We start from the raw sequence: 122451 nt of genomic DNA, 5'->3' as shown, positions 1-122451 counted from the left end.
TCATTGAATAATTTCTTCGCTGAAAATAGGTTAACCGGAACACCCGGAGAAAACCCATAGTAGCTCAGGGAAACCCAGATAGCAAAAATGGAGCAAAACTTGGGCCAGTTCCAGTTTTTGACTGTGTTGCTATCTCGGTAGGATGGAGGGAGTTGGGGGTAACAAGATAGTTGCAGGATGACTTGGTCGTGTATGATGTATGCTGGCAAATTGTCCTCAGGATCTCTTAAATAACCCTTTGAATCTTTTCCACAAAGAAGGTTTTTTCGGCTTCTTCATTTGCTCCACTAGGATGCGGACCCTCTCTGCCATATCATTCAATTTTGTCTCCCGAGTTTTATCCTCAACCTCCAGCGTGTGATGGATGTCACCGAGCGACCGGATGAGATTGGCCTTTTCCTCCTGCCACTCCAGCTGATGACGCTCAAATTCACTCTCTGTCTGGTTGAGTGCAGCCTTCAGTACGTTGCTTTCCTCTTTCATCTGGGCCAAGCACTTGTCGAGGTCTTTCTGGCTCTCTTTTTGCTGCTGAAGAGCCTCCTCAAGCTGAAACTCCAGGTCCTTGATGGTATTCTTCCTCTCCATCTCAGCCTCGTCATGGACAGCCTTGTTTCTCCTGAGTGTTTCCTTTAACACCTGCATCTGAGTTTCTAAGGCCTCATTCTCGCTCTGAAGCTTGTCGATGCACTCTGCCTTTCTGTTTGTGAGCTGCTGAAAATCTAGCTCAGAGATGCAGACCATGGTCTGCTCTGTCTCACTGGTCCCAGGCTGCTGAATCTGCAGCCCAGGCAAGGGAATTGTGGCCTGTTGTGTCTCAGGGTTGTGACACTGTGGGTGTGGTGTCCAAAGCGTTTCGTCTTGGACTGGGCCCCTTATAAAATCAGTGCCCTCAACTGCACCTGAATGTTGTGTCTCAGGGTTGTGCCACTGTGGGTATGGTGTCCAAAGCGTTCCAGTTTGGCAAGTCCAAAGCGTTCCTTCTTGGACTGGGCCGCTTTGGAAATCAGTGTCCTCAACGGCACCTAAATGTTGTGTCTCAGGGTTGTGCCACTGTGGGTATGGTGTCCAAAGCGTACCGTATTGGCAAGTCCAAAGCGTTCCGTCTTGGACTGGGCCTCTTATAAAATTAGTGCCCTCAACTACACCTACATGTTGTGTCTCAGGGTTGTGCCACTGTGGGTATGGTGTCCAAAGCGTTTTGTCTTGGACTGGGCCCCTCATAAAATCAGTGTCCTCAACTGCACCTGAATGTTGTGTCTCAGGGTTGTGGCACTGTGGGTTTGGTGTCCTAAGCGTTTCGTCTTGGACTGGGCCTCTTATAAAATCAGTGTCCTCAACTGCACCTGAATGTTGTGTCTCAGGGTTGTGGCACTGTGGGTTTGGTGTCCTAAGCGTTTCGTCTTGGACTGGGCCTCTTATAAAATCAGTGCCCTCAACTGCACCTGAATGTTGTGTCTCAGGGTTGTGGCACTGTGGGTTTGGTGTCCTAAGCGTTTCGTCTTGGACTGGGCCCCTTTTAAAATCAGTGTCCTCAACTGCACCTGAATGTTGTGTCTCAGGGTTGTGGCACTGTGGGTTTGGTGTCCTAAGCGTTCCTTCTTGGACTGGGCCCCTTATAAAATCAGTGTCCTCAACTGCACCTGAATGTTGTGTCTCAGGGTTGTGGCACTGTGGGTTTGGTGTCCTAAGCTTTTCGTCTTGGACTGGGCCCCTTTTAAAATCAGTGTCCTCAACTGCACCTGAATGTTGTGTCTCAGGGTTGTGGCACTGTGGGTTTGGTGTCCTAAGCGTTCCTTCTTGGACTGGGCCCCTTTTAAAATCAGTGTCCTCAACTGCACCTGAATGTATCTCAGGGTTGCAGTATGGTGGTGGTTTCCTCTGGACAGGGCCGGGACCCGCTTGCTGCAGTACAGGTGTTTTGCTCTCCTGTTGAACATCCTCAGGTCTATTTTTGGGCACAGTAACAGACTTCCTGGCGCTAAAAGACTGCTGACGTTTCACAGTTTGTGAAGGTTCTCCCCTTGACATAGCAGCCTTGTGCATCTTGCGGAGTACATAAATCCTTAAATCCTTTTCCATTTCTCTGTTCATTTTTTTGGTAGTTCGTAGTGGAAACTTGACTATTTGTGTTGGCTCTGTCGATCTCTCTCTGCTCTCGTTCACGTGAATAGCCTGACTGAGATTGTGGGAAGTTTATAAGACAAGCTCCTGTAATGTGTTCTTCGCTGGATCAAAGGAAATATTCTAGATGCTGCTTTGATGGATCAAAGGAAATATTCTAGATGCTGCTTTGATGGATCAAAGGAAATATTCTAGAATGGAAAAAACAGAAATATAACGGAATGTTTTTTTTTTTAAGTATCCATTCTTATTACCATGGAAACCACGTGGAAACACTCTTGCTTCAAGATGGCCGCTTGAGTGGACATATCCGGATAGAAAACTGGCTGCTGGTTTGCATTGTGCAGATACGTGAAATTGGCAAACTTGTTTAATTGTGTTGTCATTTTCAGCCATAATTGTAACCAGTAGGCGATTTGAGGGGGGCTGAGGGGGGATGCCGTCCCCCTTGTTAGCAAAATTACCTAAAAGCATCCCCCTTGTTGACCTGCCATCACTCTCCATCCCCAAGTAGCAGAAAGTGTGTTACAGATCATAAGCGGCCGTGATCGAGTCCAGCCGTGCACGGCTGCTTTGTTCCGGCTGCCTGGTCCATTTTTGACGGAAGCCTCAACAAGCTGCACAGAACAGATCGCGCCGGCAGGAAGTCAGAGACACAGGAACGGCATAGAGCATCCGGTCAATTTTCAAAATAAAACACCGTGTGCAGACTCCCGATTGTATAAAAACGAAAAATGGTCATGTTTGTGCCGGTTTATAGTTTAACCATTAGTGAGGCAGCTGTTACATTTCCTGACACCAGCTGTTTTATCCCCGTTGAGGCGCACTCTGCTGGACAAACTATGTCATTACACCAATTTTAAATTAGCCTAAACATGTTTTTTTCCATTATAGTTTTTAAATATAAGGTTTTCATATCAGTGCATATCGAACAATATATACGGCGAAACCGATATATATCTGTGAGAGGCTCGTATCGGCTGATGAATCGGTCGGGCTCTACTATTTTGCACAATGTTTATTGTGTGTCCTTCAAGGAAATTTAGATGGTAAAAAACTCCAAGGGGTCACGTAACTTAAAATGACCCTGCTTGTAGTGTATTGTGAGAAACATGAGAAAACCCTGCCTGAATAAACTCAGTCCACTGCAGACAACTTAAAGGTGTATTTACTCATTACTTTAATACAGTTATAAAAGGACAATTGTAGCAGGGAGAGAAGGAAGATAACTGGATAAAATGGAGTTGGAGAATTAGAAATGTCACAGTTATGGTTAAGGCTTCCTGCAACAATGTCCTTTGGGAGGTGTACATACGTGTGTCGGGGCAGGGTGGTGCTCCCATTGGGCCCCTGTTAAAAATTAACAAATCACCTACTGATTGTAACATTTAAAGATATATCGTAAAACACTTTGGCCCGACCTTTCTGACATTTCGTTGGCTGACCTTTCTGTGCTTCTTTAATTAACTTTAGCGACTAGTTATTTTCAGATTATTTTTCATACCCTTCTGTGCAGTGAAAACCATCGTACGTCCCGATGTGTTGATTTTAAATGTTTTTATGATAAAATGAAGTGTGAAGTCTTCCTTTATGTGCTGAGAAGATTCTTCTTACTTAAGATAATAAACTCTTTATAAAATCCTCAGGGATTAGCTGGAAACTGCCCCGTGAGGAGGTTGTCTTGACCGATGTTGGCACGGGTGGGCACATGTTTAGCCTCGTGCAGGGAAATACCCGAGTCAGCGAAATTTGATACATAGACAAAGGAAAGAGCAAGGATTGGATAAACCACGGTGCCCAACCCCCATCTTAGTGAATATAAGCAGGATATTTTGTATTGAGAATTTGGGTCTTATCTGATGAGCTTTTGTCTGTGAGATCTCATGTTTTAATTGTCGACAATCAAACATTACTGCACTCAGCTTTGGAGGACTCCTGCAGATTATTTCCTTTTTATTGGTGACTTTTTGAAACTCTGAAAAACCTTTTTGAACAAACGAATAAGAAGTCGAGACACGACAGCGGCATCGTTGTTTTTCTGCAAGAAGACATTGTATTCCTGCTCGTAGTGATGTGGAGAAAAAGGGCCAAACATGAACTGCTGGATTAAATATGTTGATCAAGGTTTCAGCCTAGAAGAGTTAACTTCTTCTTCTTCGTATGTATTAGTTCACTGTAAATATATACACTTTTTCAAATATGAACAACATCATTAGGAATGCAAGCGATTATATTCATCAATGGTTAACCTGTTGATTATTTTCTCAATTAACTGATTAGTTTTTTGGTCTTTGTGAACAAGAAACCAGAAAATATTCACATTTAAGAAGCTGGAACCAGAGAATTTGGACTTTTTTTTTTTCTTTACTCAGACTGATTCATCGATTACTAAATAATATCAGATGAATATCCAAATACCTGACGACCAGCACTGAGGTGACTGTTTATTATTCACCTTGTTCACCAGCTGGTCTCTGGTTGTGTCTGTCTGCTGCTTTTGGGCTGCAGCTGGACAACAGGAAGTGTCTTCCTGCTTCAGTAATGATTTCAAAACAAACAAACAAACAAACAAGGTGTTCTGTAATCAGTTTATTGGCAAAATGAAATATAATGAATGTTGTGAGTACACACTTACTAATCCAGCTAGCTACCAGAAGTCTGTCTAGTTATGAACAAACGTACCGTTTGTCGTCTTAGAAACTATTATAAAGGTTAATGGATGTGTTTCATACAGACTGTACACAGAAGAAAACAGGAAGGTGGATTTGTACATTATAAAAACAACAACAACAACATCGTGGCTGAAAGTTTAAAATTGTTCATAAATGAATTTCAAAAATGATTTTTCTGTATAAACAAATTTCCACGATGAATCTCCCCGAAAATATTTATTCTGCTCCAAAATAATCTGTTCTGTCGTTTTTACTCAGAATTTAAAGTTCATGTATTTTTCAAAAGTGGTTAAAAAACTTTTCACTCGTTGTTTTAGCTCAAAGTGGGCAGAATATCAAATTTTTAAAAAGTTTGTGCTTGTCATCACAGACAGTTGTAAACTGGGAGCGATACTTTAATAAAACAAGTATCGTAACCGTTCCTCTTTAGTACCTCATTATTTCTGTTATTACCAGAACAAAATCCCGACGATTAAAAAGAAAAGAAACAAAGAAAACGTTTAAAAAGGAGAGACCAGCTGCTAAAGTAAAAACACTGGCAGTATTTTTTTTTTGGATTCAAATTCACACAAATAATGAAAATTATATACAAAGTACTAAAAACATCTCACAACAACTCAAAACGCTGGTGTATAAAAATTAAAAAAAGAGCCACACACGGTGGGTTTTCCAGTTGTCCAAATCTCCCCAACATTTGTCAGCTTCTGTCTTTACACACAATAAACATGATTTCTCTTCAGATTTTTTAGGGAAAATAAAACTATGAAGCGATAATTTACAGAGAAACCTGGCGACGCAGTAATCCGAGCCCGAGAGCGTCTACTTCTACCTCGAATTTCACTCTCTCCTCTCCTCATCCATCATTCCTCGAAAACATTTCAGGGTCGCTCTCTGATGCAAAACGTCTCTAAAGTGCTCCAAAGAAAACTGGACCGACATAAAATAAAAACAGATGGAGGTGCCTCGAAAAGTAGAAGAAGAAGAAGAAGAATCTAATAAAATATAAAAGAAAACACATTATTTTACATTTGGACAAAATGTTTCACCGAACACAGGGTGGAATAAAGAAAATGCCTCGTTCGACCGCTTCCTCTCGCTCGTCTCAGTACTTCGGCACTTTGGTGTAATCCTCCGTGTGAATGTTCCTGCACAGGCAGATGGACAAGATCATCCCCAGCAGCTGTGAAACAAAACACACAGCGGTCAAACATTTTGTGACTTCAAAACATTTTTAATTGTTTTCCATCTTCCCTGCAGTCTGAAGTGTTTCACGTCACTCACAGAGTATTTAATTATGATCTCAAGACTTTTTAAAACTACATTTTAATTCAACTGACGAGTAAAAAAGTACAAAAATGTTTAAAAAAAGATGATTAAAGTTGTCAGTTAATAGTTTTATTTCCATTTTCTGTCTTTAAAGCTGCTATAAGGAACTTTTCTGTTGATTCTGACGCCCCCTGTGGACAAAAGTGGTACGAGCTCCACCGCCTGCAATAAAGTGATTTGAATTATGGATTATTGTTATTTGGCGTCATCGCACGCCGCCTTCACAACATCACAAGACTGATGTCGACCTATCAGAGCACATCACGCACGGCAGACGCAGCGAGACGAAACAAAGACGTAAAAGACGTAAACAGACAGAGAGGGAGGCTGTTAGCTTTGACCACAAATGTCCTTCAGAGGGAGACTTTTTACTCTGATACTCTGAGTACATTTCAGAGCCTGTACTCTATTACTTTTACTGGAGTGAAGAAGTTGAATCAGTACTTCTACTTTTACCAGAGTCTGTTTTTACACAAGTATCTGAGCTTCTCCTGGAGGAAACACTGTGTGGACTTTGACACCTCTGCCTATAAACACATTAGTCTTACATTATGTCATTTTGTTGCTTATGGTTTGAATTAGAGTGAAAAATAAATAATTTGCATTTTTCTGGAAACCCCTCAAGGACCTCTGGGGGTCCTGAGACCCCACTTTGTTCTGCATTATCAGCACTAAGTGCCCTCGGTGTCGTTCAAAGTGGCGTGTTTCTGAATGCTGCTCGTACCTCGATCAGAGCCACGCCGAGGCAGATACCGAGGACGACCCCGATGTTGGTGAGCAGCCAGCTCTCCACGCTGGCAGCACAGCCCTGCAGACAAACAGAGGAGTGAATACAGATCACAGCTACGGGGCAGAAAACAGGCGACAAGGACAGAAAACTCTGTTTACCACGTCGTAGACGGGCCAGTCGGGGGTCTGAGCCTCGCAGAAGCCGCTGTCGGAGAAGTTTCCGGTGGCCAGCGAGATGTTCTGGCAGGAGCAGGGGAACAGCAGCTGGGAGCTGTTGACGATCACCATGTTACCGCTCCAGTCGAGGCGGCCGGTCCAGCCGCAGCACTCCATCTGCAGAAACAGACGGGACGATCAAACACGCTTCATCAGCAAAACCCGCCATCCCGCCCCCCCACCGGCCGCACAGTGAGGTGCGTCTTTACGTTCACTGCAGTTACATGAAAGCAGTTTGTATTTTGGACGGATCAGATTTAAACAGCATGAATCTGACCTCAGATCAGAGCGTCTCACTCACATTCCTCTGGATGAAGTCCCAGGCCTGCTCCGTGGTCGAGTTGCTGCCGGGGTAGTTGTCCAGAACTTTAGTGACGATCTTGGACATCTCCTCGTTCAACTGGAGCAAAACAGATCAAATATAAGTCTTGTGATGCAAAAAATACAAGTTAACATGTTTCTGTCGCGTCGGCTGAAATTGTTTCAACTTGAGCTAAAAAAATGCATTTTTTATTTGTTTCTTTTCTTTTTTATTTTCTTGTTTGATGACAGAATAAAACCAAAGCATTTTTTCCGACAGCTGTAGGACTGCAGCTCATGAATGTACAGAGACGATGAACATGAACGAGACGGTCTGGAGGAAAACGGCTTCAGTTCTGAGCTGTTAGCATTCACACAGAGAGTTGGAAACATTTATTCCAACGAGAATAAACATAGAAACTATCAGATTACGTGTACGCATGGTTATTTAATGCTAATATTTTCCTATTGAACAGATTATCGAAGGTTTACATCACTGATCTCAATTCAGATCATTTCGGATCGGACGAGTCTCTTCAGATTGAAGCAGTTTTAATCTGATTATTAGTGGAATATTAGGCTCCATGTGAACACAGCGAGTGACAAACAAATGAACGTTTTTTATTTTTTGCAGAGACTTCGATGAGAGGACCGATTATTACCGAATTATCTTAGCATGAAGACCGGAAACGAGCCTGGTTCTGTTCAAAGGCAACAAGATCAACCAGCACCTCTAAATCTCAGCATGTTCAGTCTTGTTTAACGGTTTTCTCCAATTTCCTGTCTTTATGCTAAGCTAAGCTAACCGGTGCTGCCTCTAGCTTGTTATATGAGAGTGGTGCTGATGTTCTCAGTTAAATCAGCCAAGAAAGCGAATAATCGTTTACTCTAAAAAGTCAAACTGCTCCTTTAAGTTTTTTAAGCTCCTCTCTGTTGGTTGACACAGAGGGGATCTGCTGGATATTTACCAACACTAATGTTTTTTTTATTTCTATCAGCGCCGTGTTTCACTGCGTTTCAGAATAATTCTGTTTCATGACTCCGGTATGTCTGCTGGCAGGAGTCACACATTCCTGCGGTGAAGACTTTGGCAGCCGGATCTGTAAAATCTGAATTTGTAGGAAAACCACAACGTTGCGAATAAAAGCACCTGAACAGGCTGAACGGATCCAGACGCAGGAAATCACCAAGTAACTGTCACTAAATCTTCTCCGAGAGCCTCGAACCTGCAGACTGAGGCTCTCAAGGTCTCCACGGGAAAACAGATACTCTTTGAGAGCTGGAGAGCTTCAGTCCGACAGCTTCCAACGAATGTCCAGATCCAATAAACAGATCTGTCTGCACTCTGACGAGCCGAACTCCTCTTTTTTATTCTTCTCAGATGATTTAAACCAGGACACCTGGATCAGTGAGGACACCTCGGGACATTTTCTTCATGGTTGTGCTTTTAGGAATTCAGAGGAAGCTGCCTGTAATCTGATAAACTGCCTCCAGTGATGTCACTCAGTGGCTAATTTGCACTGTGAGTAATGTAGGCAGCAGGTTCACCCAAAAAATGTAAATCCAGTCATTATCTCCTCCACTGAAAAGATGTTATTTACACACTAGCAGCGTTGCCAGATGGGAAACGTTAAACTATCGTACCAGAGGCTTAAAATTATCGTGTTTTGGGGAAAATGATCATTTACGAGTCAGAACCACCAGAACAAAGAGGCATAAATGAAAAACTGCAGCATGGAAACAACTCAAACTGAACGCAGCATACCTCAACACAAAGCTCAAGCTTCACCTTCCAGTCGCTTCAGTCTGAGGTCATGTTTTGTGATTCTGATCGTGTCAGGATGTAAATTAAAACGAGACAGCGTGGACTAAAACCAACTGCTAATGTCAGCATCACAAAATGGTTGAATTATTGTGATATTGGCCTATTAATCGTACAATCGTACAGAGTCAGAGAATTATTGTACAAATACAATAAATACTGAACATTTGGAAAATCTGCACCCGAGACAGTCGAGCTGACGCACGTTAGCTCAGCAGCTCCAGTGAAGACTTCAGCTTTAAAAAGTCTGTAAACGTCTTTTTAAATGAGTTTTTGACAGTGAAGTTTAACAGATGTAGTTGAATCCAGTTAATCACTTTAATGTCAGTCGTTTGGTGAGTTTGTTTAGATTTTCCTTATTAATAAGATTGAAGCCGGATTTGTCAAAGCTTTCAGGAAAACCTGTGTTTCACGGCTGTAATTAGACATTGGATGTTGACATAAACGCTACTTCTGAGCTGGAAACTGTAAGTACTGCTCCTCGTGTGCCGTAAACACAGCACAACATCTCAGGACACGTGTTGTGAATCGGAGTTAATTGCGGCAGCGTTCGTTTAAACATGCAGCCGTCTGCATTTACCCCGAACAGGGAACAGAAACTGCCCTGAGTGTTTAAATAGTACGAGTGGTGTGAAGTAAAATTAACTCATTTACACACAGAGAGGACTCACTTTTACACAAACCTGTCACACTACATGCACAGAAGCAACACTGTTTGTGGAGATTCAAGTGACGAGTCTCCTCGTGTGTGTTTTATTGAAGTCAGAGCGATCAGGGACGAGAACAGGAAACAGTCTCAGTGTTTTGAGGTCGTCAGTTTCACCGAAAACCTCTCAGATTTGACTGAATCGTTGTGTTGCTGCTCTGAGATGAGACAAAGCTGCACGACGAGGTTAAAGAATCACTGACAGATATTATGATTGTAATATAAAACATACACAATCTTCTTTTCCGCTGACAAAAAATATTAAAACCCTGAGGATGTGACATTTGTTGGGGTCAAACAGACAAGATTCTGATTGTGCAGCAAAAAACTACTAACAAACTGAAATAATCCATCATAACTCATCATAAGTTCTGGTTAACGTCCACATCTGACGCTGAGAGAAGCTGGTGAATGGAAGCAGACTGACAGATAAAACACTGCGTCAGAGGTTTTTAAAGTGATCTCTGCAGACTGTGATCAATTTACTTTGCAACTGATTTCTTTTAAAAGTTCAGAAAGCAGCAAACTGAAGCAGAAAGAGACAAAATTCAATTCAATGTTTGAGAAAGAAGCCGATTAAAGTCCAGTTCACTTTGGGACTTCTAGTATTTGTGGAGGTCGTCTGTGATCTCAAACGTCTGTAATTTGGTAAATCGAGTCTAAACTACATCAATAATGATGTCACACGGAGCCATGACATCATATCCAGGAGATAAAGTCAGTAAAAACCAATAAAATACTCTTAATTTATCTGGTGTGAACGCGCCACATGAAACACAAACGTGATGTGGTGACACCAGTCGCCTCTGCTGCTCCTCCTGTCTGTCAAACGTCTCAGACTGACACCAGAGGGCGCTGCGGCGCTGCCGGTGTCAGTGTGCTGGTGTCACAGCGACCATATGTCCCTCATCACAGACTCTGTCCTCTCAGTCGGTGGCGTTCACGTCGCAGAGAATCAGCTTCTGTTCACGGCGGCGTGTTTTTTACGCTCCAGCCGCAGCACATACTTCTGCTCGTGATGCGTGTTGTGACACATCGAGGGCGTGAACGCCACCGATCAGAGGACGAAGGTGTATCGTGAACAGGTGTGCTCCAAACCTCCACATTCCTTTTGTCAGAATCACCCGCCGACGTTCGGGTTCAGGGCGAGACCGACAGCCCGCTGGAGAGGAAGTGACATCACTCACCACAGACTTCTGGAAGTAGATGAGGGCGCCGGCTGCGATCTGAGCGATGAGGATGAGCAGGAGGCAGGTGAAGTACTGAGGAGGAAACCACAGATGTTAGACCTGAAACATCTGGAGGGGGATTACAACATGTGTGTGTGTGTGTGTGTGTGTGTGTGTGGCACAGCTGGATCACACCTGGACTGAGGACAGGTGATGTCAAAGCAGGACGTTAAGAATCAGACCGGTGATATTTTATCAGAAACGCTTCTTCCTCTGAGCTCAGACACACACGCTGTCCGGCTGTCGTTAACACTCACTACAGCACCAGATGTGGATTCATCCGCCGCTGAAAATAGTCCCAACAACTGCACTACTTCCTCCTTTTGGACTGATAGAAACTACAGTGAGCAGCTGTTTTAGGAGATTATATATTTGTCAAGTTTTAAAGATTTCTGTCTTCAGCAGGAACCAATGAGCTCCGAGCTGAAAGCCACTGACAGGAAGTCACAAACTCAAAAAATAGTTTTGTCGTTTTGGGTTTTTTCCCATGGGACAACAACTGAAACAACTGAAAACACTCCTGCTCTGGTTTCTAGTTTGTAACAGCGACTTCCTGATTAATTATCTCTTTTTATTCAGCAGACAGTCTTTAAACCGTCTGGTTACAACATCAACGTGTCATGAAACATAAATTTGTGTAATTATTTTGATAATTTGTTCATTTACAGGCTGAATGAGAGACGATACTGATTAACGTGAAGGTCTCCAGAGTCATTTCGCACTAGCAGGTGACATTTCAACCCATTTAATTTGTTTTTCATATAAAAAAGGTCATAAATATGAAACTATATAAACTGTGTACTGCAGACTAAAAGCTTCCAGGACATCAAAACGAGAGCAGTTTTATATATTTGTGTTCTCTGAGCGTTAACGTCAAGCTAACAGGTGAATATTCCTGTAGTTTCTCATATCGCTGTCTGTTGTCAGTATTCTTCGTGCAGCCGTTATTACAGGATTCATGAATAAACAGGATGTTTGTTGGAGGCAGTTTCATCCTCAAAGCCAAACACAGTAAATCCTCGACCATCACGTCTAAATGATCCGTGCATCTCAGAGCGACACTCACCAGGCCGAGCAGACAGCGGATCTCATAAATGGCCCCCAAGCAGCCGATGAAGCCCATGAGCATGGAGAAAGCTCCGACTCCGATCAGGATGTAGCAGGCGATCTTTACAGCTGTGGAGTTATCTGACGGAGGAGAAACCAGATGTTTTAGACACGTACGCATGTGTTTTTATGTTGAAAACTCAACTTAAACTTCAGTTTAATAAACATCTGACGACCACAGCAGAGCTCAGTGTACGATGAAACAACACAAAATCAGAAGAGCTGGAACATTTATTTCATATTTTATCGTCACGATCAGCTGAGAGACAAGAAGAGTTCATTTATTTGATGTATTTTTGAGTTTATTTAATAGATCTTGACAGAAATGAATGAAGTCAGTAGGATCTTCTGGAAGCGATGAAGAAGAGTGTGACGCTGCAGTCGCTCAGTGATTGTTGCAATCTGAACTCAATCACAAATAACTGAGATCAGAAGTGAACGTGTGGCTGCAGCGCTCGTCCTCCTGGTGAGTGACGAGGCTCCGGCACGACATCTCGACCACCAGGCTGGGATCTGGCTCTCATCAACACCTGAGAGCCAGCTTTCATCGAGTCCCCAGAATCAGTGAGGGACTGCGAACAAGCAGCAGGCTGGAAGAAACACGTCAGCACGTCGACGTCTGCCAGCTCAACGCTTAAAGACCTCCTGGCCTCAAGGAATCATGGGATACTCCCGCGGGGGATCAGAGGAGCAGCAGGGCACGCAGCTCGAACAAACCAAGGCGAAGGCGAACAAGGAGAGTTTATGATGGAAAATTGTGCTGCAGAGGGGGAGGGGTGGCGCAGGAAATGAAAACCTGCATGTTACACAGATGTACATGTTTTTTAAGGTCAATCTGAAACCTGCAGGGCGACGAGAGGCGAGCGGTGCAGCTCCCGACTCCAGATCAATGCTGAAATACCGACTATCATCTGCTGGACTTTTTCCAGAAGTGTCCTTTAAAAAGGCACAATATGTAATTTCTTTTGAATAAACACAAGTGATCCTGCAGGCTTCACTTCACAGAGGAGGTAATCTGTATTCACGTCATGTTTAGTCTCATTCTCCGACTAACATCAATGCAGCTGGATTCACAAGACCACAGATCCATCCTGCCAATCGGACCATCCTGCCTCCCTCGCTGCAGCGACGGGTGCAGTTTAGATGTGACGCCGGCGAGAAGCGACTGCTAGCTAGCAAACAATGGCGGCCCACGGAGAGGTTAGCCTGGATGTTGAACAAAGAACGACACTGAAGACTTTTCTTGATCGAAAAGATGTTTTCGCTCGACTCCTGATCGGCTTCAGTGAGAGTTTGATTTCAGTTTCTAGCAGCTCCTTCGTGTCACGTCAGTCTCCGACTTCTCGGCCCGGGAAGTAGCAACGGGCGAGCAAATGAAACGCACCGTTACCTCGAGTTAACTTGTGGATTTCTCTGGTTTGAACATTGTTGGAAACAGAAAGGTCGTTTTTAGACATTTTAATGCAGAATTCTTACATACCTACCTACGTAGTTTTTGGAGAAGGAAGTCAAACTCATAAATATTATTTTATTCCATCAGTGAATAAACGAGCTGCTCTCAGAGGAAAACAAGGTCCCAGAACACTGCTTGTAGCTAGAAAGGTGGCAGGGTCCGCCACAAATAAACAAAGTAAAACAGTACAAGTTGTGTTGTCCTTTAAGGTCAGTTTGTTTAGTTTGCACCTTTAATATTTGTGTGATGTGTGTTTTTCATTAGAGCAGAAACGAGGTCTCGTTCAATCAGGTTACAGCAGCGCCAGGCAGCTCACCGATCCACCCTCAGAACCACTGTGATCGTCTGCGAGCCCGTAACGGGCCGCCGGCTCTCTTTATGAAATGTTCCACTGAGAGTCAATACGTCTCATTTGTGTGCAGACACAAAGATAAACTGTCCGCCGAGTTGCTCCTGCCGTCGTATGACCGCATCCTCGACCTCGATGAAAATCCTCGAACCTCGATCTGTCCTCCCTGCTCTCGCCTCGGACAGACCGGTGATGTAGTGCGAGAGTGTGTGTAGTGATGAGTGTGTGTAGAGATGAGTGTGTGTAGTGATGAGTGTGTGTAGTGATGAGTGTGTGTAGTGATGAGTGTGTGTAGTGATGAGTGTGTGTAGTGATGAGTAAGGCGGTGAGCGCACTGGGCTGATGTGATGCATGCTGATGCTGGACGGAGCAGAAAGAGCCCAGTGTCTGAGGGGAGGACACCTGCAGAGAGGCTGCAGTCGAGGGACAAATGTCCTCAGTGACACACACACACACACACACACACACACACACACACACACACACACACACACACACACACACACACACACACACACACACACACACACACACACACACACACACACACACACACACACACACACAGGCTGTCTCTCTATTACACTAGCTCAATGTCTGTCTCTATATCTCTGCATCAACACGTCCTCAGTCGTCTCTCTGTCTCGCTCACACTGCTCGTCTCTTTCTTCTTCATAAACTCTTTCTGTTGCCGTTTCAGAGGAAGATTTTTCGGACACATTAGCTCTTTTTTTGTTTTCTCTCCATGAGTGAGAAGACTGATATGAACCTCATGTGCAGATCTGGAGTCAGCACGTGTTTTGATGACAGACCTGACAGAAAATAAAATGACTAGAGACTCAACTTTGACTTGGAAGTTAAAGAGTGACCACTGAGCAGAGACACGTCCAAGAGAAGTCAAGTTAACGCCTGTGACGATGCTGAAAAGACGTCAGAATTAAAGTTTTCTTGATGTTTTTACTCCATGCAGAAAAAGCTACAGGATGAATTCAAACCCTGAGCCTCGACGTCAGCAGCCTGCATGAGCCGTGCACTATTTACCAGCTTTATTAAATATTACATTTTGGTGATCCAACATTCATCAAGTAGGATTTTGTTCCTCCTGAACTGACCGGTGAATATGCAGAAGCAAATATCACTTCGCCTTCTGTTTCATGGGGACTTTAAATAAATAACTGGTTCTGGGGGATCTGCTGGACAGATGTTTGGCAAAGTGATTAAAAAAGTGAAATCTTCAGACATCACAGAGTTATACGCAGGTTAGACGCAGCGCAGTAACGTCACCTCTGCTCTGCCGACAACTTCAGCTCATCTGTACTTTATCTTGTTTTAACAAACAAACAGGCAAATACATCTCTCTCGTTCCCAAAGTGCTGCCTGTTTCTTCTTCTTCTTCCTCCGTCTGTCTCTGTCTTTACTCACACACACACACACATTTAAAGCCTGCAGCCAGAACTTGGCCTGTTTTCCGCCTGTTAATCATGCCTCCATTTGTATTGGCCTACATGCACTCTACAAGTGGATTAGTGTAAAAGGTCCACTGGAAAAAACAAAACAAAAAACATATTGGCTGTTTGTTTTGTTCGTGCTTTTAGTGTTCGACGCACTGAAACCTGCCAGGAGAGCTGCGAGAGCGAGTTTAATCCGTCGCAAGTCGACAATAAACAGACACAGAAACCTGATTCACTTAAGAAATATTAGCTAAAATACAAGAAATGGACACTGAACCTGAGGAGAAAAAGACTGAATACTAGTCAAATTATCTGTTCGTGCAACAAGTTGATTCAAAAAATCTGTGAAGTGTTTAAAGGTTTGCAATAAGTGGAAACCGCTGGTTTGTAGATCTCTTTGCCTGAGATCAGACTGCAAAAAGGGAAATACAGCAAATTATTCTCAATTCAATTCCTATTTTTAGCTGAAAATAAGAGCAGGAACCACCGACCAGGATGTGAAACCACAAAAATAACTTACATTAATTAAGTCAAATGATTTTCCTTTAAAGCACCAGAGAAGCAACTCAAACTGAAAATAAGACCAAGTAAGATTTAACAATAAACCAGATTATTAAAGTCGGTTCGAGCTTCAGTGTTTTTGCAGGTTTATAACTCAAAAACGTACAAATAAAAAAGAACGAGGTCACGTGAAGTAAACATGAGGAGAGATCATCAGCTGTCAGGAAGGTAAACTCGTAATGATCAGAGACACTTACTGAGGACCACGATGAAGCTCTGATTGTCCAGGAGGAGCCAAAGTCCAAAGCCCATGATGACGGCGCCGCACAGCTGGAGGACACACACACACACACACACACACACACACACACACACACACACACACACACACACACACAGGTCAGACATAAAAACACATGTGAAGTTGGTTTTATACTGGTCATAGTCGTGTGTTTTACATCTTTGTGCTTCTTTCGATCATTTGACACTTGAACCCTCCTGATGAGCCGCGAGGTGCCGACGATGCGTTTGAGGTCTGCAGGACTTCATCGAGAAATCTCAACGTGCCTGTTTTTGTTTTTTGACTTTTCTTCCCGGTTGCATTTAAAACTGATCTGCGGACCGAAATACGTCCACATCCTGTTGAGTCGACCTGTTTTTGTCGCATACTGGCTCCATAATTAGCATTTCCAATCACCGCTTCGTAATAAAAAAGCCTCCAGCTGGTTCGACGTTGCAAAACGTTATGTGAAGCAGCAGAAAATCAGGCTCGGGGAGAAAAGCAGGACTGAAACTAAACGTCCAAACCACAGAGGTTCAGTTAGGACTCCTGAGAGCTGGACACGCCTTATAATCACAGCCTCCTTTCTAATCAGCAGCACTGAAACAAACTGAGACGATCAAACACAAGGCAAATCTTACAGACGTCCAATTCTGAAAAAGACAAAAACAGCAAAGCATCGCACAGATGTGTGGAGGATAAACGTTAAAACTGTTTTTAAGTCCTGGTCCAAGCTGAAGGTCCAAAACTTTATCGTCTCTGAATGCTGATAAATTCACACCTGTGTTCAGTTTATTAACAACAGATGAGCTGAAACTATTTAAGGTGTGCCGCTACCCACCGCCTCTGTCACCGCCACTGATTACTGTTATTGTTCTGCCATTTCAAAACCACTTAAAAGCTTTGAGCCAAAAACATTTAAGGAGCCACGTGAAGAGCCGCACAGCAGTGAAGTGTCAGCGCCCTCAAACGGGCAAATCAAAGTGATAAAGTGGAGAAAATGTTGATATCAGCTTTAAAAAACACACATTTTAAATGTCGAGAGGCTAAAAATGACCAAACACTGCAGTGTGCTGTGTGTCCTGACCTCACGATCACTGCCTTGCGGTTTTCCGCCTCCGTGCACGAGTAAATTTGTGTGGATATGAAATGTCTTTATCATTATCGCTTCATCATTTTAACCTGTTACACATTCAGATTGTCGAGTCGTGGCCTCCTCGAGTGGATGTTTGACGTGTTAAACATCGTGGAGTATAAAAAAGGAAGTCTGGGTTGTGGTCTATTAAGGACGCTTTATTTCTGGACACGGTGTTGGAGGCTGAGCCCCGTTCATTCCTTTGAAAGCTGCTCAGTGGAGTTTTGAAGACAAAAAAGTTCGACTTCCCGGCTGTGAAAATACCTGGATCACCGACCGAGCCGGCTAACATCTGGGTTAGGGCCCAGCTAACTTGAAGGGGGATAAATAATTTAATCGTGCGGCTCTTCTAGACTTTCCAAATGTTATTGGACCGAATGGCTCAAATTATGACAGTGAAGCGAGTCATGTCTCGGAGGTTGTGATGGTCAGAAGAATTCATCCACCGTTTTACAGACGCTGCTTTCACAACAGGTCTGTTGTTGTTTTCTCTTCTGTTACAACCGTTTCCGGTGTATCGTGACGTCAGTGACGTGAAACGTGACGCTTCAGATGAACATCGCAGACGGGCTGAGGGAAGTGGGAATGGGGTCAGTAGGTTTAAAACACCTGTGAACCTGCTGGTGTTGGTGGAAAAGCAGTATTAATGACCACATGACTTCCTCCTTTGTGTTCTGCTACATATGTGTGGTACACAAGTGTAGGGACACACACACACACACACACACACAGTGTACAGTGTGTGGGTGTGTGTGTGTGACGTCACTCTGAAGATCACAGATTTCATTTCCTCAGACGAGGCAGAGAGAGGAAACGAGACAGCGAGCTTCGCCGTGGTAACGAGGCCACGAACGCTTCATTCATGTTCTCTGAGTTTTAATTACAGCTCAGATGAAGAGTCGACTCGAGTCCCGACGAGCTGCCGTCTGACGAGCTGCCGTCTGACGAGCTGCCGTCTGACGAGACTTACACAGAAAACAACCGTCGAAACACAGAAATCCATCTTCAGAAACTCTAAACGATCAAAACACAAACAATCAATCTGATTCAAACACGCTGAAGTCTGATTCCTCTGCTGGATTCAAGTGTTTATTATTATCATCAGATTATTTCAGGATTTATTCATTTTCATTTGCTTTATTACAAATATTAGAAGCAGAACGTGTGAACATGAAAACAGCTCTTTAACGGTGTCTTTAAAGGGACAGTTCACCCACAAATGAACAGTCAGCCATCATCTCCTCCCTCCATGCTGATGGAAAGTCATTTCTGGAGCTTCACAGCAAAACAGCGTTCTCCTAAACATCTGACGCAGCTGGAGACTTGTTTAAAACAGAAAAAAAAAAACATAAAATGGCTCCAAACGGCTTGTCCAAGTCTCTGAAAGACTTAAGATCACAAATTGATTTGAGAAGAGGTTTTTTGTTTACACCCTCACGAGCTCGTGCACCTTCTTCAGACGCAGCTCAGCAGCTACAGTGAAGAGGTTTGGATCTCTGAGCGCAGCCTTGCATCACAGCAGACGAGCTGTATGGAGACATTTTATGTGCTTTTGCTGTTTTTTCCTTCAACTCTGTTTTACTGTGAAGCTCCTGAAATGTTTTGTGGACACACAGAGTCGTTAAGGACACGTGAAGAAAGACATAAATGATCGTGAATATCCTCACATGACCGTATGATTTACCACTATTTATTTAAGATTATTTGTTTTTTCGCTAAAAGAAAAAGATGTTTGGTCTCTGTGATGTAATAAAAATATGACGATAAAGTGATTCCAGTCTGTTTTTGTGCAATTTTACTTTTTATTTTACATTTCTGAGAATATTCTGATGATTATCTGGATGATTTTGTGAATTGTGACATGAAACTTTCACGTTTGTTAGATAATGACTGAATGTTCATTTTTTGGGGTGAGCTGCTCCTTTAATGGCTTGTTGTGATTTCAGTGGAGGACAAATACTCACAAAGAAGATGAGGTTGAAGAGGAACAGGAAGTACTTCGTTGCTGTCAGGCAGCCTTTCCCCATGGTGTCGATCTGTGGACACGAGACAGACGAGCGTTAACAGGTGAACTTATTGTTCTGGGGGACGGCGGCCATGTTGCCGTTTCCAGATTTCTGCTTCGGGGATGAGCCTGATGTGAACAAGTGGTGACAGATGCCACAGAGCAGCAGACCTCAGTGGCTTAGCTGGCCTGGCTGATCATGATCCGGACTGGGGGGGGGGGCTCAAATCCTGCAGGATTACACCCTGAAAACCAGCACGGCCACAATCACAAGCTCAATCTGTGAGGCTGCGAGCGCTCTCACGCTTTCTGTCTGTCAGATACAGATCCATACGCATCGATAGGAGATCAATACCACTGTGAGAGCACTGATGTGAGCTCCACGATGAGGCAGATGAAGGTTTACATGTGATGACATTAGTTTGTACTCTGAGGATTAATCTGACATCTGTTCAAAGATTTGTTTTTATGTAAATCTGCAGATTTTAAGCTGCATTTTTAAGACGTAACTCTGCACGTCAGCTGGGAACAAGAGGGGGGATGTAATCGAGTACATTTACTCAAGTACTGGACTTCTGAGGTACTTGTTCTTCCATTTTATGCAACTTTACACTTTTTCTCTTCTACATTTCAGAAGGAAATGTTGTGTTTATCAGACAGCTTTAGTTACTGGAGCTGCAACACACAATTATTTTCATTATTGATTCATCTGACAACTATGTTCAGGGTTGATCTATTAAAAGTTAGAGAAGGTGGTTCTGGAGAACGTTTTGTGTCGGTATTCAGCCAGAAATTGTAAATCAAAACGACTCTATTCAACTATCTTCCTCATGAATCGTAGTCCCGACCTTTAATTGATTAGTCTGTATTGTGAAAACGCTCATCACAATCTCCCAGAGCCCGAAGTGACGTCTTTCCTCCAACCAACAATCTAAAAACCCAAACATTCTTCATTTACTGTCAGAAATCACACAGAACAGCAGCAAATCCTCACATTTAAGAAGCTGGAAGCAGAAAATGTTTGTTTTAAAAGTGATTAATCGATTGACAAACATTGCTTCACTGGATATTCAACATTTTGAGACCAAGATTTTTCATTGTTTTCCCTTTTCTGTGTTGTGTTTTGACTCGACGTCGCTGTAAACGAGGCTCAACCCTCCGTGATCTTTATCATGTTTACAGTTTGTGAAGTATTCGTGGTTACAGACGAAGCTTCCCAACACTTCACAACGTTCAGCTGCAGCTCAGACACTTTGCATACTGACTACTTTCACTTTCATACTTCGAGCTCAACATGCTGCTGATTAATAATCCGAGTGGAAGTTTTCAAATCCAAACACAATAAAACTCATCTGACTCGATTTCACCAGCAGCTAAATGTTGACGACCTTCCTCCGTCTGCGGTGGCTCGTATTTCCAGAAATGCAGCCTGACATGAACGCAGCATCTCTTCACCTCCCTGCAGCCATCCCTCCTCCCCTCCCGCTCACCCCTCCTCACCCCCTCGTACAGTAATGGCCTCTTACTGTCCAATAAATCTATGGAAATCTGGGTGAAATATGGAGGCCTGGCTCGATGCTTCCTGCTGGCAGTGAAGCCTGTAGCGTGAGCACAGTGCCCGTGTACCGACCCACATTCCCATCGCTGTAAAATGGGTTACTGTTACAGCGCTGCCTGTGCCAGTTTGGAGGGTGAGGGGGGGCACCTGCAGGGATGACAGAGGGAGGAGAATATGTAATGGGAAAGATATTTTGGCAAACGGTCGCAGCGAAGCCAGATGGAAGATATTACAGAGTCTAAACAGAGCGAGCTGAAACCTTAACAAAGACCAGGTCAGAGAGGCTGAAACCCCGAATTACCCCGAAGAACGACTCAGGCCTGTTTTTAAAACTCAAACTTTGGGAAAGATTACTGGGTGAAGATCTCACTGAAGGAAAGGCAAAAAAACAAATCATCATCTGCGTCTCAGCGCTTTGTGACGGAGCCTGACTGATATACTGGCTGCCCGATGTTATCGACCGATATTATCCAGTCACAGATGAATCAGGATCAACGTATATTTTGTCCAACGTACTCCGAAATTAAATACATAATACAAAAAAGATGCTTGGATTCATTTGGGCGATACATTTGATGGTTAAACTGTCAAATATCGCTCGTCTATTACATCACGTCTTTGTTTTGAGTCCAAAATGGAGGACGCTAATGTAGCATAAGCTAGTTGTCCAGTTTCATTCAACCTCTTCAATCGGAGTATAAACGGCTCCAAGATACTAACTTTTGTGACGGAGCTGATGGTACAACTGTCAGAGCTAAGCTAACAGGTTTCTGAGCATGCTAACTGCCAGCTAGCATGCTTCTTACTGAACTCCTGCTGATTAAATTACATCATGGTGCCTTCAAGGCCTCCTAAAACGTTATAAACACGAGAAAGCGTTCATGTAACCTCCTTCTCCTCCCGACACAAAGCTTTGTGTTGGTTCAGCAGCCGCAGCACAAAGTGGCTCCGTGGCATTTCTAAATTTAACAGGAACGTCTGCTCCGGGTTTCTACATGATGTTTTCATTTACTCATCATCCTGAAGCTTTTTAAAATGTCTTTATTCTACAAAACGTAGATAAAGACACGATTCACTGCAGCTGCTCCTTCACACTAAAATCCGTCTGTGCAAAAATGTGCAACAAGTCGAAAAACCAGAATAGAAAGTGAGTCGCTGCTCGGGCTGCAGCACGTTGTGACGACAGCCAGTGTGTCGAGGACCCGACAATGTTTTTAAATGATTTTTTACTGCAGGTCGAACGTGTGGCGTCAGAGGTTTTGACCCAGTTCACACAGACTTTAAACTGGGTCCAGTCCGACCCGCCTCACTGGTCACAGAGAACAAGACCCAGTTAAAAACACAGAGCTCGCTATTGACTGCTGTGTGCTGAAGAGAGGCAGCCGTCACACACACACACACACACACACACACACACACACACACACACACAGACACACACAGACACACACAGACACACACACACACACAGTTGGCTCACAAAGACCAGAAAATACTTCAACACCAGAGCGAGGCCGAGCTCGTCTCTGCTGAGAGCAGAAAACACTTAGTGTCTCTCCTTCAACACGAGTCTGACCCCTCAGAGACCGAAGACTCCTTCACACTGTGCGTCTGAGGTCCTTCAGATCAAATCAGATCGGCCAAAGACTCATAAAGTAAAGAGTAAAGTAATCATGATACCCCAACAGATGAAGGATGTCGCACAACAACAAAACAACAAAACAAAAATGGCCTCACGTCGTCCCGACAAAAAGACGAGCGTGTCGGCTGTCCTGATCGCAGGTTTCTCTTTTGAAGGACGTCTGTATGACTGACAGCAAACACAAACATCTGTATGTTTACAGTTAAACACAGGATATTAAACTGAAGGCGTTAGAGAGCCTGAAATATTAATACTTTTTAAAACCATCTATTGAGCCTGGCTCTTGTCTCATAAATCTCTATTTTATATATAAATATCAACTTGTGTAATATTTTATTTTATCTTCACTGTTATTTTTATTGCTTGCATTTATCTTTACTTCTTTATATTTTATTATTTTAACTACAGATTTGATCACAACTGGTATTTTTGTTTTCTTAATCAACATCACATTAAGTTTTTCTGTAAAACACTTTGATTTGTTTGAACGCTGCGATATAAATAAAGTTTCATTGACTGACACTGGCCCTTCCTTTCCTCCTGGTTTCTGCTGTATTTCACCTGATTTATCACAATCTTTCCCACTTTTTCCCCGTTTTAATGATCACATCCTGTTTTCAGCTCTGCTGTGTGACGTCTGCTGCACCTCGACCTCGTCAGTGAGGGAGAGCGAGAACATCTACATGAAGCCACGAAGAGAAGGACTCACGTTTCTTACATAAATCCTAAAAAAGAAAGTGGCTGTAACATCTGTCAATCATCGAGAGGCTGGCGAGCAGACCGGTGGTATACATAAAAAATAAAGTGTTTGTGTTGGTTTATGGATAGTTATTGCAACTGAACGGCTTTAACATCGTCCTCTGGACCAGAGAGAACATGACCCTGATGTTCAAGAAGAGCCAAGACAACCACCGTGGATCATAATCGGTTCTGTGTGAACCGAGGGGTCGTAAATCACATCTGGAGGACAGAAGCGTCGCACTAATTATACAGATGTGCGACCAAACTACCACTTTTCACGACAAGCAGGAGGAAGTTTGTGCGTCAGGACCGAGACGAGTCGAAGTCACAGCTTTTTATAAAACACAAACCGGCTCCCACTCATTGTTCTTCACACTGATTCAATCTGAGTAAACCACAACAAAACCTCAGTGACTCAGTGAAGCCGTTCAGATTTAGAGATGTTTCATGTGATTTATGGCTTAAAACAACTTAAAGGAGCACGGAGACGGAAAAGCAGATGAGTCTTAATGATCTTTCTCTTGTTGTATCTTCACTTCTGGAGCCTGACTGACGTCTCGTTAGCGCTGTTTCTGTCGTCTTTATCGGCTGATGTGAAAAAATCTTTGTTTTAATGAACACAGGGCAGAAAAAGATGCCTGGGGAGAGTTATGGTTATTAAAGTTGACAGTTTCATTGATGTCATTTTACACAATACAGTCAGATATCCTGCCTCTGTTATGATCTTAAAGTTACACAAGTTACGTAAAAGTTATATTTGTGCATCAGTTCTGTGATTTTTGAACCGGATTATTCGAGGAAACGAGCACATTAACAGCCCCTCGACATTCAGCATCACATCGCATTTATCCTGACGACTCAGGGTCAGTGCAGAGGAAGGTGGCAGAGAAATCACTCTTAGACGAGTTACATTAAGCCAACAACCATACAAACTGGTTTACTGATGGCTTTGGGGGGATTTAGTCAGATTGTTTTGTCCTGGAGGAAGATTTGATAACCACACAAGACAAACTCGGGACAGTAAACACAGACAACAGCCTCGACGAGCTGAAGCAGCAGCGACAAACCTGCTGTCACGTCGCTGCCGTTTCATTTCTGCGGTTTCATTCTGAGTTGTGATGAACAAAACAAACTCCTCCGTCTCTTCCTGCTCCTCCTTCTGAAGCCTCCGGTTGTACCAGGCACAACAACAACAACACAAACACGCAGCTCTCTGCTGCCGAGCGACACGACCACACTCGACGAGGAAACTGAAGATCAGAGCAGGTGGATCTGAGCAGAGCGGAGAAACGAGCGAGTCGAGGGTTTCAACGGACCAACGCCACATTTTACTGTCAGTTTCTATCCGAGTTCAAGCTGCTGTCACATATTTACAGCTGCAAATATAAGAATCAAACACATTAAAGGGTCCAGTGTGAAGGATTAAGTGGCATCTGCAACCAACTGAACACCCCTCGTCTCACCCTCCCCTGGCGGACTCCTCCTCCAGTCCGCCCAGTCCCACCCAACTGTGCTGTGATTGGCTAGTACCTGCTGCCTCGACTCGTCCTTGTGACCCATATTGATGTTTCTTTTTGGGCGGCGGCCTCTAGTAGCTGGAGTAGTTATTACAGCAGCAAAGGAGGAAGTCAGGAGCGACAAGTCCGCACAGGAGGCCGCCGTTAGAGACGTCATAAGATCGTAACTGAAGTCAGAAAAGTAACAGAATACTTTTTAAGCCGAATCACGATCTTTTCCTGAAGCTAACCGAGCAGTTCTGGAGCCTGAACCTGACCAAAGATTAAGTGAACAACAAAGTTCTTCCTATTCAGTCATTTGGGTTCGAGGACGTGTTGGTTCTGACCACGTTAGTGATGTAAAACGGGTCTGATGTAACTCAAATCATGATGATTTCCTGAAGCTAACCGAGCAGTTTTAGAGCCTGAACCTGATCACAGAGCGACTGGAAACCGAAAACAAAAAACATCAAAATCAAAATGGATTTTCTGACTTCACACTGGACACAAGCACAGAAGTCCTGACACAGTCTTTTCTCAACGAAAACATAGTAATGAATATTATTAATTACACAAATTAAACTACGATCTTAATGTTTTGGTTCAGAGTTTCTCACGTCGACGTCGTCGTTGGCGTCTTGTTCGTTTAATCTGAACCTCGTCCACGTGTTCAAATGAGTCATCCAATGAGCCGCCCTGCGTCTCCTCATGCATCTGTTTACATGTTAATTTTGGCCTCTTGTTTATTTTTATTTGACATGTGATGTTTTGGTTCATGGACATTTCTCTCATTTCTGTCTGGACCTGTTTTGACTTCCCCTCGTCCTTCACGTCTTCAGCGTGTCTCCGCTGATGTTTGTTTGTTTAAGCAGGTTTCTGTTTTACACGCACTCGACAGAAAATGCGGTCGAGCCGGCTCTCGTGTCCGACCTGATGACGCGCCTCTGAAATATCCAGCAGAGTCCCTGTGGACGCCGACGCGCCGTCTGTTTGTCTTTAAGTCCTTCTGTTTGATTCGGCACAGCTGCAGATTTCATCTCACAGGAAGCTGCTGTTCATTCCTTCACAGCGTCCACAGAGTGAAATAATCCATCACAGTAAACATGAAGCAACTTTCTGTTTCATCTGCTCTGAGCTGCTTTCTGTCACACTCTGGTTTCCTCTCCTGGTGTTGGAGATAATCCCTCATAAACTCTGCTCACTGCATGTTTATGAGCCACGGCAGAAGTTAACAACAGGTTTAATCAGACAACTGTTCGATGATAAAATAAATGAGTTTATAAATAAAAACATATACAGATGCTCTGCAAAGTAACTGAAACAAGTTATAACTTTAAATTATAACAAGCGCTAACAATAAAACCTCAATCTGCTACAAATCTGTCTTGAAACCGACAGAATTCAGTTGCTTGTTTTATTCTTAATTCCAGAAGTATTCAGTTTACTTTTACTTTTAAAGGCTCTTAATCACTTCAAATACTCGATTCAAATAGTCTCAGTTAAGACTGATCTTTAGCTTCGTGTGTTACGAGGAAACATATTATAATAGTGGTGTTGCTCCTTTAAGCAGCTCAGCAGAGAAGACAGCAAGTTGTCATTTTAACAGTGAATCTTTGCAGAACTGCCGATTAATCAAACGTAACCAGCCTCCCTTTAAAAAAGTCTGAGTTTGTGAGTTGTTGAGTTCAGGGACACTTGATCAACTTTATGAAATATTGTCTACGACAAATTCTTAATTATCAGTCCCCTCGTGTAAATTCTGCAAATGTTTTACATTAAGAAACTAATTTCTTTATATAAAAATATTGTGTCCCAGCGACTCTGTGACTGGATTAATTATATGTCTTGCTAACAGCACAGATGAGTCCAACACAATGTAATAATATAATGTTTGTGTTGTGAAACGTGCCGTAACAACAACTGTGTAGATCCTGACGACACGAATGACGACGTCAGAGCTGCAAAGATTAGTTCATTCATTGTTGTGTTTATCAGTGACTTATCAAAAACACCAAATGTGCCGGCATAAGCTTCTTACGTCCGAGGATTTGCTGCCGTTCTTTGAAACATACGACAGGAACTAAATTCTCTCTGAGTTTCTCGTCGTCACTTCGGCTTCTGAGGAAACGTGACGAGCATTTTAACCATTCAACAATTAATCAAGCAAATGACTACCAGATTAACAGATGGATGAACATTAAAATAATGATTAGTTTTTGTTTTTGTATTTTTAGTTTTGTTCGTTGACAGTTTGGACTTCATGATGTCATCAATCTGCTCCTCGTCACTTCTGACTCTCAGCTGACAGGTTTCCATCTGACCGGACTGAAAGCGTGTGTGTGTGTGCGTGTGTGCGCGTTTGTGCGTGTGTGTGTGTGTGTGCGCGCAGCGTCACTCGTACATCTCGTCCACGTCGCTCACACACTCTTTGACTCATGCAGAAATGTGCAGGAGGATCGTGGAGCCACAACATCGACGACGACGACAATCGGCTCTTTTGTTTCAGCTCACAATCTATTTACAGCCTCAAATTTAAATCTCATGTTGGAACAGCAGAACAAACAGACGCTTCATCTGACGCTCGTGTTTATCTGTTAAAACTTAACATCGGACAATCTGTCCCTCACACACACACACACACACACACACACACACACACACACACACAGCTGGGGTTTGTCCAACAGCCTTTTTATATCTCAGAGGAATTCTCCCACATTGTGGGAAATGCATTTATTTGCTTTCTTGTACAGAGTCAGGTCGAGTTGGAGCTACAGCCACTAGCTCAGCACACAGACTGGAAGCACGGGGAGAAACAGCTACAGTAGCTTTACTCGGTCCAAAGTCCAAAAACACACCGATTAAGACCCGTAAAGCTCAGTGGTGACGACATGTTGTGGTTTACGAGGAGTTTTTCAACCACTCGCTCACTGTGCCCCGACCGACCAGTCGAGTCTACTGGAGCAGCAGAGGTTAATCCCTCACTGGCTTCCCACCAGTTAAAGCTGCAACACACGACGACTGTGAGACGGATCATCACTGCTGGTCCTGAAGTCACAGACTGTAAACCTTCAGCAGCCACAGCTAAACTTTTTAAAAAGTCAAGGAGGATTTGGCTCCGAGTAAAAAGATCTTTCAGGCAGATTTGTTTCTAAAACGTTACAGAAAATTTAAAGGGTTAGTCCACCAGTTTGACACATTAGAGAGTTTACAGGTCTGGGGGAGTTCAACTACATGTGTGAAAGAAGTAGTAAAAAGCCTTTTGTGGCTCCAGATGAAGCTGCATGTAATCTGATAAACTGCCTCCAGTGATGTCACTCAGTGGCTGAGTTGCATTGTGGGTAATGTAGGCACCAGGTTTTGAAAAGCAGCCCACCAGTCTATCATTGCTCTCCTATAACAACACCGTTGGACTCGTTATGGACAGTTTAAAAACAAACCAGAGATATCACCTTTTTTATTCCACACGTTCTGCTTCCTTTTTCAAAACTGGGGGCCTACATTACCCACAATGCAACTTCACCACTGAGTGACATCACTGGAGGGAATTCATCAGATTACACGCAGCTTCCTCTGGATGTCCGGAGGAACGAATCAGGGTTAAAACAGCCCGATACTCCTGTAGTGTGAGCACACCTGTAATCCATCCACCTGACAGCTGTGTCCCGGGCTCGTCACAATAAAAGGCTACTCTAAAATGTGCAGTTTTATTTTGAAAAATGTATCTATGTGCACAGAAAACACTGATAGTGTGTGCAGGAACACAAAAGGTTTCTCCGTCTTAATTTCAGTTCAAGATCAAATAATCTGCAGATTTTTATGATTCATTCGAACCACAAAATGTTTCGTTTACTATCAGATGTGATAAAAAAGAAGCAGGTGATCGTCACATCTGAGAAGTTTCAAGCTTCGAGTGTTTGAAGTTTTCTCCTGAATAAGAAACGGAAATGAGTCGTCGCTGATCATAAAAGCTGCTGATTAATTTCTGTCATTGTTGCAGCTCCAGTTTACCAGAAACACACACAACCACACACACACACACACACACACACACACACACACACACCTGAAAACAAACCCCGCCACACTCTCCTCCCCCTCCTCCTCCTCTCTCTTCCCACTCAACAATGAAGCTTTCAGACACAATTTTCTCTCCGGCAACAAAAGGAGAAACTCGACACACGGTGCTGCTGCTGCTTTACGTGTCCTCGGCACAAACAAAGCAGCCGCGGCCGTTTGAAAGATGGCCTCCTCTCACCGTGAGACCTTGTCCTCAGAGACACCGGACACGCCTTTCTTTCTTTCACCTGCGTGTTAGACAATACGAAGCCGCCCTGAACTTCAACACCAGCTCCACACCTCGTCCGGAGAAACTCGAGCAGACGGAAACAAAATGTGTGAAAACAGAAATACTACGGACGTGGCAGCAGTCCAGATAAAAACACAGACGACAACAAATCGTACATTATTTTCATTATCATCTTATCTACCAGCCATTTTCTTGATTGATCATTTGGTGAGTAAACATCAGAAAATAGTGGAAGATAAATTTTCACACTGACATTTTTAAATTCATTGTTTTTCTCCCCAAAACACAAAAGTAATCCAGTCAGTCTCAGAGGACAAAAGACGAACAGCAGATCGTCACGTCTGAAGGCTGCAGCCAGTGAAATAATCAAACTGAAAACATAAATCGATCATCAAAACAGCTGCCGATAAATATTCTGTTGATCAAATCAAAGCATGTAACTGAAAGATAATCATAAACATCGATGACACCGACCAGTCGTGAAAAGTAACTAAGTACATTTACTCAAACGCTGTACTTCTGCTGGACAAAAACAAAGTGGAAATATAATTTTGTATTTGACTGAACGTACAAAATGCCAATTTCTACATAATGTTCCTTTAATCATTTTGCGTTGACGGGTTGGGTTTACAGAAACTTTAAAAAACTCCCTGATTAAATGTAATAACTTTGGGCCCTGGAGCTAAATAAACTGAAGTTTTAAAATGGCTGAGCTGCCTGAACTCTCCTGCTGCAGCGTCACTGAGGAAGAGGACGGCGGCTGCTCTTCACCCAAACAAAGACGGCTTCTGCCCGAGCTTGTCAGTGAGCTGCACCCCGCCCACCATAATTAATTCAACGTTTGACCGCTCGGTGGCAAAACCAGTTCGGGCCTCCCAGACGACTCGGTTCCCACCGAAAGGAGCAAGCTGTGCCCGTTTCCATGACAACGCTGCAGGGGAGGAGGGGGGGGGTTTGTGAGAAAATGGAGTCGCTCACACTCGGCGTGTTTGGACTCAAACTCACTCCCACGACGTGAAGCATGTAAACAAGAGAGACAAAACAACTCAACAGCTCTCCTTTTTCCTACTGCACTCAAACTCATCACTGCCATCAATAACACACTGATTTAAATCACTGTTTTTTTTCTGCTGATTATTTTCCTAATCAATGAATCAATCATTTCAAATAAAATCTCAGAAAATAAGGAAAAACAAACGTCACATTTTCCCAAAATCCATGTTGAGAAATTCAAATAGATGAAACCAAGTACTGCACTTAAGTACACATTTAAGGTACTTTTACTTTACTTGAATATTTCCGTTTTATGCTGCAGTTTGCTTTTGACTCCACAACATCAGGTCCTCCATGTTGTTTGTTGTAGATACGCGAGCAGCTCAAGTTGTTCGAGCCTCGTTTCAACCAATAATTACCTTCAGGGCATTTCCAAACAGGGTGAACAGGTTACAGACTCAGACGGCTCAGTGGGAGAGTCTCTGCAGGTAACTTCAGATCACATTCAGCTGTCAGCTTACACAACCTGTTTTCTAAATGTAACCAAGTACATTTACTCGAATGCTGTACTTAAGTACCAATTCAAGGTCCATGTATTTCCATTTAATGCAACTTTACACGACTTGACTCGATCTCAGAAACAAATGTTGAACTTTTTACTTTACTGCTTTTGTTTGACAGCTTAAGTTACTAGTTACTTTTCAGATTACAAATGTGTTGATTTTAAATAAAGGCAAATTCTGACGCTAAACCGCATTGCAGGCTGTGAAAGTTGTATAACACTGCAGGGAAGATGTGGAATATTTCAAGGTTTGTTGAATACCTGAATCGCTGGCTTCAAGTAGCATCTGAATGAGTATAAATAGACGGAAGGGTGAAAAATTTACTATAAGCTGGGAGTTAAACTGCGTTGCTGGATGATAAACTGCATAGCTGGCTTAATTTTTTTATCAAGAAGCAACTAGAGTATGAAGAGCTGTAAGAATATATAAGGTTTTAGTAATTAATGAGTAGATAAAAGTTAAAAATAGTATGAAAATGTAAAAAGGTGGAAAAGGGATGAAGGATATAAAATATACTGCAAGCTGGGAGCTAAAATGCATTGCTGGCTTAATTTTGTAAGAAGCAGCTGAAGGAGTATAAAGAGCTGTAAAGGTGGGCAAGGTTTTAACAATTAATGCATAGATAAAAGTTTTTTTGTTTTTTTTGTTTTTTTTTTAAATAGAGATGAAGGGATGAAGGGTACAAAACATCCAGTAAGCCGGGAGCTAAACTGCATTGCCGTCCTTGAACGTTGTATAACGCTGCAGGGAAGATGTGAAGTATTTCAAGGTTTGTTGAATACCTGAATTTCTGGCTTCAATTTTTTTAAATTAGCACCTGAAGGAGTATAAATAACTGGAAAAGTGAGAAGCGGTTGAAGGATGCAAAGTATCCGATAAACTGGGAGCTAAACTGCATTGCTGGCTTGAATTTGTGTGGAGAAGAAGCTGGAGGAGTCTGAACAGCTGTGAGAGTAGATCAGGTTTTAAAGATAAAAGTTTAAATAGTATGAATGTTTATAAAAGTGAGGTGCAAAACATCCAGTAAGCCGGGAGCTAAACTGCACTGCACAGCAGTAAAATACAACATGCACATTAATGCAGCAGCAACATCGATCCAAACATCAACATTCTTCTACTTTTCATACTTGAAGTACAATTTGCTGAAGTCAGGTTTTAAATGCAGGATTTTTACTGAAGTATCTGAAAACTTCAACTCGTGTTAAAGATCTCAGAATGCAGTCGAACTGGTACGGAGCTCCTAAAAGTGACTCCTGAGTGAAAAACTTCTCGTTTCTTGTCCAAACCTTAACCGCTAACAGCTGCTAACTCCAGCACAACATAATCCCTTCAACAAGACACACTCCTCTGTTCCTGGTGTATGGAAAGGTAATTAAGGTCACGCTGGAGAGGGGAAGCTTCGACCTGCAGCTGAACTGATTTACAGCCTTTACATGTTGAGGGGGAAAAAACATGGGAGAGCTCTGAGGGGGGACAGGAGGGGGGAGAGCTGAAATATTGACTGAGCCGTGATGCCACCATGCTCAACACTGACCCACATTCCCATCTGCAACACAGACCAGTCGGTCCTCATAAACACAGAACAGTCCGCTTGTAAAAAGAGGCCACGGCTCAGTCGATAGCTGCAGGAGAGGAGCTGCACGTTGTAAGTTTGGTCCAGTATCGAGTGATGGAGGCTGAAACGACTGGTCGATTAACTCGCGTCACTGAGGCGGTGATTGATTAATGGGCTTAAAATGACAACTTCACAGCTCCAGCTTCTCCAATGTGACAATTTACTGCTTTTACAACCATCGTAAACTGAATGTTTGGACTGTTGGTGAAACAAGAAGAAACATTAGTGAGTAACGGCCTTTTCCAGATGTAAGAAAACACGACTGTTTGATCATATCGCAACATCTGACAGAACCATCACAACATGATTTAGGCCTGCAGGATTAGAAACTGACAGTGAGATATTTTCATTTTGTGTGAACTTGAATATCTCAACGATCTCGACGATGCACATGATATCGCTGCGTTTCATGAAACCACCGAGTGACAACACGTCAGCACTCATCAACTGCTGCAGTCTTAAAACAGCGAAAACACGAACAGCACATCTGAAAATGTATTTTTTGACTGCGTTCTCTTTAATATCGTCTCTTCTGATCCAGAACACGTCTGACGAAACGTTACAAACGTCACCTGTGAAGCGGTGGAGCAGGAAAATCAGGGGAAATCTCACGAAATGGGTGAAATCATCATCGTCGACGGACTCGAGGGGCTTTCTGCTGTTTTCTGTTTCTCTTCTCGTTCCAGCTTCTGAACGGTGAAGATCTGTGATTGTGCTCCTCTCCCGTCACCTCATCTACTTTTACTTTCTCTATCCGTGTTTATTTTCATCCTCGTGCTGCCACAACAGCTGAATCCTGCTCTGAGGATCAACAGTCTTATCTTACGACCGACCAAACATCAAGATGATTCACGATCGATCGATTATTCACACAATCGTCGGCCGTTGCTTCGCTTTATCACCCAACAGGCTGAAAGTCCTGCAGTCAGTTTGCTTTTCTGGGCACACGTTCTTCTGTTTTCACCTGATTGTTCCAGCATGTTTTGGTGAAACAGCTCTTTAACTGAAGCCAGTGTTGAAGCCTCGAGGCGAAACCGTGATTGAGTTTAGAGAGTCTGCGGATGGTCTAAATCAGAGGTTCCCACAACAGGAACCACGTTAACGCACAAATATGTTTCTGTGCCCTCGTTTTGGCATTTTCTGTGGAGAAAACTGGATTATTTTTTTCCCTCTTTAGGCCTCTAGAGGTTAGAATAAAACACAAATATCACAGTTAGTCGACGCTGCAGGTTTAAATGCTTAAAACTTAAACTTATTAAAAGTGATCACATGCTGCCTGAAACTGTTGGACATCACCTCAATCAGCCCAAAGACCTGATATCTGTCAACACCTCTGTGAGAAGGTGTGAGCAGAGTCCACAGTTCATCAGCTGCACTTTCAGTTTCTCTTTGCACCAAACCACATGCAAAAAACTGCTGTTTTTAGCGCGAGCTGAGCTGCGGTGGTTTTTGTCTTTGTCCTTTAAATAACTTGGAGACAGACTTTGAGTTGTTCAGAGTTTCTGCTCCACACTGAGACTCTGACAGAAAACACTTCACTGATTTCCATCTGAGACATGAAGCAGATTTAAAACGATCATTAACGCGCAGCAGCTCAGTAACAAGTGGTCTGACAGCGAGCCGCCACATCACCACTGAAGGACTCTCAGACAACAGCTTCAAGCTTCTTCTGCGCTCAAACTGCGGATCGATCGACCGACCGAGCAGCTGATCGATCCGAACCTGATCACCCGAGCAGCCACGCACGCCTCGTGCTCACACAACGTGAACACGAAGTCTCAGTTTCCGTCACAAGTTTCGGCTCCGAGCCTCTGAAGCCGCGTCGCTTACCTGCTGTGGCGCTGAGCTGCGGAGAGAAGTGCGGGTCCCGTGTGCGGGGCTGCGTGCGGGGCTGTGTGCGGTGAGCGGGCTGCTGGTCGGACTGAGTGACCTCCTGCTCGTAACAAAGCCTGAGACTGCAGCGGAGCGGCGGCGGCGGCGGGACTCCTCTGGTCCCCCCCGTGTGGCCGAGACGGGAACTAAACCGGCCTCTTTAACCCCTCAGTCCCCGCACAGCCCGCAACCCCGCACCCGCAGCACGGATTGAAACAGGCTGTCCTGCACGCACGGAATGTAACTAAGTACATTTACTCAACTGCTGTACTCACATACAGATAAGAGGGACTTTACTCCAGTGTTTCGTTTTTTAAAACTATTTAAGTTAATTAAGATTAAAGCAAAACATAAAGTTTATAGATGATCATGTTCAGTGTGTCAGAAGTTCCCTGAAGGTTATTTTTGGTAACCTTAAAAGGATCCGCAGGGAACATCCTTCAAAGGTTTTTTATTTTACAAAAACCTTTAGGGAACATCTAGGGAACTTTCCCTGAAGGTTATTTTGTTTAACTATTAGGGAACTTTCCCCGAAGGTTATTTTGTTTAACCTGTAGGGAACTTTCCCTGAAGGTTATTTCTGTGTAACCTTTGGAGAATCTGCGGGGAACATTTCCTGAAGGTTCTCTGTATTATTTTTTGTAACCTTTAGGGAACGATCCCTGTAGATTCTCTAAAGGTTGCAAATAATACTCTCAGTGAACCTCTAAAGGTTCCCTGAAGGGAATCAGATACTTTTTTAAGTTCCCAAAAGGTTCTGTAAAGGTTACACAAAAATGTAACCTTTACAGAACATTTTGGGAACTTAACCTGAAGGTTGTCTAAAGTTTATTGTTGAATAAACCTTTAGAGGTGCTTTAGGAAACGTTCAACCTTTGGAGAACTCCCAGGACGTTTTTTTTTTTTATTATCGAAATCAATGGTTGTTTGTTTTTAAACCGATCGGCGATAAATAAAGTTGATTTTAAATTGTTCTACTTTGACTCTGATGCAGCAAAGTAACAAACCTTTTCAAATACATGTAGTGGAGATAAAAGTAGAGTATTTGCCTCTGAGATGAAGTAGAAAGTTGCATAAAATAGAAATACTGAAGTACAATTATCTCATATTTGTACTTAAGTCCAGTACCTGAGTCCTCAGACGTGGCTCGACAGCAGGTGTGTCACATATTCGAGGAGGCGGTCGAACAAGTGAACTGGAGTATATGTGGCATATTCTTCTTCAGCTGCCATGTGAACAGCTTAGTCTGAATATTGTCTTTTTTTTTCAGAAAAAGGGTGAAAACCTGAATATTGTGTGCATGTAAACGCAGCCACTGACATCAGTGAAGTGAGACGTCTGTTCACCTGCTGCCGTCTGACAACACGTACAGAAGTATCTGCTGATGTTTATGTAGCATGAAGCAACTCAAACTAAACTGTTGTGAAATGACTAATAAACGAACCTTTCAGTTAAAAGCACTGGAGTCAGCTGATGAAGTTTTTAACGACTCTTTCCTCAAAGAGAAAGAAAGAAGATGAGGTCAGTGTTTGCAGCTCTGCCTGTGCACCAGGTTTCAGATAACAGTGGTAATATTAGTCCTGTCCTCTCACCATTCAGTACTGACTGACCTGTGTGTGGAGGAGGAGGAGGAGGAGGAGGGTGGTGAAGTCAGGCTCAGTCTGAACAGTACAATGCTCCTCCACACTCTCCAGCACATACAGTCAGTTCAGCGTGTGAGGGAACGTGAGGCTGTAATAAAAGGCGTCATTCTCCGGCCTCGGCTGTCGTGGACGTACAGACGCGCCGTCCCAGCGCAGCTAAGTGTGTGATTGTGCTGCGAACAAAGAGGAGGCCTGAACTCACACTTTCTCACTGGATCTCTGGACTTCAGATGGTTTTATAACAGATGAGTGACGCTCAGGATTAATGACACTGTGTGAGCTGGTGAGCTCTGACTCACAACCAGGATTTCTTCTCTCACTGGAGTTACGTCGTGGTCCAGTGGCCTCATTTCTGTTTCTATAAACCCACAAAGACACGTCAGATGTTCAGGGTCAGAAGTACTCCTGTTCTTTATTTAACTCCACTGACAAGTGTTTTTTCTGGTCTTAGATCAGCACTACACACAAATAGTATGTAAGCGCAACACTTGTTTTTGCTCCCATTTCTCAAGTAAAAGATTTAAGACTGCACACAAAAGGTTTGTCTCTCAAAGTTCGTGCACAAATGCAAGTTGTAAACTGATTTTGTTGTTCTGTACATGCAACATCTAACGCATGTCTGTCCGTTCTGGAGAGAGATCCTCCTCTGAGGCTCTTCCATCTTTTTGCTTGCTTTTCCCTTAAAAGGGTTTTTCCTCACTTGAATCAAGGGTCTGAGGACAGAAGATGTCCTTCATGTGATTGTGGGCTAAATAAAATCAATTTGATAAATCTTTTGCCAAACACGAAAAAAAGAACACGAGCAAAGTTGTGAAAGTTTGTAAATTAAAGCCAACAATTTAATCTGTACAAAGATATTCAACATGACAGCCATGAAATGTGACAACCTGCATGTGTATGGTGATATATGGAAACACGGGACACAAACATCCATCAGGGAACATTAAGGCACGTCATTGAGATATTCACACATTTGCAGTCAGTTTAAAGCTCCACAGATGATTTAACCAACTCCATCAACCAGAAACCACATTTAAATAAAGTGTTCGCTCCCAGGGGGAAAAAGTTTAGTGGTCAGAAGTTATGCATAAGTTATAAAACCACCCAACAGGACTGACGACAGGTTTCAAACCAGAACGGTCCATCAGCTGCACTGCAGTAAGAATCTGTACCATGAAGAAATCTGTGATTAACTCAGATTTCTGAACAAACCACGAAGCTTTTATCAAAAATTAAAACATTTTATTAAAAACTAGAGTTCCTCCACAGGTCACGATCAACAACAATCTAAAATAATGTGCAAGAGAAAAGTCTTTCGATAAAACCTAAAAACAAAAAACCCCCTCAAGAGTTGAGCAGAGCGGCGGCCATGTTCTTGACGATGGGCGACCTCAGCTGCGGGATGAGGCTGATCTTCATCAGCCTGCTGCTCGAGTATTTGTTCTTCACAGCCTGCGGAGGAACAGTTTGTTTAATTTGGGCTCAACTCAAAAGCACAAACATCTTATTTGTCGATCAGCTCACCTGGAACTTTGTCTTCCCCTCCGTCACCGTCACGATGTTTTTGGCGATGTGCTGCATGATCGGCTTCAGGTGGGCCTCGTCGTAGGTCGAGTAGTGCTGCTGTGTGGTAGACTGAGACAAGACGGACCAGTTATAAACCACCAAGAGGCAAAATACAGTCGGTCAAGTCCCACTCAAACTTAATATATTGAAACTGTTCACTATAATTACATATTATAGCAGACTTTGGGAGTCACGCCTCCTACAAGCTTTACTTTTATGAGTTATAAAGAGGAACGTGGCTCCTTTAAGAGCGCGATGTTCAATGGCTGCACTCTCACTGGTGTTAACGATCAGAGCAGAGGGAAAGTTCAGCTGTGAAGTCGTCTCGTGGCAGTAAATGAACAGTACAGGTCGACTGAAACTCTGCAGCTCCTTTGAACGACAGACATCACCATCCCTGCTAATATTCATTGTTAACGTTAACGGTTAGAAACACTGGCCACCGAACTCACCCACGGCAGTCCTTCGAGCAGCAGCTGGGAGAGACACAGCGCGGCGGCAGCGATCTCAGAGGGCCGATAGTGAACCATGGCGTAGTCGACGAGGGTCAACTCCATCAGGTACTTGGCCAGTGTGTGTCTCTCTACATCAGACTGAGACAGAAACAACAGACCACTGTGAGAACGGTTAACAACTCAGTTTACAAAACCTCTTGTAAAAGAACAGCACGCAAACTTTTCTAAAATTCTTGTGTGTACATTAATCTGTCCAACCGGCAAATTAAGAAAGCAGTTGGAACGGCGTTAACCCGTTTGAGAACAGGACTCAAAAATAAATCAACTTTTCTTATAATTAGGACTTTGAGCCCTCATCGTGCCACTCGCTCACCAAGTATCCCAGGACGCCATGTGAAGTGAATCAGTGTATTCTGTTGCCCGTCAGTTTGTGTGCATTGTGGCTTCAGTATTCAAACGACAAAGATTAAACAGGACTTTGTGCAAATTACATATAAGGAGCCATTAACAGGAAACTCAGCCCGCTTTTGTTTATACTAAGAACTGTACACCACAAATACATGTGGCCAAATGTCTGCTCATCTCCCAGAGACAACAAACAAATAAATAAATAAATTAATTAATTAATAAACCTTCTACTTTAAGCATTATTGAAATTTCTGTAGTGAATTCATGCCACAACTCACACTGGCCACCTTGGACGCCCGTCTGAGGAAGTGTAGAGGAAGAGGACGTCCGAGCTCAAAGTTCAGGGTCTTCAGAACCACCTGCTCCATCTCCAGAATCTGAGCCTTTGTAAACGCGTTGTCAGTGATGTAGGCGAAGTCTCCGACCTCTGGAGCGTACATCTCCTCGTACTTACAGGCCACCAGCATGGCGGTCACGCCAACAAGCTGCAGCTTCCTGCGAGAGACCGGCTGGACCTGCAGCACAGGGGGAAGGTTTTCACACAGCTCACAAAACACAAAGAGAAAAAGCAAACTGCTGAGACTGTTCTCACCTGCAGGAATCGATCCAGGACTGCAACTGTGAGGTACAGAGTCTCCTGCAGCAGCTGGAACCTGGAGTGAACCTGGACCAGCCAGTCGATCAGAAGAGCTCGCATGCGTTCAGTGATCTCATAACCCTGCATGTAGTTGGCTCGTACAGCCTGCTGCTCCTGTGGAGACGGAGCCGTGAGAACAAAGTACAACACGATGCAGAGCGAGTCTGAATGATGGAGGGGATAAATTACCTCCAGGACGTGGAGATATTTATAGATATCTTTGACGTATTGTGAGCAGAGCTGCGGCTGGTCTGCGTCCTGCTCGTCCACGTCCTGCACGGTGAGCAGCGCCTCAGAGAAAGCCTGGCACAGCGCCTCCTCCTCCTTCATGGACACGTCAGCCGACTCCTCCGAGACCGAGGGGAGAGGGTCTGCAGGAGCCGGGACCTGGACCTGGACCACAGGATGCACCGCCTGGACCGCGATGGGTTTAGTGTTTTGGGCACAAGATGGTTTGGATGATGCTTTGGCTCGTCCCGGCCTCTGAGGACACATTACACATGCAAACTGAACATGAGTGAACACATGAGCATTAATGTGCCTCTGCAACAGTCTCCACTCTCCAGGAAAAACCTCAACAAGACTTTTAATGCACAAAAGGTGTCCACATACTTCTGGCCACACATCACTGCACGTGTCGGGTCATTTTGTGGCTCTCAGCTCTGACAACAGGTGAAACATGACAGACTGCTGCTGCTCAGTTACCTTCGTGTTGACCGCTGCTGCAGTGAAGTTGGTGATCTCTCCCAGAGCTGCTCTCCTCGGACCCGCTGCGGTGCTTTTCACCATCTTCACCGGGTTTTCTGCGGCTGGAAGCTGCTGAAAGACGAGGACACGCAGCTTAAACACCTCAGAGAAGCGTGAGAAACGTTTTCTGGCGTAAAAGACTCATAAAACCACAAAACGCCGAGCGAGAAGCAGGTTAGCTAACGATGCTAGCTAGCGGAGCTACCTGTAGCAGGCAGCTAACGCAGCGACAGTGAAGTAACTTCAGCGGACTCACCACACCCAGAACTTCCACTGACGACATGTTGACCGTCGGAACCAACGAGTCCAAACTGCGACTTCAAGAACCGACACGGAGATTTATTCAGCGAGCGGCTCAGTTCAGCGACACGATCCGTGACCAGCGGTGAGTTTCTGCAGGTAAACAACCCGGAGACGAGCGGCTTTCAAATAGCGCTCCGCCGAATCTGATTGGCTGCTGCTCCGGAGGGACGCTCCTGATTGGCTGACAACCAATGAGGTCGAGGTTAAAGGTCAGAGATATTTAAATTTAAAATTACATTTTAAAATATATTATTATTGTAAACATTTGAATTAGCTGCAAAATATATAAAATAACAATAATTTGTTTGAAAAATAAACATTTCATTATTATTATTGTAAAAATGAGTTTATTGGATACTTTTTATTTTAAATTCATGTGTGTGTGTGTGTGTAGCATTAATAAACTGCAACTTTGATTTTGTTGTGCAACTTGTGTTGTATAATAAATAAATTACATTGATACCTTCATTCAAAACCTCACCTGAGTTCACCAGCTGACATCAGCAGCCGCTAGCCTGCAGATATGTTTTTGTCAGGGCTGATATTGATTATTAGTATTCCAGGTGATTGATTACCAATATCTGGAATACATATTTACATTTAAAACAAAAGTGTCAAAGTTCAGAGTTCAGTGCAATTTAATGAAGGACTCAGTTTTCTGCTAGAATTACTGTCAACAAATCAAGACCAAAACCAAAAGTGAATTTATCTCCTGACAAGTTTTAGGAGTGACTCAGTCACTATCTACAGAAATCTGAGGGGAAAAAAGCAAGAAGTCCAGTTCATCTTTAACTCTGTTGACTGTGTTTTTCTTTGTTTTTGGCAAATAAATGAAACAACATATGACAGCAGGGCGGTGAAGAGTCGCTCATCGCTCACATTCATGTTGGGACGCATCGGCCTGTTTGTGTCACGTATATTATCAATAATGAGGATAAAATGAGACATTAAAAATCTGATGGTGGCGACAAAACACACATTTTCTTTTATAAAACATGCATGACTCGTACACGGGAGCCATCTTGGTTTCCTTCTGCTGCGAGCTGCAACATCAACACATTTGTAATTATTAGAAAAATACCAATGCTTTTTCATAAATATCTGACGGTGTCGACGAAAACTTGGGACACATTTTGACCAACAACAAAATAAGAACAAAGATTTTGATAATTTACTATTTGTAGTTTTTTAAAGAGGTTTTACATTCGACTCTTTCTTCACTTCACATGATTTGTTCAGTTTTTATCAAATTTAAATGTTAGTTTCTTGTGTTGGGACAACTGGTGTTGACTGACTTTAAAAACAAACATGTAAAAATGTTTAATTTGTGCAGAAATTAGTGACGTCACCACCCTGACATGTGGCAATAAGAGATTTTAACTCGCACCTTCCAAACTAACCGGACACATTCAGACTGCGACGACGAGAAAAAACAACCTTCGTCCAGCCGACTTGAAAACAGGCTCAGGAAACAAGAGTCACAAAGAAACTTTATATAGTTTTCAAGTATTCAAAACTGTTAAATAAGTACAAGATGTGTTCACATGATTTACATATTGGACAATATACACACTGCCCATTTTTAATTCTCTTTACATGTTTCCCACTACCCACGCAACACGCTAAAATGTCCGCAAACTATTCACATTTGTTTTGCTTTTTTTTTTTTTTTTTTTTTCTCTTTTTCTTTAACTTTTTGAATCAATTGGAAATCTTGACAGCTGTCTATTGGACAAAGACCACACAGACGTTACACCTGGAACAGTTTACAGTGTAGGATGGAGACGTCCGACGAAGGGGAAGGACAGACTGAGCCAGGTTCAGAACGGCGATTAGCTGCTGGTGATATGAACAGTACATATTAACACAGGAAAAGTGGGTTAACATTCAGTCTCAGTTGATCCCTCGATCTGTTGGACAGTTCATTTACTTCCACAAAACAAAGATAAAATAATATACAGAAGGACTGACGCTGTGTTGAAGTGTTTCCATTAAACAGGGGAAGCAGATGGCTTAGCATTTTTCACTCTCGGTTGATTAGTCGTGTAACAAATTTGGTCTAAATGTGTCACAAAGCTCTTTGTTAAGGCACCTAATGCTGTTGGATAGACAGTGTGTGTATGAACTAAAACAAACTGGATGTAAATGAGCTCCTGTGAAGAGAATAAAACTTAAATAACAAAAAAAACACAACTTAAAAAGCTACAAACACGACTGATAAGAAGTGACTCACTGACAGAAAATGTGTTTTTTCTTTTCCTTTGACAGAATTTGGGCCTGTTACTGTTAATGCTTCCACCATCTACCGATAAAGAGCTACACAGGACAGAAATTCAAACAGATGGTCAGGAAATAAAAGTAGCACCATAGAGAAAAGAAAACATGACACTAAGCTAGTAAGAACAGTTCAGACGTTGTGATTTTCCTTCCCAAACTCTAGTGTCGATGGACATGTGTGAACTCGATTCCAAAAAACTCAGATTAGATAAATAAAAGTGAGACTGGACTTGAGAGAAAATAAACATGACTCGGTGGAGGACCGTCAGCCAGCCTTTCTGTACATTACTTTAAGAATTACAGATTTAAGAAGCACGTCGGTCGCCTCTGTGAATGGATTTGGTTTGATTTACCTTCTCAGTTGTTTTAATAAAAGAGGGGTTGAGCTACCACGAGTGCCACATTCTCATTATACAGTCGCTCCAGAAACAAAGACAAACACTGGTCCATCTATTCTGACATTGGTGAAGTGATTACAAAACTCATGTGCTTTTATTTCTTAGAGCTCTGCAGCTAAATTAAATTATTTACAACGCTCTGAATGAGCTGCAACGAGCCGGTTTGATTTTTTCTTCGTTCATGTGAGAGTTTCGTGTCGGTGGTGAGCAACATATAAATTGATTTTGGTGCGTGTTAAATCCATAATATACATAAAACTGTAAATTCTGCTTCAACAAACTCTTTTAATGACGCTCAGGTGAAAAACGTGACACCACAGATTTGTTTAAAGGTTAAACGTTGTGTGATTGAACTCTACAGAGACATGATTTCATCACCGGTGTCACGACATTTTATTTGTAACACCATCATTAATGTGATAAATGTTTCAGCAGACTGTAAGTTATGTGCTTGGTGCTACTCATAGAACTGGAGTTACATCCAGTAACTACTATTTTGCTGACACCTGTAATGGACACTAACTTCTTCGTTACTGGCGTCATCTCCTCCAGCCCGGCAGTAAACACTCTGTAGGTTAACTTTACTTTTTAAAGGAAATGTCCTCAAAACAACTGGGAAAGTCTGGACTTTGGGTGTGCCAACCATTTTGTTTAAGGATGGAGAGATACTATATTTTATGTCGCTTTGCTTTATATTTTGCAGGTTAACCTGTTGTGTGTGTTGCTAATGTGGCGAGCATCGATAGTAGCATGCTGGAGCAACAGACCATATTCAGGTGGCAGCCATTTTCTCCAGGTGCTCAGGTTTAGCTGCTGACGTTAGCTGTGGTTTAGCAGAAGCTAATGTTATCATACATGTTGGACTGTGCTGAAATACGACCCGATTTCCCTCAAGATTTCACTATCGATTGTCTTTTCAGTCGCTGATCAATCAGGAAGTGGTGAAGTGAAAACTATTTGGACAACGGACAGTTAAAGTTGGAGGGACGTGGACCATATGTCAGCGCTGAACAACAGAACCAAACCTGTTGCTTTAACCTGAAATATGGACCCACATCCTTCCAGATCTTGACCATCCACTGTCTTTTCAGATCCTGACGGTTGGATGGAGGTGAAATGATGATAATTTGTCAGATTCTTTACATTTTTACAACTTTAAAGCTGGAACACAAGTATGACATCGAGTGTGATGACAGAAGAAAATGGCCGTGAATGTGGTCTGTGCCGTATTTAATACCGAGAGACAGTCGAGACAAACTGTGTGAATGTTTCGACTAAATTTGAGCCAAATAAAGAACCAAAGTAGCCGGTCAGATATGGAAAACACCTTTCTGCTCCAGGACTCTGGCCGACGTGTCTTTGGACTGTTGTTCTTACATAAACAAATGGTGTTGAGGTCCTGTTTCACCTGTCTGTGTGTCTGTGTGTGTGTTTGTGTGTTTGTTTGTTTGTCAGCAGCGTTACACAAAAACTACTGAACAGATTTCCACCACACTTGAAGGGAGGACGGGTCTCGGCCCTGAACAGACATCATTAACTTTCGGCGTGGATGCGGATAAAAAGGAACAGATCCTACAAGTTTTTCTCATTTTCTTTGTGACAACAGATATTGCGTTTTTTCAACATTTTCATTAATTTCTCAGGGAGTAATGCATAGATCTTTATGGAAACAAAGGCGTATTTACGTGACTGGTTTTTACGAGTGAGTACAGAAGAGGACCGCTGGGCTTTGGTGGAGGTATGAGCTCGACTGGGTGCCGTTCTAGTTCCTGTAACACCTCAAGATATTTACAGTAAAATAAGAATAATAAATTAAAAAAATAAAATGTGATATAAATTTTAGGTGACATGAAAATTCAAGTGGTTGTTTACCAGGAGAGCGTCTGGGATAATGAGAACATGGCACCCGAATCCAAAATGAACTGACTGACTGATCTTATAATGCCTCTGGACCAACCACACCGTACTGTACGCTCAGCACGGCGCGCCACACAAAAATTACTATGAGACAAAAATCAAAAGTTCCATAAAAACCTGCCTATGAGACAGAGGGGATAGTCACCATACTGTACACTTTCTACAATATCCATGTCCATTATGAATATAACAAGTGCATTCACTTAAAGGAAGAGTTGAACGTAAAACAAATTCTCGTTTTTCACTTTTGATTCAGCCAGATTATTCAGAAACAATAACAGGACAAAGCTGGCAAACGTCTGCAGTTTTACAATTCGCATAGTTTGCAGATCAGACGCCAGAGAAGTGGAGCGGGTGAGTAAACTTACACTTAATTAATGTAATTTGTATTTGTAACAACTCAAATTACACTCGAAACGAGAACGATGATCACAACTTAAGTGAAGAACAGAGATTTGTTTTAGGTCAACAGCACCTTCGAGTAACGTTCATTCAGATTCTTAATTTTTCAGCAATTTTTTTTGTTTTTAAATTACTGTACTTCTTTTACATCAACACAACAGTTGATTAGCGAGTCATCGTTATATACAAGGGAAGGTGGGAGTGATGAGCTCCGCAGCTTATGCATTGAGCCTCAGGGACTGATCCTCTCTCCTCCTGGAGGAGATATCGATGTCTATCGAGTCTTTACCCACAATGAGTCGGAGGCGCTTTGCTGGAGGAAGTGGAATGAAATCGTCTTCGAACTCATTGTCGAAGTAGTCATCATCATCGTCATCGTCCTCATCATCATCATCCTCCTCCCCTTCCTCTTCATCGTCCTCTTCTGATGAAGGTTCTGCCAGGACCTTTTGGGTCCGATGTCCACCATTTCTGGCCTCCAGACTCTGACCCATGTCCCCATTATAGGACATCTGGTCGGGCTTCGTCTGGGATATTCTGCGAGCGTCGTCCTCTCTCTTCAGCTGGATCTTCAGCTTGGTGGAGTTACTGTGGACCACGGGAGCAAAGCCGTTATTCAGTTTGGCGATGTACGAGCTGCCTTTGTCCTTGTCATGGTCCTTGCTGAACTTGATGCTGATTTTGCTGGAAGAGGCCGAGTTGACCGTCGAGGCAGAGAGGTTGGAGGAGCCAATCGGATCGTTGGCGTCATTGGTCTTGCTACTGCTGCTGTCCCTCCGCCGGCGGAGTGTCAGTTTGGGGATGCCCGTGTTGTTCTCCAGGATCAGCTGAGCGTCGTATCGGGTGATCCGACGCTTCTTCTTCCCCTTGTCCTGTGACCTGCAGCTACTCTTACCTTTGTCCCTGCGGAGGGATTTGCTGCCATTGGCAACCCCGTTGTAGTCCCTGTGTCGGTCGGCGAAGCTCAGCAGCACGTTACCACAGTCTGAGAAGTTAGCGGTGTGGCCAGCGGCCACCGGCATGAATGGCTCACCATATGAGTCCTCACATTTAATTGTCCGCTCGGTCCTGAGCCGTGTCAGCCGTTTCCGCCTGGTGCACGAGCCTCTTCTGGAATAGCCAGCGTCTATAGCCGGCTGCTCCAGTCCATGGCGGAGGTACTCCTCCATGTCAGCGGGCTCCGTTTTAATGACCACTCCACCAGGGACTGGGCTCAAGCCGTCCATCGCACTGGGCTCCAGCTTAACGCCAGCTGCCGTCTCTTGGGCTTTTACAAGGGTCCTTGTGGACCTGCGAGTTCTGTAAGTCGAACACTGGCTGCCATCACTGCCTTGCACATGCGGTAGATTGCCATTTTCCTTGGCAGCGTGACGAGTGAGGCAGCCCCGCTGGCCTAATGTCTGCTGCACCAGCTCCTGTCCATCCTTCTCCTTCTTGACGGTGACACTTTTACACAGCGACACCTTCGAGTCCCTGAGACCCAGCTGGCAAGTCTCTCCTTTGGCCAACGCCTTGGGCTCTGCACCCCTCCTGCGACTCCGCAACTGGACTTTACTTAGTGAAGGCTTGGATTGGGATTTTAGTCTCTTTGGTACCCTGTTATTGTTTACACGACCTTGTTTTGAACATGAGGTAGTAAGGGCTCGTGACAAAGTCTGTCTGGATTGAGTCCTGTTTTTATACTTCAGGCCAGATGACGACGATGTTCTTTTTCTGGCAGCTGGTTGGAAAAGAGAAAACGTTGCACATTACATATTTACAACACTTACAGATACATCCAACAGTGATTCAACATAAGAAAATCTCTACAGTATTGAATCTATAGACTTCCAGCTATGTTGCACTTAAAACAAAACTACCTTTACCAACCTGCACTGACACATAGGATTGCTTTTATTCCCCAATTTCTGAGTTTGGGATCTGAACCCTGAAAGTAACTATGGCAACGGCATGAAGAGACGGATTACATTTTCAGGGGACTCTTACATTGATGTGTTTTTGGCATTTCCTGAGAGTCTACGTCGGTGTGGGAGCCAACTGAGTGACTGTCTGAGCTCCTGTTTCCTTCCCCCATCTTCTTCAGCCTGTTGAGGCGTTTGTCCGTCTCCCGCAACCCGTACTTGCTGTTGATCACCGGCACTTCCACTGGCAGTCCAGCTTTGGATTTGAAAGCACCAGTGCCCCGTCTGCACACCAACAGAATACATGAATAAATAAAGCATCAGTGAAAAGTTGAGTCCATATTTTATGCATTGACTTGAACAGCTTTTCTGCACCTTTTGGATCATATTTTCACCAAACTCTGAATAATTCACTATTTATTTGATGGCACTAAACTTAATATGAACTCATACTGAACATATAGCGTCTTCAAGACGTTCTGTATTCATCTACTATAATATATTAAACATACACGGTGTCTCTAAATACTCACAGATGTTTAACAAAGGAGACAACAAGACAAAAAAAGCCATTTGTAAACAATTCAGAGGGATTGCTCGACAGTCTTTATTGATGCACCTACCGTTCACACGTATAGCATTCACAAAATTCATTGTTTTCCCCAAAAAAACCATCTCCATAGTAACATGAGATTTCTTCTCCTGGTTCGATGTCCCTCAAAACCTTCACACAGGCCGTGTCCCGCCCTGTCGACACAAACTGAACAAAACATCACAATCAAACTGTGTTTCTTTAATGAGCTTCCACACCGAACAACAACTGATCCAATGATTTCTTTAGAGACCTTTTTAAAGACTCTACCTTGCAGTTTGGCCGACAATCTGAAAAAAAAAAGAAGCGACAAAAGAAACGATAAAGTTCGTATCCCTTTGAAGAATAACGACATTTTTCACATGGAAACACCTCATTATGTGTTTGCAGTAATATTGACAACCGATCACCGGAGACTTTTAGGACTAATACCGTGATTGATGAACGCAGCTGGACCCAGCCACAGCTGCGCACAGTTCTTGCGGGTTGAGTACATGACACTGAAGTCGTTCTCCCCGTGCCGGAGCAGCATGTTTTCCTCGCTCTCTGAGAGCTCAGCTATGCATCCCACCAGGTATTCGATCTTGTCATTTCTTTTCCTGAAAAACAATAAACGGTAGAAAAGGTCAGTTACGAACAGAAACCGTAGGCTGCATTACTTTTTGTCGTAAAGCTGCCATGTATCCAGAACAGACAGTATACGGTATGTGAGTTAGTTCAAACAGAGATGAACTCAGAACTGCGAAGTGTATTTAGTGGGTGAGGGCTATTGAAAGTGGTGTGTTGACTGGTGCTGCAGGTGTAATCAGAACCAACAGATGGTCTTATGTTCTCACCATTCCTTTGTTGCCACAATTTTAGCCCCGTTTTGCTCTGATGAATAGCGATTACAAGGGAGAATCTCAAACCCGCTGTCGGTGGCAAACATCCGCAGATACACAAACACCTGCGCAAAACAGAAAGTCAGTCATCTGATTGTTTGGTCAACCGTGATGCTGGAAGACAAACAGAGAAGACCTTAAATAATATCCTCACATGCTGCTTGAAAAGCTTTTCTTGAGCTTTCGTCTTGTGTAGAAACAGATTTCTGGCCCAGTCTCCAGACGTCAAAGCTCTGAAAGCTTTCTCCAAGTTGTCGTGTTTCTTGAAGCGCTCGATGAGCTCTTTCAACTCCTCTTGTCTTCCCTTAATTGGTCGAAATCTGCGGAAAACAATTAAAGGAACAAAAAAAATAAATAAATCATAAAATCAGCAACATAACCTGAGAAGATGGCGTCCATGCACACAATAAACAAGGCTTTCAAACGACTGCGAAAAGGCTTCTGGATGATCAGGTCCACTGTGATGAATCTGCTGACCTGGTGTTCATCTTGTGTGTTTGAAAGCCCAGGTACGGATCCAGGATGAGGCTCGTGGTCAGATCATCATTCTCACACAACTCCTTAGCAGTCATTCCTGAGGAGGGCACATAGCGCCTCTCTGCCTCCAGATTGGCTGCATTAAACCCTGTAAACACCAAAGACAGACTGACGTTAGCGTATGTGACTGACGAACAGTCCACGCGTATGACGGTAACATGTATACACTGAACTCACTGCGGCTACATCTGCGATTTCTGTTTTTGTTGTGGCGCAGGGATGCCCTCTGCGAATGCTGAGAGCGGGTCTGGCTCTGGCTCACAGGTTGTTCGCTGGTCAACTTGTTTCCGTGTCGTCTGCCATTTAATACCATGTTCTTGGATTCGCCCAGCCACTTCATGCCCACAAGCCCCCTGGTCCAGTTGCATTTAGTCTCCGAGATGAACAAACACTCTTGAGTGGGGAAGACTGGGGTCTAGAGTTTGAAACCTGAGGGAAGAGACCAAATAACAAACATTACTTGATGTGCAGCCAAGAAATTTTATGAGTTTACACAGACTGAAGGGAATAAAAAAAACAAAACGGGGTGTAAATGGGCAGGTGGATGTGACGGTAGCTCAAAGACTGCCGAGACGAACAAGCGTACAAGATTTATTCTGCGTGAATCAGAGGACAAGAAATGAAACTTCTCTCAATTAATTAGTTATTGGGATGCACGCTGGATACAATCAGGTCAGGGATTCACAATGCAAATGTGTCTCCGACCACTCTGTAGGGCTGGCATAACAACTTTTGGATGCGGATCACTCAACAACTTGGACAAGGATTTGAGGATTTGCAGTCGGTCGCCGTGATCAGCCGGTAAATACTCTGCGACCATTAAAAGATCCTGCTGGGAGCTGCTGAATGTGAGCAGCACCAGAGAGACATGGCTGCTGTTGTTTACACTGCCATAGCTTTAAGACACACAGAGAGGCAGAGCTGAAGACACAAGCTGCAGATGATCCTGCAGCGCCGCTTAGTGGTAACCCCGAGTAATGCATTGGCTTAAAGTCAAGTGCAACAGAAACGTCTTTGGTGCTTTCACTCACACACATAAAGTGTTGCTTTGTTAACGTATGGATCGTTTAATCACGTCACATCGCGCTCACGTTCAGCACTGCATGAAACACATCATACAGTATTTATTACTTCTCTAATGAGTAATGTAGTTTCCCAAGCAAAAGCGTCGCTGAGAGCATCATCTCATTTGAAATCGATGCATAAAAAGCTTCGCAGTTTAGCTCAGAAACTACAGTTAGCCTCCACCGGACACAACAAGCCGCAAGGACCGGGACAGACCGTGGAAACCCGGAAGGCCACACCGACTGCTGAGGCCGAGATTGTATCGGAGTTATCAATATAGCATCGCATTGTTTGCTAACTGTCGTCTCTCCACCCATACACGTCGTTAGCATGGAGCTAACCACCACCGACGGCGACGGCAGGGAGCTGTTCGGCCGGGTGGTGGTTGTTAGCATGCAGCAAACACCGGCAATGTACAACAAGCAGCCTCCAAACATGAGCAGTGAACCCACAATTCAGCACAAATACCGGAACAGAACAATGATGGTGACATTTAAACGTTAACGACAGTATTACACCAAAACACTCGTCTCAAGCGGCGTCCGAGTGTTTCATTATGTATGCAAGCAGCACACACTCAACAAACAAACAAAAAAGCCTTGCGGTCACCGTTTCTTACAGCTGGCACGAGCCCTGATTAATTAAGTCCCATCAGCGTCTTCTTAGTTTGTCTGAGCTAGCAGCTGATGCCAGCTAGCATCAAACTTAACTTCAGCTGGCTGCTAAGTTAGCTTCGCTCACCGTCAGCTAGCACAATAAACAGACCACACGGGTCGACATAAACACAAAACCGCCACCTTCTCCCCCATTAATCGTATAAAGTTGACTTATACGTGAAATATTCGCCCACAACGGTCGATAGTTAGCAACACATAAGCCCCCAGTGAGAAGCAGCTAGCTAACGTTATGCTACCTACCTGCAAACCACTGGAGCACAGCAGCTAGCGCAGGCTAGCGTACACTGCGTTAGCTCGGGTTGTTTGATGTGGAAGCCATTAGCTAACTTCACAGGGCAAATCTATCACCAGTAAACGGATCAGAACTTAGTTCGCTCGTAGATATCGGTACCGGTGTGGACACAATCCGCGGTATCCATCAGAACAGGGGGGAACAGCCCGAGTCTCGGTGCAGCCAGTGTTATTTATCAGCTAGCAGTTAAACAGCAGCGGCGCTAAGCTGGAAGCATTTTCACGCGCTGGGAGCGTTAAACGTCTCGGGTCGACACCACGCACACAACACACGCACGGTACTCACGAGGCGGTTCTGTAAAACAGTCGCGAAACAAAAACACCACCGCTCCGAACTAATCCAGATTTGGCACCGACACCCGAAACGAAAATATCACAGGAAACACATTTTTTTTTTAGAAATTAACATTAAAATTCAAGATGGCGGCCTCGCACGGCAGAGAGGGAGCGGCGCAGCACCGCCGTCCGACAGAAAGTAGACCCAGCAAACACGCGGCCGTTGGCGTCCGTCCGGACCGAAACCAGCCGCGGGACCCGAGGCTCCGGTGCTGGAGCTGAAACTGGACCCCGTGGGCGACTTTTCGTGGCTCTTTTGTAAAGATGTCGAGAGTCGTTATCTCAGTTGGGCTCCGTGATTGTCGGATGTACACAAAAAGTAGTGCTGCATAAACAAACCTCCTTACGCTTCCTAAAGAATCCAGCGGTACCGGGCCGACACACACAGCGAGGTTCTGCCCGCTCGGTCCGCACAGAACCGCACTGGAGCAGGGGAACTTAGAACCACAGCAGAACCGAACACGTCCGGACTTCTTCCTCTTGTTACTTTGACGTCCCTCCTTGTTCGTGTGGCCGCTCACAGGTCCAGACCCGGCTGTCTGCTCGGAACCAGCACATATTAGCCGCTAGCCGTTAGCTTCGGCTAATTGTTTTAATTTAATGAGTTGGTGCTTTTTTTAAAGGAGCATTATGTAGTTTAGGGGAAGAAGAGAAAGATCCTAATTAATTGTGTTTGTTTGTTTTCGTGACTGAACAAACAAACAAACAACTTAAAGGACAACACAGGTTCACACTTTGTGTATATGTGGCGGACCCTGCCACCTCTCCAACGCCAAACATTTACTCCAGGATGACATTTTTAAATTCATTATTTTTATTGACAATCAGATTAAAACAAACAAAAACATTGAGTACATTTATAACTAACTTATAATTAATACTTTTACTTGTACTTTTTGCTTTTGTTTTTAAAGGTGCTTTATAAATAAAGTTTATTATTATTATTATTATAACAAAAGAAATAATCAAACTCTCGTTGTTTTCATGACTGAATAAACAAACTGACCTTAAAGGACAACACAATTTATACTGTTTTACTTCGTTTATATGTGGCGGACCCTGCCACCTCTCTAGCTTCAAACAGTGTTCTGGGACCTTATTTTCCTCTGAGAGCAGCCGGTTTATTCACTGATAGTGAGTTTGTGTAATTACCTCATTAATATTGTGAATATTAAAATTCTCCAAAACGACACAGTGCACCTTTAATTTAATAAAATTCTCCAGGTTTGTCCAGTTTCTGAGGCATTAATGCTGGAGAACTTGTAATTTGTGGTCTAAAATAGTGACACATTTTATCCTGTAATGAAAAATAAAATAACATTTTTACAAAATATTAGTCTAAGTGGACAGTTTTACTTTAAGTCCACTTAGAAAGATGAAGGTAACTTCCTCCGCTGTGTCCCGTCGTCCTCGACCTTCATTTACTTTTCATTTAACTTTGTCTCTCGTGTTTCTCTACGTTCTCGTTAGTTGAACGCTGTGTTTCATTTTGTGTTTGAGATGTTTTGATGTCGGCTTACACTCATTTTAAAAGACCTTTGAAATATATTTTAACCTTCAAACTACATTAAAGTCTCCATAATGTATTTTTTATGAGTGCAGGCAGGTATTACATAACGCAGGATAAGTCTGGTCGGGTTAAATTAAAGAGCACCACCGATGTGCCCTTGAGCAGGACATTGATAAGAAAAATAAGATAAATCTGACTTGAGATTGATCTCATCCTCAATCTCGCCCTCGGTCACCCACGACTGAATGCAAACGCTGGTCTTGTCTGTTTCCATCTTGTGTCGAGAACAATAAGCTGCAGGACGACCTGCTGAGACTGATTTCACAAACAAAATGACAATTATACATTTTATCATCTCTATTAAAATGAAATGAAGATCTGCTGGAGGAGCTGTGGCTTCTCCTCAGCAGCTTAAATAATCAGGTCACAGGTTCAATATTCAGAGGAAGACAAAGAAAAGAAAGGAGAAGACAAACAAGTTATTAAGTAAAATCTACAATGAGTGAAGTACAACAAAAAGTCCACCAACGCTTCAACATTTTTTAAGAACAAACGAACAAGTTGTTTTATCTTGTTGCTAACCTTGTTGGCTGTCTTTTCCCTTGTAAATACATTAAATCAGTAAATATATATGTGCAGAACATTTAGACTTGATTTTGAATGATGATAATATTAATAATAATAATAATAATAATATTAATAATAAAACCTTTGTGATGACTTGAAATCGTACAGAAACGCCTGCGTGTGGTGTCTGAACATGTTACATTTCCTCTGACACCAGATTTATTTCAAACATAAATAAAATCTATTTATGTTTTCAGCCTTCACATCGTTTATGTCTTAACTTTGCTCAACATTAAATTACACTTAGATCTTATAAAAGTTGCCATTTGTGTTTCACTCAGTCATCATTCAGCTGCCTGCATGAGTATTTTTACTTTTTATATTTCATTACTCTATTCTTCTAATAATTCTGTACTAATGACGGGACGATAAAGGATTTTATTGCAGATTGTGATAAAAAACACTCACAATAATTGTGATCGTGGGGGATTTTCATTATTGTGAATATCGTCATGTGATTGAGTTATAACAGCTCTCTGCCTCGCTGACGTCCGGTCCTGTGTTGGTTTCCTGATTTATTTTGAATTGTCTGAGCGTCTCGTCTCAGCTGAAGGTTCGGTTTCACGTTGTTAACTCAGATGTGTGTGAATACGACAGTCTCCAAACTAATGAACGACAGGGAGATGAAGTTACCACCATTTATTGATCCTTTATTTGACCTTATGATTTATGATGAAATAGATGTGTGTCCTCTGTGATACAATACAAATATTTGTATCCTAACAAAATGTAAACATAAAGTGGTTCCAGTATGTTTTAGTGTTATTTCAGATCTCTGCCTGCTCTGTATTTCTACTTACAACAAGAAGAACACAAGACTTTTACTCATTACAGAGTAATTTTACTTTGAGGCTTTTGCTGCTCGTCCTCCAGTGAAATATCTGAACAAAGGATCAAAGTCTGTAGGAGAGTTATCGAGCTGTTTGCTGACAGTCAGACACTTCAGCAGCATCATTGTTAATATTGCAGTCAGTAATTAATGTTACTGAAACTCTGACTTTGTGTTTCTTTGCCGCAGACACGTTCATTCATACCTCGGATTAAAGTCTGTCACGGCCGACAGTCTGGCACATTCATCATCCGTCCTTGGCTTTTTGTTGAAAGGACGATATCTTTCCTGACTTCCCTCCAGATGGCTTTTACTTTTGTGTTTCTCTCCGTTTGGCCTCGCTGCCCTGCAAATATTTATTGTTACTCCAGAGTAAACACACATTTAATAAAAAGATACAGGAGACGAGAGTTTCTGGAGTCTCTTCGGTCTGAAGACACGTGACTGTGATTATGGTCTAATTGATACGGTGCTGCTTGTATTGACTAACCCACAGAGAAATACACAACTCCTTTTATTTTCACTATTTCAGCTCGTTGTTTTGTTTCAGTCTGAACAGCAGCAGCAGCTGTTTCCAGTTACAGTGTAACTCCAGCAGTCTCAGGGTCTTGAGGAGTAAAACTGCTCAGACGATGCCAGACGAAGCTGCACGTAATCTGATAAATTGCCTCAAGTGATGTCACTCAGTGGCTGTTGCATTGTGGGTAATGTAGCCTCCAGGTTTTGAAAAGCAGCCCACTGGTCCAGCATTGCACTCACGCAACAACTCACTGAATTGAGCCATTTTTTAAGGGAGTCTGGTGACTTTCTCTGCATGCGACGAAGAATCAGCCCGTATTAGTTACTGTTTAGTGTATTTATAACATGTGACGTGTTTACCATCAATATAAATTGAGTGTAAATGGTGAAATCAGTGTAAACAGTGTGTTCAAACAGCTGCTAAATGTTGGCAGGTCAGACTTTAGCACTTTAGACACAGAAGCAGACAGGCTGGTACAAACTGATACTTTTTACAAGGAAACAAACAACTTACTGTTTTCATTTAATGCTGAATTTACAAGAAGGAGACAATGATTCAGAACCTGTCGCAGCAAAGTTTCACAAAGTTTGTTAAGTTTCTCCTCATGAAACAACTCTTAAAATCAGCCGATTTGTTAAGGGACTCTGGTGATCTTGTGGTGACTAGTCCAGTGGTTGGATGAGTTGAAACAGACGGTGTGTTCGCAGACATCTGCTGCTGACACTGACAGTTTAAGAGAGCCCACACATGTCATTTATTTCACAGCGGGTGAGTCAGACAGTGTGTAATCTGCTCTGCCTGTTGTCGTGTCTTCTTCTTCTTCTTGTTTCACAGAGGACGTCAGCTGAGTCAGCGGTCCTTCAGCGTGGACACATGTGCGTACACATTATTGCTGAAGGGATGTGGTAACATGGTCTGACAATGTGTTCTGGGGGTGTGATCGGGTCACTCAGGATGGATGTTGATACCAGGTCTGAACCGAGCCCCTGTCTCTTCTCTAACCTGGTGAAAACACTGACTTTAGGTCTGTAAAGTCCTGGTATGCGAGTTTTACTGAGTTGTTTACTGAGAAACTGGTGAGTCTGACGTATGAATAGATTTTAGATTTGAGGAAAAAGAGAGAAGATGCTAAATTTAGCATGTGAATCGTTGTAACGCAGCATGAACTCCTCCTTTGACAGAAAAATCCTTTCATTAATAAAAACTCTTGTCTCGTTGAACCAGTTCGACACTTTTGGGAGTGTGTTTTCACGCGTGCAGTCACCTGTGCACACGAACGCAGCGAAGCAGCCGTTATTGTTCCAGCAACACACAGAAAGCCGAGCTGAAGAAACTTTAGCATCCTGGAGCGCTGCCCAGAAACAGCCACAGACGCTTGAACCTGGTGGGCGTAGAAACTCGCCTTTCATTGCGTAGCCGTACTGTACAGAGCGGTTTACAACGTGTGGGCCGCATCGCCTCCCGCATGTGTGAGGAAGCCAGCTGCCATGGAAACCACCGAAATACCTTTCCCCCCCCCCAACAAACCCTGACCTTCTCCACTCTGTTTGTAGTGAAGGTGTGAGCGGAGCTGGAAGTCTGCCCAGTCAGGGTTTTTTAATATTCATCTGAGCGCTGAAAATACTGTGAGAGCAGGAGAGCGGAGGCATCTCACTTCAGCGTGGCCTCCGTTCATCACAGCACTGTTAATGTTTAATGGACCGGACGGTTCCTGTCTGACGCACGCCGAGGTGAACCTGTCTTGTCGTCAGAAGTCGTCACCAGGTTCATTTTTATTGGGTTTTTTTTCTTGCTCTCGTCAGTGAATCCCATAAAAAGACCAAAACCAACAGTCTGTCAGTACTTCTGGATTTCCCTCCCGTCTGTGGCTCTGATTCTCTCTGTGATTTTTGATTATTGCTGAAAATAATCTCCCTGTCAAACACAAGTTTCTGATCCTTCCAGGTTTTGTTCATCCAGATAATCTCCACAGATGAACTCCACTCTGTGATGTTTGAAGCGTAAATTAAATGTGTGTAATTACTGCACAATTACTATCCAGGTTTCTATAAACTGATCAATGTACGAGTTGTAAAGTCAGAGTCAGAACAGTGTGTAACTAAAGTGGCCTGTAAAGACGGACTAGTGAGCAGATGAGTCTCCGTGTTCGCTGTGAGGACGTTTAATGTCCCCGACAACCTCTGTAGTCTCATTTAGACACTTGTTAGCAACCGCTAACAGTTTTTAACACACAGAAGAGCTTTATAATTAAACTGTGGGACATTTAATGATGGAGTTTATGTTGGAGAACAAAACATGTAAATATATTCAGCCTGCGGTAACCACACACCGTATTTCACACATTTAACTGAAAACCCATTCAACAACTCTCAGACTTTGAGACGAGGGAACCAGATGTGCAAAAATACTAACTGATTTCTGGGTTTTATGACCACAAACTACACTAATCTGTTGCCTGAAGCAAACAGGAGGAAATGGAGGATCTGCTGGGACTTTGAGCTCAGAGCCTCAGACAGGAAGTCAGAACGTGTTGAGAGAAAGAAGAACTCGTTTCTGTTTTTGGTCTTTTTTCAATGGGATTTGTTAAAATTAGAGAAATAAAGAATCAACAGTCACGGCCTTATTGTTTTAGTTCACATATAAAAGACTTTCTAATGAACGATGTCTCACTGTGGTCTTTAAACACATGACGTCTGTCAGCTCACACTCACAGCTAACAGGATTATTTTCACATAATAATAATTATCATCGTTTGATATTTAGACTTAAAGTTTCAAACATTTTGTTTGTTGTATTATGTTGATTTAAATTTGAAAGGATTTATTGACACAACCATATTCATTGATATTGCCAAAGCAGAATACTGATATTAACTTATAATATTCAGAACACTGTCAAAGGAAACTAAAGAAAATAAAAAACAGTACATGTATTATATGTCATATTTAACAATTACAAAACTGAACAAAATGCTTTCGATACCAAACTACACCAGCAGATCAGATGTAAATAAATTATATCTTTTTTTGAAACTCTAATCTTTGCAATAGAAATAAGAAATAAAACAATAATAAAACACAAACTACTGAGCAGTTTTTTGTCCTGTTGCAGTTTGAATTCAACTCATTTGTGTTTTGCTTTATTTTATTTGATTGTATTGTTGTTATTGTGAAATTCAGTGAGTCTAGGGCTGCACGATAGATTTTACGATTGCAATATGATTCACAATTATTGGTAATAATCATTTCTGCATTACAACTTTCATTAATTTAAAAAACAAATTCAAATCATGATGATGTGACATGCTGGGGTTTGTAACAAACTGCATTATAATGCTACCATATTGTGATTTCGATAATATTTCTATTAATTGTGCAGCAACATAATTCTGTATTTTTACTAAACACTATAACTTCCTTGTTGCATAATGAACGATGACTAAACTGAAACCAGTTTGGGAAAATGATAAAATCTTGTATCTGTTTTTCTATTAGTTTCTTTTCTTTCTTTTTCTTTAATTAGCAAACAGCACAGTCCAATACAGAGTATATAAACATATAACGTCAGTGGATTGGATCAGAGCACTGACAGAGATAAGCTGATAGAAATGGGTATTAGATGTTAAAGAGGTTTCCTTTTAAAAGTTAAATTTATGTTTTGTTTGGTTTAATTTTCAAAAATAAAAAAGGATGGTTTATGATCTGTTGCATAAATTAATAGTACAAATAAATAATAGTAATCTAAATAGTCAGTTCATGTCTGTCATCTTATTTTATTTAGACTTAATTATTTTTATTCTATTAAGTTAAATTATTTTCTAATTATTTTGTATTTACTGAATCGTAATAAACACATAAACCTGAAGGAATCCGATGAGAAACATGAAAAACAAACATTAAAGAATAAAAACTACATTTTCTACGTGAGTTACGTAAAACGTCGACCTACGTCACGCGTGCGTCAGAGGTCAGAGTTGAAAGTTGACAGGGGAGGGCTCGTGCTCGGACGGTTCGCGGGAAATGTCTCAAAACAAATCGGTTCTGGTGGCCACGCGAGCGACTTCAGGAGGCGCGTGAACTCATCAATCAGCCGAACCGATCGATCGGATCAATAGAGGCGTCTGCTGCTGGTAGTGACGTAACCAACTGTCAATAACCGAACATTAGCCGGACAGTGATTAGCCGAGTTAGCTCCGTCAGTTAGCTCCGGCTAATCTGTTAGCATCGAGCAGCTACCTCCGGCTTCACACCGGAGACACGCAGCCGCGACCCGGGAGGGAAGGCGCCGTGAGCGGGGAGCAGAAGCAGGGCGGACGGGGTCAGAGGACTCGGTGAGCGGGCAGAGAGATGGCGGAGAGGCCGGAAGACCTGAACCTCCCCAACGCGGTGATCACCCGCATCATCAAGGAGGCGGTGAGTGGAGAGCCGGCGGCGGGGAGGGAAGGGATTACTGCAGGACAAGTACCAGAGCAGCGGTGTACAGATACTCAGTTACAAGTACAAGTACTCATTCATCATATTACTTCAGTTACAGGAGAAAAAATATCATAAAATATATTTAAAGTATCTTAAGTAGAAGTAACGTTACTAATACAGCAGTGTAAAAATACTCAGTTACAAGTACAAGTACTCCATTCACCATATTACTTCAGTTACAGGAGAAAAAATATCATAAAATATATTTAAAGTTTCTTAAGTAGAAGTAACGTTACTAATACAGCAGTTTAAAAATACTCAGTTACAAGTACAAGTACTCCATTTATCATATTACTTAAGTTACAGGAGAAAAGTGTCATTGTAACATGTATTTAAAGTATCTAAAGTAAAAGTAACGTTACAAAAAAAGCAGTGTAAAATACTCAGTTACAAGTTAAAGTACTCATTCATCATATTACTTCAGTTACAGGAGAAAAAATATCATAAAATATATTTAAAGTTTCTTAAGTAGAAGTAACGTTACTAATACAGCAGTGTAAAAATACTCAGTTACAAGTACAAGTACTCCATTCATCATATTACTTCAGTTACAAAAGAAAAGTGTCATTGTAACATGTATTTAAAGTATCTAAAGTGAAAGTAATGAACCAAAAAAGCAGTGTAAAAATACCCAGTTACAAGTTAAAGTACTCATTCATCATATTACTTCAGTTACAGTAGAAAAGTATAATGAGAACCCTGAGCGCCTCATCTGTTCATGCAGGTGCACACGTCCTTAAAGCCTTTAACACACCTGCTTGTTCCTGAAACCAGCTGTGCTCACGTGTTTGTGACTGTTCCTGTGTTATTGTCTCCGAGCCTCTTTTCTCAGCCCGCCTGTGTTTTCTGATAAAAAGCTGCTGGTGTCCTGCAGCTCTGAGATAAACTCCTCCGCACGGCTTGTTTTCTCAACAGCTCCCGGATGGGGTGAACGTGTCGAAGGAAGCGAGGAGAGCCATTTCCCAGGCCGCCAGCGTGTTCGTGCTGTACGCAACGTCCTGGTGAGAATCAGCCGGGATTCATTCATGAAATTCAGTTGGATTGAAGTGGCATCATAACAGCGTCTGAGTCTCCGGAGTGCTTTTTAAGAATGATCCATTACACCACTCCTTAAATAAAACAATGGCTTTTCTTCCTGTTTATCTCGTCACAGTGCGAACAACTTTGCCATGAAAGCGAAGAGGAAAACTCTGAACGCAGGAGACGTTTTGGCCGCGATGGAGGAAATGGAGTTTGAACGATTCCTGGAGCCTCTCAGAGAAGCTCTGGAGGGTCAGTACATCAGTGTGAAGACAATATGACACAAAATACAAGTTCATATTATTCCTCATCAGTCTGACTGCATCTGATTGGCTGCTCAGACCTGGTATCAACATGTGGTTCACTGTGATATAAATTACATGTTTGGTCTCTCTGAACCCGCCTGTGTTAGCAGCAGATGTCTGTGAACGCACCGTCTGTTTCAACTGATCCAAACATTGAACTAGTCACCAGACTCCCTTAACAAATCGGCTGATTTTAAGAGTTGTTTCATGAGGAGAAACTTAAAAAACTTTCTGAAACTTTGCTAAGACAGATTCTGAATCATCGTCTCCTTGTAAATTCAGCATCAAATGAAAACAGTAAGTTGTTTGTTTCCTTGTAAAAAGTGTCAGTTTGTGGCAGCATGGCTGTACCAGCCTGTCTGCTTCTGTCTAAAGTGCTAAAGTCTTACCTGCCAACATTTAGCAGCTGTTTGAACACACTGTTTACACTGATTTCACCATTTACACTCAATTTATGAAAGAAGAAACATTTTATTGACGCTAAACATGTCACATTTTACAGATACACTAAACAGTAACCAATATAGGCGACTTCTTTGTCCCCAGACTCCCTTAAAAAATTGCTCGGTTTAGTTAGTTGATGAGTTAGGACACACTTTATAAACTTTGACACTCTGTCTCTGACAAATTCTTCATTTTTCAGGCTTTCTTGTTAATTCGGCAAACATTAAACATTAAGCTCTTTCTTTCTTTGTGTAAAAAACATTGTGTCTGTTCGTCCCAGTGATGGACGTGTTTATTTGCATACAGAGCGAGGAAGTGAGATCCGATCATAAGCGCTCATTAGAGACTAACAACAGGTGTGAGCTGACGGACTTAAAGCTCTGCACTTGTGATCGGATCACCTAGAACGAAAGGTTAAAACCAGGTCTGAACAGCCTCACAGCTCATTCTTCTGTCACCGACTTCCTCCGTTTCAACAGCGGAGCAGATGTTTCCAGTAACTCTCAGAGCGGAGAGATGTGAAATAACATGAGCTCCAAGTCTTTGATTTGCGGTTAACGATGGGTGTTTGTGTTCCTCCACAGTGTATAAGAAGGGCCAGAAAGGAAAGAAGGAGGTTTCTGAGCAGAAGCGCAAAGATAAAGAGAAGAAGGTCGACTCTGAGAACGATAAGAGCAGGGAGGACGAAGAGGAGGAGGAAGAGGAGCGCATGGAGGAGGAGCCTGAGGCCGAGAACGAAGCTGAGGAGGAGGAGGTGGAGAACTGATGAAGCTCTGGTGACTGACATGCACTCCCATCACCTCCTCTGAGGTCATCACTGGCTGGACGTGATGCGTTTAAGTGACGCTCGGTCATCACAGAGCCACCATGAATTAAAGCATCAGTTTTACCGAGCAGCAGCAGGTGAGGCTGCTGTTTCCGACCCGACAACAAACGAAGCACAAAGAAAAACTCCACCTCCTGATCCTCATTTTGTATTTTTTTTTATCATTTTGATACAAACACTGTTTTTTCTTGACCGTTAATAATACTCAGTAGTTAGTTTTCATCGACAGGAAGTTAAATACAAAGACTGATTCTGGTTAAAGAACTAACACACTCAGCTTTTCAATCAGTTTACCACTGGAGGGAGTGAGAACACAGGCAGTCGTTTGACCAGCGTCCAGTTAGAAAATGAGCTTGTTTAAAATGTTTCTATAGCAGCACACTGACGATCATAAACCCTGTTTTATTTAACAAATTAAGTGCTCAAAGGTTAAAGGTTGTCTAAACAAAAGAAGCCGTTGAAGAACTAACAAAAGAGTCCAAGTTTAGATTTAAAGGAACAGATCACTCAAAAAGTAAAATCCAGTCATCATCTCCTCCTCCTGATGATGAAAAGTCAGGTGAAGTCTGGTAGTCCACAAAACACTTCTGGAGCTTCACAGAAAAACAGAGTTGCAGCATTCTGCTAAACAACTGAAGCAGCTGGAGACTTGATTTAAAATGTGAAAAACATCCCCAAAAATATATAAAGTGGCTCCACACAGCTCGTCCAGTGTAATCCAAGTCTCCAGGAGCCCGAGATCACAACACGTTTACCTTATTAGCTACAGTGAAGATTTCGTGTGTAAATAATCTCTTTTCAAATCGATCTCTGATCTCGGGGCCTCCAGATTATGTGAGACGAGCTGCATAGAGACATTTCATGTTCACTCCCGTTGTGTTTCTCCAGCTGCTTCAGTTGTTTAGCAGAATGATCCAAGGCTGTTTTTCTGTGAAGCTCCAGAAATGTTCTGTGGACGTCGAAACTTCAACTGACTTTCCATCAGCGTGGGCGTCTCATTTTTGGGTGAACTTTTCCTTTAATCCAGGACGATTTCGATCAAAGATTTACTAGTTTTTGGTACAAAATCAGCCGCTAGTTATGAATTTGAGGATAGAACACTAGAAACAATCATCGAGCTTGTAGCGACTGGACGTGGTGAATCAGTTTAGCGGTGACGGCTGTAGTGACCCGTGTTGTTGGACCACATTAATTAATAATAGTTAAAAAATGGCTGCAGCTGTGTTCAGTGCACCTTTTTGTTCTGCTGCGTTTTTGAACCCTTTATACTTTTGTAGAGTTGTATATGACTGGCTGAGATTTTCAATAAATATTTTGTATAAAAGGAGAACTGTGTTGAGTCATGACTGACCCGAGCGACCCTGCACGCCCACCACACGTCGTCACAGTGACTCTGGATTCAAACAGGATCCGACTTCAGACGGTTTTCCTGCAGCTGCAGTCATTAAACAACCTTCAACACATTCGGGCTGAAACAAGCTGCTCAGATCTCATAACACGGAGACGTTCACGCAGAACGAAGCTGCTGACACATTTCCAGCTTCGCCCCGTTCAGTTCAGGAGTTCATCTGATTCACTGAAGTTACGAAACTGACAGAAAATAATTGAACACAATTCAGACGTATGATGTAACATTTCACACCTTAGTGTTTCAAAACCAATGATGGTGTTTTGTTTCCCAAACTCAATCTGGATTTGCTCTTTTTAGCAGCAAAAAAAAAAAAAAAATTACATCAAGAAATGATTTAATTAAAGGAGCACTCTGTAGTTTTGAGAATAAATTCAAAATCAGAATTTTAATATTTAAAATATTAATGAGGTAATAATTCAAACTCAGAAATATGTTTTCCATGAGTGAATAAACGAGCTGTTCTCAGACGAAAATAAGGTCGCAGAACACTGAAGCTAGAAAGGTGGCAGGGTCCGCCACATATAAACAAAGTAAAACAGTATAAACTGCGTTGTCCTTTAAGGTCAGTTTGTTTATTCTTTCATGAAAACAGTTTATTTAGGTAGGAAAAAATAAAGTCAATGAAGATCTTTTCCTTCTGATTAACATTTCTTCCCCAAAAACTACATAATGCTCCTTTAATCTCTATCCCACTCATCTCTGCCACAGGCAACAGTAGGAAAATTACATTAAAATCTGAGGTTTCACAAAGTAGCAGCTCTGAATGTAATTTTTGTGAGAACCACAAAACCTTTAACTTCTCTCATGCGATACTTTTCCAGCTTTCTTTTCCTGGCGAGGCGGTAATGAGCTTCCTTACTGAAGAAAACTGTCCTCGCCACTTTGTTTCAACCGTGTATAAATTAACCTCCCAGTTTAAAACAGTCACCTTGCTTCAACGTTTGACACAATAGTTACATGGAGTTCAGCTGGTACACGCCCAACAGCTTGAATAAACCTCATTATGGCAGTTACTCATTGCATCTTTCTCATGTCTTCATACTCTACTCAAAATTACATTTGGCTTTTATTGCATATAAGCACCTATAATCCCAATATCCAACTTATTTTTAGTGTATTTATTTGGACAAACCAGCTGTGAAGGACATGTATTTAGAGCTTATATAAAAGTACCATTTCAAAATACTCCACTACAAGTAGAAGTACTGCATTCAGAGTCACTCCTTAGTGAAATGTTTCACTTTTAACCCATTATTGTGCTGAATGACCTTCAATTTATAAATTCAACATCTTCAGTCCTGATGCCGTCACGTTTAATCAGCATTTTAATGTTCTGATCCGACAGGACCGAGGTCGTTCACTGATTTCCTCATCTCGGGATACAAAACCAGGATTGCTGCACGTCCCGTTAAATTAAGCTTAATTAACAAAATAAAAAAAACAAGGTCAAACACAAGCTCAGTTTTTCTGAACATTTTATTGACGTCCTCAGTTTTTACTCTGATGGACACTCGACTTTGCCGCTGTTGATGTCATCGATGACATCGTGGGGAGGACGTCCATCGATGGTGCAGCCGACAGACTGAGCGGTTCCCAGGATCTCTTTGATGGTTCCTGAAGGAGGAATTAAGACAAATATACAATCAATGACTTGATGTAACAATACAAAATGTTTACGTCCATTTCAAATTAGACACGTTTGCAGCTCATCTCTGTTTGAGGTTTAAAGTCCAATAAAAACAAAACATTACTAACACGGGGACAGAAACCAGGTGAATTTCTCTCATGTGGTCAATGAATGTTCCAGACTTTACGGCACAGGGTTGTCCATTAGTTTGAGCAGCTCTGTTTCCTAAAGTTGGGTCGATCTGAGCCTCCACTGGATTATACTCAGTCACTCTGACAGACAGGCATAGTGGCGGGAGGCTGAGCGGTACACGAAACACATTGTCCTGTTTAAAGTCTTACCAGAGAGCTCCCTGGCGATGGAGCGAGGCCTCATGACGCGAGCAACGCCAACGATCTCATCGAAGGTGACGCTTCCACTGTGCTTGACTGGAAAAATAGAAAGTGAAATGCGGTCAATCCACTTCATCCAACCTTGTCTTTGTTTTTTTTAAAAGTGATCGTTTCCACACAACACTTACTGTTCTTGACCTTCTTCCTGTCACGAGGAGGCTCCTTCAGAGCCTTGATGATCAGAGCAGACGCAGAGGGAACGACCTCGATCTAAAACAAAGACAAAGTCAAGTCATCGTCCTGCCGCCACCAAGCTGACTGCTTATATTCACAACTGGCTGGGAGTAAAGGACCAGTTCACCCAAAAATGAGAAGTCAAAGACAAGACTCCAGCTACTTCAGTTGTTTATTAAAATGCTGCAACACTTTTGCTGTGAAGCTCCAGGAAATGTCTTGTGGACTATGAAACTTCACCTCATGACTGAATCTTCGTTTTTGGGTAAACTGATCCTTTAATAAAACCCTGCAAGTTCATATTGTAGATTACAGCCTGTGAATTTGTTCATAATACTTACAGCTGCCTGTCTGTTCTGGATGGTCAGCTTCACGGTGATCCTCAGGCCCTTCCAGTCACCGGTGGCCTTGGCAATGTCATCACCAACTTTCTTGGGAGACTGATGAGAAAACAGAAAAGGTCAGTTGAGATTACATTGGACTAACAGAACCGTCTGTTAAAGCTAAAAATAAATCTGTCAAGAGTCTTCATCATGCAGGAGCTTTAGTGTGTGTTCCAGACTTTACGGCACAGGGTTGTCCATTAGTTTGGGCAGCTCTGTTTCCTAAAGTTGGGTCGATCTGAGCCTCCACTGGATTATACTCAGTCACTCTGACAGACAGGCATAGTGGCGGGAGGCTGGTTCAGTTTGTAGTGAGATGTATTTTTCTCTTTTCAAACTCACCAGACCCAGAGGTCCGATTTTGGGGGCCAGGGCGGATGTGGCTCCGACCTCTCCTCCTGTGCACCTCATGTACACTGAAAGACAAAAAAAACAACCTCGTTAAAACCTTTAATTGATGCAGTTTCTTCACACTCTGCAGACTCGACACCCACTGACAGCTGATCTTTCACAGGTGTGATGACGGCTTCAGACAGAACTGCAGTGATTTTAACAGCATATCTGCTCGTTTAGTCCTGAAGCTCATTTAGCTATTTAACACTTGAGTGAATTTTTTTTAAACCAGTGCACCTGGAATCAGGAAAATGACAACCAACATGAGACACTTTAACTAAAGTCTTATGAAATGGGGCACCAAACATTAATACTGCATGTAAAACCCATTTCGCGCCATCGCTGATATAAGAGCAGTCATTAAATTATGATTTAACGCCTACAGACTATTATATTCTGAGTGTTGGCATGTTGTCTACGTTCCTGACTGCCAAGTCAAATTGTTTCAGGCCAAAAAAAACCTGCAGGTTGGACTCGATCTAGTAACATTTCATTGCTCATAATCATTTTGTTGATACATCATACACAATACTATGTGCAGTTTTGTAGACACGCTAAAATCCCCGTTATGTGGAATATCCCCACTACGATCCTGAAAGTTGTTTTAGTTTAAGGGAAAAGATCTTAAGCTTGACACCGTTTTTCCCCACCATCACAAATTTCTGGAATAAAAAGGATATTTAGAGTTATGTAGGCCAAAACTATAAACTTAGCACTTCTAATTCAGACTGACAAGTCTAATCACTCCTGTCTACTTCGTGATGTGTTCGACAATAACCTCAAACATTTGCACAGTGGTTGTGAATCCTGCTCTGGGTATTTACAATCCCAAACCAAACCTGAGCAACTAAATCAAGACATGTCCAGCTAAAAAATAAAAGCTGTGAATACATCCAACAGGACTGAGTCTCCATCACGGTGTGTAAATATGTGCAAAGTCACATGGAACAGAGAATGTGGCGCAATGAACTGCATCAGAAACATTTACATTGAATAATATCTAAATGGACAAAATTAAGTTCAACACAACATTGACACTATTGTCTTATAGATTGAGGACAATTTATTTATGTTCGCCTACATTTTCTCAAAATAAATTACTTCCACCTACACTTACTTTTAAAGCGCAGCCTGATGTTTCCTACACAGCTGGAACTACGATCACTTTCAGTACAAGTTAATCTGTCACGGTTTTAGATTAGTTTTATCTATAATGTGCCAGATTACAGTAAAAAATACAATTGTTAGTGTTGAATGTGACCTAGACTTATTTATCACAATATAAAATGTGAAAGATGGATTCAATCACACTGAAGACAAAACCTGAGAACATTTTAGATGTTTTGTAATTTATCAGAATTAGGGTAACTAATAATCTGGATTAATAAACCAGGATTGCAGGACTCAATACAATTATACTAGCTGACATTTTTCCAAAGGAATATTAAATTAAGAAACTCATCTGTATGAGCATCAAAACTACAAAACACGAACACTGATTCATAAATCAGACATCACGTAATCTAATCTCTAAATCACACTTTACAGCAGGTTTACGAGGCTGCAGATTATTTTTAATTAACGCTGAAACTGATTCATTCAACGAGTACGAGGTTAAATTAGCATTAGCTAGCGTTAGCCGATTAGCTAGTACCGTCATCCCACGTGTATTCGCGTGTAGTCCGCCCCAGACACCAGTTGACCCGTCAAACCTGTCACAAATCCATCAGATTTCACCTGATACATAAATGTCAGCATGCAGAAATTTAGTCAGACATCGTTTTTAGCATTCCTCGTCGCGTCTTGTGTCCCATCTTTACCGTTTTGTGCGCGCCGCTCACAGGCCGGCGGACACGGAGCGACTCCATCTTGGCTGTGAACAAACGTCTGCGTTTATTACCCACTTGACAGTGAAAACATACCAACTTTAATCTCGTTGGGGTCGAATTTGGGAGGCATGTTGCTGCTGTGGTGGTTGAGCTCAGTTCAGCTTGGTTTGGTGAGGGTGTCGGATGAACCCGGACTCGGGACGACCGATTACTGTTGCACCTTCACCGCTAAAGGGAGAAAGAAAGGCCGAGCGGCGGCCGCGGAGGGATTTATAGGCACGCCAAGTATCGCGAGAGGTTATGATCCCGTTCTCGTGACGTAGATTCAACGTCACCACTTTCAAAAACAGTTTTATTTATTTATTTTACTACAAAGCACTTTGTAACTTTATCTTGAATTAATAATCAAATTATTATTTTATTTTATTATGATTAAATTATTATTATAGTCTAATTTAATCACCTTCACAACGATAGGACATGAGTCAAAAGAAACCTCACATGCTCTCTGTAATCTTATATTTATTTTAATTATATTTTTGATTATTATTTTTCTACATTACCTAGCTTACATTGTATATTTAGCCTGCAGACACGTTTTACAGCTCTGCAGTCACAAACACAACCTTCCTACACAGCTTTCCTATACTTAGTGTGTTTGTTGTAATAAGGAAACCCTGAACAATATTTGGAGTATCTAATGTAACAAAATCCTTATCTCCTGGAAAATAAAAGTATTTTACCTCCCAGATGTGCTCCAGTTTATGATTTGTCGAAGATAATTTCTTTTATTTTACATCCATCCTCACAATTTGTTTTTTCAAACATGAAAATTTCTCTCAATTCATGTTTACTTTCTCTCATCTTAAACAATCTTTGGGTACTTAGAAGACAATACGAAATGATACGATACAAAACAACACAACATTAAACAATACAATACGAGACAATATGATACGATAGTATATACTAAGTATATGACACGAAACGATACAATACTAAATGAAACTATATGACATGATGGGACACGCTAAGAGACGATACTATACAAGATGATGTGATACGAAAGATACGAAACCATGAGATCAGAAACAGAATAATATGATATAAAACAATATAATACTTTGCAACCAGATACCATTCTTAAAAAAACTATGATACAATAAAACATGATGTGATACTCACGATACGATGTGATACAAACGATACGAAACAAAATCATACGATAAAATACTATATGACAGAATACGAGACGATACAAAATGTTACATACTATATATTAGTTGATGTTTGATTCATCACCACCCTGCACCACTTCCCTTGAAATAACTAGTGTTTTATATTATAAGACAACAGTAAACGGTTTATAAATATTCATTTAGAAAATCCTTCACTTCACTCAGTGTTGTAACCGACCTCGAATTGTTTGCTTTGATGTCATTTCTGTCATTTCCAGCATAACTCATAAAATATCTATTATTATTATTCCCAGAAATGCTTTTTCAACATAATTAATGAGTTGCATTTGCGTATTTGTGGCATTGCTTCCCAATAATTATGCATTTAGATGATAATCTAGTTATAAAGTGGTATTATAGAGCGGCACGAGTAATATAATGCAGACTGTTGTGAGTGTTTTTGCTTGTGTTTAATGGAGAGTTTTTTCCGGTGGTGGAAAGTTATTTTCTGAGCTGGTTCATGAACTCAGAGGAGGTTAAAGTGCTGCATGTGGGTGCTGAGTGGATGAACATCCTCCGTAGCAGAATAATGGGGCCTGAAGCCGGTCGAGCGCTGCTGGAATACAACAGCATTATGTCAGTGTTAGTGTACATTACTGCAGGTGTTTGTCATCTTTCAGGTTGCTGTCAGTTGGATCATCGCGGCTCCGAGTCGCATGTAAAAAAGCAGTGTTTGGATCCTGAAGGACTTTTTGACTCAGAGCTGCTGCACAGGAATAGAAACAGAACACAAGAGGGAGTAAGTGGGTGAGAAGCAGAGATCATCACTGTTGTGCTGTTTAATATGCATCATGAAAATCTGTGAGGATACTCAGAAATTCACAGCTCATATTATCAAAGGACAGCTTTATCTGTATTTACAGAAAGTCCTCAACATTTAGAGGAAATGTCACCTCTGAATAATCTTCTTGATGAAATGTTATCAGGTTTTTCAGCTCTAATGGACAGAAAGCGTCTTTAAATATAAAATACTTCTTTTTATGTTGGAAATAGATAAGAAATGTTTGATATTTCTTTATCCCGTGCTGCTGAATGTGAAGTTTTTATCGCTGTTTTTCTTTTTCCATTAAACTTAAATCTCTTAGCTTGTTGTTATCACATCATCTGGTCATCTTTATGTTTCTGTCTCTTTGTGAAGTTCAGCGATAGTTCATGTTATTTCTGACCACGTGATGAATAATGGAGATGATTTATTGTAGCTGAATACTCCTGGTAATAAATCACATCAGTGGCAGTCGCTATAATCCCACATGATTATAATAAACTCTGTCTCTGCTGATTTTTCTGTGTGTGAGTGACCCGGTTTGCCTCGTGTTAACTAGTTCAGTACAGTAACGTCACATTACACCAACATGAGACACGAAGGAGTCCAGTTTCATCTCTGCAGAGGACACGACAGCCTGTGATGTAATTACATTTCCATTCTCTTGTCTTACTGTGTGTGTTTGTGTGTGTGTGTGTGTGTGTGTGTGTTGGGCTTGTATTGCTATCTTTATCAGCACCAATCTCAGTGTTTCACCGCCGTGGGCTGTTTGAACACTGACACTTGTTTTGAAGGTTGAGGTTAGAATAAGGTTGATGTATGTTTGCGTTCACTTGTGATGGTTTGGTTTGGGGCCATCAGTGTTCGAAGATGTATTCAGATCTTTTACTCCTCAGGGTGAAATGACTCCACAAGTCGTATGTTAATAATCTGATGTAAGTCCAGAAAATGTCTTTAAGTGAAATGACTCACCAGGCAGAATAATGACCCGTCAGTCGCTGCGGTTTCATGGACAATATCTCTTCTGATTAGAGATGCTAACTTAACTGTTTCAGTGGACGCTAAATAAAGAGATCTGTTAAGATGTGTGTTTAAATGCATTAAAATATTTATTTAGTATATGACTTTCTCAACATGTGCAAAGTGGTTCTGCCCGCTGTGAAGCTTCTGTTCTGCTGGACATATAACAGAAGAAGAAGACGTTTTTCTCCCTCAGCCTGGTTGAGAAAATTCATACATTCATTCATTTGCTCTTGAATTTTGACTACAGGTGAGACGAAGCAGGATGTCTCCACAGAAACAACGTTTAAAAACTCTGGTTTACTGCAAAATACAGACAGATTTATCCAGAGGGTGTAGAGTGATGTGGTCTGTAGTCCTAAAAGCCAGAAATCAGTTCGCATTTTTGCACATCTGGTTCCCTCATCCCAAAGTTTTTAAAATTGGTTTTCAGTTGAATGCTTAAAAGACATAAAACACATCATTAAATGTCCCACAGTTTAATTATAAAGCTCTTCCGTGTGTTAAAAATGGTTAGCGGTTGTTAACAAGTGTCTGAATGTGACTACAGAGGTTGTCGGGGACATTAAACGTCCTCACAGCGAACACGGAGACTCATCTGCTCACTAGTCCGTCTTTACAGGCCACTTTAGTTACACACTGTTCTCACTCTGACTTTACAACTCGTACATTGATCAGTTTATAGAAAACCTGGATAGTAATTGTGCAGTAAGACGCTCAGTGGTGGTGACGTTTAAGTCATGTGACCGTGATGTCGTCTGTTTGTAGCCTAGCATTAGCTTTTTACTGCTACACATTTAATTTACGCTTCACTGAGTGTTCGCTCTGTTCACTGAGCACGTTTCTACAAAACCACAAATACTTTCAAACTTATTGTTTAACGTTTCTATGTTGCAACTTTACCTTTGTTTAGCTTGAATGCTACCACCATCCCCTCCACCTCCCTCCTGGGTGGGAGTTGCCTGACTTCCTCTGTTGCTGTCATAATAGTTACACAGCCACTAGAGGTCGCCACCTAATTCGAAAAGTAAAAAAAGTGTTGTAATAAGCTGCTTTCAAAGACGAACGATATGGTTGTTTTTTGAAGGAGGGGGTCCGCCATGTTTCTACAGGAGCCCAGAACAGACAAACCAAAAACCGACTCCAGAGAGGGACTTTTACGTTTTTGATGGCCGCTTTTGGGGAGGGTGAGACGAGGGATGCTCAGTTGGTTTCACTGTGCAACCTCGTCACTAAATCCTACACACTGGACCTTTAATCTACAACAGATGATCTGTTATTCATCGTATTTTACAACATATATTTTGTGTGTTAAACCCTGATCTGTGCAAAGTGACTAGTAACTGTAGCTCTCGGATAAATGTAGTGGAGTAAAAAGTCAAAATGTACTCGGTTACTTTCTGTGACTCATTATGTTAACGAGGGTCCTCATAACAACACGAAGACAAGCGTGTGTGTGAGTGTGAGTTTACAGTGTGGAGAGTGCGAGCCAGCTGTTATTTCTGCATAAACAAACTGAGCCTGAAGCAGAACCATCGAGCCAGTGTTGACACACACACACACACACACACACACACACACACACACACACAGTTGGACAGCTCATTTGTTAAACTCGAGGGAATGATTCGATTTCAGCAGAGTTCCTCTCCTCCATCTTTTCGTCCTTCTTGACCTTTTTTCCTCGTGTGTTTTTTCCAATCAGCAGCTTCGTCTCTTCTTGTTCGTCGCTCTAATTTCTCTGCCGTACAATTTCCTCTATTGATTTTTTTTTTTTTCAAGCCCAGCTGTAGTCGAGGGAATGAGGGCTAAGTACAAAGCTCGTCTCTGTTAACTGGATTTAAAGGAGGGGAACAAATTGTCTCTGGATTTCTGGCGCTCGGCCGAGCAGATCTATGAGCGGGTTTATTGATAGTTACGAACCCTGAGCAGCAGCTTCTTGATTGGGATTGAAAGCAGGACGTCGATGAGGCAACTTTAATCTTCACTTCATTCAGAGCCCAATCCAGTCCGAGCTAAAGACACTGTAGATCGACTGCCGTGTCTGAGATCTCTCCTCGGTTCACTCACTAAAGTTTAAGGTAAACACATTTAGTAAATCGAGCTGGATGTCTTATTAGAGCTGGATACAGCGCCACCACTCAGCCTGGACACTCGCGGTACTGCAAGTAATCTGTGGCCAGAAAACGCATTTTAATAAAAACAAAGTAATTAACTTAATTCAACTTAGTTGCGAATAGGAGTAAAAATATCCATCTATGTCAAACTGGAACGAGGAGGTGGCCTGAGACATAACTTCCCTCCCCAGACAGCTGAACAACCACTCACACCTGGGCTCACCTGGCCTCTTGGATGAGAGGTGACACGTCCAGTTGTCTACGATACAGTGCTTAGAAATACAATAACCTGGATGACTGAGCACCTTCATCAACATCTTAATTACGAATAAATAATACAAAAAAATACTCTTCTACAAGTGAAGTCCCGGATTCAAAATCTTACTGATCAGGTAAAATGACTCCGAGTTGTATGTAGCTGCTGAACTATCATACAGACACGAGAACATGTGAGCACACGTTACTTCTCACCGGTGTTATTTAATGTGTTGATCTGCCTGTTTGTTTTCCGCGTCACGGACGGTTACACTCTCTGTTGACTTGTGCTCGTTCAGGTAGAAAATGCCAACAGGACGTCGCTGCCAACTCATCAAAAACTAAAATTGTGTGCGGTGAAACAGACTGAACTGTCTTTAGCAGAGATGTCGTCACTCAGCAGAACAACCTTCCCTCTGTGATTTTACCTTTCTTTTATTTGCGTCAGTCAAACTGTCTCCCGTCGTCTTTCTGCCCTTCTGCACAGTTTGATTAAGCGTTGTATCTGTTTGAGTAAAGATACTTGAGAGATTTAGCAGACAAGAGATTTAAATGAATAAGAGAAACAAGAGATTAGACCTTTTAAGCAAAGACAAAGACTTTCCAGAGATTAGCGTGGCTCCAGGTTTGCCGACATTTCTCAGACATTACGTAACTACGAGCCAGAGAGGACAAATCTACCAGGGTCAGGACAGGTTTCACTACTAGAAGACATTTGCTGTCATTTCTTTCTCCTGCAGCGTGAATATCAGTCCATCACAGCGAGTACGAGGCCTCAGTTTCATATCAGTGCTGCAGTTTGTATTCTTTGGTTCGCCTCCATCACCTGATGTCCAGAAATCATAATAATTCATCAGAAACATCACTGATATGTTCCTCTTTACATTCAAAGAAACAGTTCATTTGGGGAGTGACTGTAAAAATATAAATATACAAACTACAGTTCATCAGGAAGTGGGTGTCAGTGGTGGAAGTGCTAATACCAGACTATTTAAATACTCTGTTGCAAAAACAAGTCCTGCATTGAAAATTCAAGTAAGTAAAAGTATAGTCAGTCTAACCAGGAAAGTATAACCAGGAAAATACACTCAAAGTATCGATGAACTATGAACTGCTGATTTTTTCCCCCAATGAATCGATTAATTATCATAAATATTCTGGAAATAGTTTGAAAAAGAGGTTTAAAGGACTAAATGTTGCTGTTACCTGACACAACTTCCTCTAAAACTACAATTTGTTTACAGATTGAATTGAAAAGCAGATAAAACCTGTGAATGTGTGAGCGACAGCCAGGCTAGCTGTTCCCCTCTGCTTCCAGTCTTTATGCTAAGCTAAGCTAAGCTAAATGGCTCCTGGCTCCAGCTTCATACTGAAAACAGTCATGAGAGTGGTATTAATCTTCTCATTTAACACACAAGGGTCGATCAATCAAAACAATAACAAAAGATGACGTTTAATGACATCATGGAGTACTGTGGGATCATGGGAGTTGTTGTCTTTCTGGTTAAAACAACCACCACTGCTGATGAAAGGGATATGGAAAATGTTACTTTGTGTAAACTTGTAGATTTCTCTGGTTTGAACATTGTTGGAAACATTTGGGATCATATAAGTACACAACTCAACAAAATATGTAACAAAGGTCTCGTCGTTTTTAACCTTTTTAATACATAAATGTTACATATTATATCTTTAAACTGCGCAAGGAAGCAAATAAGTGTATTTCCAGACATGCTCCATACATATATCATTATATTTGTTGTGTGTTCAGTGTGAACAGAGCGCTGACAGCGTTCAGGCTTTAACTTTGTCCTTGTTCGTTCTGTCGGTGAGCTCGGCTCAGCTCCATTTATCTCTGACAGCTCTGGGAAATTTCACTTCACTGCTGTCCCACAAGATCACCTCTGTCCCATCATGCATCTCAAGATAACACTGTTGTCCAGTGCTGTGTTTCCTCACAGTCAGGCTGTAATTTGAACACGGCTGTTTGTGAGTTACACGTATTAATCATTTCTTTATCGGCCATGTGTGAGCAGATTGTAACGTGACGTGAAAAATGAGACCTTGGTCCACTTGGTTGTTTATCCAAGCCTGTGGAAGAGTTGTTGAAGAAGTTTAAAGCTGCTGGACTGTTGATTTCTTTGTGAACGACTTTGGTCAGATTTTCCACGACAGTCCAAAGGATGTGACTTTATGCACGTTCTTGAATGCCTCGTCTCAGTGCCTCTCTCTGCTACGCTAACAGAGAACAACAGCACCTAACGTTAGTTTAGAAATGGAGTCTGCTAACAGACAGCATTGGTAGCTAACGTTAGTATAGAAATGGAGTCCGCTAACAGAGAACAACAGCAGCTAACGTTAGTTTAGAAATGGCGTCCGCTAACAGAGAGCAACAGCAGCTAACGTTAGTTTAGAAATGGCGTCCGCTAACAGAGAGCAACGGCGGCTAACGTTAGTTTATAAATGGAGTCCGCTAACAGAGAGCAACAGGAGCTAACGTTAGTTTAAAAATGGAGTCCGCTAACACAGAGCAACGGCGGCTAACGTTAGTATAGAAATGGAGTCTGCTAACAGACAGCATTGGTAGCTAACGTTAGTTTAAAAATGGAGTCCGCTAACAGAGAGCAACAGGAGCTAACGTTAGTTTAGAAATGGAGTCCGCTAACAGAGAGCAACAGCAGCTAACGTTAGTTTATAAATGGAGTCCGCTAACAGACAGCATTGGTAGCTAACGTTAGTATAGAAATGGAGTCCGCTAACAGAGAGCAACAGGAGCTAACGTTAGTTTATAAATGGAGTCCGCTAACAGAGAGCAACAGCAGCTAACGTTAGTTTATAAATGGAGTCCGCTAACAGAGAGCAACAGCAGCTAACGTTAGTTTATAAATGGAGTCTGCTAACAGAGAGCAATGGCAGCTAACATTTCTTTAAAAATAGTCTGCTTACATGAACTAACGAATACACAGAAGTTCCTCAGAGCCCCGTTAAAAAACAAAAACTAAACTCGTTGCAGGAGCAGATATAAAGTTTCCTTGTAACTTTAAATCCTGTTTAACAAGCAGACGGTGTTTACAGCAGGATGCACTCTGTTTAAGACGCTGTCTCCAGGATCTGTGGAGCAGCCTGTAAGATGAGTTGGGGGGCTGAGAGGGCAGCTCGTCAATAACTGTAAGAGGACACCTGGCCTATATAATCTGATTCCTTCTGAGGGTTTCCTCCATCGACGCTCTGCGGACTTCCTCTCTTTCTTCATCCCATTATGAGAAACAGGAGACAGACGGGAACAGCACAGAAACAACGCCTGAATGCTTAATGAAGCACGGCTCACATCGACGTGCTGTATTAATGTTCAGCAGCAGTTTAAAGCAGACGTCAGAAGACCCGATAAGACCGGGGGTTAATTAACAAGTGTTGGAGAGGCTGTTTGTGCTGAATCAAGGGTGAGTTATCAGTTGCCCCGCTGCACCCGTCCCCTGGTGCTTCGGCACAAATTGAGAGAGCAGAGCAATTCCCCAGGAGTTTGGTTTAATTTCTTCTGGGCGAGAGATTTCACTGAACCATGTTAACCTCCAGCACCATCAGGAAATTAAGTTGCAAAAGAGGCTTAAGGTTTCCAAACAAACTGAAATGAAAGGCTGTGGCCATCAACAGACCGCTGCTCTGAAACTCAGTGAAGACACAGCAATATTTTTCAAAGGGTAAATAAACTGCTGTGTGCACAGAGCGAATGGAAACACGTCCGCTTATTAGCAGAGCTGACTTCAGATCTTTACTGTAGGAAGTACAAGGAACAGTTGAAGTCTGGATGACTTCTCTGCACCGTCACACTGAGCTTCACACTGTAACACGTCTCTGCTAACATCCACAAATGAGAACAATTTAGAGGAGGCTTCTTCTGCTGGAAATTATAACAACTCCAGTGACGACATCTGAGTCAGAGAGGAACTTTTCAGCCCTCAAGAGGATAAAAACAACAGCAACTCAATGCTTTGACTGTGTTGTTTATAGAAAGCCAACAGATTCAGCAGCTACGGGACCTTTCTTTTCATGTGAACCTTTAACTTTGGTGAGTAAAAGCACATTTAATTTGCTGGATTGATTGATCAGATGGTGACCAGTGACTGTGCTCGTCTCAGAGGATGTTGTCGATGGATCTGCATCCCCAGAAAGATGTTGTGTCCCTCAGTGGTGTCGAGCTTATTGCCGTTTGCTTTTTAAGGCCACGTAGGGTCATTTGTGTTGAGTTTTGGTTTATGACGATGAAATAATGGATTCTTAATTTAAGCGTGACAGCGGTGACGTAACTCGTGTAATCTCTCTCTCTCTCGACCAAAAGTACTCAATTAAAATGTTCCCTGTCAGCGTTTCTATCCGATGTTTCTGGATTTCCATCACTTAAACGATTATTTTTCTTAGCTGCTGTTTTCAAACTAAAAACTGAACGTTCCCAATGTTTAATTCAAACCATATCCCTGTTTCACCCTGATGACATCACTATGACATCATCAGGATTATTATTATTTTTTTAAAAACTTGACAAAACTGCTCCTGAGCCACAGCAGATATTATTCATCTGTTTTACTCAGGCTGACGATAAACTGACCTTTACGTGTAAAATGGTTAGAGTGCCCCTTTAATCCTCCAGATGATCCTAATTCATGGTGTCAAACGTCCTCACTAACCGGAACCAGTCCTGGTCCAGTTACAGTACATTTCCCAGCACGCTCCAGCCAGCTCGCTGCGTCCCAGCATGCTCTCTGGTTTGCCTTCCCTCCGCCTCCCTCCCGCTCGTGGATTATCATGTAATCCCTGATATTCATCAGCCTCGGGGGTCAGAGGTCGTCTCATTACAATCCTACAACACCGCTCTCATCCCGGTGAAGATGAACTGGATTGTTCTGGTGTGTCGGGTTTAAGAGGAGCGCAGACACAGTTCAACACGGAGCCGATAATCAGCTTTGTCATGAAATAACAAACTTAAATATTAAAATCTTTAGTTGGAACAATTTTAGTATCAGTTCATCTATTTATGCTTAATATCTCTATACAGACGGTCAAATGCACTTCAGTACGTCCAACACTAATTGAACGCATCACCATTCAGTTGCACTTCAATACAAATGAAAGTAAGTGAACGCAACACTATTCGAAGGTTCTTTAGTATGTACAGCAGTAAGTCAACGCATCACCACTCAATTGCACGTCAACAGTAAGTGAATGCATCGTTTTTCAAATGCACGTCAGTGTGTACGACAGTAAGTGAACACATCACCATTCCAGAGACTCTCAAGTATGTACGACAGTAAGTGAACGCATCACCATTGAGCTGTCTTCAGTTGTAGTCAGTCTACACACAGTTCAGCAGCCTGTTATTAATGTCCGAGTTATCAGATCCTGATTGTTTCAGCAGCTTTCAGGCTTTTAATGATCCCGACGGAGAAGATGTGCAGTACATCCATATTTCTTTATCCTACACAGGACTTTGTGAGGGAGATGAATACAAGGTTTTCTCTTTCTACTGAAACAACATGTAATACTTCCACTGAAGTTAAAAACAGAAGTGTACCTGTACATTAAATCATCCACATTTGAATAGCAAAGTTTTAATGCAAAAACCCCGCCCGGCTCACTCCTAACTATAATTAGTCAAATAAGATAAACAGCCACACGAGAGCACGTAAGTGAAGTTGTGTGTCATCCACTCTGTGTGCTGCCGAACATAAACGGGAAATAAATCGTCGTTTCACAAACCAAACATTTATTTTACAGAGCTCACATGATGAGAGCGAGGATGTCACCGCCACTGATGCATCGGTTATTAGATCTGGACGGACACAACCACCTGCTTCTTGTAAAACAGCGATGCAAATCATGAATGACATAATACTGTGTGTGTGTGTGTGTGTGTGTGTGTGTGTGTGTGTGTGTGTGAGATGCAGACGGACAGACTGAGGATCTGTGTTTTATCTTCTGTCCTTTTTTATTAATCCTCTCGGTGTTTAGATGTCAGCCTGTACAAACTTTGTCAATCAGGCTTTAGCTGCATTTAAACAAAGGCTTTTCACTGGAGTCCAGTTTGTACTGAAGAGTCATCATCAAGTAAAGACAAGCAGCTCTGCACTGTAAAAACTCTGTTTATCATATTTACTGTGTTATGAAGCGTTCGTGTCCACCTGCTCAGGAACGGCAGAGCAGAGCTGTCAGTGCGTGTTTGTTATCTCTGCTTCAGATTTGTCATTTTTGTTCATTAAATACATTTATTTTATAAAATAAAATAAAAGTATTAGCATCAAAATATACTTCAGTTACCACAAGTAGTGGTTCTATTGTCTAATTTACTAACACTATGTAACTACAGTACTTTTACTCAAATACTGTACTTAAGTATGATTTTGTGGTACTTGAGTATTTCATTTTCCCACTATGTTATTTTATACATAATCTAATCTTATATTTTATTTCACTATGCTAATATTTCAATGCTAAACAAAGCATGTTAGCATTGCTAATGGGGGGGTCGTAGGTAGCATATGCTAGCATACTAAACTATGAAGCTAAGATTGGTAAACAATTTAATATTAGCATGTTAGCATTTTCATGGTGGGTATGTAGCATATGCTAGCATACTAAACTATGAAGCTAAGATTGGTAAAAAAAAAAAAAATAATATTAGCATGTTAGCATTTTTATTGTGTGAATGTAAGCATGCTTATAAACTAAACTAAGGGGGCAACATTGGTAAACATTAAACATGAGCATGTTAGCATTTTCATGGTGGGTATGTAGCATATGCTAGCATACTAAACTATGAAGCTAAGATTGGTAAAAAATGTAATATTAGCATGTTAGCATTTTCAGGGTGGGAATGTTAGCGTGCTGATCGGTATAACTTCCTTGGTGCTGATGTTAGCATTTGGCCCAAAACACAGCTAGCTTGGTTGTAGCTATCTCGTAAGAGATTAAACTACTCAGCAGGGGTCTATATAATGTAGGCTAGTTAAATGTAGGCTAGTTAAATGTAGGCTAGTTAAAATTAGCTCTACAGCAACAGCCTACACTAAAACACAGCTTTGGCTACATGTTACTGTGAGCTACACAGGCTAATAATAAAGCTAAATAGCATTAGAATTAGTTTATAAAGCTCATTATTCAGCCATTTTGAATGACTTTTACTTAGCATCAGACATGTTAGCACACACGGTGGTTCTGCTGGCTACATTTAATTGGGCTGAATAAAAGATGTGAGTACTTTTCCCACCTCGGTGTCAGATGAATTGGTTCACCGTCGTTTTTTACAGTGTAGAGGAGGAGGAGGAGGAGGAGGAGGAGGAGGACGGTCCGGCTGTCAAACACAGAGGAGAACACAGCAGCAGGTTTCGGGAGGGCACCGCCGTTAGATAATCCTGTTCACTCTCGGTCGGAACCGGTGACGAGCCGCAGCGACGAGCCGAGCGGACCGTTTTAACCTGATTCCTCGAACTCCGCCGGAGCCGCCGGAGCGCCGACGCGAGCCGCCGGGGATGGTGCTGAGACACACGGAACCACGGCGACCCGCAAACTTCAGAGCGGATCCACAAACTGAGATGTTCCGACCCAGCGGAGCCTCTTTGATCATCAGACAAGTATGACTTAATGAGTCTTCATCAGCAGCAACAGATGAGAAGATGCCGAGCAGCTGAGAACACCTGCTGCTGTAGGTGAGACACACGTCACCAGCTCACCTGGACACAGCAGTACACACAGCAGTACACACCTGAACACAGCAGTACACACCTGAACACAGCAGTACACACTCTAACACAGCAGTACACACAGCAGTACACACAGCAGTACACACAGCAGTACACACCTGGACACAGCAGTACACACTCTAACACAGCAGTACACACTCTAACACAGCAGTACACACTCTAACACAGCAGTACACACAGCAGTACACACCTGAACACAGCAGTACACACAGCAGTACACACCTGAACACAGCAGTACACACCTTAACACAGCAGTACACACCTTAACACAGCAGTACACACAGCAGTACACACTCTAACACAGCAGTACACACCTGAACACAGCAGTACACACCTTAACACAGCAGTACACACCTTAACACAGCAGTACACACAGCAGTACACACTCTAACACAGCAGTACACACCTGAACACAGCAGTACACACCTGAACACAGCAGTACACACCTGAACACAGCAGTACACACAGCAGTACACACCTGAACACAGCAGTACACACAGCAGTACACACTTTAACACAGCAGTACACACCTGAACACAGCAGTACACACTTTAACACAGCAGTACACACAGCAGTACACACCTTAACACAGCAGTACTCTTCCATACAATACTGTACTTAAGTAGCTTTGATTTTGTGGCACTTGAGTAAATCTAATTTTATAATTGTCATTTGTCATACAAATACATATACTGTTCACACTATGTAACTAAAGTAGATTTACTCAATTACTGTCCAACAGTGTTATTGTCAAAATATACTGAAATGACCAAAAGTAACCGTTTTACTGTCTAATTTAATTTCTATTACAATCTGACCATGCGTACACACTGTGTAACTACAGTACATTTACTCAATTACTCTTCTTAAGTATGATTCTGAGGTACTTGAGTATTTCCATTTTACCAGTGTGTTACTAAATAAACAATTCAGGGAAAATATTGTATTTTTTTACTCCCCTAAGTTTACTTTACAGCTGTGGTTACTTTGAAGATTTTACAAAACAAAACTGTGTAACTATAGTACATTTACTCAAATACTGTACAACAGTATTAATATTAAAATATACTGTCTAATGTCATTTCATATTACAATCTGACCACACTAACAGACTATATATTTATATATACTCAGATACTGTGCAATACCACTGTGAAGAACTTTACTTGAGTAAAAATGCAAAAGTACTAATATCCACATATACTTAAATAACCAAAAGTACCAGTTCTTCTGTCTAATTTCATTTCTATTACAATCTGGTCTGACTAACACACTGTGAAACTACAGTTCATGTATTCAAATACTGTACTTTAGTGTGACTGTGAGGTACTTGAGTATTTACATTTTACTGGCATGTAACTTTACAACTCGATTTCACTTCAGTTAAGAGGAAAATATTGTGTTTTTTACTCCACAACATTTATTTTTTTATCTGTAGTAGAATCAGATTTTTACTAAATCTGTTGTATGAAGTATTTTTACACGCTGTGTAACTTTAGTGCATTTATTCAAATACTGTTCAAAAGTATTTGCATGAAAATACAGTTAAATTACCAGAAGTTGCAGTTCTACTGTCTGATTTAATTTCCCTTACAATAAACATCGAGACTACTCGAGTACTGTACTACTGCATTTATTTAATAACGTAAGTTACTTAAATCAGATTAATCGAACAAAATATAACCAACAAATACATTATGAAATGTTATATATGTTATACATGTTATACATGTTATATATGTTATATATGTTATACATGTTATATGTCTTTCCATTGGATTTAAATGATTTATGTTGATGCACAAATCTCGTCTAAAATGTTGATGGAAACAGAAACAAGATCTTAACAGTGACTCCGTCTGCTCCTGACAATCAAGCTGTTTATATATAATATATATATAATTGCTTAAAAGTTGGTTTTGGTATATAATGTCGAGATGTGTGCTGCATATGTGGGATAACTTTTAAGCTACATTTGGAAACGTAAGCTGCATAAAGTCACGACTAGAAGATCATTTCGCTTCATTTTTTTTTTAAACATGGTGGAAGAAATATTGAGACACTTTTTCAAGCAACAGAACAAAAACAAAAAAATCCAAATTGGCGGAAATGTTTCCAGGTCCTAAATCAGTCGACTCAGCTTCATTTATTTAACCTACTGTGTAAATATTGTTTTTTATCTGCCACATAAGTTATTAGCCAAAACTTATAACACGTAATAACTGACCACATGGCAGCGCTATTGTTAGCATGATTTAAAATGTTAAATATTTGATGAGGCACCTGTCCACTTCCATTTTAGACTGTAATACTTACAAAATTATATAAAATCACTGAAAGATGTTTGCATAAAGAAAAGCACTGGCACAAATCTCATTTATGTTTCATTACGTACAAAAATAGACGTATGTTTCAAACTATGTGACAAAAAAAAACTACCGTTTCTTTCCAGAATCAGTGTTATTGAACCTCCATAATCATCCAAAGAAAACGCTTTCATCACTCGTCGTTCCCAAAGACACCTGATGACAGTAACACCTGTCAGTAACACTCACACTTGTTCTGTAGAGTGTTGTTGATGTTTTTGAATTTCATCAGTTGCCAAAAACAAAAAAAAAACAAAAAAAACTGAACTGCCCACGTGTCCAGACACCGGCGGAGGTAAGTGAGAAATTATGTAAAATAATCTCCCCTCAGAGTTCACAGTGTTTTATTTCACGTCAGCACGTTCGTATTAAAAACCTGTGAAAGGATGAAGAAACTATCCACTGAACACCAGTCGTAGTCGAAGCTGCTTCAGTTCTGTTGACGGGTCCGTGTCAGACGTGTTCACCTCTCTGGGTCGTTCACACCGTGAGCGTGTTGAGGTCATACAGCAGCCGTGTGAGCGTGTTGAGGTCATACAGCAGCCGTGTGAGCGTGTTGAGGGTCATGCGGCAGCCGTGTGAGCGTGTTGAGGTCATGCGGCAGCCGTGTGAGCGTGTTGAGGGTCATGCGGCAGCCGTGTGAGCGTGTTGAGGTCATACAGCAGCCGTGTGAGCGCGTCGAGGTCATACAGCAGCCGTGTGAGCGCGTCAAGGTCATACAGCAGCCGTGTGAGCGTGTTGAGGTCATACAGCAGCCGTGTGAGCGTGTTGAGGTCATACAGCTGAATATAATGTGGTGAGTTAGCATCACTGACAGTTTGCCCAAGTGGCCAACTGTGGTACTGCAACTCATGTACCTCCGTTATTCTGCGCTCGCACCATGTAGTGTGATGGTTCACTTTCACATCTGTAGTTATCTCAGTGCTTTCTCATCCGTAACGTAGTTAAAGTGACTACGAGGAACTTTTAAGTGTTAAAGAAGCAGTCTGGTGATTCCTGTGGTGATTATAAATGATCTGTAACAGCAAACCGTTGGGTTGTTATTTAAATCTTTTATCCAGCATTGAGGTCAGAGTTTTACTGTCGCTTTCACAAGATCATGTACGTCAGTCACTTTCATTTTCGGGCTGCTCTTCCACGCAACGAATGTAAAAAAAGAGCCATATGGACCTAATGTTAGCGTGGGGCTAGCTAGCGGTTATTGATCCATCTGCTTCACAATTTAAATTTTCATAGAAAAACTTTAAGAATCAAGATGATGAGACTTGTTGTGGCAACCAGAGAACAAAAGTTGTGGACCAGAACATCTTTATGATGCTGTTTTGTCACTCTGTGATTTGGATATTGAACCTGGTCATACAGCGATTTTGATTATAATTTGATTAACTGTGCAGCCCTTTGTGTTAAGAGAAAAATATGTATTTTTTAATTAGTTTATTCTTTTTTCATAGAGCATCTCCGTGGATCCTTCTAACCTCCTGTCAACCGGACATACGAACACCTCCTCCGCCCCGTCGCACACTCTGAAGCCAGCATGCCCATCATCAGTAATGCCAACCATGACTTCAGCACCTACTCCATCAGCAGTGATGACAGCAGCCTCGACCGCTTCTTCACTGAGATCCCGGAGACCGAGACCATCAAGGGCGTTTACTTCCAGCGAGCCCAGCTGCTCCGCGACTCCAAGGCCTCGTATGTGGTGGACCACACCCTGCAGGTGCTCATCAATGTCGGGGGCAACCGGTACACTTTCCCCTGGAGCACCTTGGAGCAGTTTCCCCAGAGTCGGCTGGGACGTCTGCGCTTCTGCACCACCCCCGAGGAGATCGCGCGTCTCTGCGACGACTACGACGAGACGTGCCAGGAGTACTTCTTCGACCGAAACCCGACAGCCTTCAGGGTCATCCTCAACTTCCTGGCTGCAGGAAAACTGCGTCTGCTTCGGGAACTGTGCGCCGTGTCGCTGCACGACGAGCTCGACTACTGGGGCGTGGACCCGGGCCACATGGAGCGCTGCTGCCGGCGCCGCATGATCACGCGTGTGGAGGAGGTGGCCGAGCGAGAACGCAAAGAAGAGGAGTGGAGGCAGAAGAGGATGCTGCTAACGAAACCCGTCACACAGACTGAGAAGGGCTATCGGAGGCTGACCTGGATGCTGCGAGAGGTGGTGGAAAACCCTCAGTCGGGGCTGGCGGGGAAGACGTTCGCCTGCCTCTCAGTCGTCATGGTGCTGGTAACCGTCATCAGCCTGTGCATCAGCACCATGCCAGACCTGCGAGATGAAGAGACCAGGGTGGGTATGAGGCTGACGAAAAGCTGACAGACACACAGCGTCTTTTTAAACCTGTGAAGCCGTTTCTCCGTTTGCTCCAGGAAAATAATCTGTGTCTTGAAAAAGAGGCAGTTAGTGACTCTTAATGTTTAAGTAAATTAATTCTGTGTTAATTATATTTTCTCAAGAAAATTATGAACAAAGCGTCGAGCTGAAAATCAATATTTATATATAAAGAATAAATGAGAAGACTGTGGTGTTTCAGGGCAGTGAGGAGGGATGAACCACTCGTCTCTACGCTTTCAGCAACGACGGGCCAAAACTGAACAGCTTGCTTTTTGTTGCAGAAGCAAAGCTTCACTAAGCAGAATGAATATTACTAAAAACCAAAGGCAGGCGATGAAAGGATGGAAACAAAAGCTAGAATCTCAGAGCAAAAACTAAACTAAGTACCAACCTGGAAAACACAAAGAACACAGGCAGCAGATGCAGGTAGAAACAAGGAGTAAAACAGGAGGAAGACATGAAAACTGAAAAACACAAACCCCTGATTAACTAATTAAACACAGGTGAACAGGCAGGTAAAGACAGAAAGAAGACAGGGACAGAGAGACAACCTACAACACAAGATGAGATTGATGATTTATGGAGTTACCAGATTATTCAGGAGGTAAACAGCATCATGTGATACTCTAAATCTGATAAACACACCGGTTTTTTTGCACAATAATCTGTTTTACTCGGCGCATGTATACCGTTAATCTGCACAACTGGATGTCGTTTAAACGTGAGCGGATGCATTTTCTGCTCATAAGACGAAGAAGGAAAGTGTTGTTTTGCAGCCCTGACCAGCGGAAACATCGTGATAAGCGACGTCATGTTGACAGGATGTTTTACGTGATGTGGAAAGAAATCCAACTAACTGACTGAATTATGTAAACCCGTTTTTTTCCGTTATCACGTTACTAAAGTGCACGTAAAGACGTCAAATCAGATCATTATCATAACCTGATTGTTCCCAGTTACAGATTAATGTGGTAAACGTGCTCATTGTCACAATAAATGGACCCAGCACCGTTAGTATTTAAAAAACAAAAATGTTTTCGATTAAATAAAATCAACCAATAATAAATATTTAGTTCGATAATAGATGAATATGAATCAAATAACTTGACTGACAGGTGACATCATTCACAGTAAACACACAGGTGAGGGTTATTTGTAAAGCAGTGAAGTGTGTGAAGAAATTACTTTTGCCAGTGTGACTGTGAAATCGTAGACTTCTGCAGGTATCATCTGAGCGGACAGCAGGCAGACAGGATGCAGTATTGATCATATAACTGATGGTCGGTGTCGATGGTCTGAACTGGGCTTTGTGGTTACGAAGCTGGAGACAGCCGATCGATTTCTGCCTGATGCATGTGCACTAATCAAGACAAAATGTTCGTCTCAGAAGCTGAAAATGTATTTTTTGTATGTTTTGTGATTGATGAGTGTTGGACCGAACAAACATCTGGAGTTGTTTTTTAAATCTTTGCTCGGAGACGAACACAAAGCCAAGATTGCTTTTAATTTCTGGAAACCAGTTTTGTTTTCGGTTTCTTGGCAAACATCTGAAGTTGAACGTTGGCCAGCCGGTTAGCGTTTCTTCATCTTGACAGGCTTATGAAGATAATCAGAATTGGACAGAGATGAATGTTGGATTGTCAAAGAAAGCAAAGGGACTTAAATGTATTGTGATTTATGAAACAATGGTTCTTTGACTTCAGACAGAAGGAGACAAAAGCTGCGTCTCACTTAATGATTCTGAAAAAACAACTGTCACTCACATGTGTTCAGTTTTTACTATTATTATTATATAACTGATCAAAAACTGTCTTCAGATCGTTTTTTAATACGTCTGATGACTTGAATAAGCAGTGAACGTTAGCTTGAGCTCTGAGTTAGCACTAGTAGCATCCACTATAGTCTTAAATACGTGTTTGATGGCTTAATGCATTTTCAGCGCTGTGTAATAACACAGTTAGATTCTTTTTTTTTACAATACGTATTATCTTTAACACAAAAAATAGGATTTGAGGTTGACTAACCTGAGTTTGGAAAAGTCATGTCTCGTCAACGTCCCCAGATCCAATACAGAGCTGATAACGTTAGCCTGAGCGCTGATGTAGCGCTGTAGCATCCGTGTTACTGTTGTCTGTTAGCGAGGCAGGCTAACGTTTCCGGATGACGGACATGTTGTTTAATCCATTCCTTACACTTTGCTCTTGTGTTTTTCGTGTTGAAAATATGCTTAAAAAAAGACACAACCACTGAACCCTGAGGCCTGTCGTACCAGTTACAGTTGCTCACGTTCATTTATGATTTATCTGTTTTATGGAGGGAGTTAGCTAACGGTCACTATTCAAGTTAAAGTCTTCAGACGTTCCACCTTTGCTAGTTTCTCTTCAGCTGCCTGGATGGCGAGCCAGACGTTCTCTGTAGAAACTAATATCAGGATATAAAATGTTGTGAGCTATCAACATGTTTCCAAGCAGAAAGTTCAGATCAAGTTCACTCTCATCCTGAATATTAATGCCTTTAAGAATAATTTACCTACTCCCTGGAGTTGTATTGCCTCTTGTAACTAAGCGTACAGAAATATAGATTTAAAATATTGATTTAAACGCTTGATGAGTCGCCTTCAGCTCTGTGTTGTCAGTAAACATAACGAGGCTCATTATGAGCAGTTAGAGTTTTACAGGGTTGTTATTTTAGCTTTTTTTCCATCACCCTGTATCTGAGACCGTTCCTCATCAGAGGGTCTGTTCTTGTTCTCAGCCATCCGTCATTCAAAACCTCTGAAATGGAAATTGATTTTCTTTTTCCACTTTAATGACTCGCCTGTTTTTTTAGCTCTCAGCTGGTCTATAAATCAATTTAAGTTGTGTGTAGTTTTACGTTGCAGTTCAACACCTGAAGCAGATTTCCCATTTATAATAAAAAACATTTACAGCTTTATTTATTAACGTTGTCAAAAAATTAATCAATCTACTGTGAAAATCAGTTCTGCAGAATCGTATCCAGAGTAATACATTAAAATGACCTATAGTGGCACTGAGTAGAGCGCATACCTCCGCCCAGGCCCAACAGTCCCCTTTCAATCAAGTCTTCCAAAATCCAATATTAAACGTGATAGCACCTTTAAACCAGCCATAACTGCTTAACCATAGTTTAAGATCCACATCAGTTTCTTCCGTGTCCGTTTGTTTGATGGTTGATTGGTTCATTTAGACACTTGTTAGCAACCGCTAACCATTTTTAACACACAGAAGAGCTTTATGATTAAACTGTGGGACATTTAATGATGGATTTTATGTCGGAGAACAAAACATGTAAATATCTTCGGCCTAATGTCAGACGTTTTAGTTACTGCACCACTGTATTGTCTGATCTGGTGAGCTTGAGTTATGGTTGAATAGATGTGGGTGGTTTGAAAAGGAAGAGTGATACAAGGCTTTCAAGTTTGATGCAGCAGAGTCGGAGATACTCTGATCTGTGTCGCAGCTCTGGCTGTATGTCGAGCACTGAGGACAGTATCAGACGTTGTTCTGACAGGCAGAGGACGACGAGCTCAGACCAGTGAACTGATCTTTACGTGTTAAATTGGTGTGGTGACCCTTTAAAGTTTTGTCCGTGTGTCTCATCACAGTCGGTCTCTGTGTCTGCAGGGCGAGTGCTCCCAGAAGTGTCAGAACATGTTTGTGGTGGAGTCCATCTGCGTGGCCTGGTTCACTTTGGAGTTTGTGCTGCGATTTTTCAACGCTCAGAGCAAGCTGGCCTTCGCCCGCGGCCCCCTCAACATCATCGACGCCATCGCCATCCTGCCGTACTACGTGTCCCTGGTGGTCGATGTGAGGGATGAGTCACAGGAGGATGTCATCATGGGTGCCGGCAGAGGCTATCTGGACAAACTGAGCCTGATCCTGCGCCTGCTGCGGGCGCTGCGGATCCTGTACGTGATGCGGCTGGCTCGCCACTCTCTGGGCCTGCAGACGTTAGGACTGACCATGCAGCGCAGCATGAGGGAGTTTGGCCTGCTGCTGCTGTTCGTCTGCGTGGCCGTGGCCCTCTTCTCACCTCTGGTTCATCTAGCAGAGAGCGAACTGGCGCCGTTTGCCGCCACGTACCCTCAACACAGCTTCAGCAGCATCCCGGCCTCCTACTGGTGGGCCATCATCTCCATGACCACGGTGGGCTACGGCGACATGGTGCCACGCAGCATCCCCGGACAGATAGTCGCGCTGACCAGCATCCTGAGCGGCATCCTCATCATGGCGTTCCCCGCCACGTCCATCTTCCACACCTTCTCACGATCCTATCAGGAGCTGAAGCTGGAGTACGAGCAGCTGTGGAAGGAGGAGAGAGGGAAGGAAATCGCCGCAGAGTCGGAGGGAAGTCGGTCCAAAGTCGATTCGTCACCAGACGAGCTCACGTCTGTGTCGAAGGAAGATAACGACGGGCTGGTGTCGTGCAGGAGTCATCAATCCACACTTCCCTCCACAGCTTTCTAACGGAGCGGCGAGAGAGCAATCAAACACTCTGACTCAGTAATTACATGTAAAAAATGGTGACACTTGACAACATACTCTGTCCTAATGTAGGTCGTTCAGACTGTTATATAACGGACACTTCACACCTTCAGTTCTCGTCTGTTCATGTTCTGGATTCACGCTTTAAGCTTTCAACAAACTTTATCTTGTACTCAACAGCTTGTATGAAGCTTTGTCACATCTGCACACACATCACATGCAGCACTATTATTATCCTCACTGTTTGTGTAAAAACATATAAATTATAATCTTACTGCAACTATTGTGCACAAAGAAAGTATGAAACAGCTGTTCAGCTGGAGACGCTCGTCACGTTACGTTAACGTTAGCTGTCAGCCTTTAGCATCCGCAGCCGTCCGTCCCTTTACGACATCCATCAACATGTTTGGAGTTTCGTGTTGTTTGTGTTTCATTCAGGAAGAGGCGGCTTGTTAGCTTAGCTTAGCTTACTAAAGTTAGCATTGATTACCACTAGACGTTAGTTTTCGCTCCGGTTATTTTAAGAGAGAAAGGACAGGTTCTAGCTAGCGTTAGCCGTCTCTCTTTAATGGGTCCAGTTGTTGTGACGGCACAAACCCGTCTCCTGTAATATCAGCGATTTACTCTAATGACTAAAATCACAACACAAGCTAACGTAAGGAGCGATCAAATCACAGATGGGGCTGGGGAACGATGTTGGGCCCTCAGCCGGCGAAGTATCTTTTACCTTTTTATCTTTTTTTAGCTGAGAACACGGATCTGGTGGAATTTTAGGCTGTTAAACGAAGTAATAAACACTTTCTTTACCCGCAACACAGATATGACGACTATTACATAATAGTATTGACATCGTTAGTAGTCAGACTAAATAAAATTCACATTTGACATTTTTGTATTTAAGTTTATGACCTGTAGTTTATCCACATGAGGGTAAGAAAGGCTACGATGTCGTGCCGACAGCTAATAATATTAACTTTCCGTAATCAGGATGATTTTTATCGTACATCCCGTAAAAAACAAAGTACAATACGATGTAGGTTGCGGAATAAATGAGGAACCAGGTAAACGGTGAAGGTAGATACCTGAGAAAAGTCGTCAAAAAGGCAGATTACGTTATATTATAACAACTAAAGCAGAGAGAAGATACAAACTCACTTTATCCTGTTCATAATGTCCTTGTTGGCTTATTCTTTGTCCCGTACTTCCTGTTTTCCATCTCACATCTCGTTCACGTCACAAACTGACTAAATCTTCACTGTGATAAGTTACACAGCGTGTCATGTTTCTGTCGATGGCTGAGAAATAAAATGTAAAACTTCCAGTATGCTGCAGAAATGATAAAAAATAATAAACGCAAGTTGTATCGCACAATTCATACAAGACATGCAGGCGATGAAGATGATGAGCGGCAGCGAGCGAGACGAGAGTTCGATCATCCTCCTCCTCCTGATGTGTTTTAGCTCCTCTGTTTGTTTGACTTCCATTCATTTTTAAATAAAGTAAATACTAAGTAAAAACTGTTTAACTCTGCTTGTATTTTTAACTGCCCTCGAGGTTTGTTTGTTTGTTTGTTTGTTTGTTTGGTTGTTTGGGAGAGAAAATGACCGTCACCTTGTGCTCTGTGTCTTCCCGTAGCGAGGCTACGTCTCTGCCCGGAGACCGGTCATGTTAACCAATCAAACCCACGGCCGACAGCCGACAGCCAATCAGGGGCAGAGTAGGGCCGGTCTCTGGGCGGAGAGGAGTCCATAGCAACCTGATAGCAACGGTCTGGTCAAAAACGGATAGCAACCATTATCCAATTTATCCATTTTTCATGTGAGCACAAAATCGGAAATCGAAGAAACGAGTCGTTATCCGTTTTTTTTCGTTTTGGTTTTGGAAACAAATACTGAGAATATGAGACGTTTTTTCGTTTTTTTATTTTTGGTTTCATTTTGAAAAAACGAATGAACAAATGATACGCGGATTTATCTCAACCAGGTGTTTGGTCGTGTTCGTGTCTGGACCCATCAGTCGTACATACTGCTGGAAGCGACTGCTCAGTTTGTAATAAGGCTGTCATGACATCAGATTTACGCTACAGTTAGACCCAACGAATTAACGATTTCACAATGATCTGTTGAAAATTAGAAAAAATAGTAATCAGTCAAATTCATCTTTAACTTTATTTATAGTGTGTTTTGTCTCTTTTGGGCACATTAATTACACCAGGAAGGTGGAAGCCGCTCTTCCTGTGGGCTTGACCAAAGACGTTATAGGACCTCTCGCAAGCCCGGATTAAGAGCGCGAAGCTAGTGGCCAAACTGAGATAGCATCGCCGCGTGATTTGTTCCCATAAGCTAACGTTGTGAAAGAAGCGTCTGTAAAACGGTGGATACATTTTTTTGAGCGTCACAACCTCAAGAGACATGACTCGTTTCATAACTGGAGCCATTCGGTCCAATAACATCTGGAAGGTCTAGAAGAGCCGCACGATTCAATTATTTTATCCCCATTCGAGTTAGCCGGGCGCTAAACAGGAAGTTAGCCGGCTCAGTCAGCAGAAGTCTGCAGTGCGCTCGCTCTGCGGGCCGCACGGTGTAGAAGATCTGGGTATTTTTATCGCCGGGATGTCGATGTTTTTTGGCTTCAAACGCCGCTGAGCAGCTTTCATAGGAATCAACAGCGCTAGTAGTAATAGGTCCGTCACCTCTTCTCAAAGAGTCCCACCATTTCTAACTTCTTCTTGTCTTGTCTTCACTGCCCCCCACGACCTCCTTCTCTCGCCACCTATTGTTTGATTTGAAGCTGATTTCTCGTACGTCTTATTCATCAACCATTGAACAGCTTGTGTTCATCGATGATTACACGAAGGACATAACGAATCAATCGTTTCCGTCCCAGTTTCCAGTCTGTGTTTCAGAGAGCGGTGCAGACTGGAGGAAACGAGGAGGCGACGGAGGACGAGAACACGTGACCGCCGGCCTCTTCAATGTCTCCATTGTTTGCGGTCTGAGCGAAAGTCACGGTGCCGGCAGCAGCAGTGTTTGAAGAAGTTCAGGCAGAAAGAGGCTCTTCAGAAAACGCTCCATCTGTGTCTCCAAACACAGTCACAACAACAGATGTCAGCGTGAGCAGAGTTTGCTCGGTTTCAAACGGAGACGACTGTTCACACAAAGGAGGAACGATCCATTCAGCAAGAAGAAGAACGACTCCAACAAAACAAAGTGCTAATTGATGTCTGTGGTCGTCGCACCAGCTGAATGAAAGAAGACAGTAAGTAGAAGACTGCAGGTCTACACCAGGTGTGTTTGAGGACATGTTGACATGTCAATATGAGCAGATTTATTGTGGTGATCATCTTTTGTGAGGTGTTATCTGTGTGTTCAGTGTCTGGTTTTATTATAAATCTTAATCTTAATCTCTAAATGTTATCAAATGTTATTTACTAAATGAACTTTTCCACTGCTGACGTCACACTGGTCACTTCCCTTTAAAAGATATACACGTGTATTTAGTGTAGGAGCTAAATATCAAACAGCCGCAGTGAGGACGACTGACTCCAAAATAAAGTGAGCACAACACTAAATCAAAAAATAAAGCTTTTATTCTGAAAGGGGCGGTACAATAAAGATACATTTAAAATATTTTCATGTAATCACATAAAAAATATTACATCAGGACACAACAGTACATATTGAAGAGTAAAATATCTTAATATGAAGTCAGTCATTTTCTAATGTCTTTTTTAAAATTTTCTGTATGAACATCATTGATTATCAGTTAAAGGGCTTCATCACAGTGAAGTTCAGCCACATGAAGAACCAAATCTTCATGACAGACAAAGGAGCAGCATCTTCACGCTTTGCTGGTCTGGTTTCCACACGGTGACCTATTGAAAGGGGAAGATGGAGACGTCGTGTTGGCGGTTGACTTCTCAAAGTCTGCCAGCAGCTTCTTCGCCCATTTCAAGCTGTCATCAAAACAGATCTGGACATTGCACACAGTTGTGACTCTGTAAGAAACATAACACACATCGTTAGAGGATCCCGTCACAACTGTTTCTTCTCCCGTGAATCATCTGACGAGCCTCAGATGTGACAGATGTGATTGTAACACGACCTTTTGACACTTTAAGTGGATTTTGCTGCCACTTCTTTTGTACTTAAGGTTTTGAGGGCAGTTTTCTAAGTTTCTAAGTTGTTTTATTTTGCATTTCTAATGCTTTAAATGTAGTGGTGAAAATATCACTGTATATATGTGAATATATCAGAAACAGTAAATGATTAATTGAAGTAAAAGTACTTTTCACAGTTTCAGTCACAGTCGACCTGCAGGTACAATAACTACAATAACAGCTCCCTCTTGTGGAGAGTCTTCAAACTACTAGAGATTCATTTATTACTGAGTTATTACTCAATAAAAATATCATTGTTAAGATGTTATTAACATTTGTATCTCTTTGTCTGGTATTTAGAGATTCTGTTACTTTACTCGAGTATTTTCAGTAAATATTGTACGTTTTTACTTTATTCCTGAACTCTTTCCATCAGCATGGAGTGAGGAGATGATGACTGTTCCTTCCTCCTCTCATTAATCAATAAGTTCTCCAGTTTAAAATCAATAAACGATGCACCGTCTGCTTATACTCACATGATTGATGTGACTTGACACTTGCTGTTGCTCCTCACGACGTTCTGGATCTTTCCTCTGGGAACAAGCGTCTCAGTGACTTTTTCACAGCAGAGTTGTTTATCGAACCCTGGTGCGACTGGAGCTGTGAACACACACATGGACACACACATTTAATACTCAGTCTGCAGGTTGGATTGACAGACAGCTCACAGAGACTCAAAGCAGAGGGACTGACCTGCAGAGATGTGATGCAGGAGGCAGATCAGAGCCAGCAGAGCGAAGGTCAGCAGAGTCTTCATGTTTCCTGACGGACAGACGAGCTTCTGTTTGAAGGAAGGTCTTTAATCTTCAGCTGATCTGAGTCCAGAGCTGATCTGAGTCCAGAGCTGATCTGAGTCCAGAGCTGATCTGAGTCCAGAGCTGATCTGAGCTGCTTTTATACTCACATCAGCTCTGTTCTCAGAATCACATCTGTTTCCTCTGCTTCTCTTTTCTTACTACTCTCTTAGTTTTTTCTGCTTTACGGAGAAAGTGGCTAATGTGTAACGTGGTTTCATTCTTGATTACATTCTCAGGATTTTGATGCCAACATTAAGAAACTGGTCCAGGTCCTAGAAGTAAATGTGTGTGTATCTCTTCAGTCTTAGTTAATTAACCCCGGAGGTACTGGTGTTGAGGTATTTCCATTTTATGCAACTTTTTACTCCACCTCATTTGTCTGACAGCTTTAAAAAGTTATTTGACGTCATCGCACGCCGTCTTCCCAACATCACGAGACTGATGTCGACCTATCAGAGCACATCACGCACGGCAGACGCAGCGAGACGACACAAAGACGTAAGAAGACGTGAACAGACAGAGAGGGAGGCTGAATGGGGAGAAAAGGCGTGTAAGTGTCTCGTATCTGCAGAGATTTTCTTATTTTCTCACTTTGTTGCTGCTCGGGACGCTTTACCAACCCAAAATGTGGCTATTTGACGTCAACTGTCTTTGTGGTGCGTTCAGGAACAGCTGGGACAAATCCTACTGATTCTACCTCAAAAATGCCTCTTACGATCAGACGTCACCGTTCATCTAGAAGCTCACCTGCATCAGAGCCGAGGTTATTCTCGTGAGAGTGTTTCTGCCTTTCAGTCGTCTGACGCCTGCAGGAACTGATCCTCCTCATACCCAAAGCCTCTTTACACCTGCAGGTTTCTCACATTTCAATTCTCTTGAGACTCAAGAGGCGGTCAAAGAAGTATACGTCACTCAACCGGAGAAATCTCACCAGAGCCGAGTGTCTGGATGACAGTCTGGGTGAGGACTGTGGGGCAGTGAGTCACGGACAGAATCAGAACCAGACAGGTGTCATTCACCACCTGTCTTAAAGGTCCCATATTATGAAAAACACGTTCTCTCTGGTCTCTACATGTATAAACTGGTCCTCCCTGAGCCTACCAACTCCCAGAATGAGGAAAGCAAACCAGTCCAGCATCGTCTCTGCAGCCCACCCGCTGGTAAAACGGGGCTCCTGCAGGCTGTTCAGATTCAGCTCCTGTCGTGACGTAACGACAGGAGTGATTTGCATAGGCCGAAAACATGCCCCCCTCTCCCCGGAGATATCCGAGAGGGGGGCGTTCGTCCCCGAGGTGAAGGTCGGTGTGTCCAGCGGTAAACTAGCAGTGTTTCGCAATGTCGTCGCTCAGAGCTAGACACGCAAATTGCTCTGTTGTTGGTTGTAAAAATCAACATAAGTGCCATATTCTGTCGCAGCTACAGAAGAACAGAAGAGACAGTGGTCGCGTTTCATTTTTAACAACAACGTGCCGGCTACGGTTCCTGTAAGTCTGTTTGTGTGTGCTAACCGCTTCACATCGGACTGCTTCAGTAACGAGGGCCAGTACAAAGCTGGCTTTGCCTCGACACTGACCCTCCTAAAAGGATCAGTCCCAACCATACGGGACCCAGCAACTGCACCCGAGCCACAGGTGAGTGTCGCAGCGTTTTGATAGTATTTACAGTTGCCTATGCTGGTGACGTCAGCTTGAAATTGGCTAACTAGTTAGCTCCACTTCGGTCCGCTATGAAACGGCGTTTGAAGCGAGTTTAATGTTAATAATATTAGGAGGGAGCTCGGTTGTCACAGTGAAAAGTCTGGAAACGTGCAGACTGGAGACAGAGACTATGCGAACAGTGTCCAAGAGTTTGGAGACTGTGTTGGAGACAAACACAGCTTTCGCTAGCTGTTTTTAGATGTTACCTGTTGCAGGTCAGTGGGGGATGGGAGCCAGGTGGTTGTGTTGGGGAGTCCTGCTGCAGCCGCAGAGTCTGTGTTTTTCTGAGCCTCCTTCTGGGTCCGATTCTGGGTCAAACTGGTGTGGTTGAACGACAGCATCTCGGCGAGCCATAGCGATACATCCACCGTAAACATTAGCGCATGCTACCGCTAGCATGAGCGGCATCCTCTCCCTGAGAGGAGCGTGTAGCAGGACGGAGCTCATTAGCATTTAAAGGTGCAGGCACAGAAACAGCCTGCTCTCACCTGAGCTCACCTGAGCGACTTTCAGACAGCTGAAGTTCAGGACCACGGATGGGTTTGGGGCAGTACATTTCAAATACAGTGTTGTTGGACCTCTGACAGCTGTGTGAAACTGATGAAAAACAGTATAATATGGGACCTTTAAGCCTTCACAAAGGGGGCGTGGTCACATCCTGATTGGCTGTGAGGGGATTGCCTCCAGCTGCTTTCACTCATTAACCTCCACACCTGCACACAGGTGATCTCAATCCACTGTTAATCATCTTTGCACAGAAATGTCCTTCAGAGGGATCCTTGAAGGATTATCAGGCACAAAGCACCATCGAGCAACTGAACTATAATACAGACCACTCTAACTTGTTTATTATGTTTTTTAGCTTTTTAGTGTTTGCAGCAGTTACACTGAGCTGTTAGTGACAGCTCTGGTTGTGTCATTAACATTAACATTCAGATTATTTATGTTGTAATTAAGTTTTTAAATGTAATCTTTAGTCACAAAGGTTTTCGATCTTGACTTTAGCTTCGAGTCCAGCAACATGTAGAGTTCAGTGCAGCGACACGAGGCAGCAGAGAGACAGGATGTACACTTTCACACGTTTAATGATGTTTAACATCACAAGAATAAGAACAGGAGGTGAGAGGAGAAACGAGAATGAAGTTTCTCTTCTCTATATTTCCTCATTAAATATTAATTCATAGCGAGAATAAAGATGTCAGAAGTGTTTATTTTTGACGTGCGAGAGAGAACAGTGACAGTTTGTTCTTAGAAACTCTGCTCTGCTGTTTCTGATGGACAGAAGAAGTGAAACTCACATCATGTCGACCAATCAGCTCACAGCGTCACATGCAACTACTGACTAATACTGATAATAATGCAGCTAGTAGTGCTGCTGCTGATACTCTGATTACTTTCACTGAAAGACTATTATGTTCACCGTATCACTCCGACGCTGTGACTACTGCAGCTTCAGCTACTGAACATTAAATTACATGAAACCAAATGTCAAGAACCTTTTCTGAAAAACACACAAGCAAGTTCTCCAGTCATGATACATCTCTGAGTTTAATGACACTGAAACTGTCATCCATGTTTTTATTTCATCATGACTGGACTGCTGTCACAGGTATTAATCAGAAACTAACCTGTTAAGAACTCGCCTCTATTTTGTGTCTCTGCAACTACACAGCAAAACATCTGAACAACCTCTGACAACTGTGATGCTGATAAAGTGAATCAGAACAACATTCTGGAACATTTTGATACATTTTGACACATTTTAGAACATTTGGGAACATTTTTGAACATTTTGACACATTTGGGAACATTTTAGAACCTTTTGACACATTTGGGAACATTTTGGAACATTCTGACACATTCAAAACTGTAAAGTATGTAAATATTTTTGTAAACCATCAGAAAATAAGACAAACTTTAAAGTTAGAATTTGAATATTGAGTATTTCTCTCTGATTTTGAGCACAGATGAGTTATATTATCCATATTAGTGGGCACTTCTTCTCTAACCCGTCCACCTGACAGGTGTGGCACATCAGGATGCTGATTGAACAGCATGATTGGAGCACAGGTGTGCTTTGGACTGGTCACAATAGAAGACTGCTCTAAAAATGTGCAGTTTTATCTTGAGAGGAGACTTTTATAGGCACTGAAACATGGACTTCACATGACTGGAGTTACAGATACCTAAAAGATTCAGTTGGTGGTGGTGGGAGTGAATCAGACGACCAGTCAGTGTCTGCTGTGAGCACCGTCTGCCCCACGCTGTGACACATCTCCTTGTTGATTGTTGCCGCTGTAATGCTGGTCAGTGGCTGTGAAGTTGTTGGACAGTGTGCAGAATAATGCAGACAACAAGAATATTGTGCACAAACACCCACACAAAATTCATGCAACTTGAATATAACTGTTCAAATGTGAACTAAAAAACTCAATCAAAACCAGCGAGACGTTAGTGAGCAGTATAACATTATGATGCATATTAATTTATTTTAATCATTTTATTGATGAAGTAGAAGTGATGGTAGTTGCAGAGGCAGATGGATTATCTCAACAAGGTGCTCACTAAAACAGATTTTAACACATTTGTGCTCAAATTCTGAGAAAATAATTATTTTGTGCATAAAAAAGTCTTGAAACAAAGTGTTGTTTGTTCTGTGAGTCCTGACAGCGTGAGGGCAGGGGAACTTTATTATTGTACATAAACCACAACTTCTTCATTGTCACAGCTCTGTATTTTGACGTCTTAGAATTGATCAACACAATCGTTCATGGGAACAGATGAGGAAGTGAAACACAAAGATTTCTGTTTATTCACATTAACTTCAACCAGTGAAGCGTAGTGCCAGACAGACGCTGCACGAGGCCACTGTGTCTCCTCCAGTAGAAGGTCAGATACTTGTGTTAAAGAACAATACTCTGGTGAAAGTAGTACTGATTCAACTTCTTTACTCCAGTAAAAGTAATAGAGTACAGGCTCTGAAATGTACTCAGAGTAAAAAGTCTCCCTCTGAAGGACATTTGTGGTCAAAGCTAACTGAAGCTCACGTCATATTAATATAATTCAAAGACTGTTAAAGTTAAAGGTAGAATCAGTAGGATTTGTCCCAGCTGTCCCTAAACGCACCACAAAGATAGTTGATTGTTGAGTCTCATTCCCAGGACGTCAAACAGCCACATGTTGGGTTGGTAAAGCGTCCCGAGCAGCAACAAAGTGAGAAAATAAGAAAATCTCTGCAGATACGAGACACTAACACGCCTTTTCTCCCCATTCCAGCCTCCCTCTCTGTCTGTTTACGTCTTCTTATGTCTTTGTTTCGTCTCGCTGCGTCTGCCGTGCTGATCGGTTGAAATCAGTCTGGTGATGTTGGGAAGGAATAACAATAATCCATAATTCACCTCAAATGCATCAAACTAAAGTAACGAGGCTGTTTTGAAGCTGTGAGGAGGAGAAAGTTCAGATGTTTGTGTTCAGATGTAGAGAGGGAAAGTCACAGAGATACTCAGGTTCAGTACAGATACCTGAAACATGTACTGAAGTACAGTAATGAAGTATTTGTTCTGCTACAGCCTCATCTTTGTCCTCCTCTGTCTGTCCCTCCTCGACCTGAAAAAGAAACAGGACATCTGTACTCGTACTTCACAAGTATGAAAGTGTTATTTCTCACACAGATGTCCCGCTGGGCCGGCTGGCGGTGCTGAAGAAACAGTCACAAGGTCACTCAAGTGTCAGCTTTCATCCTCCAGGCAACATGAGTGTTGTCACCAAGTCCTCTGAGACAGACGGACGGACGGACGGACGGATGGATCGATGGATGGATGGACACGGTGATGACATGCAAGATTTAACACTAATAAACACAAACAGACTTCAGCAGTGATGGGGAGTGAAGATCTGCAGAATGTGGTTAGTTTTGGGTTGTTTTTGTTTGTTTGTTTGTTTGTTTGTTTGCATGAACTATTTAATTAAATAATTAATTTTAAATTGTATGTTTTATAATTATGCTTCCGCCGGGCGATCGTCAGGGCCGGACGCATTATGTTTTCGGGTTGTCCGTCCCTCCGGGTAATTCTTGTGAGGTCAAAGGTCACTGTGACTTTAAATCTTGTGAGGACAATATTTCAAGAATAAATCGAGGGATTTTTATCAAATTTAGCACAAACCTACACTTGGACTTGAGGGTGAACTGATTAGATTTTGGAGGTCAAAGGTCACTTTACATATTGTGAGGTCACCTTGTACCGTATTGTAGCTTGTGAGGATCTTTACCTTCTTTGAAGTGGACTCATGTAACCGGCACGCGGTGGTTCTAGTTTACTCAGCAGACTGTATCTTCAGGGCACCCCAACACATGTTTTGAAATGTATTAAACAAAGTGATTAAACTGCTGTATGATTATTATCATTATAATTATAATGCACTTTAATTTAGTCAGGTAACTTAGCCTGTCTATTGATATTTCGGTATTAAAACGCCATTGGTTAGTCACGTGTTTGAAGGAAAAGTATCGCTAACGTGTAAATATATAAACATCAAAATAAAGTTTTTAAATTAAAGACTTTTTAGATTCTTATATTGTTAAAATATTTTAAAATATATGTCAAACATGATTTACAGGCACTTGAGGTTTTTTTTCTCCTCCCAGCGCCCCCCGGTGGCTCTAAGCATGTGATCCAGCCTCGTCTGAAGGTGGTAATCCTTCACAATACTTCTACTTTTGATACTTGAATTACATTTAACCTACAAGTATTTTTACTTCAGTAACATGTCTGAGTACTTCTTGCACCTCTGGCCGAGGAATCTAACTGAGATCTGCAAATGTGAAGGAAAATTCGAATGACAAAGAATTATCAAGAAGAAAGTGACAAGCCACCGTGGGAGGACTGGTGGTGAAGAAAGCTGACTCAGCTTTGAGGATGAGGAAGAAGAAAGTGTGCTCGAAGACGAAAACAAGCTTCCTCATGTTTTCCTCTGAATTTGACGCGGGGGAAATCCTCTATAGTATACAAAGCTTTCATAGAAAGACGTCTGACGAGAGACGAGGAAGTGAAAACAGGTAAAGAAAACCACTGAGCCAGGCAGTTTGACACCGACGATATCTGTGCTGCACTTTATTTCTAATTATTTGTCAGAAATTAAGATTTAAGATACAGTTTCCTCCTTTCTTCCATTGAAGCAGCTGGAAAAATCTTCTTCTTTCTATTTTGTCTGACAGTCTTGAACATATATATATTTGTTTTAAATGGTTATCTAGTGCACGACATGTTATTTAAAGGTGCTATTTGTAAGAAAAGTTGACTTTTGAGTTTCATTGCCAACATGTCAAATAATGACGCATTGGGATGTCGGCCGACTCGTCCTACGATCCAAAAGCTTCAGTTTCTGACAAGTTGAGGAATCAACTTTTCTCACAAAAAGCACAAATGGCACCTTTAAGATAAGTTCAGATAAGATAAGTTCAGATAAGTTCAGATAAGCTTTATTGATCCCAAGCGGAGAAATTTGGTTGTTACAGCAACACAAGGACGGCATATAGAAGATTAAAGTAAAAAAACCTAATAAGAGGTATAATAAAATAAAATAATAAAATAAAAATAAAAACTAGACAAGAACTGAAACATTTGGAGACAAAAATAACAAGCTGTGAGTGTTATCTGTTATAATAATAATAATAATAATAATAATAATACATATGAGATGTAATTTACTTAAAATAGGATATGATGCAAAACAAATCTTGCACATATGAGAATAATATAGTTAATTATGGTTAATAGTATATGATAATAGTACCAGATATGAGGTGTAGCATGAACGTGTGAAAGGTAGAATATAATAAACATAATATTGTTCAGTGCAACAATATAATAAAACATGAACTTTATGTTCTCATGTGAACGACCACAGTGATTCTCATTCACCTTTAATCCCTGTTAAGTTTAGTGTGTAATAAACATTATTACTTCACGCTGTACGTTAAAAAAAAAGAGTAAAAGGTTTAAATATTAAGTTTGTAGTTCAGTGTATTCACAGAATAAAGCACTCTCTCATATATTACTGTGGTTCCAGTGGTTGGAAAAGGTCACATCAGTTCCTCATTCGTGTTCTGGTGTCGGTGGGAACTTGAGATATTACTACACTTCCTCCTTGAATGACCCTGAAATATGATCTCCCCCCATCGCACTCTGAACATCAGCAGTAATTTATTCAGTGGTTTTACAAAGAAACTGTCGTCTGACCCCCTAAAACTTGGGATCATGTTTGATTCTCAGTGTTGGGAAGTTTCTGTGAAGCTTTGCAGGCCGTCAGTCAGGTCACAGAGGGAGAAGGTGAACGTTCCTGAGCTGCACATACGGAGAAATAACAACAAAACAAATATACAAATAACAAAATATGATTAAATATTACAAATTAGTCAAATGCAAGAAAAAAACCAAACTACCACTCAGTTAAGTTGGTCAGCTCCAGGTCCAGGTGGAGGTGCAGCCTGGTCACTAAAACAGCAACGACTTCCTGAACTTTTCTTCATAAACGATTTGAACTTGTTCAATAATCAATACGACCGATTGACAACTAATATCTTGAAGTTTCACGTCACTTTTAGGGCTAAAAACTGGTCCAAGTTTCAGTTAAAAAAAGTTATTTACCCAGAATCACGATGCAAATCTGAAAGTAGTTGAACGAACACCTACGGAGGCTTTTAAGGGCCAAAACTAAACATATAAATACATAAAGAATTACATAATTAGTTGCTTGAATAAATGAATACATATATAATATAATTCTATTTAATTTAATGCTTAATTCCCAATCTAAATAAACAAATCACACATTAAAAGTTGAATTAATCTGTTTATTTTATTTTTTTCCATATTTACACTTTACTACACATTTATTCATTCATATATTTATTTATTTAATAATTTATTCACACATTTATTTAAACTTTAATTTATTTATAGTGTAACCTGCCACCAACAGTTCACTCCTCCCCAACGACACTTTATTTTCTAATGAAGATGATTTTCTGTAAAAACTGTTGGAAAGTTGATCTTTCCTTTTTCTTTTGAGTGTTTCTGATGTCAGAGGTAAATATTTGACTCCACATTTGTCTGACAGCTTCAGTGACAAGTTACTCTTGTGATTACTGTTTTTCTCGCCCTTTTCAGATACTTCCTGTGTCTCTTTGTAGAGTTGTGAACTGATGTCGTCCCAAATGTTTCCAACAACGTTCAAACCAGAGAAATCTGTCGTTTAATTCAATTTAACGACGTTTCATTTGGTCGCCTGTCGCTGTAACTCCCAGGAGGACGAGACTTGACGTGAAATTGAATAAAACTTTAAAACATTACCTCGTCTGTTAACACTTCTGAGTCCCATCAGATGGATTGTTAATGGTTATAATGGTTGTTTGAGATATTTAAAACTTTGATCACAGTGAGCAGCCTGATGCTGTTTGTTCTCAGAGTCTTCATCACCACCTGGTGGCTGGTGGAGAGATGTGTGGCCAAAAGTTTGTGGACGCCTGAACATTTAAACCATGCGCATTAATCTGCTGCTGTAACTAGAAAAGGTTTGTGATGCTGTTGAACTTTATTGTGTTATACAGAGAGTTTCCTTTATTTAGCCTCCATTCATTAATGTTAATGGGGTGGACAAAATAATAGAAACGCCTGTCAATGTCACACAAAACAGTTCAGTGTGATACATTTGAATCAAAACCTTTGACCTGCACCTGATCCCCTCGTTAGTTTAGTTTGTATTTAAGTCTTTAGTTCATCTTTGTCAATTCTTCTGCTTTCCGATAACATGCTAATGCTAACATGTTGATGTTAGACTAGGTTCAGTGTGTTAGCATGCTGTTTGCTAATAAACACTAAACATTAAGTGTGGCTGAGGCCGATGGGAATGTTGTTTTGAAGGTACTCTTTCAGGTATTTGTGGAGGTTTTGTCCTGATGAAGGCGCTACAGGAAAGTTTTTACAATTAATCCTCAAAGTATTTTGAATATCTGGAGGAAATTTTGCAACTATTATTCTAAAAGTGGTCCAGATATTTCTATACCCACGCTGCTAACATCACAAACTTCATGTCAGGAGGATTTATTATCGGACTGCTGGATTTAATAAACAACTCTGCAGCCAATCTGAATCGAGTTAGACTGTGGTTTAAACTGAATCTGGGAAATAACTAAAGTTATGTGAGAAATGTGGTGAAGTAAACGTATAAAGTAGCAGAAAAGTAAAGTACAAGTAGGTTGTACTTGGATACTTTCCACCTCAAACTGAGAAAGTTTAATGAGATTTTTATAAACCTCATTAAACCAAACATACAGATAAACATCGCTGACATTTTGAAAAAACAACACCAGGTTTAATTTTAATCTTTTTTATTGGTTAGGTCATCCTAATTCAATTCAAATAATTAAATTAAAACTTCTTTTAAATATCGTCTTCAAAGAGGAAAAAAAAAAAAGCACAACTAAAAGCAAAACTCATTCACTCCTTTCATTTAAAATGTGAAAATAAAAACAAAATCAAGGTTTTTCTCCTAAAACACTCAAATCACAACGTCAAACAAACAATAGTTGAAATGTAACACACTATACACAACTGAATCTACGATTCTTTAAAGAACTGGTGCAACAAAACAAACACACTCGTTTATGTTCATCCAGTCAGGTGAGCAGTCAGTCCGTCTTTCTGATGCGTTCATGTCGCTCAATCTCTGCGGGGCTTCCCGACGCTCCAGGGGGCCGAGCTAGGGCGGTGATTAGATGTGGGTGGGTGTCAGGGTGGCGCCGCGCGTAAGGCCGGGCGCGATCGTGGCTTCCTGTTTTAAAAACCAAAGGTGTTCTCGCCGCTGTAAGCCACGTATAAAAAGCCGTCCTCGTCCTTCTCCTTCTCGTACAGCTGCCCCATCGTGATGCTGGAATGTGACGGAGACAAAAAGTTACCAATCAACCGATCAATGACAGCCGTTCTCTACGTATCAACAGTGACTGTGTGTCACAGCCTGACTCGCCTTCTTCCTCTGAGCCACAGAGCTCCATTGTTGGCCCAAATCTATTAAAACACATCAATGAGCCTCACTGTTGTTGCTTCATTACCATGAACACACTCACACCTGCCACAGATCCATCCGCCCCTGAAAATAGTCCCCAACAAATACACTACGTCCTCCCGTTTGAGACAGACACGTTGGTTTTCAGTTTGCTAGATTACCTGTCAGGATTTACAAATCTGTCTTCGTCAGAACTAACCATGGAGGTGTGATGGTACCTGGACGCAGCGTTGGAGGCGGAGCTGCTCAGTGGCCCCTCGAAGCCCAAAAAGCTCAACTTCCCGGCTATAAAATGACCCACATCTTCCGGTTTTGCGCACGGCTAACTTGAATGGGGATGAAATGATTTAATCTAGCGGCTCTTCAAGACTTTCAAAAAATTATCAGACCGAATGGCTCAAATTCTGACGAGTGGCGGAGCTGAAAGAAATGTATCCAGACGCTTCTTTCACAATGTCAGCGTGTGAGAAGAAGTCGCGGTTCATCATGTGACGATGTAACTACACGGTTTGACACCAGCAAACTAACCAATGACTGAAAACCAACATCGTGTCCGTCTGTCTCAACACTTTCTGACTTCCTGTCTGTGGCTCTCAGCTCGAAGAAGACTCCCGATGACTTTGCATTTTTAAACAAACTTAATCAATTTCTTTGCAAAAAAATAAGCAACTTTTGATCTTTTGCCTCTTTAAGACTCTCCATCCTCACCGCCTGAGAAGCTTTTACATCCTGTATCAGCCTGTTCAGGATCCTCACTGAAGATATTTGATGTTAAACTGAGTGACTCCATGTTTTTAAAGTTGAATCATTACATCTAATTGAAAATAGTAATTCCTGCACACATTATTTTTTACTTCTGCACAGATTTATTTATATATATCAGAAGTTTTCAGGACATATTTCACATTTGTTTCTCCACAAGACTTTAAAAAACAAATCTTCTGGGTTTCTGAAGAATGTTTCTTTGCACTGGATGGTTTTTTTAAAGACCGGTTCGTGAGTTTTTAAGGAGTTTACTGATCTGACAAAGGTAAAACTTGAGCAGAAACGAGGACTCAAGGCTCAGATAGTTTGGTGTGAAACTGGAGCTGAAATTTAAAAAACTAAATGATCAGTTTCTGGATTATTTTCATAAATCTGATTCTCCAGCAGAAAACTACAGTCTGAAAGCCCTCAGAGGCCACGTTTCTCACTGACTGTCTGTGACGGGGTTACAAATACAGACCGAAAGTGCTGAGTAATGACCGACTGACTGAGCAGCAGTGTTGAACGCTCCGCCTGGCTGCTGTAAGGACCGTCCCACAGCTGAATCAGCCTGAACACGCAGCCCTGATGACACACTAACTCCTGGCTTTTGGTGTTATGTGGATTTTATTCCCCATCATTCTCCAGTTAAAGTTTTCCAGATGTTAAAACTGAATAAATAGTTCCTGCATTTTCCTTCATCTGCTCCTCTGATCAGCTTCAGTCAAATATTAATCCACCGCTGAAAGTAGTGCCAAACAAAAGCACTTCGTCCAGTGTGAGCGACGTTTGTTAAACTGACCTCACATGGAGCGCTGACAACACGACGACACTCCACATTAAAATCAAACACTTGATAAGACGCCACACAGGAAGTTAAACAGGGACAGAGTCGCTCTGTTCAGTCTTTTATTAAACAAGTTCCTGGTGATAAAAGTCATAAATGTCATTTGACTCAAGTTTTATCTGTTTACATGTTTCACTGAACTGAAGTGAAGTGAAGTGAGCTCATCCAGGCTTCACGAACACCTGCATGCACTTTACACACACACACACACACACACACACACACACACACACACACACACACACGCACACACACACACACACACGTACTTTTTATTAAAATAATTTAAAGTTGCTGAATATTTGACACACAGACCAAAATAAACAAAGATGCTGAGAGGTGATTCAAGCGAACCACACAAATAAATCAAATAAACAGCCTTTTTTGCATCACTGACTTTTCTTTATCGATGAATCTGCTGATCATTTCTGCTATTAATCGATCAATCTTTGGATCTATAACATGTATCGATCGAAATGAGCTTCACATGTCGATCATCAGAGTCAAAAACAGGATAGTTTAGCTTATTTTGTAAAATACTTTTTTCCGGAGCATAAAACCAATGAACTGTTGACCTTTACTGATCTAGGTCCGGGTCCAACATTGGCACAGCTGTCAGTGCTGAAAGAAATCTGAGTGAAAAGTGAAAACTGCAGAGAAATGTTCTGTTATTGCCGTTTAATCAACCACCAGTCTACAACCCAAAGATATTAAGTTTAGCAGTAAAGAAAAAGCTGGATCTTCCTTTGAGAAGTCATTTTTTGGCATTTTTGTTTTAAAAAAATCAAAATAGTTGCAAACTCATTTCTTGCTGATCGACTGCAGGTTCAGATGCATGTTTTATAAATCATGTGTGTCTCTGTTCAGGCTGTCCGTCTCCATTTAAACTCTAAAAAGAGAAAATTAAATCTGTGTATTGTTTTTGTGGATGCGAGGGGAAACAAACTGAACCAAAAGTAAAATTCTACAATAATAATTCGAACCTCTCTGGTGAATCATGTAATATAAAAGTTCTGCAGTGACAGAACCCCCCCGGCGTCCCGGCCCTCACCTGGACTGAGGCACCGTCTTGTCCACGAAGAGGAAGATGGCCTTCTCTGAGGGCAGCTGGATGCGTTTCCTGATGATCCACATGAACTGAGCCACTGTGATGTCGGAGGGCACCAGGTACTTCCTCTTATCGATGTCGACGATCTGTGATCCAGACACTTTCTCCACAATCACCTGGCAGGACACACACAGAGACAACGATTACAGCCGACACGTCACTAAACAGACCTGCTGCGATGTCTCTGAAACGTCACTCACCGGGACCCTGTCAGGGTACTTGTTGCGGATTTTGGCTGACTCTATGCATCGATGTTCTGGTGGACAAAAAAAACAAGTCACGTTAATTATGTGTTTTTTTCCCCCGTGTCAACAGAAATAGACGTTTCTGAGGTAAGACAGGAGATGAAGAGCAGTGATGGACGAAGATCGATATCTGAAGTGTGAACTGTGAGATTCACCGACAGCTGCTGCGGATTAAACCACACTGAGAACAACTGAACCACAAAACCCATCAATCCGGTTACTTAACGGGGAACGAGCCGCGTTTAATCATGAATAAAACATCAACACAGACAGTAGAGCTGCAACAATAAGCAAATATCAATTAGTCGATCCAAAGAAAATTAATCACCAACTATTTTGATAACTGGTTAATCGTCTCAAGTAAAAAGGTTCCAGCTTCCTAAATGTGAGGATTTGCTAATTTTTTCTGTTTCGTTTGACTGTAAATCAACTTTATTTGAGTTTTGGACCGTTTGGTTAATTAAAACAACATAACTGTACATGATTTAACTGAATATATGCCGTCTTCATACAAACAAGCGCCATAAAATATTGGACGAGTATCCAATAAAATGGCAACATTTCTAAATTTTCAAAAAGTCTCATTTATTTAGCTTTGAGAATTTTATAAATCTCATTTATAAAATCTATGTTTACATCTGTGAATGGCCCCAGAATTAGTCAGTCAAATGATTTTGAAATAAAAACAGCGAAGGACATAGAAGATGTAAATAAAGAGTAACATTGGTTTGTAATGCATCAATATTTTCCTTTATTTTCCTTTTATTCTGATCTTCATCGTTATTTTCAGTCACTGATCTTCAGTGTTTTTGTTCGATCAGTGTTTGTATCGGCTTCGTGTCACAATCTGTTTGATTGTTTGTGTTAATGATGTATTACAGTTTTTTATTATGTATTTTATTCCTTTAAAAGCTTATTTTATTGGCCTACCACAGGTATATAGGTATTGCCATACATTTTGGCTGATATGACACTTTTTTTACATAATTTGATGCAGAAACATGCCTGGGTTCAGGTAAAATTATTAAATTTGCAGCTAAATGTCCTGTATCAGTGCACCAATGTCATTTTGGACCATAAAGTTATCCTGCTACCATTACATAAATATCTTTGTCACAAGTGTTTGATAAGAAAAATGTGTGTTTATAAATATATTGTGTGTGTGTGTAACAATATGTCGGCATCAGCCCCAAAAATCCAGCGTCGGTCGGCTCTTATACATTGCATCAGTTGCACTTTAACAATAAATTACAATCACATAAAACCAATAAAATTAAATAAAATAAAGGAATTACATGTTTTAATTATAAACAATTAATCTAAAAAGTACTCCACACATTATTTAGTAATAAAATAACCTTTAGCTGCAGTCGACACACTTTAAACAGCTGTTGTGCAGCATGAAACTGGATGAGGCACATCCTCCTTTTCACGGGAAGCAGAGGGGTTGATGGGTAATGTAGTCCGAACACTTGACAGCAACAATAACACTGAGTTGGAAAGAGGTCAGTTATCTGTCATAGTCTTGTTTGTGTTGGACTTTAAATGTTTTAAGCGCCACAGATTTAAAGAGCTCGTTATTCCTCATCAGCAACACGTCGCTGTGAGGCCGTTTAAAGTCTGAAAACACCTTGATAACATCAGCTGGCCTCAACAGGAAGTTATCTCAGATTATGAATTTATAGTTGGAGTAACTTGTCAGTTAACGTGGAGAATAGTGGATGTGTTTTGGTTTTAAATTCATAAATATTACAAGTTTTTAACATCCTGTGTCTCATTTTTTATCATAAATACAGTTTTTTTTGTCATTTTGGCTGCTGGTCAAACAAAGTAAGCTCTTTAAGGAACCACTTAGGCCCCAAAATAACCTGCCAGGCAGCTGGTATTTATCTCTAACATCTTAGTTTAAACATTTAGTTGATTTTTAAGTGATTTATTTACAGATTTAATCATATTAAAGCCTCAAAGATGGGATGTAAAACCAGCCTGCAGGCCTGAAACTGAAACAACTTTACCACCCTGCTGACGCCTCACAGGCCTGCAGCTCCTGACAGGTGGATTAATGTGAAACATCTGGTGCTGAGGTGCGGAAACAGCTGATCACAGCTGTGTAATCCAGCTGTGTAACTGTAACTAAAGGGAGAAAACGAGGCTTAGCAGCTTAAATGTGTCAATATCCACCATCAGCCTCCTGAAACCAGGTCGTCGCCCGGTGATTACGAACAAAAGAGACGATGATCTGTCTAAACACACCGACACGTTAGCTCACATTTAACACCAGGAGGAGATAATTCACCTTCACGTCAGCTGACACTGATATTTACAGAGTTTATCGTGTTTAATGTGCAGCTGCTAGCTTAAAACAGACAGACAAAAGCCTGAAGCACAGGCCACTGTGGCAGCCCGGCGGCTTTCAAAGCGGCATTTTACCAACACGACACCGCAGTTTAATCCCCCCAACGACCAAAAACACAAGACTTCACGTCAGAAATTTAATCTGCGTAGACATTTTTACGACTCCTCCATGAAAAAGCAGCACCTCCCTCCTCCCTTCTTACCCAACGAGTGATCCTCTTTGAACATCCATTTCATGTTTGCCGTTTCCGGGCTCGGTTTCGCTCGCTGCGGCGGGGTTTATAAAGTGGACCGGAGGTTAGTGAACGGCTGGAGGTGTCTCGTCTCCGTGTTTTGGACCTCCTCTCGCTGTGTGTGTCTGTGTGTGTGTGTCTGTGTGTGTGTGTCCGGCAGAGACGCGGCCGCTTCAACACTTCAGCAAAACAACAAACAACAGTCTCGCTCTTCGCTAGCTGCAAGCTCCGCCCCGCGGTGACGTCACAGGACGGATCCATTCCTCCCAGGAGGGGTGACCGGCGAGAAACAACCGGACGCGTTTACTTCTCACGGTTAAAAACGCTCAAATTAAATGCGCTTATTTCTTTCCCACGCCATATCTCGACGTTTTATTGTTTACATTTCAACACTGATGAGAGTTATTTGCTTTTTCTACGTGATAACCTTTTGACACGGTTCCCTGTTCAGTCACATTTTGGTTCCGGCTCGGTGAGGAACATAAACAGAACCATATCGTGATGAAGCAGCTGACGATGCGCTCAGGATCGATTACTCAGCCGATCACCTGTGAGATCATTCAATTACAGTATCTAATGTGATTCATATAATAATATTAATATTATTAATAAATTAGTAAAATACTAGAAAGAGTGAAAAAATGTCTTCACAACATCTCAGAGCCTGATGAGACTAAATAAACAAATATATATTCAGTTTACAGTGATGTAGACAACTTTCTCTAGAGCCCCAGGTGTCCTGAATGTCAGCTGCTGTGATCATTTGATCAATTGCAAATTTGTCTGTGAATTTGCGGTCAAATGCTGCAGCGAGTCGACTTTAAGTATTTTAATCACATGTACATTTTCCATCTAATTCCAGCACATAAGTTCAGTGTGAAGGCTCACATTTAATGCAAAGTGTTTCTATCATGTTGAGTCAATTAGAATAAATTAAATGAATGCAGACTCCATTACAGGTAAAACTACTATACTAGGTATTAAAATAACACATCAGTAAAAGTACAAAGTATTCTTCTCAAACACTACTCAGAGTATTAGTTACTTTTTTAGTACATTATAAGCAGCGTTCAAAGGTCTAAATTAACTCCTGCTCTCGCTCAACTTCATTTATACATCCCCAAATCAAATAGCATCGGGCACCCTCTAACTTTACACCCTGTAATCGATTAACTCCCCAAAACACCAAATACAACAAAGGAGGGAGAGACAGATGCCTTATGTACAGGATATAGGAATAACAACATCAAAGTACTTCTTCCAGCGGTAGAAGAAGTATTAACCTATAATATAAAAGTAGAAATACTACATTGTAGAAAAATGTCAAGTGTCAATAACACGAGTACTGATATACTCAACTACAGTAAGTTAAGAAAGTTCAAGTCATTGTTATTTAAGTGTTTTTATTCCAGCTTCAGTAAATGAAACACATTTATAAATCACATATTTTGACATTCAAGTCATCTCAACACGTCTGAATGGGTTTAAAGGCACACGAGTGCAGAGCAGGTCCTACTTCCTGCAGTCCGGCTCGGCACACTGAGCTCTGATCTGGTTGTCGGGCGGCAGCGGTTTCCCCAGGTGGTGTCCTGTGGTGAGGCCCACGGGCTGTGACTCTCGCTCCTCCTTCACCTTCGGAAACATCACGAAGCCGCCCTTAAACGTGAGGTCGAAGAGCTCACAGGGGGCAAAGGTCAAAGGCTTCTCTGCCAACAGTCCTTTGAGTCGGGCTCCCCACCCGTCCAACATGGCCGTCCTCACAGCGGGGGGGCAGTGAGCCGGACTCCAGAATATCTGAGGAGGAAGAACCTGAAAGCCACAGAAGTGAAGGGTCCCGTTCTGAAAGAAACAAGAGAGACGTGAAGACGAGAGAGACGTCAACAACCGTCCACCGACACAGAATATCTAGGAATCATTGTGTGTGTGTGTGTGTGTGTGTGTGTGTGTGTGTGTGTGTGTGTGTGTCACCTGTAGAGGCCACAGTGTGACGTTGATGTCTCCGTTGATCCCGTCTGGTCTGAACATCGTCTGTGTTGCTCCAGTTGTGAAGGACAACATCGCTTTCTTTTCCTTCAAGAAACATTAAAAATACTCTTTTTATCCGACGTGTCAGAGCAACATGACGCGTTCATACAGCTGCTGACGTGCGGAGGAAACAAGTATGTGAGTGTCACCGGCGACATGTTCTCCTTCATACTGCTGAAGTTTAATAGTCTTTGAATTTTATTAATATGACGTGAGCTTCAGTTAGCTTTGACCACAAATGTCCTTCAGAGGGAGACTTTTTACTGTGATACTCTGAGTACATTTCAGAGCCTGTACTCTATTACTTTTACTGCAGTACAGAAGTTGAATCAGTACTTCTACTTCTACACAAGCATCTGAACTTCTACTGGAGGAGAGAGTCGTCCTGCTCTCGTCAGCTCTGGTCGTGTTTTCATGAGTTTTTACTTCTGTTTCATGTTTTATTGTGGCGTCTAACTCTCCTCGTGTTTGTATGTGAGCCACCGCTGAAGATGTTAATTAATGTTTTAGATAAATATAAGGTTATAACTCTTTCTGTGGGCACTCATAAAATCATAAAATGAAGGACAATGTAGTAAAACAGTTGAAAATGAAAAATGTTCTTATATTTGATGTATATCATATTAAAAGTTTGTTTTCTGCTCATAAATACCAACTAAAGGGGCTTAAAGTTATGAGAATTTGTTTTGATTCATAATTTTGAGATTCTGTTGATGAATGTCTGAAACATGTTGCAGGTTTTCATGTTGAGTTTGTTAAACGAGGGTTAAACAGACCAGTGTTTCCTCTGTTTGTATCATCACGTTCACTTTATCTCATTATCATCAGTTATATCAAAGAGACGTGCTGTCCAGCGGAGACAGACGGACCTTGAATATCCCGTTATTGTACATGTTCTGCAGGGAGAAGGCGAAGCCTTGTGTCAGCACTCTGTCGATCCAGCCCTTCATGATGGCCGGCACACTGAACCAGTACAGAGGAAACTGCAACGAGAGACACAACACGTCACACTGACATCAGTGTTTTTATTTATTGTGTTATTTCCTTTCAGTGACTTCATTCTCTGTCACTTTTGTCATCGTCAATTAATTAAGCTTATTTATTTCTTTACGAAAACAGTCAGAGTTAACATGAGAGGCTGATTCTTTATTTAGAGGCCAGAATTAAAAGAAGACACATGGAAAATAAAAAATAAAAAACCTCTTTCAGGCTGGATTAATGTAAAATGATCCTCAACGTCTCTCCCAGTCGAACCCAGTCGTAAATTCAGAGCTGTTGTTGAACCACTCGACATTCCTCGAGCTGTCTGTAGCTCTGTGAGTGCTTCTGTCTTTAATCTAAACAAGTTTGAACACTGAATTGTTTATTTATTTTTCTCGCCTGAATGATTTTGATGTAAAAATCGGCCTGCAGACGACCTGTAACTGCTACAACACACAATGTGTCCACAGTCTTACATGGCCCAAGTTCAAATTTAGTAAAAATATCATGGAAAATAAACACTCTAATTAAATATTCAGGCGCCAACAGGAGCATAAAACTCATTATAGTTCTTTATTTCCTTATTTGCATTAACTTTGTGCGTATAAAAAAAAGGGGTGGGTCTCCTGTCTATGAGATCAGATGTTAATGATTAATCGAATTTAACCAATTCAGTTTTTTATTATCAATTAATTAATTATTTTAAATACTTGCTCATCAGACATTTCAAAATGAAATACAAAATACTGGTATGAGAAAGTTTATTTAATTAAAATAGAATACATTTTTAATTCAAAAAGCCTCAACACGGTTTGATTTTGTTGGGCCAGTTGTTGTAAGTCATTATTTTGTGTTATTTAGTTTATCGTTCTTGTGACTTCTGTCCTTTCACCTCCTGATGCAGCCGACTCTGAGTTTGCATCAAACACAGTCGGTGGTTAAAACTGTTTCATATATTATTCATGATTAACTGATAATCGATTGTTAAAGCAGCTTACTATCGATCAGAGAAATTGCTAAAAATACTTTGACCTCAATGGTCAAATGAGCTGTCAATCAATAGGTCAGAGGTCGGCAGCCATCTTAAGTAACTTCAGACTGCAGTTTAATGACGTTCTGCTTTTATATAGTTGAGTTTTCTGATAGTTAGAGGCATAAAAAAGCATCCACGATCGCAGTTTATTGTTATTAAATAGCCAAAGCGAGCTAACGTGAGCGAAAGTGAGCGACTAGTTAACGTTGCTAACGGCTAAAACGCTGAGGTGATAAAGAAACAGCAGCCAGCTGAAGATCAGAAGAACCGCCGTCTGTCGTCTCTGTGGAAAATTAATGGAAATAATCTGGTATCTTCACTCAAAGTCTCGACAGCTAACAGCTAGCGACACGAGCGACCTCTGACCTGGAAGATGATAAGCTCCGCCTCCTGCACTTTGCGCTGCTCGGCCATGATGTCGTCGCTGAGGCGACCGTCCATCCAGGCGTACATGGTCTCATCGCCGTACTGGAAAAGTTCTGGATTCTTCAGATCACCTGAACACGACAAAGACCGTCAGGACTTCAGAGGAAACTCAGCTGATAATCTATGTTTTCTTTTTTTGGTATGTTTTTAGGAAGGACTGTCATTTTACCTGAAAACAAAGAAATATAGATTGACATGTACGTCACTGACTTGTTTCAGATGTCTGAAGAAAAGAGCTTTACCCTCTAACTATGTAAAAGACAACAGTTTTATGTTTAAGAGCTCAAGATTTTTCACTGAAAACTTATTTGGATCTCTGAACGACACATTCATTAACAGTGAGGTCACCGATGATGTCGTCCTGCGTGGCGTTGGCTCTGAAGTTCATGGCGTACAGGTCGGACACGACGACCCTGTAGCCCTGCTCCTGCAGCTCCTTCATCGCCACATCACGCACCGCCGCGTTGAACGACCCCGGACTCTGGTGGGCGTACACGATCAGGACCGTCTTCTGAGCTGTCACACAAACAAACAAACAAACAAACAAACAAACAAACAAACAAACATATCACTACTTCTGTACTTTTGAGGATAAGGGTTACAGCCGTTTACTGTTTTAAAATTAACCATCCATTAAAAGTTGTTGAGATGTTTCAGTTGGGACCTCTGTTGTGTTTATAGATGAGTTATAATCTGTGGGGTAAAATGAGGTTTGGGTTGCCAGGTTGTAAAAACATTGTTTTGGTTGCTGGTCGATGATCGAACGAGAACAAAGTCACTGATAAGGAGTCGAGTTTCACCCTCTGATAAGACGACAGCTCCGTCTGCAGTTTTCAGTGTCGGCACATCGTTAATGAATCAATGATCCAGTTTCAGGTGTTAATAAAATTAGACTTCTGCAACACTCTGATACTTACTATATAATTATATATTTATAGTTATATAATACTTTAATATAAGTCAGAGTTCATCACATCACCTGCAGCTGCTACAGGGAGGTTTGATCACATCACTCAGCTGGATATCAGTTAAATCTAGAGCTGATTTTCAGATTTATTGTGAACTGTTTCAACCCGTCTCGCCTCCTCGCTGAGCTGCTGGTCCCGGTGTCGAGGTCCTCGATGCTCTGCTGGTTGTAAATGTCCTGTTTTTCACGTCCGTGTGAACAAACTGTGGATCCGTTTTTTGTTGCTTTCACACAAAATTCATTCAATGGTCACATCTTCCAGAAACCATGAAGTCTTTTCTCATTCATTCTCCAACATCTGCAGAAAAACTGTACAAATGCTCACACACTTTTCAAAACTGTCAAAACTCCTTCAAAACAGTTCAGTGACGATAAGTATCTCGATAACTGCACATGTTGATCGATACTTTATTAACATGGTTGTTTTTTACTGTAACGAAGCAGAATGTGTTGCTGTGTCGGAGCCGACAGTCAGCAGCTGCATGAATCATTCAGACACCAAAGATTAAAGTTAATCATTTCTGTGACGCGCCCCGTCGTCAGTGTGTTTTAGGTCAGCAGGTTGTGAGAGATTTTCAGACATGTATGAAGTGTTTTCAGTGTCGATCGATGCTTGTGAATGTTTTCTGTCTTTGTTTTACTGGTTTTATGTTTTTAATCGTACTGGCTTTGGTGCTGTGTATCTGCATCATGTTGCTTTAACTTGAACTTTATTTTATTTGTAACCTTGTCAAGAAAGATGCATTAATGTATTATAAATAAAGATTTTTCGTCTTTTTCAGAATATTTTAAAATCCAAACTTTACAGTGAGAAGCTCAGTGTGAAATCAGCAGCATCAAGACGAAAACAAGCTGACGTTTAAAACAATGAACGGTGTGTTAATGTTTAAAGTCTGATAATGAAGCAGCAGAGACAACAGTGTCTTGTGTGAATACTGGATGACAGTCAAAGAGCTGCAAAACACGTCTGACGAGACGACTCGCCGGGCGTCAGCAACAGAAACTGCTGTTTGGAGATTTATGGTCAATAATTAATACATTTGTTACCAATATACGCAAAGTTTTTCAGCTTAAAGTCTGTGATGAATAGTGTTTTTGTTTCTTTTCCATGTGTTTTTATCTGTTGATCTGATTTACTCCCACATTTTTAAATGATTAACTCAGACACCAACAGGCTCCTGATACAAAGTTTAAAACAAACATCATTGTTTTTTTTTTGCTTTTTGTTTTCCAGTTATGTGAACAAATGTGTCTGGACTGGACGGAGGTGAAAACAATAAAATGAGTCTTACCCATGCTGCTGTGCGTCTGCTGGACCCGTCTGAAGTGTAGACCTGGCTCCGGGCGGCACCGCGGCTCTTATAGACCGAGTGGATTTCTTTGCGTGAGAAGCATGTTAGATATCAGATGGAGAGCAAAGTGTCTGTAAGTCACAACTACACACTGCAGGAAGTGAGAAAAAAAAACCTCTGCTGTCAAACTGTAGGACCGGTTTAGTTCAGTGTTTGTAAAGAGAGGTGTGTGTGTGTGTGTGTGTGTGTGTGTGTGTGTGTGTGTGTGTGCGTGTGTGTGTGTGTGTGTGAGTCAGTCAGGCTGTGGGCGAATCAGATTGGTTTCATTTGGCCTGGAAAAGAATGTTTGGGTCACTTTCAAGGGATTATCCAACCGGGTCATGTGGCTTAATAAACTCTTTAATCCGGCTTAATTTCACCTCGTTAGGAGAGAAGTGGAGGAAGGCGTCGGTTTAGTAAAGCCTGAGCTGTTCGGTCGAGTCCTCGAGTTTAATGTCACCTGTCACCAGCTTCTCTGCGGACGGGCTTTCATGACTGACTGACTGCTCGGTCAGAGCAACTTTCACACACTTCACAGAGACTTTAACTCTAATATAAGAAAATAAAAGCTAGAAGAATCTTCCTCACTTGTTTTTTTTTTGCCTTAAAGGAACATTTCACCCAAAAATGACAATTCAGTGATTACCTACTCACCCTCATGTTGATGGAGAGTTTCGTAGTCCACAAATCATTTTTCTGGAGCTTCACAGCGAAACAGCGTCGCAGCGTTCTCCTCAACGACAGAGAGCAGCTGGAGACGTGTCTTTAAAAAAAACACAACAGAAATAAAAAGAAGAAACATAAAAAGGCTCCTGCAGCTCGTTCCAACGTAATCTCTGGAAGCTCCGAGATCCTGACCTGATCTGAGAAGACGTTATTTACACCCCTTTAAGATGAAATCTTCACTTCTGATGATGATGCGCTCCAGGCGACTCCGAACTCGGAAATATCCGAACCTCCTCCTCGACCAAACGCCGGCATCATGAGGGAGCAACTGTCTGACGTCGGCACCTGTGGGGAGGGGGTAGGATGAGTCTGGAGACGACAGTATTTGGACTAGACGAACCCAATCTCCAGAATAAATGTTAGTTCAGTACGTTTCTGCAAAACCACAGAAAGGTTCAAGCTGAACGTCTGTTTATTTCTCTCTGTGCTCGTGCTCTGGTTCTGGCTCTGGTTCGGTTTCGGCACAGATACACTTAGTTTGGGTTAGAAAACATCCTGGTTTGGCCAGTTTCACTCTTACAAATGTTGAAATTCAGTCTCAACCTGAGGTCAGCGGCTCGGCCTGAGCGGTGCAGCCTGCAGGCGCTGAGAAAGCTGAATCCTCCTGTTCGGTTCACTTCTGCTCAAAACAACCGCGGCTGACGAAGCTTCAGCTCCACTCGTCAACATGTCTTCTACTCTTCCTTTGGTGCCGCAGGTGAAGCAGCACACTTTCCTCCACAGACACAATGTTTGTTAACTACTGGCATCGCGGCATCATTTGCTCCCTGGCGACGCGACGTCACGTAGTCGATGTTTCTGACCCAACATCTCAGGAGTTAAATGCACAAAATGTGATTTCTGCCACAACAAAACAAAACAAAAGACGCCGACTGAGTGTTTTGTGGTTCAGGGCAGAGAGCCGGACCTTCTGGAGGAGTAAACGCCCGCAGTCACATCACGTTCAGCTCTGATCCGGAGACGTTTACCAGCCGGAGGATTCTTACATATTATATCTCTTAAAACAAAAAGTAACGAGGTGCCATGACACAAACCCAAGAGGAAGTCAGCCATTTTGAATTCATTTGAATTTATTTTCTTTTGTATTTTTTTCCAAATCTGATCCACTTTAAGGTGAAATATAATAATAATATCACCAGAGTAACTGCTAAGTAATCGTTAGCTCAGTTAGCCGTGCAGCTAGCGGTGCGAACCGTGAGCTCGGAGCACCAGAGGAGTGTTGGCGCTTACGATGCTAACGCGGGAGCTTTGGACCTTGACGGGCCACGGCTAGGTTGTTAGCATGCTAACTTCAGTACACACTGTATCTCTTCCTGATAATAAACTGACGTCATAATGAAAAAACGATGAGCTTGTGAGAGAAGATGACAAAGATGTTTTTCTCACCACATGTTTAATATTCAGTCAGAAGCTTTCAACTGAACCACAAGATCAATAAAAGCAGCACTCAGATCAGTTTCCTGCTGATGTGATCCGAGTGTTCAGTTGAAAAAATGCCTCTGACGTCTCGTCTGGTCGAGCTTTATGCAACAGATGCATTCAGTCTGATCTGATCTGACAGTGTTTGTGAAACCGGCTTCATGACTTCTTTTCAGTTTTATCTTCACATCGTGTTTTCAGGCTTTTCGACACGTGAGGGAGAAACTCTGAACTGCATGCAGGTAACTGAACGTGCAGCGTGTGTGCGATCGATTAAATCCACCACTTACTTCCTTTTTTTATATTTGCTTTCTGTCACACGGAGCCAAATTAAATGTCCAGACTTGCAGTTATTGTCAGTTATCCTGGGGCGGGTCAGACGCGCCCTCGGCTCGATGACGACCGACGGGCTGGAATGTGACAGGAATGTTACCTGAGCACTTTCTGTCAGCTGCAGATCACCTGGCTGAGCCTCAGCGGTGAGACCGGCTCACATCACCTGTCTGAGGGGAAACGCCTCAGAGGTCAGAGGTCGTTATGTAACCGTGTGCACGCAGCGTCAACAGGCAAAGTCAGGCGACTTAAAGGGGCACTACGTAGTTTTGGAGAAGAAATCCAAACTATATTTATAATATTAATGAGGTAATAATAAATAACTTTGTCCATAAGTGAATAAACAAGCTGTTCTCAGAGGAAAATAAGGTCCCAGAACACTGTTTGAAGCTAGAGAGGTGGCAGGGTCCGCCACATATAAACAGTATAAATTGTGTTGTCCTAGTTTGTTTGTTAAGGCAGAAAAAGATCTTTCTCTTCTGATTAAAATGTATTCGCCAAAACTACAGAGTGCACCTTTAATTCTTGCAGCTGTTTATAAAAGTTAATCATTACACTCATGTAAAAATACCTTAAAGTCAAAGTATTATCAGCAAAATGTACCAAAAGTATCAAATGTAAAAGTCCTCGCTCTGCAGCAAAACCTCTCCTGTGACTGATTTATTATTATATCTGACATTTTGAGCGTTTAAATAAAAATGCATCAACCTAAACATAAACCTGAGCGGCTGGGAGACGATGGAAAGGTGTCAGTGTGAATGTGGCTGAGAGGAGAGTGCAGACGAGACTCTGAACACTGAGGACGCCCAGTGGACGGACGGAGGACGGCAGGTTTGTAGAGCTCAGCACTGGAGACAGAGGCAGGGCCGTCCTGACTCAGCTTTTTATTTTACATACACGTCACGTTTTTGCCGACAGGACGCAGATTAATAAATGTTCATTATTCAAATACTGACGTCACAGTACTGACACGATACCGTTACTAATTACCTGTTAAAAGATGCAGTCTGGGACTTTATACTTTACTTTTTACTTTATTTAATAACTTTGGCTCTGATGTGGCATGTAATCTGAAAAGTAACTAGTAACTAAGTGAGTGCATATTTAAATGTGCTTATTTGATTGACAATCATTCTTCCAATAATCAGAAAAATGCTGAATAATCAGATCTGATAATCAGCCAGGCCACAGTATACAGCCCTGTATATACATACATGTGAATATCTGCATAATTAACTTTAAGTTGTACTTTTGATACTTAAGTACATTTACTATCAGATACTTTTACTGAAGTATTATTTGTATTGGTGACTTTCACTTTAATTCGTATTTTATCACGATATCTTTACTTTTACTCGAGTGTTTGACTGTTGGGGACCTTTTCAAACACGCGTTGAGATGCCAGGTGTGAACTGACGTACGCAGAGCCGTCCACCTGTAATATTTACCCAAGAAGCACTTTGATGTCAGGTGTAAACAGGGCCCAAGTCTTGTTTAACTGTTACGTGGCTTTCAGCCGGTTGCACAAAGATAAAATCAGATGTACTCAGGACTCGACTCCGGCTGAATGTCCTTCCTGCCTGTTTCCACTTCGTGCACCTCGGTTGTGACAGTTTTGTT

At 41.9% G+C, this 122451-nt stretch overlaps 9 protein-coding genes and 2 non-coding genes across 18 annotated transcripts; 2 read left to right on the top strand and 9 right to left on the bottom strand.

Annotated features, from left to right (window-relative positions):
• Window positions 1-4695: 4695 nt before the first annotated feature.
• On the bottom strand, window positions 4696-34270 carry LOC140995253 (CD82 antigen-like). Its single transcript, XM_073465229.1, has 9 exons — window positions 34150-34270; window positions 19362-19433; window positions 16240-16312; window positions 12188-12309; window positions 11080-11154; window positions 7366-7464; window positions 7008-7181; window positions 6844-6927; window positions 4696-5973 (listed from the first exon to the last, which is right to left on the bottom strand). Exons 2-9 carry the CDS (start codon window positions 19422-19424, stop codon window positions 5896-5898), a joined length of 768 nt encoding a protein of 255 aa, XP_073321330.1. The 5' UTR covers window positions 19425-19433; window positions 34150-34270; the 3' UTR covers window positions 4696-5895.
• Window positions 34271-36642: 2372 nt separating this feature from the next.
• On the bottom strand, window positions 36643-40041 carry LOC140994210 (G2/mitotic-specific cyclin-B2-like). 2 transcript variants are annotated; one of them, XM_073463764.1, is made up of 8 exons: window positions 39904-40041; window positions 39606-39719; window positions 39090-39383; window positions 38856-39014; window positions 38542-38778; window positions 37853-37993; window positions 37359-37469; window positions 36643-37286 (listed from the first exon to the last, which is right to left on the bottom strand). In XM_073463764.1, exons 1-8 carry the CDS (start codon window positions 39928-39930, stop codon window positions 37179-37181), a joined length of 1191 nt encoding a protein of 396 aa, XP_073319865.1. In that variant the 5' UTR covers window positions 39931-40041; the 3' UTR covers window positions 36643-37178. The 2 variants fall into 2 exon arrangements, with proteins under 2 accessions (XP_073319865.1, XP_073319866.1); XM_073463765.1 differs by having other exon boundaries at window positions 39606-39716.
• Window positions 40042-41422: 1381 nt separating this feature from the next.
• On the bottom strand, window positions 41423-51750 carry kmt5b (lysine methyltransferase 5B). 4 transcript variants are annotated; one of them, XM_073464135.1, is made up of 10 exons: window positions 51564-51750; window positions 49033-49284; window positions 48796-48943; window positions 48473-48638; window positions 48274-48383; window positions 47870-48036; window positions 47708-47727; window positions 47469-47605; window positions 46931-47130; window positions 41423-46664 (listed from the first exon to the last, which is right to left on the bottom strand). In XM_073464135.1, the coding sequence occupies exons 2-10, from the start codon at window positions 49193-49195 to the stop codon at window positions 45163-45165; spliced, it is 2613 nt and encodes an 870-aa protein (XP_073320236.1). In that variant the 5' UTR covers window positions 49196-49284; window positions 51564-51750; the 3' UTR covers window positions 41423-45162. The 4 variants fall into 4 exon arrangements, with proteins under 4 accessions (XP_073320236.1, XP_073320237.1, XP_073320234.1 ...); XM_073464136.1 differs by lacking the exon at window positions 51564-51750 and adding an exon at window positions 51324-51492; XM_073464133.1 differs by lacking the exon at window positions 51564-51750 and adding an exon at window positions 51175-51317.
• Window positions 51751-58686: 6936 nt separating this feature from the next.
• Window positions 58687-63107, top strand: pole3 (polymerase (DNA directed), epsilon 3 (p17 subunit)). Its single transcript, XM_073464384.1, has 4 exons — window positions 58687-59122; window positions 60101-60186; window positions 60339-60457; window positions 61539-63107. Exons 1-4 carry the CDS (start codon window positions 59057-59059, stop codon window positions 61718-61720), a joined length of 453 nt encoding a protein of 150 aa, XP_073320485.1. The 5' UTR covers window positions 58687-59056; the 3' UTR covers window positions 61721-63107.
• A 1542-nt stretch (window positions 63108-64649) lies between these two features.
• rpl12 (ribosomal protein L12) lies at window positions 64650-68237 on the bottom strand. Of its 2 annotated transcripts, none has more exons than XM_073464205.1 (6): window positions 68083-68237; window positions 66110-66183; window positions 65726-65824; window positions 65339-65420; window positions 65160-65246; window positions 64650-64805 (listed from the first exon to the last, which is right to left on the bottom strand). In XM_073464205.1, exons 1-6 carry the CDS (start codon window positions 68117-68119, stop codon window positions 64687-64689), a joined length of 498 nt encoding a protein of 165 aa, XP_073320306.1. In that variant the 5' UTR covers window positions 68120-68237; the 3' UTR covers window positions 64650-64686. The 2 variants fall into 2 exon arrangements, with proteins under 2 accessions (XP_073320306.1, XP_073320307.1); XM_073464206.1 differs by lacking the exon at window positions 68083-68237 and adding an exon at window positions 67981-68071.
• LOC140995314 (small nucleolar RNA SNORA65) lies at window positions 64988-65114 on the bottom strand. The gene has a single exon (XR_012178766.1). It is a non-coding gene; the product is annotated as a small nucleolar RNA SNORA65 (small nucleolar RNA).
• LOC140995309 (small nucleolar RNA SNORA65) lies at window positions 65934-66060 on the bottom strand. The gene has a single exon (XR_012178762.1). It is a non-coding gene; the product is annotated as a small nucleolar RNA SNORA65 (small nucleolar RNA).
• Window positions 68238-84969: 16732 nt separating the features above from the next.
• Window positions 84970-90735, top strand: LOC140994977 (voltage-gated potassium channel regulatory subunit KCNG4-like). Its single transcript, XM_073464847.1, has 2 exons — window positions 84970-85792; window positions 89482-90735. The coding sequence occupies exons 1-2, from the start codon at window positions 85034-85036 to the stop codon at window positions 90322-90324; spliced, it is 1602 nt and encodes a 533-aa protein (XP_073320948.1). The 5' UTR covers window positions 84970-85033; the 3' UTR covers window positions 90325-90735.
• A 3178-nt stretch (window positions 90736-93913) lies between these two features.
• LOC140995024 (C-C motif chemokine 18-like) lies at window positions 93914-95383 on the bottom strand. Of its 2 annotated transcripts, none has more exons than XM_073464909.1 (3): window positions 95195-95383; window positions 94978-95101; window positions 93914-94339 (listed from the first exon to the last, which is right to left on the bottom strand). In XM_073464909.1, exons 1-3 carry the CDS (start codon window positions 95256-95258, stop codon window positions 94183-94185), a joined length of 345 nt encoding a protein of 114 aa, XP_073321010.1. In that variant the 5' UTR covers window positions 95259-95383; the 3' UTR covers window positions 93914-94182. The 2 variants fall into 2 exon arrangements, with proteins under 2 accessions (XP_073321010.1, XP_073321011.1); XM_073464910.1 differs by having other exon boundaries at window positions 94978-95095.
• A 9984-nt stretch (window positions 95384-105367) lies between these two features.
• Window positions 105368-111783, bottom strand: LOC140994888 (gamma-aminobutyric acid receptor-associated protein-like 2). The gene is made up of 4 exons (XM_073464717.1): window positions 111561-111783; window positions 108958-109013; window positions 108701-108873; window positions 105368-105923 (listed from the first exon to the last, which is right to left on the bottom strand). Exons 1-4 carry the CDS (start codon window positions 111592-111594, stop codon window positions 105833-105835), a joined length of 354 nt encoding a protein of 117 aa, XP_073320818.1. The 5' UTR covers window positions 111595-111783; the 3' UTR covers window positions 105368-105832.
• A 1193-nt stretch (window positions 111784-112976) lies between these two features.
• nqo1 (NAD(P)H dehydrogenase, quinone 1) lies at window positions 112977-118471 on the bottom strand. 2 transcript variants are annotated; one of them, XM_073464609.1, is made up of 6 exons: window positions 118315-118471; window positions 116404-116571; window positions 115996-116126; window positions 114485-114598; window positions 113559-113660; window positions 112977-113429 (listed from the first exon to the last, which is right to left on the bottom strand). In XM_073464609.1, the coding sequence occupies exons 1-6, from the start codon at window positions 118316-118318 to the stop codon at window positions 113103-113105; spliced, it is 846 nt and encodes a 281-aa protein (XP_073320710.1). In that variant the 5' UTR covers window positions 118319-118471; the 3' UTR covers window positions 112977-113102. The 2 variants fall into 2 exon arrangements, with proteins under 2 accessions (XP_073320710.1, XP_073320711.1); XM_073464610.1 differs by lacking the exon at window positions 118315-118471 and adding an exon at window positions 117035-117106.
• Between the last annotated feature and the right edge of the window lie 3980 nt (window positions 118472-122451).

The sequence above is a fragment of the Pagrus major genome, chromosome 4 (genome assembly GCF_040436345.1).
Source record: "Pagrus major chromosome 4, Pma_NU_1.0".
NCBI lineage: Eukaryota > Metazoa > Chordata > Actinopteri > Spariformes > Sparidae > Pagrus > Pagrus major.
Note: the sequence above shows the minus strand (reverse complement) of the source record. Positions and strands in the feature narration are given on the sequence as shown.

What these genes read in the sequence shown, in the direction of transcription:
- LOC140994977 (XM_073464847.1), top strand. Translation starts at nt 85,034, where the DNA reads ATGCCCATCATCAGTAATGCCAACCATGACTTCAGCACCTACTCCATC. An exon ending in TGCGAGATGAAGAGACCAGG is followed by an intron (nt 85,793 to 89,481) that starts GTGGGTATGAGG and finishes CTGTGTCTGCAG; the next exon opens with GGCGAGTGCTCCCAGAAGTG.
- pole3 (XM_073464384.1), top strand. Translation starts at nt 59,057, where the DNA reads ATGGCGGAGAGGCCGGAAGACCTGAACCTCCCCAACGCGGTGATCACC. An exon ending in CCCGCATCATCAAGGAGGCG is followed by an intron (nt 59,123 to 60,100) that starts GTGAGTGGAGAG and finishes TTTTCTCAACAG; the next exon opens with CTCCCGGATGGGGTGAACGT. An exon ending in GTGCTGTACGCAACGTCCTG is followed by an intron (nt 60,187 to 60,338) that starts GTGAGAATCAGC and finishes ATCTCGTCACAG; the next exon opens with TGCGAACAACTTTGCCATGA.
- LOC140995024 (XM_073464909.1), bottom strand. Translation starts at nt 95,258, where the DNA reads ATGAAGACTCTGCTGACCTTCGCTCTGCTGGCTCTGATCTGCCTCCTG. An exon ending in CCTGCATCACATCTCTGCAG is followed by an intron (nt 95,102 to 95,194) that starts GTCAGTCCCTCT and finishes GTGTGTTCACAG; the next exon opens with CTCCAGTCGCACCAGGGTTC. An exon ending in TGTCAAGTCACATCAATCAT is followed by an intron (nt 94,340 to 94,977) that starts GTGAGTATAAGC and finishes TGTTTCTTACAG; the next exon opens with AGTCACAACTGTGTGCAATG.
- kmt5b (XM_073464135.1), bottom strand. Translation starts at nt 49,195, where the DNA reads ATGAAGTGGCTGGGCGAATCCAAGAACATGGTATTAAATGGCAGACGA. An exon ending in ACACACAAGATGAACACCAG is followed by an intron (nt 48,639 to 48,795) that starts GTCAGCAGATTC and finishes TGTTTTCCGCAG; the next exon opens with ATTTCGACCAATTAAGGGAA. An exon ending in GAATGCTATACGTGTGAACG is followed by an intron (nt 47,131 to 47,468) that starts GTAGGTGCATCA and finishes GTTGGTGTGCAG; the next exon opens with ACGGGGCACTGGTGCTTTCA.
- rpl12 (XM_073464205.1), bottom strand. Translation starts at nt 68,119, where the DNA reads ATGCCTCCCAAATTCGACCCCAACGAGATTAAAGTTG. An exon ending in TCCAGAACAGACAGGCAGCT is followed by an intron (nt 65,421 to 65,725) that starts GTAAGTATTATG and finishes TCTTTGTTTTAG; the next exon opens with ATCGAGGTCGTTCCCTCTGC. An exon ending in CATCGCCAGGGAGCTCTCTG is followed by an intron (nt 64,806 to 65,159) that starts GTAAGACTTTAA and finishes TTCCTCCTTCAG; the next exon opens with GAACCATCAAAGAGATCCTG.
- nqo1 (XM_073464609.1), bottom strand. An exon ending in CACGCAGGACGACATCATCG is followed by an intron (nt 116,127 to 116,403) that starts GTGACCTCACTG and finishes TGTCGTGTTCAG; the next exon opens with GTGATCTGAAGAATCCAGAA. An exon ending in TCACACTGTGGCCTCTACAG is followed by an intron (nt 113,430 to 113,558) that starts GTGACACACACA and finishes TGTTTCTTTCAG; the next exon opens with AACGGGACCCTTCACTTCTG.
- LOC140995253 (XM_073465229.1), bottom strand. Translation starts at nt 19,424, where the DNA reads ATGGGGAAAGGCTGCCTGACAGCAACGAAGTACTTCCTGTTCCTCTTC. An exon ending in GAGCTTCATCGTGGTCCTCA is followed by an intron (nt 12,310 to 16,239) that starts GTAAGTGTCTCT and finishes CTCCTCCGTCAG; the next exon opens with ATAACTCCACAGCTGTAAAG. An exon ending in TCGGCGTGGCTCTGATCGAG is followed by an intron (nt 5,974 to 6,843) that starts GTACGAGCAGCA and finishes TTTGTTTCACAG; the next exon opens with CTGCTGGGGATGATCTTGTC.
- LOC140994888 (XM_073464717.1), bottom strand. Translation starts at nt 111,594, where the DNA reads ATGAAATGGATGTTCAAAGAGGATCACTCGTTGG. An exon ending in CAAAGAGGATCACTCGTTGG is followed by an intron (nt 109,014 to 111,560) that starts GTAAGAAGGGAG and finishes TTTGTCCACCAG; the next exon opens with AACATCGATGCATAGAGTCA. An exon ending in AGTACCCTGACAGGGTCCCG is followed by an intron (nt 108,874 to 108,957) that starts GTGAGTGACGTT and finishes GTGTCCTGCCAG; the next exon opens with GTGATTGTGGAGAAAGTGTC.
- LOC140994210 (XM_073463764.1), bottom strand. Translation starts at nt 39,930, where the DNA reads ATGTCGTCAGTGGAAGTTCTGGGTGTG. An exon ending in CAGCAGCGGTCAACACGAAG is followed by an intron (nt 39,384 to 39,605) that starts GTAACTGAGCAG and finishes ATGTGTCCTCAG; the next exon opens with AGGCCGGGACGAGCCAAAGC. An exon ending in TGCTCGAAGGACTGCCGTGG is followed by an intron (nt 37,470 to 37,852) that starts GTGAGTTCGGTG and finishes GTCTTGTCTCAG; the next exon opens with TCTACCACACAGCAGCACTA.